At 37.5% G+C, this 144,179-nt stretch overlaps 2 long non-coding RNA genes across 4 annotated transcripts; one reads left to right on the plus strand and one right to left on the minus strand.

Moving 5' to 3' along the window:
* The first annotated feature begins 27,994 nt into the window (after positions 1–27,994).
* LOC110272205 (uncharacterized) lies at positions 27,995–65,691 on the plus strand. 3 transcript variants are annotated; one of them, XR_015883467.1, is made up of 4 exons: positions 27,995–28,543; positions 28,685–28,787; positions 31,353–31,453; positions 64,407–65,691. It is a non-coding gene; the product is annotated as an uncharacterized LOC110272205 (long non-coding RNA). The 3 variants fall into 3 exon arrangements; XR_015883468.1 differs by lacking the exon at positions 64,407–65,691 and adding an exon at positions 49,473–52,315 and having other exon boundaries at positions 27,997–28,543; XR_015883466.1 differs by lacking the exon at positions 64,407–65,691 and having other exon boundaries at positions 27,997–28,543; positions 31,353–43,533.
* Positions 65,692–82,218: 16,527 nt separating this feature from the next.
* LOC110272206 (uncharacterized) lies at positions 82,219–83,880 on the minus strand. Its single transcript, XR_002363205.2, has 3 exons — positions 83,790–83,880; positions 82,828–82,893; positions 82,219–82,289 (listed from the first exon to the last, which is right to left on the minus strand). It is a non-coding gene; the product is annotated as an uncharacterized LOC110272206 (long non-coding RNA).
* Positions 83,881–144,179: the final 60,299 nt, after the last annotated feature.

A 144,179-nucleotide genomic window follows, 5' to 3' on the forward strand; every position in this document is an offset into this window, starting at 1 on the left:
TGCTTTATATTCAAGAAGGCTACTAGTTTTTTGAAGCCTGCATCTGTGAATTGAGTGCCATTGTCTGTGGTTATTGAATATGGAACCCCGAACCTTGTGACAATGTTTCTATATAAGAATTTCCGGCTTCTTTGAGCGGTGGCATTGGCCAGGGGCTCTGCCTCGATCCACTTTGTAAAGTAATCTACCCCTACTATGAGGAATTTAACTTGTCCTGATCCCTGTGGGAATGGACCGAGAAGATCGAGTCCCCATTTTGCAAACGGCCAAGGCGAGGTCACGCTGATGAGCTCTTCTGGCGGGGCGATGTGAAAGTTGGCATGTTTCTGACATTGTGGGCATGTCTTTACAAATTTTGTGGCTTCTTTCTGTAAAGTTGGCCAATAAAATCCCGCCCGGAGTACTTTTTTGGCGAGAGCTCATGCTCCGAGATGATTGCCACAAATACCGCCGTGTATTTCTTCTAGCACTTCCTTTGTGTTGGAGGTTGGCACACATTTTAGTAAAGGTGTTGAGATTCCTCTTTTGTACAGGATGTTGTTTATGATAGTGTAGTACTGTGCCTCCCTTTTTAACCTCTTTGCCTCATTTTCTTCTATGGGGAGCGTTCCTGTTCTGAGGTAGTTGGCTATAGGGGTCATCCATCCTTGGTCCTGACTTGTTATGGTCAAGACTTTTTCCTCTTCCGAGATTGACGGGTTCTGCAACATTTCCTGGATGAGGCTTCTATTGTTGCCCCCTGGTTTGGTGCTGGCTAGTTTTGAGAGTGCGTCAGCTCGGGCATTTTGTTCGCGGGGTATGTGGCAGATCTTATACTCCCCTATTTGTCCGAGCTGTTCCTTGGTTTTATCCAAATACTTTTTCATGGTGGGATCTTTAGCTTGGTAGCTCCCTATTATTTGTGATGTAACCACTTGTGAATCGCTGTAAATGTTGAGTTTTTGAGCTCCGACTTCTTTAGCCAGCTTCAAACCAGCTAATAATGCTTCATATTCCGCCTGGTTGTTTGAGGCCGGGAACCCGAACTTGAGGGAGAGCTCAACCTAGGTTCCTTGGTTGCTTTCTATTATCACGCCCGCACCGCTTTCAGTTTTATTTGAAGAACCGTCCACGTAAAGGTTCCATTCTGTGGGGGTTTCTAGGGCATCTGTGAATTCTGCGATAAAATCGGCCAGATATTGTGATTTGATGGCCGTCCGAGCTTCATATTGGAGGTCAAACTCTGACAACTCGACTGCCCATTGTAGAATTCTGCCTGCTAGATCTGTTTCCTGCAATATTCCTTTTATGGGCTGGTTAGTTCGAACCTTAATGGTGTGAGCCTGGAAGTACGGGCGAAGTCGTCGAGACGTTAGGATAAGAGTATAGGCAAATTTTTTTATTTTTTGGTAGTTCATCTCGGATCCCTGTAGTGCCTTGCTAATGAAGTAGACGGGTTGTTGCCCATTTTCGTCTTCTCTGACTAGTGCTGAGGCTATTGCCCGACTCCCTACTGCGAGATATAATATGAGCGGTTTTCCTTCTCGTGGTCGAGATAAGATAGGTGGCCGTCCTAAGAACTCTGTGAAGTCTTTGAATGCTTGCTCACATTCTGTCATCCATTCGAACTATTTTCCCTTTCTTAAAGTAGCATAGAAGGGGAGAGATCTTATCGCAGCTCCTGCTAAGAATCGGGATAGGGCGGCCAATCTTCCGTTGAGTTGTTGTACTTCTTTGACACAGGTTGGGGTCTTCATGTTGAGTATGGCTTGACATTTGTCTGGGTTTGCTTTAATTCCCCTTTGTGTGAGCATGAAGCCTAAGAATTTGCCTACTTCTACTGCGAAGATACATTTTACGGGATTGAGTCGCATGTTGTGTTTCCTTATGGTGTCAAACACTTGAGCCAGGTCGGATAATAATGTATCTTCGGTTTATGTTTTTATTAACATGTCGTCCACATAGACCTCCATGATGTTTCCGATGTGATCCGAAAAAACTTTATTCATTAATCTTTGATAAGTAGCTCCTGCGTTCTTGAGACCGAAGGGCATCACGATGTAACAGTAGTTTGCCTTTGGTGTTAAAAACGAGGTCTTTTCTTGGTCTGGTGGATACATGGGGATTTGGTTGTATCCTGAATACGCGTCCATAAACGAGAGATATTTATATCCAGAGGAAGCATCTACCAGGGTATCAATACTTGGGAGCGGGTATGGATCTTTTGGGCAAGCTTTGTTGAGATCGGTGTAATCGGTGCACATTCGCCACTTCCCATTCGATTTTTTCACCAAGACGACGTTGGCTAGCCATAGCGGGTATTTAACTTCTCTTATAAATCCGGCTTCCAGTAGTGCCTGTACTTGCTCTTCCATAGCCTGGGATCGCTCTGGCCCAAGCTTTCTTCGTCTCTGCTGTACCGGTCGAGATCCTGGGTAGACCGCCAACTTGTGGCACATTAGCTTAGGGTCTATGCCTGGCATGTCCGCGGCTTTCCATGCAAAGAGGTCGACATTATCTCGCAAGAATTGTATTAGCAATTCTTTTAAATCTCCTTTGAGGATTGTGCCAATATTAGTTGTTTTTTCCGAGGTGTCCCCGATCTGAATTCTTTCTATCTCGCCCTCTGGTTGGGGGCGAAGATCTTCTCGTCGTTGAACTCCGCCCAACTCGATTGCGTGGAACTCTTCTCCTTTGCCTCTGAGGTTTAGGCTTTCGTTATAACAGCGACGTGCCATCTTTTGGTCAGCTTTTATCGTGGCTATTCCTTTTGGAGTTGGGAACTTCATACATAGGTGTGGGGTCGATACTATTGCGCCGAGTTGGTGGAGTGTTGTCCGACCTATGAGAGCATTGTAAGCTGAACTTACATCGACCACGATGTAGTCTATTTTGAGGGTCCTGGATTGGTCTCCTTTTCCAAAGGTTGTATGTAGTGATATATATCCTAGTGGTCGAACCGGGGTATCTCCTAACCCGAACAGACTATTTGGATATGCCTTAAGTTCTTTTTCTTCTAAGCCGAGTTTATCAAAGGCTGTCTTGAATAATATGTCGGCAGAACTCCCTTGGTCTATTAAGGTGCAGTGTAGGTTGGCGTTTGCCAATATGATGGTGATGACCATGGGATCGTCGTGTCCTGTGATGATGCCGGACGCATCCTCCTTAGTGAATGTTATCGCTGGGATGTTGAGTGCTTCCTCCTCTCCTTCGACATGACATACTTCTTTGAGATACCTTTTGCGGGAAGATTTGGAGATCCCTCCTGCTGCGAATCCGCCATGTATCATGTGGACGTGTCTTTCTGGTGTCCGAGGTGATCATTCTGTTCGTTCGGTATCTTCATCCCTTCGTCTTTTTCTTTGATCATCATCTCGGGTGGCCAGGAATCGATCTAATTTTCCTTCCCTCACCAATTTTTCTATGATATTTTTCAAGTCGAAGCATTCGTTGGTGGCATGTCCTCTGACCCGATGATATTCACAATATTCCTTCTGATTTCCTCCTCCTCTTTTTCCTTTGAGGGGCCGTGCTGGGGGAATCTTTTCTGTATGGCAGACCTCTTTGTATATTTTGACTAGGGATGCTCTGAGGGGAGTATAATTATGGTATTTTTTAATTTTCTCCCCTTGTCGGTCTTCTCTCTTTTTGTCTTTATCTCGATAGGGGTTCCCAGATTTTGAGGTTTCTCCTAATCGAGCATTTTCTTCCATGTTGATGTATTTTTCTGCTCGCTCCTGTACTTCGTCTAATGAGGTAAGGTACTTCTTTGATATAGATTGGCTAAATGGCCCCTTTCGTAGGCCATTAATGAGTCCCATGATTGCGGCCTCTGTTGGTAAGCTTTGTATGTCCATGCATGTTTTGTTGAATCTTTCCATGTAGTTGCAGAGGCTCTCCCGATCTCCTTGTTTGATCCCCAGTAGACTGGGGGCGTGCTTGGCTTTATCTTTCTGGATGGAGAATCTGGCCAGGAACTTTTTGGCCAGGTCGTCGAAGTTTGGGATGGACTTTGGAGGTAAGTTGTCGAACCATCGGATTGCTGTCTTTGTGAGAGTTGTTGGGAAAGCTTTGCAGCGAACGGCGTCTGAGGCGTCTGTAAGGTACATTCTGCTTCTGAAATTGCTGAGATGGTGGTTGGGATCTGTGGTGCCATCATATAAAGTCATATCTAGGAGTTTGAAGTCCTTTGGAATTTTGGTTTTCATGATCTCTCTGGTGAATGGATCATGTTCTTTACGTGAGCTTTCCTCAGGAGTGATCCGAGGGGCCTTTGATTTAAGATTGGCTTCCAATTGCTGTAATTTTTCTTCCAATTCTCGACGTCGCCGTATCTCTCTTTGTAGATCCTTCCTGATTTCTCGTTGTTGTTGGGTTTCTTTTTCAAGTTGCTTCAAGCGATCTTGAAGTACTTCTATCGCCCCCGGGTTTGTTGGATTTTTGTCTTCGTTGGATTCCGGGGTGTCGTTTAGTGGGGTGTCCGCGTTTTTGTGCCGCGTTCTATTTTCAAGATCTGAATCGTGATCGTTGTCATGGTTGTCCACCATGGTGTTGGGATGACTTCCAGGTTCCCCGGCAACGGCGCCAATGTTCCGTGGGTTACCTGAAACTGGAGGTCGATCTCGGACGGGATCTTCCGTACTGGTCGGAGATGTCGTGTCCGGCTGGCTGGTGGCAGCCGGAGCTGTTGTGTCTGACTTGTAGGACTTGCTGCACTGCTGATCCTTCGTCACCGGAGGGTGGGGGGTACCTGCAAGAGACTCCGATGCTTAAGTTAGCATGGGTATTAAACAGGTTTTATGTGGAATCAGAGTATGAGTTATACCTGGGTGCTCCAGTGTATTTATAGTGGTTGTAGAGTGACCTTTCTAGATAAGATAAGTTAGTTATCTTATCTTATCTTTATCTTTGAGTTGAGGTCAGCTTATCTTCAAGGGGAACCGCCCTTATCTCTATAGGCTTGGACGGCCTGTGGATTGGGGTCGTGTTCCTCTGTTTGGGCCCTTTATTGGGCTTTCCTGTCGATTTGGCCGACCTCTTCGAGAAGAGGTCGAATAGCCTGATCTGAAGAGGTCGGTCGCTTTGTCGCCAATCATCCCAGGTCGGGTAACTCGACCTAGGGTATAAACACCTGCCCTATGGCCAATGAGCTAGAGTGTCGGTTATACAGCCAACCCGACACACCCGGTAGCTAACCCGGATATGGTCTCTCAACACAAAGAGAATCCTCAACCTTCAAGGAGGTAATCCTCAACCTCCCATTTTAGAGAGAGACTGTGATGTAATGATAGGAAATCCTGAACCTAATTCATTTACGCCACAGCCAAGAATCGAATCGAAGGAAATCCTCAACCTTCTCCACTCAATTCCCCGATGTAGCAAGAGAGGGAATCCTCAACCTCATCTTGTTCATCATAATAAGAAAGAGAATCCTCTTTCTCAACTTGCCTTTTCCGACATTCAAATTGATAATTATAGAGTTAACCGAAGGGAATCCTCAACCTTCAATCCAATCCTCTGGTGTGACAAGTGAGGAATTCTGAACCTCAAACTCGCCCACCCCAACAAGAAAGGGAATCCTCGACCTCAACCTGTTTATCACAGCAAGCGAGAGAATCCTCAATCTCATCCTATCTATATGTGAGCGGGATAACACCACCATCCTCACAACACAAATCTTATTGCCTCCTTAATCATAATCACAACACGAGAGAGAAAATCTTCAACCTCAACTTGCCTATTTATTCCGGGATATAGTGCCGTCATACTTCACCATCATCCTCATTTTCAATCTTGTGATCAGCATTATTCTCATTATCAATCTCATCTCAATTCATATTCAATCTTAATTAAGTTCATTCATCATTATCCATTCACTCTCATCATCAATTATCTCATTTATAATCATCATATATCACTTAACATCTTGTCCATTTCTCTCAATTTTACTAATTCAATTCATTTGGCTTTATCCCTAACCTGTCCATCTTCAATTCCACTAACTCTAGACTCATATTGAAGTTTATAAAGGTTTAGAAGGCCAAAAGAATGGTTGAAAGCCATAAAAACACATTTTTCCACATTCTGGGAGGTGTGCCTACGCATACATGTAGTCTGCGTACGCACAGGCTGGAAATTTAGGAATCCGCGTACGCATGCAAAGGTCCACGTACGCATGATATGAAAATTTAGTAAGTCGCGTACACATGCATGGTGTCACGTATGCATGACCCCAATTTTGGACCATTACACGTACACATGCAGTGTCCACATATGCAGAGGCACTTGGCAAAGGCCAATGCCTGCATACGCATGTCAAAGGCCGTGTTCACATCCATATCAGAAAAAAGAAAATCTGATATGCTGCAGAAATTAGTTTTTTAGTCCAATTTTTAAAACCTCATAACTTTTTCCACAAAATTCCTTTTTCAACCATTCTTGAACCTTTGGAAATATCCTTAACTAAAATTTCATAAAACTCTAGTACTGAAAAACTCCCAACTCCGAGGACCAAGTTATGGACTACCGAAGTTAGTCAAAAATTAGTTTTTAACTAAAATTAGACTAATTTTTCCAAGGTTCACAAGCCAAAACAGTTCAATCATCAAATTGACCACAAACTAGCCATATTCACATATTTATATTCAACCAATTCCAAACCTACTTCATCTACACAATTCCACCCAAAACCATCAAATTTCACACCTCATTTCCTCAATTCTCATTATTTAATAATCATACCAATTATTCACACATTCAATATCTAAAATCCATTCAATCTCATATTTCATCACACCATACAAACACCACTTACCTTCCTTACCTCTTTCTGGCCTCCAACCCAAGATTCACAGCCTCTGGCCTAATTCATCAATCCAATATATATATATATATATACATAATTCAACACATACTATCATCATCCAAATCCTCAATTTTACAACACCCAAATATGCAAAATCACACAATACATACCCAAATCATTATTCCCTACAACATGTCATCTATACACATCAATTCCAACGATACAAACAATTCAAACTTAATCCTAGGGGCATCTATCCTAGGAATTCTCATCACAACACACAGTACTTAAATGAAACTTAAAATGTACCTCTTGTAGTCACAATAATTTGTCCCTTCCTTGCAAATTTTTCACCAAGCACTAGCTCCAAGCTTCACCAAGAGTTTCACAACCCAATTCAAGTTCTCAAAGTGTGCCAAATTCACCCAACAACACTAACATAACCAATTTCACATATATATTACTTTAGGATTTAAAAAATATCATAAATCACAAGAGTTGGAGGATTCTTACCTTAACCCATGAAAATAGTTAATGAAACTCATCAATAGCTCATACTAGAGCACCCTTAAACAACCAAAATCACAAGATTTCTCAAACCCAGAGCCAAAATACATTTTCAGAGGGAAAAATCAAAACTTGGAAGAGAAAAAATACTTACCACAATACCTAGATAGAATCGAAGAGGATAAAAAGAGCGACGCGTGACCACAAACGGCTCATCAATCGGAACAGCGAAAAGAAAGTTATGGTGATTTGAAGTTTGGGAAGGTAGGTTTTCTTTTTCTCTTCTCTCTATCCGCCCCTCTCTCTCATTTTTAGGGTTTAATGAGCTTCAATGCTTATAAATGATGCTTATATACCTTGGGCTTGGGTCCCACTTAGGCCCGGTTCATGTATATAACTCGTTGGCCCAATTTTGGGCCAAAACATTTAAGATTAGCGTTTTAAACTGCATTTTGGATATTTCTATTTTCTAAATCGTAAACTCTAACTTTTTAATCTTTCTCCCTCATAAATTATTTTTTCAGCAGCAATACTGGACAAATCTCAGCCGGTACTCCCGGTCAAAATTTTCAGTGTGCGTTTTTACGCAGAAAACTATGTTTTTCGACTCAGAAAAATCCACTAAGTCCAAATATCATATTTATATTGTCAAATTCTAATTGCTAATTTTTCTAACCATTATTGCCCATATTCAATTAATTACGGTTTGATCGGATTTTACATCCTACCCACCTTATTTAAAATTTTGTCTTCAAAATTTGGTCCACAAAAGAAAACAAAAATCTTAGTTAAATCTCCATTAGAGGTTCTCTCAACTTCAACTAATCTTGTACCATTTAATGTCAATTCAAATACTCAATCATCTTCTTCATTCTCTTGCACAACTCATAAACTTAACCGAATTTCAAGTCTACGCCGCGCTCCTTTGTCTTACTCGTAACTTCCTCTAGATCTTTCTTAATAGTAAATCAAATATCGCATTCACCTTTTCGTTTATAAAACCTACCATAACTCTTAATTAAAATCATGACTTAAAATCTCCAAAACTCTTCAAATTTTTATGAAAGTTGGCCAAAAATCTCCTAGGTCAAAATTCACCACCCTTTACGGGTTCCCTCAACATAATCACAACACAACTTAGCATTCCAATTTCAACACAACTCAGTATTTCAATCTAACACTTCGGATTCGTCATTCAAAACTAATTATTTCCAACCTTTACTCTAAAACCAAAATTAACATGATCTATTATCGTAATAATTGTCCTTCAAACACAACATCTTGCACTCACTTATCACCCAATTCTAATTACTCACGCAGACTCTTTTCCACAATCATTTCTGAATCAACCTAACCTTACAGCCACAACAAACTTAATTTCTTGGAAATCAACCCACTAAACTCTTTGAGTCCTTAAACCTGAGATATTTTTTAGTTACCTTCTATAGTTCTTGTTCACAACTATCCTGTGTTAATGCTCCCGCAATCTTCTGCTGCGTCACTCTGATTTTCATCTTGTAAGAATCAAATCACTCATTTCTTAAGTACTAAACCATGACTTAACATAACAGATAATCACTAAATTACATTTATGACAACTAAAATCAAATACCAATCATGCATTCGTATCATATTCCCTTATCAGGTCACAAAATCTAGACTCACTTCTAAGCTTTTTCAGTCTAATCCCAAATAAGACTTAAGTTCATCTTAAGACTTCAGTCGCAATCTAGGACCCCAGTGCATTTCTAGGTTTAAATCACAAGCTCATTATAATCCTTAATCAAAATTATTACATCACTTAGGATCTCAATACAAATCATCGTACCTACTCAGGTTACCCATCCTTATCTACATTTGTTATAACCATGTCAAACTCTCATCCTTCAACACCCAATTTCACATATTTAACATCTCGTAAAATTTTCATTCTCAACCTAACACCAACTTGCACCAACCTATATCAATACACAATTCACAATATATGCATATCATAACACAATCCATCATCATCAAAATCAAGGCTTACTTATGTATCCCATAATTCTCATAACCATTCAATCATAAACATACTCGTCATTCTTCATATACAGTCTCAACAACAATCAACTAGTCATAGGCACAAGTAATTCCATAGATCATAATTAAAGTCAAATACCAATCAATGTCAAATCCAATCAAATAGTCTAAGTACTATAGGTTGAGAAGTTGGCGTATGCACATGCAAGTCAAAACTAACTCCACTAATACTCATTAGCAACATGCAAACATCATTCTCAACTCACATCCTAATTATCCAAAACATGTAACATCAATTTCCTAGTAATTAGTCATTTTTCAAATCTCTACACCATCACTCCACTTCACAAACTTTCATTACAATTCAATTCCTAACTATATCAATGCCATTTACAAGTCCCCTCTACTGTCAATAAATTTAAGCCATCAATCGATAGTTTGTTTGAAAATTATGTTTATTGCAATTCAACTTTACGTCACAAATGAACACCACACTCTAATATTATGTCATGCAGTTAGAATTCAATTATGCTTACCCGTCTCACGATTTCCTCAACCTCGTTGAGATCAGCCCTCTCCTTGATTTTTTATGTATGGACGATCTTGGAAAATATGCCCTGGTCTCCCATAACGATAGCACAGTCCTAACTCAGCTCGGCATGGCTGGTCTGGGTGGTATATCTCACATCTTTGACACCTTAAATCTTTTGAAGTAGCCTCTGCATGTTTTTCTTTACCATTTCCCAAGCGATTGTCATTTCCTTGGTACTTGTCCCGACCTTAGGGATGCTGATGTGGATACCCACTCCTCTTGAAGTCTAAGCCCCTCGGCGCAAAGACCTTGTCTTGGCCCCTTTCATGGGACTCCTGGCGGTCACTCCTTGCTATATCAGTTTTCTTGGAGCACGCTTCCACCACCCGACTCTTGTTAACTAACTCCGCAAAGTTCTTAACTTCGAGAAGTGCCACAGCTCACATGATATCATCCCTTAAACCATCTTGGACTTCAAACACTGCCACTCTTCATATCCTTCAAGAGCACCCTGACAGACTCTTGAGAAATGACACAACTCCTCGAATTTGCTCGTATAGGCAGCCACTGACATTGATACTTGCTTTAATTGTAGTAGCTCCAATTATTTAGCCTGTCTTGCAAAGTCTGGGAAGTATTTCTTGTAAAAATTCCCTCTGAACATCTCTCAAGTAATCACCTCATGTCCTCATCTCCATTCCCTTGCTGCAGCAGACAGTGAGCTCCTTGCCACCAGTGTTGTGCTTCTTCACTCAACTGATATACAGCGAATTTCACCAACTGTCTCTCAGGTACATGTTGTGCTTGCATTGCCCTTTCTATCACCTAAAACCAATTATTGTCCTCCGTCGGATCAGTTGTACCCTTGAACATTAGAGGATTGACCTTCAGAAAGGTTGCCAGGGTGATCAGACCTCCATCAGTTGAGTTTCTTCCAAATCCATTACCGTTTCTGTTCATCATTTCCATAGCTTGGTTCATAGCTGCAGTATTTGCATGCATAGCATTCACAAGAGTCATAACAGCCAAGAACGTAGCTTGGGTATCTCTTGGTGTGCCTCCCTCATTATCTCTACGCATTCAAGTTTGACCACATCCATGAGTCGTTATTCGGGTCCTGTCCACACAAAACAAGCGATATTTAGGGGTGAGCACGGGTAGCGGGTACCCGATTACCCGTCCGAATCCGAACCGAACTAATTAAATTGGTTTTGGAATCAATGGGTAATCAGGTCCAATCCGAACCAAACCGATGGCCTTTGTTAGTAATTGGTTCGGGTATCGGTTTTGGGGGTGCGGAACCCGAACCAACCCGCGAATCCGATCATATATTAAGTAAATAAAAAAATAAAAAATATATATGGTTTTTCTATTAGACAATGATTATTCACTATTAATATGTTTGGATTTTAATGAGTTTAGTTTTTAATGTATTTGGTGTTTAACATGTTTGGATTATTTCTATTGATATTACATGTTTATTGTACTTGTTGAATTTTTAAGATAAAAATTTGTTTTTTTTTTATGAATTTCAAAGTCATCGGGTACCCAATTACCCGAATGGAACCAATCCGTTCTTAATCGGTTTGGTTTGGTTTGGTTACATGTACAAAAAATCGCAAATCCGAACGAAACCGAACCAATTATATTTTGATCGGTTTGGTTCTAATTTTACCATAAACCCGAACCAAACCGACCCGTGCTCACCCTAGCGATATTAAGGTGATCAGTCTCAATATCTCAAGTTAAGTGCTTCGATTTCCCAAAAGTATGATCATGAACTTCATGCTAAATATATCGGCTAGCTACCCTAAATAGCACAGGAATAATTCAGAGTATGCATTGAAGCATAAGCAGTCCATCCCTCAGGCTCACGATGACGAACTGCTCTGATACCATAATGTAACACCCTAATATTCAAATCCTTATGCTCCAGTCATAAGTCAATGATAGTAAGGTGGCACGACTCACAAGGTGGTTAAAATACATGTATATCTATATAATTGAAAGGAGTTATTTAACGAGAAGTCTAAAAATGAGAAAAATAAAATTGCGATCGGAAACACTCTCGTATCGAAAAAAATAAGATAAAACTTATTTGGATAGCGAATCAAGATAAGGTATAACAATAAGGAAGAAAAAATAAAGACAAGGTACATATATGTTATAGACATGAATATAATAATAGCCACTAGTCATAATCTGCGAAGTTTAGGCCAACCAGGGTACAGTAATAAATTAGTTGACAACAGTAATTTTCCTATCTCTCCCAGAATATACATCAAAGCCTCTATAGGCAAGTTTTCAAAAGGAATTAAATATATAATAAAAGGTTTTTAAAATAAGTTCGGCGAGATTCTAAACAAAAGTAAAACAGAGTCCAATGATCTTCACCATCTTTCAGATAAACCACATCTCACTGCTGAGCACCTGGACCTGCATCTGAAAAACAAAGAATATATACGGAATGAGAACCCCCGACCCAAAGGTTCTCAGTACGGTAAAAGTGCCAAATAAATATAATGCACTATAATAAGAACTCACAAAGTATCCTAATCTCCCTTTCATCAATTATTCACCCTACGTTCTCACTAATACATAACTTAGGCAACTGTCCTAGGGTATACTAAGTCTAATTCATTTTATCATCTTTCCCAAGTTCTAAAGTTTCAAACTTCCATTTCATTACAGAACCATGACCAGAACCAGCACCAGCTAATTTGACTCAGTGATTATATATTAATACTTCACATTTTCACCTGGAGCAAGTGAAATCACTTCACTGCGTCTACCCAGGGAACTCAAATCATCTCTTTCAGTATTCGTCATTGTTAATCAATTATCTCATCATTTCATTTCAACAAAGACAGCCCTCAGCGTCAATCAACACCAGCATGAGGAACCTCTCAGTTGTACAAATACAAATAATGCAAACAAGTAATACACAAGAAAGACAATTAACACAAATAAGCAAGTACCAGATAAACATGTAACATATTCAATTAGGCAAACTCATATTAAGCAAACCCAAACAAATCAAACATATGCGAATGATGTATGCCTGCCCTATGGCCAATGAGCTCATCTATCGATTATATAGCCAACCCGACACACCTGGTAGCTAACCCGGATATCGTCTCTCAACACGAAGGGAATCCTCAACTTTCAAGGAGGGAATCCTCAACCTCCCATTTTAGAGAGAGACTATGATGTAATGATAGGTAATCCTCAACCTAATTCATTTATGCCACAGCCAGGAATCGAATCGATGGGAATACTCAACCTTCTCCATTCAATTTCCCGATGTAGCAAGAGAGGGAATCCTCAACCCCGCTTGCCCACCGTAACAAGAGAGGAAATCAATAACCTCATCTTGTTCATCATAGCAAGAGAGAGAATCCTCTATCTCAGCTTGCCTTTTCCGACATTCAATTTGATAATAATAGAGTTAAACCGATGGGAATCCTCGACCTTCAATCCAATCCTCTGGTGTGACAAGTGAGGGAATCCTCAACCTCAAACTCGCCCACCCCAACAAGAGAGGGAATCCTCGAACTCAACTTATTTATCACAGCAAGCGAGAGAATCCTCAACATCACCCTGCCTATACGTGAGCGGGATAATACCACCATCCTCACAACACAAATCTTATTGCCTCCTTAATCATAATCACAACACGAGAGAGGGAATCCTCTACCTCAACTCGCCTATTTATCCTGAAATATAGTGCCCGTCACACTTCACCATCATCCTCATTATCAATCTTGTGATCAGCATTATTCTCATTATCAATCTCACCTCAATTCATATTCAATCTTAATTAAGTTCATTCATCATTATCCATTCACTCTCATCATCAATTATCTCATTCATAATCATCATATATCACTTAACATCTTGTCTATTTCTCTTAATTTTACTAATTCAATTCATTTGGCTTTATCCCTAACCCGTCCATCCTCAATTCCACCGGCTCTAGACTCATATCGAAGTTTATAAACGTTTAGAAGGCCAAAATAATGGTTGAAAGTCATAAAAACACATTTTTCCAAATTTTGGGAGGTGTGCGTACGCATACATGTAGTGTACGTACGCACAGGCTGAAAATTTGGGAATCCGCGTATGCATGCAAAGGTCTGCGTATGCATGATGTGAAAATTTAGTAAGTCGCGTACGCATGCATGGTGTCGCGTACGCATGACCCCAATTTCGGACCATTACGCATACGCATGCAGTGTCTGCGGACGCAGAGTCACTTGGCAGAGGCCAATGCCCGTGTAAGCATGTCAAAGGCCGTGTACGCATCCATATCAAGAAATAGAAAATCTGATATGTTGCAGAAATCAGTTTTTCAGTCCAATTTTCAAAACCTCGTAACTTTTTCCACAAAATTCTTTTTTCAACTATTCTTGAACCTTTGGAAAGATCGTTAACTATACTTTCATAAAAATCTAGTTTTGAAGAATTGCCAACTCCGAAGACCAAGTTACGGACCGCCAAACTTGGTCAAAAATCAGTTTTTACCTAAAATTATAATTTACCAATTTTTCCAAGGTTCACAAACCAAAACAGTTTTCAATCATCAAATTTATCACTAACCAGCCACATTCACATATTTATACTAAACCAATACCAAACCTACTTCATCTACACAATTCCACCCAAAACCATCAAATTCCACACCTCACTTCTTCAATTCTCATTATTCAATAATCATACCAATTATTCATATATTCAATCTCTAAAATCCATTTAATCTCATATATCATCACACCATACAAATACCACTTACCTTCCTTACCTCTTTCCGGTCTCCGACCCAAGATTTACGGCCTCTGGCCCAATTCATCAATTCAATATATATATAGACATAATTCAACACATACTATCATCATCCAAATTCTCAATTTCACAGCACCCAAATAAGCAAAATCACACAATACATATGCAAATCATTATTTCCTACAGCATGTCATCTATACACATCTATTCCAACCATACACACAATTCAAACTTAATCGTAGGGGTATTTAACCTAGGAATTCTCATCACACCACACGGTACTTAAATAAAACTTAAACCGTACCTCTTGTAGTCATAATAATTTGGCCCTTCCTTGCAAATTTTCCACCAAGCACTAGCTCCAAGCTTCACCAAGAGTTCCATAACCCAATTCAAGTTCTCAAAGTGTGCCAAATTCACCCAACAACACTAACATAACTAATTTCACATATAGATTACTCTAGGATTTACAAAATCTCATAAATCACAAGGGTTGGAAGATTCTTACCTTAACCCATGAAAATAGTTGATGAAACTCATCAATAGCTCATAATAGAGCACCCCTAAACAACCAAAATCACAAGATTTCTCAAACCCAAAGCCAAAATACATTTTCAGAGGAAAAAATTGAATTTGGGCATAGAAGAACAAATACTCACTACAATACCTAAATAGAATCGAAGAGGATAAAAAGAGCGACGCGTGGCCACAAACAGCTCGTCAATTAGAGCTCCAAAGAGAAAGTTATAGTGATTTGAAGTTTGGAAAGTTAGGTTTTCTTTCTCTCTTCTCTCTACCCCCCCCCCCATCTCTCTCATTTTTAGGATTAAATGAGCTTCAATGCTCATAAATAATGCTTATATACCTTGGGCTTTGGTCCCACTTGGACCCGGTTCACGTATATGACTCGTTGGCCCAATTTTAGACCAAAATATTTGAGATTAGCGTTTTAAACTGCGTTTTAGATATTTTTATTTTCTAAATCGTAAACTCTAACTTTTAATCTTTCTCACTCATAAATTATTTTCTCAGCTGCAATACCGGACAGATCTCAGCCGGTACTGCCGGTCAAATTTTCAGTGTGTGTTTTCACGCAAAAAACTATGTTTTCCGATTAGAAAAATCCAGTGAGTCCAAATATCATATTTATATTGTCAAATTCTGATTGCTAATTTTTCTAACTAATTTTTCCCATATTCAATTAATTACTTAATTAATTACCGTTCGATCAAATTTTACATTGTAGTTAGTAATAAGGATAGTGATCTTTAACTCTCAATTCTTGCCAAGATCTTTTAAAATTTGAATTTATTTTCATTTTTTAGTTAATTGTCTTAATTGCTCTTAGTTTAAATTTCTTTTAAAATTTAATTATTACTTATTTCTTTAATTTTTTGCTATTTAAATTCTCGTTAATTGCAATCAAATATCCGATTTTTTCATAACCAATAATTATACACTAAATTTTTGATTATTGATTTGAATTTATGACATCATTTTAACTAAATTTTAATAATGTTAATTGTCAGAGTTAAAACTACAAAACTTTTGTGCTTTTAAACTTTGTGAATTTTTTAGACGGGACACTTGACACTCATCAATTACCTTTATATATTTGAGTTTTTCCCTTCAATTAATGATTCTATGTCTAAAAGAAAACAACCTTTGTTATGTATTTCACTGAATTGAAAGGATCGTACTTCTTATGAATGGGTGATGTTTGATCTTAGAAATTCATAGGCTGTTTTAACCTTTTGGAACTTCTGAACTTAAGAGATATACAAGCATAGAATAACGCACCCGTGAAAGAACACAATTGCATATAAGTGGAGTCTACTATAGTGTCTAAAGTTATAGTGGTTATATTTTAATATTAAAATTATATTTTTTTACTTTAATAATATTTTTTATTTTTTAGATTAAAAATCGTTATTAAATAATAAAAAATTATTACTTTAATTTTAGTAATACCTTTTAAAATACTGTAACTACCATACCACCATGGCAAGCATAGACACCATACACCTTGTATATAACCCTTGTATGTTTTGAGGGAAGTCCGTGGAAATTTGTATTCAAATAATGTAGATAGACACGATTGGTTGACAAAGAGAGATTTCATTCTTTAACTACATAAAAGAGACAAAGATCGAAGACTATTATTAGGATTTAGTTGGGGACTCAGATTATAGACAACGAAAGTAAAAGGAATAAAATATGATCTCCAAGTTGCAATTAAAAATTAATATGGATGAAATGTGATCTTTTCTTCTTGCTTCAAGCAAAACCAGATCTGATCTTCAAGTCCCAATTGACTTTGATGCGGAGAGGAGTCTCCATCTTTTATATTTTCATAGTTGATATATGACTTAGAATTCGATGAAAATCCTTTCTTTAAAATTCTATAGATAGAACCCTTTAATAATTTAGTGAAAGGTTTAGGATGAGACTAGGAAAGTAGGAAGAAATAAGGGCTTTTAATACAAACTGCAAATTGCAAAAGTATGAAAGAAAAAGTATATGAATAACAAATTGCAAATACAAGAGAAAATAAAAAAGATGCATGGCCTAGGACTTTTCTGCAGAACGAAGATATGAATAAGTTTGAAAATATTCATTTGGCACTTAAGTGTGTTATAACTAAGGAAGACAAAAGAACCATTAAAATGGGCCAACCGTAGAGAGCTCTCGACCATCAAAGAGACGTCAGGGAAGAATCAAATGAGAGAACATAAGATAAGAAGACATCACATCTAACTCAAAATCTTAAAGTATTAAATTAATGAGTCTTTTATCTTATAAACTCTTCACTCTTTCTTGTTTTTTTTAATGTTACACTCTTACACTTGCAATATTAATATTATCCACTATATAAACGGGAACAAAAATTATTAAGTCTCTATAAAATCCGTCCCTATAAATAAATGAAAGTTGGGGTGGGAGAAGAGATTCCCACCTTCATGGGATCTGTTAAACTTATGATGTAAAATTATAATATAATACTTAATTTTATTATATAAAAATTTAAAATTAGAATTATAGTTATTAAAGGTTTTGATAATATGAGATTAGATAATATTATCACAAAAGTGTTATAGATAATGCAAGAATAATCTTATATGTTTGAAAGGATTTAACCTTGAAATGATATAAATGAATTTTATGTTATACTTAGGTTTATTTTGGGTGTTTTAATGAATAAATTATGCATATTTATAGTTAAATTATGTTAGACTATGTCTGTGAGGGAAATGAATTTCTAGGGATAGCTTGTTCTGGGATGTCAAGAAAGAAGATGAAACTATTTTAATTTTATTATGATTATTATTGTGTTTTTTTAGAGTTTTTTATTTTTTTTTTAATAAATACCCACAAATATCTGTATGAATTTACTATTTTCACAGAGATCAATAAATAGAAATCTGTGATTGAGATTATAAATGGACAGAGAGAATAATTTCTTTTAACAAAGATAGAGGAAGATTCGCTCCCAATGGGCGTCATTATCATTCCTAATTTTAAGGGATTCATATAAACACTTAGCTAATTCACTCACACACAATCTTTAATCTAAATCATCAACTTACAATACAAACTCCAATTAAGAATACCTATTAAAGATGGAGTTATAGAAAATTGTGTTATCTTTCAATTAATTCATACATGGAATCAACCGATTATAAGTAGGTTGCGATATTTAGAAAATACTAATAATATATCAAGTTGGTTGTTGAAGGTGCCACTACTAGAAAATTAGTTATTACAGACGGATATTTTCGACGGATTTTATTCTACGGAAATACAGACGGAATTTTAGAGGATTTTTTGTCGGAAAACCAAAAAAATAAATTAGCATAAATTACAGACGGAAAAGAGAATCCATCTATAATTCTGTCGGAAAAATTAATTTTTTCATGAGAAATAGTTACAGACGGAAAATCTGTCTGTAATTAAGTAGACGAAAATACTGCGCTTTATTAAATTATTACAGACGGAAAATCTGTCTGTAATTTAAAATTTTCCGCCGGAAAAAAAAAACTAAACCTAATCTACCCGTCTCTTTCTCGAGCTCCTGCTCCATTCACAAATAACTTTTGACTCAATTCACAAAGCACTCCATGAAGATGAACAATTAACATTAGCTAACCTTAACCCTCCCTGCCTTCATTGTGCCTCACTGTACCCTAACTCTCTCTTCATTGTGCTTCACGAAGAACCCCTAACCGCGACGAAGAGCCCCTAACAGCACTCTGCAAGAACGTCGCCGGTCGCCGGCGCTCGCAATGCCTCCGTCGAAGAACCCCTAACCGCGATGAAGAACCCCTAACCCTCCTTTGAGTTTCCTCGCTCTTCTCTCGTCACTCTCACCCTCAAGCTCACTGAGTCTCACCTCTCTCGCGGCTGGTCTCACCGTCGACCTCTCTAGCTCTCCGGTATATCGCTTCTCTCGCGGGCGTTTCAGACTCAAGGTCGTCGCGCTCTGTTTCCGTCGCTGCTCTGTCACCGTCACTGCTCTATCGCGCTCTGTCGCAAGCGAATCGATGGAATTTGACCCAATCCCAATCGATTCCTGCTCCAAAGAGAACCAGAGCATCTACCAGCAGTTGTTTAAATTACGCCGATTCAGGTATGCATTGTTTAAATTACGCCGATAAACCTTAGGGCTCAATTTTTCTACGCCAGTTTTAGCTAGGTTTATCATACTTTGCTTTTGTGGCTCAATTGTTTAATGGTTCCAACTATTATATAATGAAAAAAAAAAGTATACAAAATTAATGGAAGCAGAAAAGCTTGATTGAAGACACTGTGATAGTCAAGTTCAAATAAAGAGAATGTGACTAATAATGAATAAATTAAAGTTGCATGATATTTCGTTAAATGTTAAAATATTTTTTAAATATATATATAAGGAAATTTTGAACTATATAGTTTGCACATTTGTTTGAACTTCTGCAGCAAAGCATTGCCGTATGGAGTTACTCATGCAGCAAAGGTTAGTGGCTTGCCCATGGTTTATTCATCTGCAATCATCTTCTTTCCTTTTTTTTCCTGATCTGTTTTTCTATTTTAGGCTCTAGAACCTGCTACTCTTGTTCCTCTTCAGCTTTTAAAGTCAAGTGGAACCAAATGCATAATGGTAAGTGTACTTAAAAAGGCTTTTAAACTTCTGCTATAAGGTAAGAGGTTATACTGACATTTGCAAATTATCTAAGGTTGGTGACCCAAAGCAACTTCCTGCAACTGTCCTCTCAAATGTTGCGAGTAAATATCTTTACGAGTGCAGCATGTTTGAACATTTACAAAGGGCAGGGCATCCTGTTATCATGCTTACTGAGCAGGTACATAGTTTGCTACTGGATCTGATCTGAAGTCTTTTTGTTTTTAAGGTTTAGGGTTTATCCGTTTAGTTTGCCTTGTTTGACTGAATAATCAATTCAGCACAATTCTTATTTACTGTTGAGAAGGATTAAGTAGAGATATAAAAAGGATTGAGTAGAATATGTGTGGTTCATTGCTATATTATGAAATTGATGCTGATTATTTTTACACTGACTGTAAAAGTGGAATCCATCCCATATGGAATATGCATTTTGTCTATTTGGTGAATCTTGGAGTGTATTGAATGTGGATTTTCAGCTGTTTCTTTTGATTAGTTGCAAAAGCTTTAAAGAAAGTAAATGTTGTTTTTCTAAAATAAAATGCTTGAATTTGAAGGAGAAATTTCAATCTTCAAACTTGGTTTTTATCTCTTTATCACTTATTCTTTTTATTAGGGAGTCATGTTGATGGATATGAAGAGGGATTTGAGAACCCTTTAATATTGATGAGTTAGTCTGTATGCATGTGAAGGGATTAGAGAATTCAATTCATGGTATACTTGTCTTTCATGTTTTATGCATCCAACCATTCTTTTTATTAGGGAGTCGTGTTGATGTATATGAAGATGGATTTGAGAACCCTTTAATATTGATGAGTTAGTCTGTATGCATGCGAAGGGATTAGAGAATTCAATTTGCATGATAACTGCTATTACAATAATACTTCAGGTCATGTTTAATTTGATCTCTCTTTGCTGTCCTGATATTGCTTTTGCAAAGTTATAGTTAATGATAGTATTTTGTTGTTGAGCAACAAACTAGTTCCTTAATATGTTTGCTTTAAGCCACAACGTCCCAAATATTTCTTGATGGATGCCTCATGAGGTCTGAAAATTATAGCTTCTTTGATGAGTATGCAGGGCTAGGGGATAAGGCTGTTTGTGGCAACAAAACTAGGACGAATTCGAGCGGCCGCAAAGCAGGCGCTTTTGGAAGTAGTTCAAGCTGCACCAAACAGCATAGGATACTATGCAAGAGGGAAGGTTGATGTTTCTGGAAGGGTAAATGAATCTGCTTATGTTTTGGCTAATTGTTGGAAGAGTTTGAACAGTAGTTCTTGCAAAGTATGTCTTGAGAATTCTGTAAATGCATCTATTCACAACCCTTAACAATATATATAGCATTGAAAAGTTTGAACAAAATCCAAGACCTATTAATATGTGTGGATCATATCTGAAAGGGTAAACTACAGTAAATGCTATAGTTTGGTTTCAGTGAATGTTAAGTATAATTTAACCTATTGAGAACATTGTGGAATACTCATTTTCTTAAGTGGTTTTGCAGGGGTTACATGGCTCCAGAGTACCTAGCTCATGGTCAGTTAACAGAAAAGGCAGATGTATATAGTTTTGGAGTGTTAGTCTTAGAAATAGTTACTGGGAGACAGAATAACAGAAGCAAATCAACAGAATACTCAGACAGCATAGTTATACTCAACCAGGGTTTGGAAAGAACCCAATTCTGACAGAGAACTGCTTTGATTATTGCCCAACTCATCGGTATTCTTTCACTTCAACATCTCTATGTCCAATCGTTTCCAAGACCAAATTGCTAATCTATGCGTTTGTTGCAGAGAACTACTTTGCTTGGCTTCTCAAAGTCTTGCGCCTCTGTTCTAAGATTGACCTTCTTCTATTCTGTTTCCTTCTTGTTCTGAATGTGAGTTTCCTTTGCAACCGTAACTGTAACAGTAATTTTAACTATGTGATGGTTCTTGTGATCCATAACAATAACATATCATTTTTGTTGTCAAAAGGTTATTTTTTCTATTTCTGGAAGCTCCCCATGTCGCCAAAATCCCGAGGTATGTCTCTCTTGTTAAATTTTGAAACGCCAATCATTAATTTACAAATTTTAGTTTTGAGATCATGAGTTGGCACTTCTCTCTACTTCCTTAGCTTGCTGAATTTTTAGAAACTTAAGATGGATCCCCCTGAAGGGAAGTATAGTTGATAATCAGTGAATTTAACTCCGCTTTAACTCAGCCTCGGTGCATGTGTGTGTACTTTTTTTGTTACAGATGTTTGTATTGTTGGTGTTGCAAGGACTCTAATGGGGGATCTACTTGGCAACCTATCATCTCTATCAGCAACACAACTAGGCTCAATTGTTATCAACTAGGCTCAATTGTTGCAGCTACCATGCTTGCAGTACATTGTAGAAGCAAGGTTTTTTTTTCATTGATGAATTGCCAAAATTATACACTTCTGCTGTGTTCAAATGATTTTCTTGTGGTATTTCAGTAGATACTTAACACTTTGTGCTTATGCAGATATTTCTCTTTGCATCCACTTTGCTTTGGTTCGGTTGAATATATCAAGGTAGTATAACTGTCGTTTAGGCTTTATCATTGCAAGCTAGGACATGCTCTTAACACGTGCAAATTAGAATTATCTTCTAACTGTCTGCAAAATCTTTAGGATGATGATCATTGATCTTGATGCACATCAAGGAAATGGCCATGAAACAGACTTTGCCAATGATAGTATGGCCACCAAAATTCTCCTTATGTTGTCTGACTTCTTACCTTTTAGGATTTTCACTGAAAAGACTGTGTAATGGCAGGCCTAACTTTAGAGGGAAGTATCAAGTACCACATCTAGCTAGGACCACTACAATGGTCTTCTTCACAGCCCATGGACTTTGCTACATTATCTTTTGGGACAACATTAATCAAATCTAAGAGGTAAATTCAATAAGCAACTTGTTCAATGCAAAGTCCTTTTTCAATCATAAACTATATAGGCTAACATTGCAAGAGCTTTCATTGTAGATGCAACATAGTATTTCAATTTCCTCTCATGTTGCTACAATAGGATTCAACTTTTCATATATATTGCTCTCACGGGGACACAGAAATTGTTGAGTTCTGATCAGTGCATATAGATAGCTAATTTCAAATATGCACCGTGATGTCATACAAATCATATAAATCATTGAGAAATTGTGTTGATCTTTTTCTCCACATCTGTTGCAGTGCTCAAATATATTCTTGACAGTGCTAAAATAAAAGCTCAATCATTCATTACTCTTTTTCTTTGTTATTCTTCTTGTAAACTTTTGCATACTAGCTTTACAGGAGTTTGCTGAGATGAAGGACAATGGGAAGATGGCTGAAGGATTAAGAGAAGAGGAAAAAGCAGGAAATTAGGACTCATAATGCTCAGTTGCATGCTGCAGTATCCGTGGCAGGCATAGCTGCTGCCGTTGTGGCCATTGCAGCTTCAATAGAGTGTACATTGTAGAATCAATAGAGTGTACATAGCAGCCATAAGAAAGTATACATAGCTGCCATAAAGTTCTACACTTACCATATGAGTGGTCTCTAGCTTAGTTTGCATTGTTCAAGAAATTTTAGAAAATTCTAAGGATACTACTTTACTAATGTTTGTGAGACATGGATGTAATTTTCACTCCATGTGGATGTATAACTGTATATTATTGAATAAGTGGAGTTATATGCAAAGAAATATTATATAGATAATCTATTTTTCATATATCTCAAAGAAGAAAAAAATAATATATAATTTATATGAGTTGAGTTGAGTTTTTTTATATTTATTTTGTATGAAAACAAGTTTATTTTGCAATTAGAAAAATAAAAAAAAAATTATTTTACCTTACTGACGGATTTACAGACGGATTTTCTGTCTGTAATCAGAACGTGGGATGATTTTCCAAAGTTTAAATTACAGACGGAAAATCTGTCGAAAATTCCGTCTGTAATTATAGACGGAAAATCCGTCTGTAATTACAGACGGAAAATCCGTCTGAAAATACGTCTGTAGTTACAGACGGAAAATCCGTCGGAAAGTTCGTCGCCTTTGGGAAATGGATAGAAAATTTACAGAGGAAAAATTCGTCGGTAACTGGTAAAAATTCGTCTGTAATTTTCCGACGGAAAAAAATCCGTCGGTAAATAATTTCCGACGGGCTTTTACAGAGGGACAAAATCCGTCGGTAATTTCGTCGGTAACCAAAAATCTGTCTGTAATAAAGACCAAATCCGTCTGTAAATCTGTCTGTATTAATCCATTTTCTAGTTGTGAGCAATTTACTACTATAAATTTGCAAAAAATTTATCTCTTTGATCGAATTCAAATTTGATCTTATGCATGGTAAACTAAGAGTGAAGCAATTTTCCTTATGTTATAGAGTCCAAAATTGTTTAAACTAGATAAATATGGAATAAATTATCACTATATCTTGTATAGATTTAGATTCTCTAAATTTTAAATTTTATTTTAAAGAGTAAAGTGTAATCTCTCACTATTTATTTCATATGTGGAACCAACAGAAAATATGAGAGAAAAATTATTTAAGGTGAGAGATCACACTTTACTCTCTAAAATAAAAATTTAAAATTTAGAAGACCCAAATTCATCTTGTATAATTGGTTCATGTTGATTAAGTATTCATCACTTAAGAGTGTGTTGTTTTATTTTCAAATTTTAAATTTAGAAATTGTTTTTAGGTGCATTATATATTATCTTTTAAATTTTGATAGGAATTCAAACTTTTAATTATTTAACTTTAATTAATAAACTAATTGAACAACTAAACATATGCATGTTCTTCTAGAATTTAAAGTTCTTTTGAATAATCTTAAATATGTATTGTAGAAATGCAAACCTATGAAAGTTGATCTGGGATTTTCAATGTCCGACAAAAATCAAGGTCTTTGTTTAAAAAGCACTTCGGAACAAAATTTTTATAAATTAAAAATTTACTAAAAAAATTTAAATCAGAGTGAAGTCTCCAAAATATTCACACCGACAATGAAAAGTTACTTATTATCTTTAGGTATTTATCCTTCATATATATATATATATATATATATATAAAAGTTTTGGATAATTAAAATTTTAAAAATTATATAGTTAAAATTTTAAAATTACTGTTTATATTAACCGAATTCTATTGTCCTTAGGTATTTATCCCTCATATGTATACTTTGTTTTGTGACTGTGATAAGTGTAAGTGATATGATGATGCACCAGCATACATGCGTGTCTTGCGCTCTCGTGCCGGCCTCAAAAAGTCAAATGGCATCCCCCCACATGATATGTAATCTTTATTTATTCGTTATATTTATTTTTGAGTAATACTCAAAATAGGTTCTCAAAAAATTTATGGTTGGATAGATTTGTCTCCAACAAAATTTTATTAAAATTTTGATTCTGATGTTTTTAGTTATAAATCAGATACGTTCCCATGACAGTTTGACCCGATCAGAACGTCCTACGTAGAGGTTGACGGGTTAACGTATCAGATTAACTGCTACGTGTCACCTCCAGGACAATTTGGTCCCCATCCAAGTTGGACAAAACGACGTCGTATTGGATCATGAGGCGAACGACACTGTTTTGTGGAGGACAAATTCATCTCCATCAAACCTATCTGCCTGATAATTGTGCTTTTATAGGGACCTATTTGTCTGATAACCTAATATTTAGGGACCTATCTGACCTATAATTGGTGACATTACCCTCAAATATATTCATTGTCTTTTTTTGGTTTAATTGAAAACACAAGCTGATGTATCTAGACCTGGTAGCTTGCAAAATTCTAATCCTCCCTCTCATGACACTCAAATTGAAGATTCTCCTTCACATGTCACAAAAAAATGTCTCAGACAATCCCAAAATATGCTAATTTTGAATGACTTAATGCGTATATTGAAATCTGTATGAAACATCCTCATAATAATTCTGTTAATTCCAGGCTCAGCAACCTTTTAGACATCCATAGCAAACAGTAATCAGGCCCAAGGCTCAGAAGAGTGTTAGTGCTGAGAACATGGCAGTTGCAACTAGTGACACAGGATCTAGATTGCTCAAATTTATTCCAATACCGAGATAAATGGATGAAACAAACCAAAAGCAATGTATTTCTTTTATACTATTTCACCACAATTGATTTCATGCATATCCATCTAAATATAATGAAACATTTTAATCTAACAATTTGATAATCAACACAGATTAAAACTTGCCTAAACAGCCACCACATATATACAAAACACAACTACAACTACCAATGCTTCCAATTATTATACCCCTAAACAAAGCAAAAACAGTATGTTTTTTCACAACTTGGCTATCCTCATTCTTCTTCGACAACAGATTCTCCAACTGCTTCACTCTCTCCTCCAAGTCATCGTTCAACATACACATTAAGTCATTCAAATTAGCATACTTTAGAATTATCTAAGATATTTTTTTGTGACATGTGAACGAGAATATTCAATTTGATTATCATGAGAGGGAGGATTAGAATTTTGCAAACTATAGGTCCAGATACATTAACCTGTTTTTTCAATGAAACCAAAAAAGGGCAATGAATATATTTGAGGGTAATGTCACCAATTATAGGTTAGATAGGTCTCAAACATTAGGTTATCAGACAAATAAGTCCTTATAGAAGCATAATCATCTGGCAGATAGGTCCTCTCGAACAGGTAGATAGGTTCCCCATTTAAAACGTTGCCGTTTCGCAACTCTACCTTCCATGGTGGGGACGAATTTGTCCTTCACAAAACGACGTCGTTCGCCTCATGATCCAATATGACGTCGTTTTGTCCAACTTGGATGGGGACTAAATTGTCCTAGAGGTGACACGTAGCAGTTAACCTGACATGTCAACTCGTTAACCTTCACGTAAGATGTCTTGAGCGGGTCAAACTGTCATGGAGACGTATCTGATGTATAACTAAAAACATCAGAGTAAAAATTTTAATTAAATTTTGTTGGAGACAAATCTGTCCGACTGTAAATTTCTTAAGACCTATTTGAAGTATTACTCTTTATTTTTGTTCCATTCTCATTATCAAAATTTTAGCTAATTCATCTCAATTTACAGAAGGTCTTCAATAGTTTTAACAACAATTCTAGTTTCGAAATTTGAATTCAAGATATATATTTAATTAAGTGATCAAAAACCAATATTTTGCTTTATTGATATGCATTTGATTGGCATACGATACATATATTATCGTTGTTCTTCTCCTAGTTTTACATTGTGTAAAAACTTTTACATATTTTTAAAAACATTTAATATGTTAGACTATAAAAATTTTTATGAATGCACAATAAATACTAAATATACTTTAGATTGTAATAAAATTTCTTACATTGCTTCATTTTCTACGTGTTGGGCTACTTTTTGCTTCATCTGATTAATAAAATTGACAACAAATAAAGTAAAATGAAATTTTGATTTTACCCTAATTTTATCTTTAGATTTAATTTTTTTTAAGTTCAATTTTATTTTATTTGTCTGTTGAAAATTTCTAAACTCTAATCTTATTTGTTTTCTAAAATTCTACACCTGTTTTTACTTGTAATCACTACAACATTTTGGGTCTATGGCCACGTTTTTTTTGGTTACGGTAAAAAATCTATGGTCACAGTTTTTTGCAGTGACAAAAAAAAGCTATGGTCACGGTTTTTAGAAAAAAGGTGACCATAGAGTACCTATGGTCACGATTTTTTAAAAAAGGATGGCCTAAAAGGGTCTATAGTCACGGTTTTTCAAAAAAGGGTGACCTAAAAGGGTCTATGGTCACGGTTTTTTGTGGTGACCTAAAGAGGTCTATGGTCACGGTTTTTTGGAGTGACCTAAAGAGGTCTATGGTCACGGTTTTGGGGGTGACCTAAAGGGGTCTATGGTCACGGTTTTTTACAGTGACTAAAAAGGGTCTATGGTCACGATTTTTCAAAAGGGTGACCTAAAAGGGTCTATGGTCACGGTTTTGGTGAGTGACATAAAAGTATCTATGGTCACGGTTTTAGGGGGTGACCTAAAAGAATCTATGGTCACGGTTTTCCGAAAAAGAGTGACCATAGAGTATCTATGGTCACGGTTATTAAGGGTGGCCTAAAGTACCCTATAACCACGGTTTTTTTAATTTTATTTTTATAGGTATCCCAAAACTGCATCGTTTAATTTCTTCTCTTTAGTTAAAATCTCATTTTTTTCATTTATTTTTATTATCCCTCCCCAAAACCAAAACGTGGCCATTTTCCCTCCCTCCCAAAATCCCCCCTTCCCTCCCAAAATCCCCATTAGTCCCAGCTGGTAACTTAGAAAAAAGAAAAAGAAAAAGAAGAAATCCCTAGCTAGCCATCGAAACCCGTGTGTGGTGGTGCGCCATTTCGTTCTTCTTCTTCTTCTACCTCCTTCGTAGCTCAACTCAGTCTCTCTCCACTACGCCGTTTTCCTTTCTCCCAGCTCCAACCATCGCCGAAGGCAAAAACCCCTCCATCGCGGACCTGAACTCTGTCTCTCTTCACTGCGTGAGCCGAAGGTCGTCGTTGCTTCTTTGCCTCCTCGCGAGGCTTGTTGTTGCTTCCCTATTTTGCATCGTGTGCTGCCGTCACTACTTCACGTCGTGTCTCTGCCTCACCACGAGCTCCCTGTCACCGTGAGCTCACCCTGTGTACTCTTTTCAAGTTCAGCAGAAGCAATAGGGTTTGGGTGCTCGTGTAAATATTTTCAAGTTCAGCAATAGGGTTTTAATACCTTTGATGCTATTAAGTGGTAAGCATATTGGATTGGCAGAAATAGAACTAGGTTTCATTGGCCTAAGTTTGCACAGATCATTTCCTAGTTTTTATAGTTTTAATCAGTTGTACACACATGTAGAAGTTTAATTTGCTTGTATCCACTTGTTGTATTTAGGATGGAGAAAGTTTGGATGAAGCTGCATGTGAGAAGAGAACAAGGGAGGAGACTGGTATTGAAGTGGGAGAAGTTATATATCACAGCTCTTAGCCACGGCCTGGTAAAATATATTCAACATACCTTAGTTTAAGTTTATGCAGGATTGTGTGGTTTATTTTTGCAATCAATAACTACTTATATATGAACTTAAAAAATCTAGAATGTTTATGCCGCCTACCTGTTGGGGAAGTCACTATATATTTGAGTTTATCAAATCACCAGCTGCATCTTGATGTAGTTTCTGCTATGGGTAGTTCTTTGTGTAGAGAGTGGCAGCAAAGTTGTATTACCCTGTCAAAATAATCCACTGTTATGTCACACAAATACAATATAAAAAATAAGATAAAGACTATTTTAACTAAATACTTGCTCTTATCATATTTGACCTTTTTAATATGTTAGAATGTAAATTATAAATCAATGTATCCCTAAATATTATATCTAGATGGCAAAATTACACAGTATATTATGGTGGTAAATGATGATGACTAAAACTTGGCTTTTCATTCCTCCTTGTTTCCCCTGATGTCCTTGTCAGCGAATTTATGGTGACATCATCAGTGATGATAGTTAATTAACCTTGTTCAACAAGAAAGCAAGGCCTCTCACGGATCTCATCAAATTATGCATGCTTGTGTAATGTGATATTGAATTGTTGCTTGTCTTTGTTTAGATGTGCATTTAATTTCTCCTTGCAAGAGTTGCCAATGTTCTTTTGCAGTGCCATTTGATTATGTATTTAATGTTATACAAGATTTTGAAGCTTTGTAATGTGATATTAGTTGTTCACCACAAATCTTATGCCAAGGCCCAAATACAGAAAAAAAAAACTAATTATTTTTTATATGGCTATTTCTTCTATATTTCTCATCCCTTAATTGAAAAAAGTTTTGTGACAGCAAGTGGTAAGCTTTATCCTTTGAGATGTTCCACTAATAATATCATGCCTTCACTTGAATGAATTTTGTTTTAATTTAGTCTGAAACATTCTACTCTAGTATTCACATAAGGCCAAGATATATTGCAATTCATGAATGTAAACTGTTCTGTTATTATACTTGAATTTGTGTTCGGAGATCTATTACTTTTATTATTACATGTTTTGCAGTTTCCATTGTTAGACTGAATAAGATTTTTACTGAGATGTACTTGATCCTTAGAGTGGCATAGTAATTCTTTAATAAAGCAGAGCACCTAATGGAAACAAATATCTTGATATATTAGGTAGTCAATTGATTTTGTAGTAGATTTAGGTTTGAATTCTGATGTTTATTCTATCTGAAATTGGTTTTCCTGTGCTGGTAATGACTTGCCCTGTTCTAATTTAGTTTTATGCTGCTGGTTTAGTGATCTGCCCTGTCCTAAATTACTGAAAGAGCTTCTTCTCTCTACTGTTTATTCTATCTCCTTTTTTTTACCAGTCCGAACCCGACCCATTACTGAAAGAGCTTCTTCTCTCTCGCTTTGCTATCCTTTTCGTTTCTCTATTCTCTTCCTTCATTTTTCGCTTCATCCTCTTCTTCTATCTTCAAACTACCATTACAGCAAGGTTTTCTTCTTTCTTTCTTTCCTTTTTTTACCTTCATAGAAATTTCTCTGCTTCTTGTTTATTGTATTCATCGATGCTTATAGTTAAAATTGTATCCTTATTTGTTTTTTATTCTTTTTCATTTCTATATTCTTTATCTGATGCTATCAATTATAGAAAGTTGTTTATCAATGATCAAGGCTTAGATTGCTCCGAATTGTTTTATTCATTTTACTGATGAATTTTTCATTTTTCATAATGTATTTTTTGAGTGAACATTTTGTTTGACATGCAATTTTACCTGATACAATTTGAGGAATTGCAAATTTATTCGGGTAAGGGTTTGACGGAAAAGTATAGGGTTTAAGGTTGTGGAAGAAATTGGATTGGTATCATAGAAACAAGGAGCACCATTGCTCAGCTTGTGTGTTGCCTTGGAAAAGAAAATAAAAAGAAAATTTGCAATTAGGTGTAGACATGTTGCTATAAATATAATGCTATGTGATTAATTGACTGCTTGTTATGCCAAAATTGAAAACAGTTTGTGTTTTCTATTTTATTTTTGTGAATTTTGACTTTTTATTCTGTGAAGTTTGTGATTTTCAATTTTCTCTTATATATGTGTGTGCCCCTACCTGTGCAACATAGCTTTTAATCCCTTCAATCCGAATTATGTTCATTTGCTTTATGTTTCATCCTTTTAATGTATTAAACAATAACGCGTATGTCATTTTCTTTTATCTATTTTTATAATAACTTTATTAACCTTTTATTTGATTATCAATTATAATAACACAGATCTTATTACATACTCTAATTAACCATAACCCCCTTTTAATGTCAAAATCAAGTGTATAAAAAAATTATTTATTAATAAATTTAAATAAAAATTAAGGTACAATTAATTTTATATAAAACTTAAATTGAAAGACCAATTTTAAAGATTAATGCTCTTTTCAGTGTTAAAAAAATAAAATTAAAAAATATAGTTTTCTTTTTTTAAAATAAAATTTAGAGGCAGGGAATGGAGGTTTAATAATTTAATTCTTCATATAGATTTACCTTCTCTTGAATTTTTTTGTTTTGTTTTGCATACAGGATATTATTTTTGGACTGGTAAAGACAAAAGGAGTTGAGTAGTTGTTGTGGCACAGTGTATAACAACTTCAAATGGCATCTCAAAATGAAGGAACTAAGCAGTAAGTTTATATCATACTTGATATATATTATAATTTGATCTCCTAGTTATTTAGGTAGTGTGTATATGGTAGCTAGATTGTCACTATAATTGACCTATTATACCATGTTTAGTAAGTTCAGATATTTGCATTATTAGGTTTAATCATATTTTGTCAAAAGATTTGATGGATTCACCAAGATTTGAGAACGAGTACATAGTTGGTGTAAATAGTTTTTTAGAGTTTGCCTTCCTAAAGGGAAACCGGTTGGAAAAGAAATCCAATGTCCATGTGCAAAGTGTGGAAACACTTATTGGCGTGAACGAGATGCCGTATATGAGCATCTTATTTTCTATGGGTTTGTCGAAGGTTATAAACGATGGACTAATCATGGGAAATCAGTAATCCCAACAGTAGTAGATACTGACATGGATGATCGAGGCGGCCTTGATGATATTGACGGGTTGCTGCGTGACGCATTCGAAAATATGGCAAATCTTGAGGGGGGAATAGTTGGTTGAATGAAGATGCGAAGAGATTTTATAAGCTAGTAGACGAAGCAGGTCTGGAATTATATCCGAATTGTACATCTGGATTTTCGAGATTATCGTTCATCATTCGTCTTTACCACTTGAAGTGTCTACATGGGTGGAGTAACACATCTTTGACCTCCCTCTTGGAGTTATTGAAAGAAGCTATACCTGATTTGAACATTCCCACGTCTTTTAATAAAGCTAAGAATATGGTTAAAGAGTTGGGTCTTGACTATGAAAAGATTGATGTATGTTCTAATGACTGCATGTTGTATCGAAATGAGTACATAAATGACTCAGTTTGCCGTATCTGTGGAGAGTCTCGATATAATCAGACTCCTACTACGGATGGCAACGAAGAGGACTTTGTGCTTCCAAATAAAGTTTATAAGGTTTCTGCAAAAACCTTAAGATACTTTCCTTTAATACCAAGGCTTAAAAGGCTTTTTATGTGCCCAAACACAGCAGAGGCGTTGAGGTGGCATGATGAGCAGCGTTTGAAAGATGGTTGCATAAGGCACCCTGCTGATGGCCAAGCATGGAAGAACTTGGACAGTTGGAAGCCGGATTTATAAGAACTTGGACAGTTGTAATCGGTGCACATTCGCCACTTCCCATTCTCTGTACTTCTAGTTTTGTTTTCATGATGTATTCTCCATCTTTGCTTTTATTTTCCAGAGCTATGAACAACTAAACCCCTTTCATTGGGTTAGGGAGCTCTGTTGTAATTTGATGGATCAATACTAGTTTTCATTATTCTTCTTCTATCTATTTTCTTGATTTTACTTGAAAGCTTTTGATCTTCATCCAATTGGATAGTTATCTTGGAAAAGAAGCTATTCAAACTTGGATCTCTTCTGAACCTTGAAAGAGGAAGGAAGAGATCATGCTAGAAATGCTTTCTCATGCTGGACCAAATTGGGTTTGGATGGATATGTGACTATAATCCTCTCAATACTTGATTTGGAAAATGCATGTGGTATAATCAGTGACCATACTTCATGTCTTCTCATGAGCAATTGACTAAGGAATTGGCTATTGATCAAGATTTGAGAGATTGAATTACAAGGAATTGTAATTCGATCACTTAAGATTGCCAAGGAGATCAATGAATGCATTGATTGAGGAAGAGATGAAAATGAAATTGATCCGGAGAATGCAACATCTCCTGAGCCCAATGAACTCCCCATTTCTGATCTTACCCATTCTCTTTAGTTTCTGTCATTTACTTTCATGAGCAATTACCCCATTCCCATTTACAATTCTGTAATTTACTTTCCGTCATTTACTTTCAGCTCTTTATTTCTAGCATTTACTTTTTCTGTTATTTACTTTCCCGCCATTTTATTTTCTGCAATTCTCAACTCAAATTCTGATTCGCTCAACTAGAACATTCCTCTAATTAAAGTTGCTTGATCAATCAATCTCTGTGGGATTCGACCTCACTCTATTGTGAGTTTTTACTTGACGATGAAATTCGGTACACTTGCCGAAGGAAATTTGTTACGAGACAAGTTTTTCGTGCATCAGTGTTCCTGAGTAGTGTATGCGACTTAGGAGGTTCCATAGAATTTGTAGGGATAGAGATGAGGAGAAGAATCATGAGTTGGTGTCTCCGGACCCTGAGGAGAGGGTTTGCTTTCCTTCATTGACTCCAGGGGAACGACCCTGACCTGATATGGTTAGGACCTTTTCTTCCTCCGAGATTGATGGATTTTGTAGTGTTTCTTGAATGAGGCCTCTATTATTATCCCCTGGTTTGGTGCTGGCTAGTGCATCAGCTCGGGCATTCTGTTCCTGAGGTATATGTTGGACCTTATATCCCCCGAATTGTCTGAGCTGTTGGTGCTGGCTAGTTTTGAAAGTGCATCAGCTCGGGCATTCTATTCCTGAGGTATATGTCGGACCTCATATCCCCGGAATTGTCTGAGCTGTTCTCTGGTTTTGTCCAGGTATTTTTTCATGGTGGGATCTGTTCATACCCTGGGTCGAGCTATCTGACCCGGGATGTTTAGCGACAAGACAACCGACCTCTTCAGGTCCGACTATCCGACCTCTTCTCAAAGAGCTCGGCCAAACTGACAAGAAAGCCCAGTAAAGGGCCCAAATAGAGGAACACGATCCAAGTCCAAAGGCAGTCCAAGCCTATAGAGATAAAGGTGGTTCCCTTGAAGATAAGCTGACCTCACCCAAAGATAAGATAAAGATAAGATAAGATAACTAACTTATCTTATCTAAGAAGGTCAGCCCACGCTATTATAAATACACTGGAGCACCCAGGTATAACTCATACTCTGATTCTACTAAAAATCTGCTTAATACCCTTGCTAACTTAAGCATCGGAGTCCCTTGCTGGTACCCCCCACCCTCTAGTGAATAAGGATCAGCAGTACAGCCAATCGAACACGACAGCTCCGGCCGCCACTCACCAGCCAGACACGTCAGCACCGACCAGTACGGAAGATCTCGTCCGAGATCGACCTCCAGCTTCAGGTAACCCTCTGAACATTGGCACCATTACCGGGGACCCAGAAGTTACCCCACCACCATGGCGGATGACCATGACAACGACCACGATTCAGATCTAGAGGATAGAGCGCCGCACAAAAATGCGGACACTACACCGAAAGATACCCCGGAATCTAACGAGAACAAAAATTCACCAAATCCGGGAGCAATAGAGGCGCTTCAAAATCGTTTAAAGTAACTTGAAAAAGAAGCCCAACATCAGCGAGAAGCTGGGAAGGATCTACGAAGGAAGATAAGGCGACGCCGAGAATTAGAAGATAAACTTCTAAAACTCGAAGCCGATCTCAAAGCCAAAGCTACTCGATCCACGCCTAAGAACAACTCTCGTAAGGATCAATACCCATTCACTAGGGAGATCATGAAGACCAAAATCCCTAAGGACTTCAAACTTCCGGACATGACTTTGTACGATGGCACTACAGATCCCGGTCATCATCTTAGCAATTTCAGAAGTAGAATGTATCTCACCAACGCCTCAGATGCAGTCCGCTGCAAAGCCTTTCCAACTACTTTAACAAAGAAAGCAATCAGGTGGTTCGACAATCTACCTCCTAGGTCTATCTCAAGCTTCGATGACTTAGCCAAGAAGATTATGGCCAGATTTTTCATCCAGAAAGATAAGGCTAAACACGCCCCAAGTCTATTAGGAATTAAGCAAGGAGATCGGGAAAGCCTTTGGAGTTACATGGAAAGATTCAACAAAACATGCCTGGACATACAAAGCCTACCAACAGAGGCTGCCATTATGGGCCTCATCAATGGCTTGCGAGAGGGACCTTTTAGTCAATTTATATCAAAAAAATACCCTACATCTCTGAACGAAGTGCAAGAACGAGCAGAGAAGTACATCAACATGGAGGAAAACTCTTGACTAGGAGAAACCTTAAAATCTGGATTCACCTATCCCTCCCGGGATAAGGATAAAGAGTCCAAAAAGAAGGAAGATCGACAAGGGGAAAAAATCAAAAAATACCACAATTACACCCCTCTTCGGGTGTCCCTTGTAGATGTCTACAGAGAAGTTTGCCACACTGAAAAAATACCCCCAGCTCGACCACTCAAAGGCAAAAAAGGAGGAGGAAATCAGACTGAATATTGTGAATATCATCGAATCCACGGGCATTGCACCAACGAATGTTTTGACTTAAAAAATGTCATAGAAAAATTAGTAAGAGAGGGAAAATTAGATCGGTACCTGGCCACCCGGGACGATGAACAAAGAAAAAGAAGAAGAGACGAAGATGTCGGACGAATCGCCTCGCACACCAGAAAGACACGTCCACATGATACACGGCAGATTTGCGGGAGGAGGAGTCTCCAAGTCATCTCGCAAAAGATATCTCAAAGAAGTATGTCATGTTAAGGGTAAAGAGGAAGCACTCGACATCCCTGCAATCACTTTCACCAAAGAAGACGCATCTGGTATCATCTTAGGACACGATGATCCCATGGTCATCAGTATTATACTGGCAAACGCAAATCTCCACCGCACACTGATAGACCAAGGGAGCTCCACCAACATCTTGTTTAAAACTGCCTTCGACAAGCTCGGCCTGGAAGAAAAAGAACTTAGAGCATATCTAAATAGTCTGTTCGGACTAGAAGACACCCCAGTTCAACCACTTGGATACATTTCACTACACACTACCTTCGGAAAAGGAAACCAATCTAGAACACTCAAGATAGACTACATCGTGGTCGATGTGAGTTCAGCCTACAATGCCTTAATAGGTCAGACAACATTGAATCAACTCGGCACAATAGTCTCAACTCCACATTTATGCATGAAATTTCCAACTGCAGAAGGGATAGCTACAATAAAAGCAGATCAGAAGATGGCGCACCGTTGTTACAAAGAAAGTCTAAACCTCAGAGGCAGAGGAAAGAAATTCCACACAATCGAACTGGGGGAGTTCAGAGGCGAGAAGAACTCCGCCCACAACCCGAAGGTGAAATAGAGAAAATCCAGATCGGAGACACCCTGGACAAAACAACCAATATTGGTACGATTCCCAGAGGAGACATAAAAGAATTACTCGTACAGTTCTTACGAGATAATGTCGACCTCTTTGCATGGAAAGCTGCAGACATGCCAGGCATAGACCCCAAATTAATGTGCCACAAGTTAGTGGTCTACCCAGGATCTCAAGCAGTACAACAGAGACGGAGAAAGCTCGGACCAGAATGATCCCAAGCTGTGGAAGAGCAGGTACAAGCTCTGTTGAAGGCAGGATTCATAAGAGAAGTCAAGTACCCATTATGGCTAGCTAACGTCGTCTTGGTGAAAAAATCAAACGGGAAGTGGCGAATGTGCACCGACTACACTGATCTCAGCAAAGCCTGCCCAAAAGATCCTTATCCACTCCCAAGTATCGACGCCCTGGTGGATGCCTCCTCTGGATATAAATACCACTCGTTCATGGACGCGTATTCGGGATACAATCAAATCCCAATGCATCCACCCGACCAAGAAAAAACCTCATTTTTAACCCCAAAAGCAAACTACTGCTACATCGTAATGCCTTTTGGTCTTAAAAACACAGGAGCACTTATCAAAGGTTAATGAATAAAGTCTTTTCGGATCATATCGGAAAAATCATGGAAGTCTATGTAGACGACATGTTAATAAAGATACAAAGTGAAGAGACGCTATTGTCTGACCTGACCCAAGTGTTCGACATTATAAGAAGGCATGACATGCGACTCAATCCTGCAAAATGCACCTTCGCAGTAGAAGCTGGTAAATTCCTGGGTTTTATGCTCACACAAAGAGGAATCGAAGCAAATCCGGATAAATACTGGGCCATACTCGACATGAAAAGCCCGACTTACGTCAAAGAAGTGCAACAACTCAATGGGAGATTGGCACCCTTGTCCATATTTCTAGCCAGATCGGCAATAAGATCTCTCCCCTTCTATGCCACTCTAAGGAAAGGAAAAAAGTTTGAATGGACAACGGAGTGCGAGCAAGCCTTCCAAGAGTTTAAAAGATTCCTGGGACAACCACCTATCCTAACTCAGCCACGGAAAGGAGAACCACTCATATTGTACCTCGCGGTAGGAAGTCGAGCAGTAGCCTCAGCACTAGTTCGAGAAGACGACAGTGGGCAACAACCCATATACTTCATCAGTAAAGCATTACAAGGATCTGAGCTGAACTACCAAAAAATAGAAAAATTTGCCTACGCCCTCATACTAACATCTCGACGACTTCATCCATACTTCCAAGCTCACACCATCAGGATTCGGACCAACCAGCCCATAAAGGAGATTTTGCAGAAAACGGACTTAGCAGGTAGAATCTTGCAATAGGCCGTCAAGTTGTCCGAATTTGATCTTTAATACGAAGCTCGGACGGCCATTAAATCACAATACCTGGCCGACTTCATTGCAAAATTTACAGACACCCCGGAAACCCCACAGAATAGAATCTCTATGTGGACGGTTCCTCAAATAAAAATGAAAGTGGCGCGGGTGTGATAATTGAAAGCAACCAAGGGACTCAAATTGAACTCTCCCTCAAATTCGGGTTCCCTGCCTCAAACAATCAAGCAGAATATGAGGCACTATTAGCTGGTTTGAAGCTGGCTAGGGAGGTTGGAGCTCAAAAGCTTACCATCTTCAGTGACTCACAAGTAGTCACTTCACAAATAGCAGGGAGCTTCCAAGCTAAAGACCCCACCATGAAAAAGTACTTGGACAAAACCAGGGAACAGCTTGGACAACTCGGAGAATATGAGGTCCATCATATACCCCGAGAACAGAATGCCCGAGCTGACGCACTCTCAAAGCTAGCCAGCACTAAACCAGGGGGCAACAATAGAAGCCTCATCCAAGAAATACTACAGAGTCCGTCAATCTCGGAAGAAGAAAAAGTCCTAGCTATAACAGGTCAGGATCAAGGATGGATAACTCCCATAATTAACTACCTCAAAACAGAAACACTACCTACAGACGAAAAGGAGGCAAAGAGGTCAAAACGAGAGGCACAACATTACACCATTATAAACAATACTCTATACAAGAGAGGGATTTCAATCCCATTATTAAAATGTGTGCCGACTTCCAACACAAAGGAAGTTCTAGAAGAAGTACACAGTGGCATTTGTGGCAATTATCTCGGAGCGCAAACTCTCACCAAAAAAGTACTCCAAGCAGGATTTTATTGGCCAACTCTACAAAAGGAAGCTACAGAGTTCGTAAAGACATGTCTACCATGCCAGAAACATGCCAACTTTCACATTGCCCACCAGAGGAACTCAGCAGCGTGACCTCACCATGGCCATTTGCAAAATGGGGACTCGACCTTCTCGGACCCTTTCCTCAGGGATCGGGACAAGTTAAATTCCTTATAGTAAGGGTAGACTACTTTACAAAGTGAATCGAGGCAGAACCCCTAGCTAATGCCACTGCAAAAAGAAGTCGAAAATTCTGATATAGGAACATTGTCACAAGGTTTGGGGTTCCATACTCCATCACCACAGACAATGGCACCAAATTCACAAATGCAGGCTTCAGAAAGTTAGTCGCCGACTTGAACATAAAACAACAATTCACTTCCGTAGAACATCCCCAAGCCAATGGACAAGCTGAAGCTGCCAACAAAGTCATATTGGCTGGGATAAAACGGAGATTACAGGACGCAATGGGAGCTTGGGCTGAGGAGCTCCCACAAGTCCTATGGGCATAGCGAGCAATGCCACATTCCACCACAAAAGAATTACCCTTCCGATTAACATATGGAATGAAGGCAATGATCCTGGTAGAGATTGAAGAAGGGTCGCCTAGAGTGGTCCACTATAATGAAGAAGCCAACTCCCAACTTCAAAGGGAAGAACTTGACCTACTCCCGGAAGTCCAAGAAAGATCTCGGATCAGAGAAGAAGCACTAAAGCGTCGAATGGCTTTGAGATATAATCAAAAGGTAGTGCCACAAGGTTTCGCTGAGAATGACCTCATCCTAATCCGAAATGATATCGGAACAACTCGACCTGGAGAAGGAAAACTGGCAGCAAACTGGAAAGGACCCTACCGAGTCGTAGAAGTACTGGGAAAGGGCTACTACAGACTGTCCGAACTCGATGGACGAGAACTTCCTAGGTCATGGCACGCCTGCAACCTAAGAAGGTACTATAGTTAGGGATGATAAAGGATCTTAGGATAAGGCGCACTCTTTTTCCTGAAAAGGTTTTTTAATGAGGCGCCAAGCCAAGACCTATAAATTGCCCAACTTAGAGGGATAAAGCTTCCACATGTATATTTGCATTTTCTTTTGAATAAAATATGTTTAGATATTCTACAAATTCTCAAGCCGCATTAATCTGAAACATTCATCGTCCGATTACAAAGCAACAGATCAGCAGAAAGTGAAAATCGAATTCACTGCACGATCGCGATAAAGACCAACAGAGATGAAAACCAAATCCATCAAAAGGTCGACCAAGCGAGGATTAAACCCAATTTCTACAAATCGGCAAAGATGAAAAAAGAATAATGCAAGAAGTTATCGAAAGTGATCCATAGAAAGGACCTGACGAGGTCTTAATAAAATGGATTGCTAAAAAATAACTTAAAGACTGGCCGACATTAAGAAGTCGGACCAGTCACAATAACCCAAGTTATAAGTAAATCCCTAGAAAGAGGTCTGGCCAGCCCTATAAAAGAGGATTACTATAACTTAGAAGGGCCCGACATGACGAAGTCGGCCCAAAATATAAAAGTTATAGAAGTAATCCCTGAAAGAGACCTGAACAAGGTCCAAGAAAGAGGATTACAAAAATAACTTAGAAGGGCCCGACATGACGAAGTCGGCCCAAAGCATAAAAGTTATATAAGCAATCCCTGAAAGAGACCTGAACAAGGTCCAAGAAAGAGGATTACAAAAATAACTTAGAAAGGCCCGACATGACGAAGTCGGCCCAAAACATAAAAGTTATAGAAGTAATCCCTGAAAGAGACCTGAACAAGGTTCAAGAAAGAGGATTACAAAAATAACTTAGAAGGGCCTGACATGACGAAGTCGGCCCAAAACATAAAAGTTATATAAGTAATCCCTGAAAGAGACCTGAACAAGGTCCAAGAAAGAAGATTACAAAAATAACTTAGAAGAGCCCGACATGACGAAGTTGGCCCAAAGCAAAATAGTTATCGAAGTAATCCCTGAAAGAGACCTGAACAAGGTCCACGAAAGAGAATTACAAAAATAACTTAGAAGGGCCCGACATGACGAAGTCGGCCCAAAACATAAAAGTTATAGAAGTAAATCCCTAAAAGAGACCTGAACAAGGTCCAAAAAAGAGGATTACAAAAATAACTTAGAAAGACCTGACACAACGAAGTCGGCCTCCATAAAATGCTAAAGTTATAAAAAGTAATACCTAGCAAGAGACCTCATAGAAGGTCTAAACAAAGCAGGTTTACTAGAAATAACTTCCGAAGCCTCAAAGGAATCAAAGCCACAAGCAGGAAATACAAAGGCAATCCAAAGAGGTCGAGCAACAAGGCTCCAACACTACCGAAAACCTAAAAAAAAAGGGTACCAAGATAGATAAGGACCGACACGATATTAAAAGCATGAAGTTGTAATAAAAACAAGCTCAAAAAAGGCTACCCAAATCAGCCCCAAGAACTTGGAAGCTATCTTTTGTTTTTCAAAATAAAGTTGCTAAATAAGCAACTGAAAAAGTGTCAACAGTCAGCAACATTACAAAAAGAAAGTTTTAAAAGCCCACAGGCCGGGCTATCTACACAAAACATTTACATAATCAGGGAAGATCCGAAGGCTTCTCGGCAGCACAGGGTGAAGGAGGGCGAGTCTGAAGGGGCATTGCATCCACCGTCCCATCATCCCGATTTAATATCTGACAATCAGGCTCTGGTTCGGGATGACTAACCCCAGCGGGAGGAGCTGAAGATGTTGGCACAACAGTGGCTTTGGCGACCAGCACAGGAAGGGGTTCGACATCATCGTCATCAGGATCGTCAGGGATAATCTTGCCATCGTTTACAACATTATCCAGACTGAAGAGAGTAAGGTTGGCCTCAGGTGCAAGAACTTGAACCTGCTCCTTCAGGTTCTCATAAGCAGCATTTACGCTGCCTACAAGATGACCCTGGAGCTCGGCATAATCAACCCGAGCAGACTCCAACTCCTCCCTAAGACGCATCACCTCCCTGTAGGCCGTAACATAGCTATCCTTGTGCCTCAAAGTTGTGTCTTCAGCCAACTTTACAGAAGCCGCCAAGGCAATAGAACTAGCCTTCTCACCCTCCAACTCTTTCTCTAGCTTGGTCACCTTCACCTCGAGCTCCTCCTTCAAAACTTTCATCCGATCGAACTCTAATTTGGCCTCCTCCATAAAGGCCTTCGTAGCATGAAGAGGAAGATCTTGGGCAGTCCGATATAAGGCCGCCCCCATATGTGCCATCTTGACACTACTCCGAGTTATAAAGTTTAAATGGTGAAGAAGTGACACATCATCCATAGCGAGGGCACCATAAGGACCGATCTGCTGGTCGACAAACCCAATAGCATCGAAGTCAGGGGCATCCAGATTGAAAGGTTCAATAGTTCGAGGTCTTTTGGAAGGTGGAACGACCGGAGGAGAAGATGCAGCAGTAGCAGAAGACTGCGGAGGATCCACTAGACAGACTCGAGGAGTAGGGATCATTCTCCTCAGGCCAAGAGAGCTCGGCACGGACGGTTTCGACGTCACCTGTGAAGATCCTTCCCCATCCGTTTTGGTCGAGATGTTCTGAGCAGCAGCAGCCTTTCTTGCCTTCTTGAAAGCTTTCATCGAGTCATTATTCTTGGCCATCTCTGTAAAATAGAAACCAGCAGTTTTACAGACCAGGAAAAAAGAGGAAAGCAAAGTAAAAATAAGAAGTAATATATATCAAGTAATACCAGTGCAGTTCGAACAAGGGAGGGGTCCCCCAAGGATTTTTTAGTATCTAGATGAGGAGGTTCCCCCCAAAGGTCCTCCAAAACAGTTACAAAAGCCTACTCAATCTCGTCAAGCATTTTTCACGTATATCGGGATGCTACTACATTCTGCTGCCAACACAGAGGGAAAGATGGCCCATCATTCGCTTCCAGAAAAAAGGGGCGAGCTCCCTCAACAGCTCGAATCTTGAGGAAATAATTCTTGAAGTCCCTAAAAGACTCGTCATACATGGTAAAAACCTTATTTCCTTGTGCAGATCTAAAAGAAACCCACGGGGCTTTCTTTTTCGAAGAAATCCCAGGCTTAGTTAAAACAAACAAATAAAGGAAAAGAGTTTGAGAAGGGGTAACATCCAATTCTTGGCAAAGAAGCTGAAAAATCTTAATAAAACCCCAGGAGTTCGGATGAAGCTGGGACGGAGCTACATTACACGACCATAGCAAATCGGTCTCAAAAGAAGTAAAGGGAAAAGTGATGTCCAACTGGCTGAAAAAATAGTCGTAAGCATAAAAGAAAGGGCACTCCCCTTGGGTCGGGACAGGGAAGGAAACCCTCTCCTCGTAGTCAGGTGCCACCAATTCATAATTTCTCTCCTGATCTCTACTCTTGCAGAGACGGTGATGTTTTCTAAACTCTACGCAAAATTCAGAATTGGCTAAAGAAACACACAGCAACACCAGGGAGTCCAACCAATCAGACATCCCCTCGGGAACCTTAGAAGACACCTCGACAATATTTTTGCGAGAAGACATGGCCAACTAGTCCTACAAACAAGAAAAGAAGATCGAATTACTAAAAAATATCTCGGACAAAAGACAAAACAACTCGGCTAGTATGATTCAGACAGCACAAACAACAAAAGGAAAACCCCAGGACCCATACAGAAGGTCCAGGGGCATCCTTTGGAGGCAGTAAGGGAACAAGGATTCAGGAAAACCTACAAAACTAACGTCCCAACAAAACTCACGTCAAAGACAAAGAGAAACCCTTTCTCAAAAAAGCAGCATCCCCAGAAAGCTACAAATCAAACGAAACCGAAGTAGCTACCTTCCAAATTCGCAGTCTCAGCTTATTAGCAAGCAAAATAGAAAAACATATCAAGAAGAAGTCATCAAAGATGCCACCTTTTTTTAGAGAAATAAATTCCTCCAGAAAAAGCAAAATAACACGAAGAAATAGTCGTTATCTTTCACAGAATTCATCAGCAAAAACTATCAGCATGACAAAAAGGAACAATCTTTCGAGAAAACAAGCAGTATGAACCCTAGAATGCAAAGGGACCATTTCAAAAGCAATAGAAATCCCCAAAATAGTAAACAAGCAGGCGCACAGTGATACGGTAAAGATTCAGATTTTCCAAGTCAAGACGTCAAGAGAAAAATTGAAACTCTATCAAAAGCCGAAAGCAAAACGACTAAAGAAGTACAAGGAAAGAAAAACCAACCTGAACAAAGGAGGAAGCTTCGAAGGAGATTGAAGATGGAGATACGGAATCGCACAGAAATCGCCAAATGACGCCGCAACACAAAAAATGCAAAATTCAGGCGAAAACAGAAAGCGAGAGAGTAAAGGGGGAAGTTACAAAAACGAAGAAGAGAAACCATTTTTGTGTGTAAAATTCAAAATAAATGAGCCAAGGGAAATGGAGTACTAAAAAATAATTAATAAAGGTATTAAACCCTCACACGTTCCCAAGAACAGAGCGCTAATACAAAGCGCGCGCTTTTAGAAGAAAACGTTCCACATTCAAAAAGGAAGACTCTACAAAGAAAGAAGTCGACAAATGCTCGAGTTCGGCTTCACCAGAGAAAGATCGAAGTCCTAAAACTAAGACTCGACCTCAAAAAGAAAGACCGAGCTCGAGCAGGGGCACTGTTCATACCCTGGGTCGAGCTATCCGACCCGGGATGTTTAGCGACAAGACGACCGACCTCTTCAGGTCCGACTATCCGACCTCTTCTCAAAGAGCTCGGCCAAACTGCCAAGAAAGCCCAGTAAAGGGCCCAAATAGAAGAACACGACCCAAGTCCAAAGGCAGTCCAACTCTATAGAGATAAAAGCGGTTCCCTTGAAGATAAACTGACCTCACCCAAAGATAAGATAAAGATAAGATAAGATAACTAACTTATCTTATCTAAGAAGGTCAGCCCACCCTATTATAAATACACTGGAGCACCCAGGTATAACTCATATTCTGATTTTACTAAAAATTTGCTTAATACCGTTGCTAACTTAAGCATCAGAGTCCCTTGTAGGTACCCCCTACCCTCTGGTGAAGAAGGATCAGCAGTGCAACCAGTCCAACCAGTTAGACATGATAGCTCCGGCCGCCACTCACCAGCCAGACACGTCAGCACTGACCAGTACGGAAGATCTCGTCTGAGATCGACCTCCAGTTTCAGGTAACCCTCGGAATAGGATCCTTAGCTCAGTAGCTCCCTTCTATTTGTCAGGTAACTATTTGGAATCACTGAAGGTGGTGAGCTTTTGAACTCCTACCTCCTTAGCCAGCCTCAAACCAGCCAGTAATGCTTCGTATTCGGCTTGATTATTTGAAGCAGGAAATTCAAACTTTAGCGAGAGTTCGATTTGGGTTCCCTGATCGCTTTCTATTATCACACCTGCCCTACTCCCGGTTTTGTTTGAGGATCCGTCCACGTAGAGATTCCCCTTTGTGGGAGTTCCCGAGGTGTCATTGTACTCTGCAATGAAGTCGGCCAGATTCTGTGATTTAATGGCTGTTCGAACTTCATATTGAAGATTGAATTTGATAACTCGACTGCCCATTGTAGGATTCTTCCAGCTAAGTCTGTTTTCTGTAGCATGCCTTTTATGGGCTGGTTGGTCCGAACTGTTATAGTGTGAACTTGAAAGTATAGGCAGAGTCGTTGAGAAGTGAGTATGATTGCGTAGGCGAAATTTTCTATCTTTTGATAGTTTAGTTTGGACCTTTGTAGAGCCTTGATGATGAAGTAGACGAGTTGTTGCCCACTTTCGTCTTCTCTGACTAGTGCTGAGGTTATTGCCCGACTTCCCACTGCAAGGTATAATATGAGTTCTTCACTTTCTAGTGGTCGGGTAAGAATGGGTGGTTGCCCCAAGAATTTTTGAAATCTCGGAAGGCTTGTTCACACTCCGTTGTCCTATTCAAACCTCTCTCCCTTCCTTAATATACCTCTTTGAGGTGTTTTTTGCGAGATGATTTAGAGATCCCTCCTCCTGCGAATCCTCCATTTATCATATGAACATGTCTCTCAAGGGTGTGAGGTGGACGTTCAACTCGTCTGACCTCTTCGTTGTGAGGTGGACGTTCAACGCGTCCGACCTCTTCGGTGTGAGGTGGACGTTCAACTCGTCCGACCTCTTCGGTGTGAGGTGGCCGCTCAACTCGTCCGACCTCTTCGGTGTGAGGTGGACATTCAACTCATCCGACCTCTTCGGTGTGAGGTGGATGTTCATCTTTGTCCGACCTCTTCGGTGTGAGGTGGACGTTCAACTTGTCCGACCTCTTCGTCCCTTCTTATTTTTATTGGTTCAACCGCTTTATTGGCAAAGTACCGATCTAATCGCACTTCTCTTCCCAATTTCTCTATGACATTCTTTAGGTCGAAACACTCGTTAGTAGGATGTCCGTAGATTCGGTGGTACTCATAGTATTCTGTCTGATTTCCCCTTCTTTTGATTGGGCGAGGTGGTGGGATCTTCTCAGTGTTGCATATTTCTCGGTAAACATCCACAAGAGACACCCGAAGAGGGGTGTAATTGTGGTATTTTCTAGGCTTCTCACCAGGTTGATCTTCTTTTTTCTTGGTCTCTTTATCCTTGTCTTGTGGTGGGTTAGGAGAATTCAGTTTTTGAGCTGTCTCCCGATCGGGAGTTCTCCTCCATATTGATATATTTTTCCACCCTTTCTTGAACCTCGTTTAAAGATGTTGGGTACTTTTTGGATATTGAGTGGCTGAAAAGTCCTTCTCTTATGCCATTGATGAGTCCCATGATGGCCGCTTCTGTTAGAAGACTTTGTATGTCAAGGCATGCTTTGTTGAATCTTTCCATGTAGCTGCGAAGGCTTTTCCGATCTCCTTGTTTAATTTCCAGCAAGCTTGGAGCATGTTTGGCTTTATCCTTCTGGATGGAGAACTTGGCGAGGAACTTTTTAGCAAGGTCGTCAAAACTTGTGATGGATCTTGGAGGCAAACTGTCGAACCACATTATTGCTATCTTCGTTAGGGTAGTCGGGAAGGCTTTGCATCGAATAGTGTTCGAGGCGTCAGTGAGATACATTTTGCTTCTGAAATTGCTGAGGTGATGGCTTGCATCCGATGTACCGTTGTACGGGGTCATGTCGGGAGCGTTAAAGTCCTTTGGGACTTTAGCTTTCATGATCTCTTTGGTGAATGGGTCTTGATCTTTGTGGGGGCTATCTTCATGACTGGATCGAGCGGTCTTGGTTTTGAGATCGGCTTCGAGCTTTAAGAGCTTGTCCTTTAGCTTTCGATGTCGTCTTGTTTCTCTCCAAAGGTCTCTTTCGGCTTTCCATTGAAGTTCAGTTTCTTGTTCCAGCTGTTTAAGGTGATTCTGTTGCTCATGGATAGCTTCCAAAATTTTTGTGCTTGAAGGTTGCTTATCTCCCCCGTTTTGAGGTGTGTCTTTGGAGGTGGAGTCCGTGTTTTTGTTTGGCGTTCTGTCCACCAAACCAGAGTTATGGTCCTTGTCATGGTCGTCCGTCATGGTGATGGGATGACTTCCAGGTTTCCCGGCAACGGCGTCAATGTTCTGAGGGTTACCTGAAACAAAAGGTCGATCTCGAATGAGATCTACTATGGTAGCCAGAGCTGTCGTGTCCGACTTGTTGGACATAGTGGCCGGAGCTGTCGTGTCTAACCTGGTGGAACTGGTGGCCAGAGCTGTCGTGTCCGACCTGGTGGAACTGGTGGAGCTGGAGATGCTGCTGATCCTTCGTCACCGGAGGGTGGTGGTACCTGCAAGAGACTCTGATGCCTTAAGTTAGCATGGGCTTTAAGCAGGTATTTTGTGTAGAATCAGAGTATCAGTTATACCTGGGTGCTCCAATGTATTTATAATAGTGTGGAGTGACCTTTCTGGAGATAAGATAGTTATCTTATCTTATCTTTGAGTGAAGTCATCTTATCTTTAAGGGGAACCTCCTTTATCTTTCTGGGCTTTGGCTGCCTTTAGATTGGGCTGTGTTCCTTCATTTGGGCCTGCTTTGGACTCCTATGGTGATTTGGCCGATCTCTTTGAGAAGAAGTCGGTAATGGGCCAACCTTTTAAGAGGTCGGTCTTGGGACAACCTTCTAAGAGGTCGGCCAACCTTCTAAGAGGTCGGCCAACCCGGTCCTTTATAGCTCGAACCGATGCATGAACAGCTGGGTTGAGGCATATAAGGCCCAATATGTTAGTGGGGTGTGGCGGTGAAGTGGCTGTGTGGTGCGATGGAGAGTACATCATTGTGCATTTTAAAAGGGCCTCCTTGCTTGCTGCTGCGGGCGACGGTGAAGAGAGGGGCGTGGCTGGTCATGGAGTTCACGAAGGGGTTGATGACACGGTGAACAGCGCCGACGAGGCAGATCTGGGAACAGTACGGAAGTCAGCTGCTAGTGGCGGAGGTGATAATCTCCGCGCTAAACTTGATGGCGTGGAGGGTAGGGAAGAGTGTGAAGCCCCTTATGCACCCGACAAGTAGAATAAAGCCGGAACAGAGATTGGCAGAGGTGCGAAGAATTGTTTGAATAGCACAGCAGAGAAAAACATTCCACCAAGTGTAGTCAATGAGATCCACGCTAGTTTGGACGAGAGTGGTAAGCATCATGTTGGCATATGTCTGATAAGGGGTGATGCAGTGCAAGATTCAGATTTAGAGGATGAAAATACAGTGGTGCAGAAAACTGGGTTGGATGATGAAGGGGCTGTAAGGAACTTAGAAGATTTGTAGGACTCAGAGTAGGATGCAGACGGTGAAACTAATCAAGATGAACACGGAGGAAGTTGGGATAAAGATATGGCTGAAAATAAGGCTGCTTGGGATCTGGCTGTCGAATTAGGAGCTGTTTTATATGACGAGGATGAGGACATTATGGTTATTCTCCAAGCTCAGAATGAAGTATTGGCACAAAAAAGAAGGCAAGCAAAACAGAAAGAGAAAGCAAGAAGGTGCCGTCCTAAAAATCGAAATAAGGTATGTAATAGAGCTTTTAAATGATTTTAGTTCGTGGAATATGAGGAGTTTAGGGGGTGTGGAAAGTGGAAAATGGTAAAAAATTTAAGCGTAAAAATAATGTGAATATGTTAGGATTGATAGAGACAAAGAAGGATATGATTTCTAAGTTTGATGTAGTACAATTCTGGGGTAATGATGTGGTGAGTTTGGAATTTGTGGGATCAGAAGGTGCTTCTGGAGGTTTATTAATAATGTGGGATATTATGATGTTTAGGTTGAGTAATTGTTACAAAGGGGAGAGATGGTTGTGTATAGAAGGCGAATTGACAAACAAAAATTTTATTTGTGCTGGTTGCTTGGTGTATGGTGTGCATACAAGGGAAGAGAAGCTTGCTGTGTGGGAAGAGTTGAATTTTTTATCGGAAATATGTCAGGTTCTTCTTTGCTACATGGGTGTCTTGACGAACGGACTTTTACTAGTAAAGAATTCACAATAAATTCCCATTGCTAGTATAGGTTCTAAACCAACAAAGAATCCTTTCGTACAAAAGTTTGGTTGTCACTAAAGCAAATCCAATAAAAATAAACCGAAGTATTTAAATCTCAGGTCGTGTGATGCCAGGGCATTTTGGCCAGTTTCACTGACCTTTTCTTTACTGTTTTAGGGTAGTTTCATGCATTTTCTTAGGAAATAAGCAAGTTTTGGGTAGAATTTCACTTACATCTTGATTCAAGCAAACATTGTGCACTTTACATGATTTCATGAGATGCATGAATTAAATGACAAATTGGATGATGCATGTCTCATGACTTGGATTAGAACTTTGATGCACTCTACTGCTTGATTTCAGGACAAAGGAACAAAGGAAGAACCACGTTAACAGCCACGTTAGTCTAACTAACGTGACCACTAACGTGGAAAGGGAGCTAGCTTGCAACGTTAATGAGAAAAGTAATCGCCAATAACGTCCTCGAAGCCATCATAGCCCACGTTAAGAGTCACGTTAACTAAGTTAACGTGAACTCTAACGTGGAAGAAGAAAATGAAGCCAACGTTAGTAACACTCACCTTTGTCACTAACGTTGGACCAAGCTCATATTGGCCACGTTTAGTGCCACGTTAACTCAATTAACGTGGACTCTAACATGGGGAAGCAAAAGAATGGCCAACGTTAGTGACACTCACCTTTGTCACTAACGTTGGACTAAGCCACTTTGAGCCACGTTAGTTGCCATGTTAACTTAGTTAACGTGGACTCTAACGTGGAGGGAGCAAAGAATCGCCAACGTTAGTGACATCCACCTTTGTCACTAACGTTGGAATGAGCCACTATGAGCAACGTTAACTCCCACGTTAACTTAGTTAACGTGGAAGCTAACGTGGAGAAAAGAATGATGAGCCAACGTTAGTGACACTCACCTTTGTCACTAACGTTGGAGATGGCTATCACTACCACGTTAGAAGCCACGTTAACATAGTTAACATGAACTCTAACGTAGGAAGTAGGGGCATTTTGGAATGTTAGTGACAAAGGTAAGTGTCACTAACATTCTCGAAGATTTGGCAAGCCTACGTTAAAGGTCACGTTAGCCACACTAACGTGAACTCTAACGTAGGGGGAAGGGAAGACTCTCAACGTTATTGGAAAAGGTAAGTCCCAATAACGTGTGCGAAGGACCAAGAGGCAACGTTAGTTGTCACGTTGGTGCCACTAACGTTGAAGTTAACGTAGATCATCCCTGGGTTAGGAACGTTAGTGAAAAAGGTGATTGTCACTAACGTTCTCGAACCCACACTTTCACTTAACGTTAACGCCACTAACGTCCTAAGCTAAAGTCCCTGCCTGCTTCACACTTTCTCTCTGCAAGTAAAGCTAAGCCCACTGAAGAGGATAACTGCTTCAAACTCAAGATCCAAAGGCCCATATCCAAGACTTGAAGAACCAACTAGAAGATCAGAAGAGTAGTATATATAGAGAGAACTTTGAACTAGAAGAGGGCTTTTGGGGGGCATTATTAGAATTACTCTCTATATTTTACTTTCTCTACACTTCTAGTATAACTTTCAGAATGTACTCTCCATCTTTGCTTTCATTTCCCAGAGCTATGAACAACTAAACCCCTTTCATTGGGTTAGGGAGCTCTGTTGTAATTTGATGGATCAATAATAGTTTTCATTATTCTTCTTCTTTCTTTTCTCTTGATTTTACTAGAAAGCTTTCAATCTTTATCCAATTGAGTAGTTATCTTGGAAAAGAAGCTATTCATACTTGGATCTCTTCTGAACCTTGGAAAAGGGATGAAGAGATCATGCTAGAAATGCTTTCTCATGTTGGACCAAATTGGGGTTTGGGCGGATATGGTGACATATAATTCTCCCAATACTTTGATTTGGAAATACATGTGGTATAATCAGTGATCACACTTCATCTCTTCTCATGAGCAATTAGACCAAGGAATTGGCTATTGATCTTATTAGAGAGATTGAATTACCAAGGAATTGGAATTCAATCACTTAAGATTGCCAAGGAGATCAATAAATGCATTGATTGAGGAAGAGATGAAAATGAACTTGATCCAGAGAATGCAACATCTCCTAAGCCCAATGAATTCCCCATTTCTGATCTTACCCATTCTCTTTACTTTATGCCATTTACTTTCATGCTAAACTTCCCATCCCCATTTAAGATTCTGCAATTTACCTTCCGTCATTTATTTTCTGCAATTTACTTTCCCACCATTTAATTTCCTGCAATTCTCAACCCAATTTCTGCTTAGCTCAACTAGAACATTCTTCCAATTAAAGTTGCTTGACCAATCAATCCCTGTGGGATTCGACCTCACTCTATTGTGAGTTTTTACTTGACGACAATTCGGTATACTTGCCGAGGGAGATTTGTTAAAGGACAAGTTTCCGTGCATCATCGTCTCTTAAGGAATTGCAGGGAGGTGTAGTTATTATTGGTTATGAGATTGTATCTTTTTGAGTTTTTAAAATATGGAACAAGGAATGTAAATAACAAGGAAATTAAATTAATAATTAAGAAAACTCTTAGCAAGGTATGAAAACTGGACGTCCTATCCTAGTTATCCGTATCAATTGTGATGAGAATTGTTCATTGCTCCCACTTGGTTGTTGCCCCATATAAAAGTTCTTCATGTCCCTTCTCGATGGCCATCCTGAAAGAAGAGAAAAAGGAAGAAAAGTAACCCAAAAACAAAGATAGAAAATAAATAAAGTATGGGTGGGTTAATGCCAAATAACGAGGGTCTCAATTACATGGTAGCTACAACATGCAAGGTAGAAAACAGTAGAAGCAGATGGCATATCAATAGTGCAAGAATTGCAACAATGGGGAAGAGATATTAGGTAAGGAAAGACAATATAAATTCATGTCAATGCAAAAGAAACACAGGTGTCATAAAAGATTGGCATTGGCAGATAATTAATATCATCCCACAGTGTAAAACAAGTCACTAAGCACCAAAATAATTCAAGAAAAGATGCAACAGTTGAATAAGAACATGTAACACCAATGGAGAAAGAATAACTTTAGAAAAGAAAATAAAAATAAAAATATGCACAAAATTAAAATGCAATGAATGAAAGTATGCAAATAAATTAAGTAAAATAGAATGAAAGTGAAGAAGGATGAAAAGTTAAAGAGATGAAGAAGAAAAAAGTAAGAAAGAATGAAGAAAGAAGTAGAAAGGAGAGAAGAAAGAAGTAAGAATTTAGAAACAGGGCGCGACGCGTACGCGTGCATCACGCGTGCGCGTGAAAACTGAACCAGCCATGCGACACGTAAGCGTCGCCCACGCGTGCACGTGGGTGGTCTGAAAGTGAAATGACACGCACGCGTCAGGGACGCGTACGCGTGGATGATTTTGTACTGCTAGCACAATTTCATCGCAAGGGCAGCACAACTCTCGGGTCAAACACCCATTTACACCGATTGTCCTATCCATGCGTGCGCGTGCTTGACGCATGCGCGTGGATTTCCTAGGTTGCAAGTGACGTGCACGCGTCATAGATGCGTATGCGTGGCTTGAATTATGCACAGAGCACACCAGCCGCACGATTCCATCACAATTTTCTATTCGTTGGATGGGATAGCAAAATGTGAAATCGACGCCCACGCGTGGCCTACGCGCACGCATGGGTTGCCCCCTTTTTTTATGCAAAATGCAGAATGCAGAATGCAGATGCTGATGCTGACATTATGAATGAACACTAAGAAAAAAATAGAATAAAATAAAACTAAGAATAAAACAAAATAAAATAAAGCTAAGACTGATAAAGAACGATCATACCATGGTGGGTTGTCTTCCACCTAGCACTTTTGGTTTAAGTCCTTAAGTTGGACATTTGATGAGCTCCTTATCATGGAGGCTTGTGCTTGAACTCATCCAGGAATTCCCATCAATGCTTGCAATTCCAATAGCCTCCGGGATCCCAAACTAGGCGCAGAAAGCCTTCAAGCAAGTTAAAGCAAGTGACAAGGCCCCAAGAGTGTTGATTGTTGGAATGAATTCCGGGGTCCCAAACCTTGCTTTTGCACCCGTCTTCTGGTTGATCATCATTTTCCACTTGGGTGGTGAGCAATTGGAATTCTCAATGAAGTACCCAAACGACTTCATATTCCCATTCAATCGAGCTCTACACCAATCCTTGCACTTCAACTTGGAGCGTGCAACCATATTGAACCTTGCAGGACAACTCCTACCACTAACCATCTCCCTCTTACTCTTGTAGCCACAAAGAGCTCTGAGTTGTCCATCCGTCTCAAGCAAAGCATATTCAAGTGAGCTAATTAAGCTTAGAGATGAAAGATTTACCCACTTGAATGAAAGAATGGATGGTGATGGCTTTAAGGGAGAGGTCTCTAACAACCTTGGCAAGGTGATTTCTAGCTCCATTCCCTTGAGCTCTTCCTTGACAACTTCCACCTCTTTGCAAGCTTCTTCAATTTCAACCTCTTCCTCTTGGTAGCTTTCTTCCAATTCAATCTCTTCTTCATTACTTACCAAGGGCATGGGAGGTTGTGCTTCTTCTTCTTTAATCTTCGTCTCTTGATCAACCCCTGTAAAGTCTTCAATCATGGTATGCCTTGGAGGTTGTACACCCTCCTCAACATCAACATCAAACACCTTGGAAGGAGGCTCTATGACTGGACTTTCCCATGGAGGTTCCGCATCTCCCAAGTCTTCAACCACTTTCTTTTCTTCTATAATTTCGGCTTTCTCCACTTGCTCTAGTACAAAATCAGACTCCTCCTTGATGTCTTCCCCTTCATGATAACTTTCCTCAAGGGTCTCTACTCCCTTCACCCTTAGGGCCTCCTCTAGCTTCTTATAAAGTATGAGATCCATTTCGTCCCTAAGACGATCCCTTCTCTCTTGCTCCGTGTCACTAGCATAATTGGGATCGTGTTACTCTTGGATTGATGGATGTGGGTGCTCTTCCATGGAGGGTGGTGATGGGATGGAGAGGTCATTATGGGGCTGAAAAGGGGGTGCACTAGAGCTTGAGGATTGGTTGTTGGAGGTATTCTTAATCCAATCTGTGAGGCAAGAGCTTGTACAGCAGAGGTCAGACCGTTCAGGGTGGAGCTAAGTATGCTTTCCATGGCCTTTTGTCCTTGTGCAAGAGATTGAAGCATCTCGTCATAGGAAGATGGAGGGGGGGCAATTGTTTTGGAATTGGGGTGGTTCTATGTATGGTTCATAAGGCTCGTATGGTGGTTGGTGTGGTGGATAAGGATTGGGGTCATATGGAGGTGAATGGTGGAAAGGGGCTTGTGAGTATGGTGGTTCAAAATTATGTTGAGGAGGTGGTTCATCAACATACGGTGGGACTTGTTGGTAACTACAAGGGGGTCCACCATATCCATCTTCTTGGTACGCATCCTGGAATGGCTCTTGACCATAGTAATTTGGTGGAGGTTGGTTGTCACGAAGAGGTCCACCATAACTATTGTCTTGGTATGAATCATAAAATGGTTGTTGGTTATAGCGCATTGGAGGGGGTTGTTGCCGAAAGGGTTGATCAAATCCTTGTGGCTCCTCCCATCTTTGATTGTTCCAACCTTGATGCGTGTTCTCATTATAGTGTCCATTCCCTGCAACATAATTTGAACTGAACTCATAGCCAAAGGGGTGAGAATTCATAATAGCAAGTAAAAACAAAAACTAATAAAAATAAGCAACTAAGTCCTAAAACTAACAAAAACTAACAAATAAGCAAAAAACAAATATTTACAATAACCAATAATAAGGCACACGTTTGCAATTTCCCGGCAATGGCGTCATTTTGACGAACGGACTTTTGCTAGTAAAGAATTCACAATAAATTCCTGTTGCTAGTATAGGTTCTAAACCAACAAAGAATCCTTTCGTACAAAAGTTTGGTTGTCACTAAAGCAAACCCAATAAAAATAAACTGAAGTATTTAAACCTCAGGTCGTCTCTCAAGGAATTGCAGGGATGTGTAGTTATTATTGGTTATGAGATTGTATCTTTTTGGGTTTTTGAAATATGTAACAAGGAATGTAAATAACAAGGAAATTAAATTAATAATTAAGAAAACTCTTAGCAAGGTATGAAAACTGGACGTCCTATCCTACTTATCCTTATCAATTGTGAAGAGAATTGTTCATTGCTCCCACTTGGTTATCCTCTAACTATGAAGGAAGGTCAAGTGGATGAATCAATATGAATCCTCAAGTCCTAGTCAACTCCCAAGGAAAGACTAGAGTTAGTGAAATTCAAGTCAATTAGCAACTCTCAATTATCAATCAACAAAGGAGTTTGATAACTCAAGCGTCTCCAATTAATCAATTCAAGCTAAGAATGTAAAAAGCTAAATTAAAATTATAAATATAAAATATCTCAAATTGCATTAATTATAAAGAAATCAAGTCTAACATTGGGAAGTTCATAAGCCAAATTGGATAAGAAGAGAATCAACAAGAAAAATAAATAAACCAAAGTACTAGAACAAATAAAAGTAGAAGAGAAACTAAATTAAAGGAACATTGAACCTGGAATTGAGAAGAAATGAACCTAAAACTAAAAGAAATCCTAAATCCTTAAACCTAGAGAGAGGAGAGAGCCTCTCTCTCTAGAAACTACATCTAAAACCTAAATTGTTGTGAATGAAAGTTTTATCTGTGATTCCCCCATTTTGCAGCCTCTATTATGTGTTCTCGGGTTTGGAATTGGGCCGAAAAGGAGCCCAGAAATCGCTGAGGGCGATTTCTGATACGTCCAGCACGTGGCTCTGTCATGCGTATGCGTCATCCACGCGTACACGTCATCCACGCGTATGCATCGATTGAATTTTCTCCGGGTCACGCGTACGAGGCTAGAGAATAAGGGAATCAAGGAGACACATTGAAAAAAACATTCATAATTCACGATTTTAGGTTTGGAGATGTAGTTTTAGAGAGAGAGAGGCTATCTCCTCTCTCTTAGGGTTTAGAATTAGGATTTCTCTTGGAGTATGTTTATTCTTCTCCATTCCAGGTTCAATGTTCCTTTAAATTATGTTTCTCTTCTACTTTTATTTACTCTAATGCTTTTACTTGTTAATTACTTATGTTGCCAAATTGGCTTATGAACTCTTCATGTTAGATTTGAATTTATGTTTAAATGCAATTTGAGGTAATTCAGATTTATGATTGCTTTCTTCTATTTAGGATATAAATAATTTAGATTTTCCCCTTTTGGCTTTGATTGAGTAATTGGTGACACCTGAGTTATCAAACTCAGCAGTTGATTGTAAATTAGAAATTGCTGATTGGTTTGGATCCCTCTAAAGCTAGTCTTTCCATAGGAATTGACTAGGACTTGAGGAAACAAGTTAATTAGTCCACTTGACTTTCCTTTATTTAGTAAGGGTTATTTAAGTGGGAGCAATAACAATTCTCATCACACCTGATAAGGATAACTAGGATGGGATTTCCAGTTCTCATACCTTGCCAAGAGTTTTCTTAATTATTAATTTATCTTTCTTGTCATTTAATTTACTTGTTCTTTAATTCAAAAACCCAAAAATATACCTTTCTATAACCAATAATAAATCATACTTCCCTGCAATTCCTTGAGAGACGACCCGAGGTTTCAATACTTCGGTTATAAATTTTATTGGGTTTTGTTACTTGTGACAACGAAACTTTTGTATGAAAGGACTCTCTGTTGGTTTAGAAACTATACTTACAACGTGATTATTCTTATAAAATTCTTTACTAGCAGAAAATCAGTTTGTCAGCAGACAAAATAACTTATATCAATGTGTTTACATGTTTAAAGCATATAAAGATACTAACCAGGGGATCTATTATTTGGACTAGCTTCGTTACCATGTATTTCCATACCTATATTTTTAAAGAGTAATATAGAAAATAAGCATAAGTTAAACTAATAAGAGAAGAATTAGTTATCATAATATTAGTTAACTTTGATTGCATGAAACAAAATGTCGATAACTTTAATTATTTTAGAATTAATAAAAAATTAGTCCTTAGTAATAAAATAAAGAGTGTTAATTAAGTTGGTTAATTTTGTTAATATTATACGTTAAGAAGATTTAATGTGTAGACAAAATAATTTATATCGATGTCTTTATATGTTTAAAGCATATAAAGATACTAACTAGGGATCTATTACTTGGACCAACTCCGTTACCATGTATTTTCGTACTTATATTTTTAAATAGCAATATAGAAAATAAGCATAAATTAAACTTATAAGAGAAGAATTAGTTATCATAATATTAGTTAACTTTGATTGCGTGAAACAAAATATCGGTAACTTTAATTATTTTAGAATATATCTATATTTCTTTATTATAATACAAATAGTTTTTTCTATGCTTCTATTATATTTTTTTATAGGTTTTTTTTAAAGGTTTGAATCTCGTCCATTAATGTTTGAAATATTTTAATTTATTTTTTTAATTTGTTACCATAAATTGATGATATGATGAGTATTTCATCTATTAAGACAATTAAGAATACAAAAATATGTTTAAAAAATAATTTATTTATTATACTGTAATGTATTCTTGTTTTTTTGTGTTTACGTTGATAATAAAAGGAATTAATCTTTATAATAAAAAGAATTAATATGTATTTATGCAGTGCTTTTTTAATCATAAGAGATTAAAAATAATAGCTCTTGTAATTTTTTTAACCGTTATATTTGTATATAAATAAGATATATTCTAATTTTATTTTTAATTGTTTAAAAATATATATCATTACCAAAGTTATAAAATATAATAACATAAAAAATTTTAAAAAATTAAATTAAAGTGTTGTTAAAAAATTTAATGTTGATTTATTACTTTAATATATAAATTTTATTTTTTATTATAAAATTATTATGATAAACTTTAATATAAGAGTATTTTTTGTCGTTAGTCTTACATGACATTTTTTTTATTTTTTTTAGTATAAATATAATATATAAATATTATATATTACGTTATATATTATATTGTAGGATGAAAATGAAATATTAAAAAAATATTATTATTATTATTTTGATCATTAATTTTTTTTAAATTATTTTTATGAATGAATGATATCAAAAAAAGTTGGATACCAAATTTTTAATGTTAACTTTATAATTTCATATATAATTGATATGTTGTTTGATTAAGAAAGACACTGCAGTGTATGTATAATTTTGTGATATATATAAAATAAATTATGTATAGTAATATTAATTTGATTAATTTTGTTACAGAATATCAATGATAGAATAGCAATCAATTATGTTATTTTGATTTCTGTTACTTGTGGCAGTTTTATTGTCATGCGCTTCCATTCTTGTATTTTTGAAAAAGTAAAATATAATTATTAAGAACTAATTCAATTCATAATAAAAAAAATTTAAATTTAGTTATCGTGTTACCTGTAACTAATTGATGATAGGTGCTAATTATGGCCATTTGTTTAATTGTAGTCAATCTGACTACCTTATGTTTGTAGTTAATCGGATATCTCCACCTGTGTTTGGCATTGGAGTTGGAATTGGAGTTGTATCAGTTGATATGGCAATTTGTTTTCCTTGTCGAATCATTTCCCGATAACTTGCACGTCTTCTAGCTAGGTGTTGTTGTCTTTTCGGCCATGTTCTGTCTTCTTCGCCTAGCATAATCTGTCCAAGTGGGTCGATTACATGAATGATGATTGTTGATTTCGTGAAGTTTCCATTTTTATTTGTGAGAAAAATAGCAATAATATGCAGAGAAGAAAAACGTTTGCGAGACCAAAATTAAAAGGGAAAGAGTAATTTAATTCTCTTGAAGGTTAAGTATGACTGAAGTTGGAACAGTTTTTTTTTAAAGTGACTTAGTTTTTAAATTCAATACGTAGTAGTAACAGTTTTTTTTTCAGTTTTAAAATATGTCGTGGGTTGATAGTGAATTAGTTTGATACTTTGTCGTGGGGCAAATTCTTTCTTTGATAAAAAAATAAAAAATATGGAGGATGTAGTAATATTAAATAGGGGTAAAATAGTAAAAAAAATTGGATACCAAATTTTCTTATTCCCATTATACATTGGTATAGTCCTTTATATATTGATATAGATTTGATTAATGAGTACACTTTTATATGTAATTTTTTAAAAAAATAAATATTGGATATAAAAAATATGTAAACCATATGTTATTGATTTAATTATTTCAATGACTTTAGTTAATAATAATAATTTACTTTTTTTATAATTTAAATACTGTTGTCTCATTGAAATAATTATTAATAAAATAATTATATTTTATATACTATCAGTTATTGTACTATAATGATATATTGATCACTTATATTATATACTATTGTATTATGGACTATTATGTATAAAAAATATTAATAAAAAATATTAAATAATTAATATTTTGTTGATAATTTTATTTATATCATTATTATCATTATAGTATAATGTTATTTATATTAATTATTTATATTTTAATAATTTTTAAAAAATATCAACAAAAATTAAAGATAAAAATATAATTAACAAATTTAATTTCAAAATATCATGTATCGTAAGTATGTAAGTATGTAGTGTCAGTTTTCTTTTATTAGGAGTAGTTCAGTTTTTAAATTCTGGGTAAACCCATTTTTTAATAAAAAAGAAACAGAATAAAAGAGGAAGAAAGAATTGGATACTAAATCTGCGTATCCCTTTATATATTGGTATAGATAATTTTAAATATATTACATAATTATACATTATATTTTAAATTAATATATATTTTAAAATATTAATTAAATATTATTTCTATATTTATTTAATTTTTTATTTTTATTTTATATTTACTTTTGTAAATTAACTATTTTTTAATTTTTTAAAATTATTAAAATAAACATTAAAATTTAACGTTTAATAAATATAGATGTTTAATAAAAAAGCGGTTTTCGTGTATTTTAAAATATTAATAATTAACATAATTATTATAAGTGTTTAAATAAAACTTTTTTTTACTTTATCAACATTTAAGAATTGTCAAAATTTAAGGTGATAATATTAATAAATAATAAAATAATAGTTAAATTATTTTTAAATTTATAATATTTATTATTTATAAATTTTATTATTTTAATTTAAAAATAATTATTTGTATAATTAATTAGTTTTTTTAAAATAATTAAATAATTTTAGAGGTGTCGAATCCTAGGCAACGTGCATTCAGAGTCAACGTCTCTCATTTCTCACAATAGATTTAATCAGAGAGCTCGCGTTTTGATAATCAGGATGATTCATTTTTATGGAGTTATATTGGATGTGAACATGAAAGTTTATCGTAGAAATGCTACTGAGTTTACTAATCGCTTTGAAAATCTCAAAGAATTTGACCTCCGCTAATTAATTAATTAGGGGTAACTACGGCTCTATGCTTGTCTTTAATTTAAGGGAGAGACTTAGATAAAGACGTCTAAAACGTCTTTTTTTAAAAATGTTTTTTAGTAATTAAAATTTAATATATATAATTAATTAAATCATGTTATTTTTTTTAAATTAGACTAGACAAATTAATTTAATCAAAAAAATAGTGAATCAAATCTTGAATTAGTCTAAATTAATATTATTTTTATAAAAAATAATTACAATACCCTTATTATAGAAAATTGTTAAAATACTATTATTATATAATATTAATTTTAAAAATTCTAAATCCTAATTCTATGATAAAAAAATAAAGGACTAAAATTAAATATTTTTAAAATTAATAAATATAATAAAAGTATTTTAGTTATTTTCTATAATAGGATATTGTAGTCATTTTCTATAAAAATAATATTAATTTAGACCAATACAGTTCGATATTTGATTCACCATTTTTCGATCAGATCAATTTATCTAGCCTAATTTTAACAAAAATAACTCAATTTAATCAATTATATATATTAAATTTTAATTATTAAAAAATATTTTTATAAAAACACGTTTTCAACGTCTTTATCTAAATTACTCCTTTAATTTAATTAAACTTTTTTTCTTTTGGTGGGAGCTAGGCAGTAGGTGTTTTTTCACTTGGACCAATCGAGCTGGGGGTGCATATCGAAATTCGAAGGTGCTGCCGCAAGTGTTCTTCGGTAAGAACAAAAATAAAAAGAATGGGTTGTAAAATCTTAATAACTTAATTTAAATAATAATAAATTTAAATAAAAGCATTTATTTAAATATTTAATAACTAAAAATATAAACAACCTATTATTTAATTAAGTTAATTATTAAAAACATTTAATTAAATAATTAATAATTAAATTTAAAAAAATAAGCCTAAACAAACATTTAAATAATAAATCTATTTTATTAATATCTAAAATCATACCTTATTATTTAAATTATTACTAACAATATATCATTTGCTTAACATATACTGCATATTATTTCTATAAAAGTACTTTAAGTATGGCTACACATATATACTTTAACATAAACATAAAACAAAAAATAATACTAACTTTAAAGTCGGCTGCTCCAATAATGTGCTATGTCATGTTAAGACGGTTGATGTCTGCATCAGGCGCATCGACACGTACCATAATCTCTTAGTAATTTGATAATATGAATTGAAAAAGGTAGAAGTGGGAGAAAAGTTGAAGAAATAGATGTGATAAAGACTCAAATGGCTCTGTGTAGATGAGATACATATATAGACCTCCTCAACTCTTATTTCATTTATAGTGTAAATGAAATAAGAATATAACGCATTTCGTTTATACCGTAAACAATTTAAAATTGTTAAACATCACGTATATAAATGTGATATAGCAATGTCATTTTTTTTTTTCAAATTTATAATATTAACGAGATATGTTACATTTTCGTAAAAAAGTTACAAATGGTATATTTTGATAAATTTTATCTTTTTTTAAAAAAAATCGTTCTATCAGAGGAAGATTTTGAGCAAATTCTTATATAGACACTTGATAATGGTTCATTAAATTGAAAAAAAAAGAGACAGAAGAAATAAGAATAAAAATAGATAAATAATATAGATGACCAATAGAATATATTCCATGAAGCAGTAAAAGTTTATTAAGTTGTAGATACAATTGATGTAAGCTAAGTATGTAGCTAACTCTTAATAGTCTGATAAACTAGGATTTTATTCATTTAATTCCAAAAGTGATGTTTAGAGCACGATTAATATTCTGAATACTAATAATGATATATTTCTTTAAAGGAAATCAAATACATAAATTATTGGCACAATTAGTAAAAAAAAAATTGAATAAATTATTATTTTTTATGAAAGATAACATAAATTAATAGGATATTAAATATTAAATTAATTTATATATTTGTAGTTAAAAATATTAGTTTATTCTTAAAAAATTAAAAAAATTATGACATAGTTTACTGCTTTAAGAACCCATATGAAAAGTAGTAGAAATTACTTTTTCTAACTTTTGAATTATGAAAAGTCACGGCATATTTGGCACTATCTTAAAAAGAATTTTATCTTCTCAAAAAGTTAATTTATAACTTTTTAAAGAAATAAAAATATATGACTTCTCTTTCTCGATAAATTATTCTATCATTTTCGTAAAAAAGACCTCAAAACAAAAAAAATCTACTTTCATTCTTGTCTCTGTAAAAAAATACTGAAAATACTGAACTCACTGTCATTTTCACGCAATGATTTATCTGCTAAAAATATTGACCTTTCACCACTATTTTAAAACAATGTTCCATCTGAAGTACCTATTGCATATATTCTTTTCAATTTTTTTTATCATTTTACTACTCTATTTTTATTATTAAATTTGTATTTAACATTGTGTGTAGTATAAAATCTCAATTTTAATTTTATTTTTTTCTCATGTGATTTTATTTTTATATAGCTGCTATTATTTTTATAGTTAGTTATAACAAGCTCTTGACCCCAATAAAAGAGGAGGGAATTCTAATAGAAGTAAAAAAAATAAAAAACAACAACAAAATATACATTGATACACATTTCACATTTATTTTTTATTTTTATTTACTATATCATACACAATAAAACAACAAACACTAATTACACAATAATTTTTTTGCATTGCCATCAAAATTATTGTGAATTAAAATTTTATTACTATTTACCACATATAAGAACACAGTTATAGATAAAGATGAAGTAAAAGAACCAGTTTTTAGCTAAAAAATAGAACTAATAAGAGAGTAAATAAAGAATTAATTGCTTAAATAATTGTAATCTTAGTGATTAGGTTATAGAAAATCAACATTTAATATTAAAAAGTATTTGTTATTATTGTTGTTTAAATATTTATTTTTTGTGAAAAAAATTGTATTTTTTGAATTATTTATCCAAACGTTACAACTTTAAATAAGTATTTCTATAATTAAAAATCTAAATACAAAATAAATTGTTATTAATAAAAATTTTTATATTTTAAATTTAAAAAAAAAAAATTTATTTAAATTATTTATCCAAACGGAGTGTAAATGTTGTTCCAAAATCTGTGTCCCGTGTAGAGTGCAGAATAGATCAGGAGTAATTAATGCAAGCACATGGCGGTGTTCATCTGTGTGATTTCCACAGTCTGTTGGCATTTAAATGAAAATGAAAAATTGAAAATGAATATGAAAATGAAGAGAGGATGGCCACCTACGACTACAAGGGTTTTGACTTATTGTATTGGCAGGAGGATCATCCATGTGCTATATAATATCAACGAGAAAAATGTTTATTTATATACAAATATTATTTGTACATCTATTTTTTTAATTTCATTTTATCTTTCTTTAAGGTAATAATTTTAACCGAAAAACATTGAAAATTGAGAGAGTAAAATTATATAATCCTTACTTAGGGTTTAATTTATTGTTAATACCTTAGTTTCACTCTAAAAGAAGTTCTTTAAAAATCTTTCTTCTAATATTACGGATAAAATTGTGAAAGCTAAAATTTAGTTTATTTCTGTTAAATTAAGATTTTTTTTATATAAATTAAGTAAATATTTTATTTACCGTTGTGTGTAATTGGTAAAATATTTACTAATTTAAATAAATAATTATATCTCAAATATTGCATAATCGTCTTTAAAAAAGTTAGATCTTGAATTTTCAACATCTTAGATATGATTCAAACGCGATTGAAAAGATCATAGATGCATCCATTGTATTTAAAAAAGTTCATGTCAGATTTTGTGCAACCAAAATATCCATAAAAACATTCTGCACTCTTAACGTTTATATAAAAGCCACATATGGGATCTCTTTCATTTGAGAGATTTCTAAATTCTTGCATATTTTGGTAGATTTATCTTGAAGAAATATGTCAAGCTGCTAAGTTGTATGTTCAGAGGACATCAACTGATTGAGATATTATACATAGTTAAGGCATTGAGCTTTGAGGTTAGTGTTTTTTTTTTCCTTGTATTTTATAAGATATGAATTATTTTATTATTTAGTTAGATTTAAATAATTTTATTTAAAAGGCAGTGTGGTTTAAATAAAAATAAAATTAATTTATGTAATTAGATTTGAGACATATAATACATAATACAAAATGGTGATTAAATATTCGTGCCGACATCTCAAATATTTATGCCTCATCGTGTTAGCTTGTTTTTCCTACCACCGGATGTGCTCCTATGTATATTTGGGAGGCTGAATTTGGTCACATAGTCGAACTTAGAGATTTTTTTTTTTATAATCCTTTTCTCTCTATATTTATTAAAAGGTGGAGGTTGGAGACGCATAATTTTTCCTTATTAAGGGGTGGATGTATGATACACTACTATTTTATGATATATTTTGGACTGAATTGAGTGGGTTTGTGTCAACTAATCTCACATTTATTAATGTAAATTGCATATTTTTCATTTTCTTTCTAATTTTGTGATATGGTTGAAAACATGTTTCCTAGGCCTTGAAATTATTACTTTTCAATTCCTTTCTTATACCATTCGATGCCGTGATGTGTTTGTTAAGTGTTTTCAGGTTTACAGGGCATGAATGGCTTAAAGGATGAAGAGGAAGCATCTTAAAGTGGAAGGAACACAAGAAACTAAGGAGCTGAGAAGCGAGGAGCGACGTGCACGCATGACTGACGCTTGCACGTGAATTGGCGCATCTTACAGCGACGCGTACGCGTGACTGATGCATACGGGTGACAAGCGCAGAAGTCTAGCGACGCGTACGCGTGGCCGACGCGTACGCGTGGCAGAGCATCACGTGCTGCACTCATCAGAACTCGCTGGAGGCGATTTCTGGGTTGATTTAGACCCAGTTTCAAACCCAAAAACGCAGACTAGAGGCAGCGGTGTAGCTGAGACTGGACATACTTTCAACTTCATTTTAGTTTAGTTTAGTTTTTGAATTCTGGAGAGAAAAACACTACTTCTCCTAGGGTTCTTAGCATTCTTAGTTCATCTTCAGTTTGGATCTTGAGAGAGCTGCTGCTACCTTCAAGTGGAGTTATTATCGTCATAGTTTGCCTTTCTATTACTTCTACTCCTTTGTTTTCCATTTAGTTACTTGAATTCATGTTTGGATTTTGCTATTTCTGAATTTATTAATGCAATGAATTATTTTTATATTTAATTCCATCGCTTGTTTAATTCCTTTTAATTAATTGTCAGTGCCAATTTTGATTTTATTAATTTATTATAATTACCATGTCTTTTATTTACTCTTTTTACATGTATGTGAAAATGGCATTCATGTCAATGGAGTAGATATTCCAACATGGCTTTGGAGTTGATTAATTGGAAACCCTTGAGTTGGAATACGCAAGTATCAATTGTAATTGGGAATTGCTGGCCAACTCATATTTCACTAACTCTAATCCTTCCGTAGGAAGTGACTAGAACTTGTAAATCAGAGTTAGTGCTACCCACTTGAATGTCCACAAATCCAAGAGGACAACACCTTGGCGGCTACCAATGCTTATTACAACCGTCCGAATCAAGGGTACTATCAACAAGGCGGTAATTATAACGAAGGTGGTAACTACAATTAAGGTTGGCAAGACAATTCCAACCAAGGATGGAGAGACAATTCCAACCAAGGATGGAGAGACAATTCCAACTAAGGATGGAAAGACAACTACAACCAAGGAGGCAGAGACAATAGTGGAAATCAAAGGTGGAACAACAACTATCAGCAGAACCGGTATCAACAAAACCCTCCATACCAACAGCAAAATCAGGGCCAAAGTTACCGAACACCTCACCAGAGGCAAGCTCAAGCACCTCAACACAACCAACCACAAGCCCCTCAAATTACCTACCCTCCTTCTTCCTCCAACCAAGATGAAACACTCCGTTCTATCCTTCAAGGACAAAAAGAGCTTCAAAATTTACTTACCTCTAGCCTCACTGGTCTTACCTCCACTCTTCAAGCCCTTATAACCCGTATGGACCCACCCTCTACCTCCAACAATCAACCTTCAAGTTCTAGTGTACTTCTCTCTCAACCTTTACACAACTCCAATGGTGGAATTAATGCCATTACTTTTAGGTCCGGAAATACATTGCAAGAGAGGAGTCCCGAGGAGACAAGCTCAAGAGAAGACATTCAAGTTGAAGATGTTGTTGAGGTAGAAGATGTTGAAGAAGAGGATGGGGTACAAGATGCGGTTGAAGAAGAAGTTGCTCAACCAAAGAATGGAGTATCTAAGGAAGATGATGTTGTGAGAGAAGTGATGAGACACAGAAGTTAGTAAATTAAAAATTATTAAAATAGTTACGTTGCAAGTATAGCTCTTAACTCACCGAAAATCTGCCTATCAATTTAGAAATATGTCACAGAGAGTTTAAATTAAAAATTACTGGGAGTTTAAGTCCCAGGTCGTCTCCCAACGAGTTGTAGAAAAGTGTACTATTTTATTAATCAAATGTTCCAAGAAGTTGAGTTAAGTAGGTGGAAAATTAAATTGAGAAAATTCAAATAATATGAATAAAAGCCTTGACTGGGAGTTGATTAGTTGGAATCTCTATTATTGATGGAATGATCTCAAGATTAATTTATAATTAATGGTTGTTCTGTTTAGTTATCCTTTACTAGGTAAAGGAAAGTCAAACAAGTTGGAATGCTAGATTTATTCACGAGTTGCAATCCACTTAGTTCAAAGGGATTGGTGTTAGTGATTAGATAACAATCCAACAGTTAACCCAATTACAAATTTTCTTTCAATCCTTCCAACTCAAGAGTTCCTTTCAATACAACTCCCCATCAATTGAGGGAATTACCCACTCATTGTAAATAATAAATCCATAACACATGAAAGGGAATTAAAAGAAGACATGATTATTAGAATGGAAAAATAAATTAAAATGGAAGAAATAATCCTTGTATTAAATAATCATGAAAGTATTCAAATAACAAAATTGAACAAAGCGAAGAACATGGAAGAATAAAACCAAGTTAAGAGAACGAACTAGAATGACGAAGTCTTGATGAGGAAAATAATTCTTCTCAATGTTCCAATGCTAAGACCAATTGAAAATTAAAATTCTTAAACCTAGAGAAAGAAACCTAAGGGAGTAAAACTAGATCTAAAACTCCCCAAACTGTGTAGAATGAATGATGTTCTTTGTTTCTGCATATTCTCTGGCTCTAGTCTGCTGTTCCGGGCCAAAAACTGGGTCGAAATAAGGTCCAAAATTGCCCCCAGCAAATCCTGCGGATTATGCAGATCGTACATGTCACGCGATCGCGTCATCCATGCGGACGCGTCATTCGCGCTTTTCCTGGCCACGCGTTCGCGTCGTCCACGCTACCGCATCACTTGAGCTTTTTCAATCTGCACGGCCGCGTCACTGCGATTTGCTCTCCTTCGCGCGGTCGCGTGAGCCATGCGACCGCGTCACTTCTCGCTGGTTATCTCCTCAAATTCTTGTGTTCCTTCCATTTTTGCTAGCTTCCTTTCCAATCTCCAACTCATTCATGCCCTATAAAGTCTGAAACATTCAACATACAGATCACGGCATCTAATGGAATAAAGGAGAATTAAAAATATATAATTAAAGTCTCTAGGAAGCAGTTTTCAAACATGTTATAAATTCAGGAAGGAATTATAATTTTATGCTAATTTAATGAATAAGTGGGTAAGGATCATGATAAAATCACACAATTAAACATAATATATACCATAAAATAGTGGTTTATCAACCTCCCCACACTTAAACATTAGCATGTCCTCATGCTTAATTGAAGGAGATAAGGAAATAAGTATGAACATGTAGAAACTCATGAAATGCAATGCAAGCCTATATATATATATATATATATGCAACTATATGATTCTTGCCCACTTGATCAAAAGTAAATAAGCTCTTCAAAACAATTACAAATCAAATTCCACTAATTCTATCATTATACAATAAAACAGATAAAAGTGCAAGAAGATAGCTCATGAAAGCAGGGAACATGAAAATTCAAGCATTGAACCCTCACTGATAATGTATGTACGCTCTAATCTCTAGTGTATAGGGTAATCACTCTATCCTTCTCTAATCATGCTTTCTAACTTTTGTTCTTCTCCTAACCAATCAACAACAGTTAATATACCAATGCAAACATCATGAGGTCTTTTCAAGGTTGTAATGGGGCTAAGGTACAGGTAGGGGTATACATTTGGTCAAGTGAGCTAATAAATTGAATCTTTAATTAACCCAAGCTTCAACCCAACCTATATATTTTTAATGTAATATTAAAGTTCATACCTAGCTACCCAGAATTCCCTTTTTCTATCCATACTCATGTATCAACTTTTTATTTGATTCTATCATATGTGCATTGATCTTTGAATTCTGAATTTAACATTGGGGGTAATTTTTTTGTCCCCTTACTTATTTATATAAATATTTTTTATTTTTATTTTATTTTTTTAAAATTTTTTTTGACATTAGAATAAATATAGCTTATCAATGCACCTAGATTTTTAATTCTTATAGTTTCACATGAGTAGGTATCCAAATTTCCATTAAATTCTCATGACACATTCCCTTAACAACTTTTGTTCCCACAATTTTCCATACTTAACTAGCACACACAATTCTATCTTAAGCTAACCAAAGATTCAATTTGGGATATACAATTGTTTTTCAGCTTAAGGTTAGTAATGTGGTAAAATATAGAACAAATGGGATTTAAAGGCTCAAAGTGGTTAACAAAGGTAATTAAAAAGGGTAGGCTTAATTTGGATAAGTGAGTTTAAACAAATAATGGCCTCAATCATGTGCAAGCATGCAAATATAATAAATATTGGACATATAAGATAAAACAAAATATAGATTACAATCATAGAGAAGTAAACACGCAAGAAATAAATAATTATGGTTAAATAATGTAACCATACATAAAGGCTCAAATCTTTCACAGGTTGTGTGTTCTTTAGCTCAAATGTCATGTTCCAAATACAACTCAAGCAAATTTATCATAAAATTTTGAAAAATTAGTGAAAATTTTGTTCCAAAGATAGAGTCTTAAAAGAAACTTATTGTCTTTTCAATTAAGTAGAACATGCATGCAACTATCCTAACATATGTAATTTATTCTATTCTATAAAAGAAAGAAAATCTAACTAAAATATCCTAATTATTGGTGCTAGGGAAAAGAAATTACCTCCAGAAGTCAGGTACTGACCGACCTCCCCACACTTAAGGCTTTGCACCGTCCTCGGTGCCGTCTGTCAGGAACAGGGGTGGGCTGGTGGTAGTATCTCCACAGTCGGGACCATTATGACTCCCTGTGCTGGTAAAAGAAGTGGAGTCCGGGGTATCCGAGTCCCTGAAGTGTCCCTTGAGTAGCTCTTTGAGGTGTTTGAATCGGCGCTCGTTATGGTGCTCTCTCATGTTTACTTTCTGTTCTTGCCGATCCAACCTTTCGATTATCTGCTGGAGCAATTCATCAGTTGTAGGTGCTTGTGGTGTTGAAGAAGGATTATCTTCAACTGGAGTAGTAGGAAGGCTTGTAGTGGCTGCGGGGAGTCTGAGGTATTTCCCGTTAGGGACATACTGATCATCCCGTGGAAGCACGACTTTGGTGTCCCCAGCTCTGTAGGAGACTCCGGCTGCTGAGACAAGATCTGAGACCAAGGCAGGGAAAGGTAAGTTGTCCGCGATTTGTACGTGTCCCATAGCATTCCGGATATGTCTTGAGAGATGCAGAGGTTGGTCTGTAAGGATGCACCATAGTAGAACAGCCATGTCCGCAGTGAAGGAGGACTCATGAGTGCTCGGAAAGACGTAATGGGACATGATCTGTGCCCAGACGCGAGCCTCCAAGGTAAGTGCTGAAGCCAAGATTCCCTTAGGGCGGGTACGGTGATATCCGTAGATCCAACGGCTACCAGGTAATGCGATAACTCCGAGAACAGAGTCCCAGTCAAATTGGTACCTCTGGCGCTTAAGTGCGACTTCTTGGAAGGCGTCCATTCCTTCTGGAATAGGGGGAAGACTCAGAGCTTGCTGAATGGCCTCTTCTGTGATGGGGACTTGCTTCTGCCGGACATAAAACAGACTGCAGGGTTGGCATGTAGAAGTTAGAGTAGAACTCAACTACTCAAGAAAGATTGACCTGCCTTGGCTGTCTCCGTAGGAAATCCCATTGTCTTCGTTCGATTTGTGGCTCAACAAAGGTAGCAATATTGGACGGAAGGATAAGAAGGTATTCATTGTTATAGTTCCTTTCTGCCAGGATAGGGAACATCTGCTCACAGTAGCGATTGGGAAATCGCGCAGTGTCCTTTGCTAGAAAGGCTTTCTCCTTTTCATCAACCTTTATTATCCTCTTAACTCTTTTTGTTGAGGGCTTGACTGCGGTTGAAGAGGGCTCTACCACTAATGCTCTTTTAGTGCCTCTTCTTGCTGGGGGTTTAGGAGTCGCTTTCTCCTTTCCTTTCTTGGTGGCCATCCTGAAAAGAGAGGAGAAAGTAAATTAAATTCAAATAGATATATAGCAAGGAAGAGAATGGAAGAGTGGTGATGGATGCATATTAGGATGTAGATGACATTAACACATGCTCTCGAGTACATGTGAAAAGCCAACAATGGAAAATAGCTAGTGCATAGAAAGACAAGTGACTGCAAGGTGTTTATTGGCATGCCGGCAAAGGGCATGAGTAGCATAGACTAAGCAATACTTTTTAACAAACCATCACGTTTGTATTGACAATTAAATTCAATTAATACAATGGTAAAGGAAAGTTGTGAAAAGCAAGCATTGAATAGTATAACAACATAGAGAAGTGCATAATGCCATTTGAGCTTTTTCACAAACACATAGCATACATGTTGAATAAGGTATAGAAAGTATGAAGGTGAACATGCAAGCAATCCCTTAAAAATAATAATTGTCAAACAAATTGCAACAAACCACAAGTATATAATGAGGACTAATGACTCAATTAAATATCTAACACCATGTAAAAAGGAAAAGAAGAAGAAGGCAAATATGAATAATGAAAAGAAAAATAATATATAAAATAATAGAAAAGAGAAAAAGGAAGAAGAAAATAGAACCTTGGTAATGGAGGTGAGAGAGAGAGAGTGTGATAGGTGAGATAGAAGGAAGAAGGGAGAAGGAAGAAATAAGGAGTGAAAAGGAAAATTAGGATTTGGAGGAGAGAAAGATAAGATATGTGGCAATTTTAGGTTGAACTGTGCGGCGCATGCGACGTGGCCACGTGGGGCACGCGTTCGCGTGGATGCGCTTCAAGTATGGTGACGCGATCGCGTCGGTCACGCGGTCGCGTGACCCATGTTATGCTTCTGGCGCGAGTCCAGCCTCGCACCAGCACAACTCTCTGTTCAAATTAATTTATTTGCCAAAATTGGGACGACGCGATCGCGTGGGTCACGCGATCGCGTGAGTGTGCGCCAGAAAATGGATGATGCGGCCGGGTCGGCGACGCGATCGCGTGATAAGGATTGTGCTTCCAGCACCAATCCAGCATCACTCTCGCACAATATTTCATTGTGCACCCTTTTACGACGAAAACTCAGGGCACGCGGCCGCGTGGGGTACGCGGTCGCGTGGGAGGCCATAATTCCCATGCGACGCGAACGCGTCATCGACGCGGTCACGTGGGTTGATTAGTGCCATTGGCACACCTCCAGCCATGCTCCAGCGTGACTTTCTGTTCATTTTTATTTTTCTTTACTCCCCCTGTGACGCGGAGGCGTCGCTGATGCGATCGCGTCGCGTAGCAAAAATTTTTTTTTGGAAGAAATAAAAACATGTAAATGCAGATGCACGAAAGTGCTAAGAAAGAGAAGAGTTATTGAATAGGAAAAACTAAAAAAATAAAGAAAAGAACGATCATACCATGGTGGGTTGTCTCCCACCTAGCACTTTGCTTTAACGTCCGTAAGTTGGACGCTCCACTAGCTCAATCTTCTACTATGTGGGGATCTTCCAAGAGGAAGATCTCAAGCTCCTTGTTTCTCTGCATCTTCTCGCCATGGTATAGCTTCAGGCGTTGTCCATTAACCTTAATAAGTTCAGAGCTTGAAGGATGGCTTAGGTGATAAACTCCGTACGGTTCGGCCTTCTCTACTCTGTATGGACCTTCCCATCTTGATCTCAACTTGCCTGGCATGAGCCTTAGTCGAGATTTGTAAAGGAGGACTAAATCCCCAGGTTGGAACTCTTTCTTCTTGATGTTTTGATCATGTACAGCCTTCATCTTTTCCTTGTATATTCTGGAGTTTTCATAACCTTCTAGGTGAAGGCTCTCCAGTTCTTGTAGTTGCAACTTCCTTTCAGCTCCGGCTTTCTCAATTCCCATGTTGCACTCCTTAACTGCCCAAAAAGCTCTATGTTCTACTTCAACTGGAAGATGACAAGCTTTTCCATAAACCAAGCGGAAAGGACTCATCCCAATGGGTGTCTTGTATGCTGTCCTATATGCCCAGAGTGCATCTTGTAGCCTGGTGCTCCAGTCTTTTCTATGAGGCTTTACTATCTTTTGCAAGATACGCTTAATTTCTCTGTTTGACACCTCGGCTTGCCCATTAGTTTGGGGATGGTAAGCTGTTGCAACTTTATGAATTATCCCATGCTTCTTTATTAATCCTGTTAGTCTCCTATTACAAAAATGGGGGCCTTGGTCGCTCACGATTGCTCGTAGTGATCCGAAGCGACATATAATATGGTTTCTCACAAAGGAAACAACAGTGTTAGCATCATCAGTGCGGGTTGGAATTGCTTCCACCCATTTGGAAACATAATCCACAGCTAACAATATATAAAAATATACATTAGAATTTGGAAATGGACCCATGAAGTCAATGCCCCAAATATCAAAAATTTCACAGAAAAGCATAATTTGTTGAGGCATCTCATCCCTCCTGGATATATTACCAAATTTCTGGCATGGGAGACAAGATTTGCAAAACTCAGCAGCGTCTCTAAAAAGAGTAGGCCACCAGAATCCACAGTCTAAGATCTTTCTAGCTGTTCTTTGAGGGCCAAAATGTCCTCCACTCTCAGATGAGTGACAGGCCTCTAAAATGGACTGGAATTCTGATTGAGGCACACAACGTCTAATCACTTGATCAGCGCCACATCTCCATAAATATGGGTCATCGCATATATAATATTTAGACTCGCTTTTCAGCTTGTCTCTTTGATGCTTAGAAAAATTTGGAGGAAATATGTGGCTAACTAAATAATTAGCAACAGGTGCATACCAAGGGACTACCTCAGATACTGCTTGCAGGTTATCAAAAGGAAAATTATCATCTATAGGAGTAGAATCATCCTTAATATGCTCAAGGCGACTCAAGTGGTCTGCCACTAAATTTTGATTACCACTCCTATCCTTTATTTCTAAATCAAATTCTTGTAACAGCAGTATCCAACGTATAAGTCTTGGTTTGGACTCCTTTTTAGCTAATAGAAACTTTAAAGCTGCATGGTCCGAATATACTACTACTCTAGTACCAAGTAAATAAGCTTGGAATTTATCCAGAGCAAAAACGATAGCAAGAAGCTCTTTCTCAGTAGTAGTATAATTGGACTGGGCAGTGTCTAAAGTCTTGGACGCATAAGCAATAACGAAAGGATCCTTACCTTCACGCTGAGCCAGCGCTGCTCCTACTGCATGGTTGGAAGCATCGCACATGATTTCAAACGGCTGGCTCTAGTCTGGTCCTCTCATAATTGGGGCTTGAGTCAGAGCAGTCTTCAGCTTATCGAATGCTTGTTTGCAATCCTCACTGAACTCGAACTCAATATCCTTCTGCAGTAATCTGGATAAGGGAAGTGCGACCTTACTAAAGTCCTTAATAAATCTCCTGTAAAAACCTGCATGGCCAAGGAACGAACGGACTTCCCTCACAGAAGAGGGGTAAGGTAAACTAGAAATAACATTCACCTTTGCTGGGTCTACAGAAATGCCATTATTAGATACCACATGTCCTAATACAATTCCTTGTTTTACCATAAAGTGACATTTTTCGAAATTTAATACAAGGTTTGTATTAACACATCTATCTAATACTCTAGATAATCCATCTAAGCAAAGGTTAAAAGAATCACCATAAACACTAAAATTGTCCATAAAAACTTCCATACAGTCCTCAATAAGATCAGAGAAAAGACTCATCATGCACCTTTGGAAAGTAGCTGGTGCATTGCACAAGCCATAGGGCATTCTCTTGTAAGCATAAGTCCCAAAAGGACATGTAAAAGTAGTCTTTTCCTGATCCTCAGGAGCTATATGAATCTGGAAATAACCTGTGTAACCATCTAAAAAGCAATAATGTGATTTACCTGACAGGCGATCCAACATTTGATCAATGAATAGAAGTGGGTAGTGATCCTTACGGATAGCTTGGTTGATACGCCTGTAATCAATGCAGACTCTCCAAGCATTCTGAACTCTAGTTGCTATGAGCTCTCCATGCTCATTCTTCACTATAGTGACTCCAGACTTCTTGGGCACCACTTGTACTGGGCTTACCCATTCACTGTCTGAAATGGGATATATGATACCGGCTTCCAATAATCTGGTCACTTCCTTTTTGACAACTTCCAAGATGGTGGGATTCAATCTTCTTTGGGGTTGACGGACAGGTCTTGCTCCCTCTTCTAAAAATATTCTATGCTCACATACTTGAGGGTTGATGTCTACTATGTCTGCCAAGCTCTACCCAATTTCCTTCTTATGCTTCCTCAGCACATCAAGTAACTGCTCTTCTTGTTGAGAAGTAAGTTCCCTTGCAATGATAACTGGAAACCTCTGCTCATCTTCAAGATAAGAATATTTGAGATGTGGAGGGAGGGGTTTCAATTCTAACTTTTGATCATGGGCAGGCTCTGGATTATTTGGAGCTTGTGAAAATGACGAAGTGCCCTCATTGTCAGTTAAGAGGGTCCCCACACTTGGACCTTGTCTAGTGTGCCTCTCTTCTAAGTCTTCCTTGTGAACTTCAGCTACACTTTCATCTATGAAATCACACTGAAAGATAGAACGATCTTCTGGGGGGTTGTCAATGACTCCATTCAGATTGAAGATTACTATGCGGCCATCTATTTCAAAGGAGTATGTTCCTGAAAAAGCATCCAATTTGAATTTTGATGTCTTCAGGAATGGTCTTCCAAGTAGGATTGATGATGGCTTATCTGAATCATTATGGGGCATCTCCAAGATATAAAAATCAGTGGAAAATGTAAGCCTTTTAATGTTCACCAAAACATCTTCAGCAACTCCAGCCACTGTAATAATGCTTTTATCTGCTAACACAAAATGAGCTGCCGACCTTTTTAAGGGAGGGAGCCTCAAAATATCATATATAGACAAAGGCATTATACTGACACATGCTCCTAAATCACACATGCAATCATAAATTACTACACCACCAATAGTACAACTAACTTTACAAGGACCTGGATCACTACATTTTTCAGGTAATCCTCCCATTAAAGCAGATATAGAACTACCTAAAGGAATAGTTTCTAATTCATTAATTTTGTCTTTATGAATACACAAATCTTTTAGAAACTTTGCATATTTAGGTACTTGCTGAATAACATCAAAAAGAGGAACAATTATCTCAACCTTTTTGAATATTTCTACCATTTTGGGGTCGGGTTCCAGCTGCTTCCTGGGCTTCCTTGCAAGTTGTGGAAATGGAATAGGAGTAGTGTTTTCTGTGGTGTTTGCGCCTTTTGGTGCTTCCTCCTGTGGTTGAGTTATTTTTTCTTCAGCTATGTCCTGTATGTCCTCTTCCTCTTCAACATCTTCTATTTCTACTACCTCTTCAGCTAAGGTGTGTTCTGGTGGGCTTGGTTCCTCCTGATTCCCCTCCTGCAGTGTGGTTCCTGACCTCAGGGTGATGGCATTAATGCCTCCTTTTGGATTGGGTAATGGTTGAGAGGGGATTCCAGTGGAGCTTGAAGGTTGGTTACTGGAATTTTGTGTTGATCCAATCTGTGACATAAAAGCTTGCAAAGTAGAGGTAAGACCATTCAGACTGGCATTAATACTATTCATGATGTTACTTTCCATGGTCTGCTATCTTCGCTCAAAAGATTATAGTAACTCTTCATTAGGAGATGAAGAAGAGCGAGTGAATTGAGAGGTCTGCTGTTGATTGTTCTGTGGTCCTTGGTTTTGCCTCAGGTGAGGTGCTTTGTAAGGTTGATTCTGCTGCCTGTTGTTGTTATTATTCCACCTCTGATTTCCTTGATTATCTCGGCCTCTTCTGTTATTGTTGTCCCTCCAATTCTGGTTAGAATTGTCCTGCCATCCATGGTTATTATTTCCACTTTGATCGTACCCTTGGTTCGGGCGGTCATAGAAGTTATGAGTGGATGCCACCATGTTGTCTTCTTGTTGGAGCTGCGGGCATTCATCAGTGTAATGGCTATAATCAGCACAGATTTCGCAAATTCTTTGTGGGACTAGTTGTTGGTTTTGCTGTGGTGGAGGAGCTTGCTGAGCTTGTTGTTGATTCAATTGCATCTGCTTCAGCAAGTTGGTCATCTCGCATATACTCTGAGCTAGAGCAGCAGTCTCTCTGTTAGAGGATACTTCTGTAACAGCTTTTGAACGGCCTTGCTTTTGCCTGTGGTTCCTAGTAGATTCAGCTAAATCACTGATCAATTGCCAAGCCTCATCAGTGGTCTTGTACTTCTTCATAGACCCATTGCTAGCACTTTCCAATGTGGTCTTATCTTGGGGCCTCATGCCCTGTGTGATATAGCTAAGTAACACTATCTTGTCAATCATGTGGTGGGGGCATTCCAGAAGATTATTGAAGCGCTCCCAGTATTCAAAGAGAGTCTCATTTTCATCCTGAACAATTATGGAAATATCCTTCCTCAGTTTATCAATAACTTCAGATGGAAAGAATTTCTCTAAAAACTCCTTTCTGAGTGTATCCCAGTTGGATACATTTGCTAGAGGTTGAGTGTAGTACTACTCTCTTGCTTTTCCCTCAAGAGAAAACGGGAAGGCTTTCAGCAAAATTGAAGTTTCATCAGTACCATCACGCTTGACAGTAGAACAGGCTGCCTGGAAGTCTCTCAAGTGCTTGATAGGCTCTTGAGCAGGTAGGCGATGAAACTTGGGTATCAAATTTAGCAGTGCGGTCTTTATTTCAAAATCTGTAGCTACCGCTGGATGATGCGCTTGAAACGGTTGCATTGTAAAATCAGGGGCTCCTTCCTCCTGGATGGTAACTCTCCTAGCTGCCATGTCTTCTGCACGTAAAACAACCAAATCAGTAGAACGGGGACTGGTTTCTTCCTCAAGTTCACTTTCAGATCCGCCCTCAGAGCGGACTAACCGACGTTGTTCTCGCCTTATTCGTGAAATAGTCCTTTCAATTTCAGGATCGAATATTAGCAAGCGCGGATCAGGAAGTGAATGCGTCATTTGACGAAAGAAACATGCAGCTCATAGTAGCAAAATTAAATAAAATACAAATAAATAAATTCTAATTAATAACTTTAGCACTCTATTGCAACTCCCCGGCAACGGCGCCAAAAATTGATGAGATACAGAAGTTGGTGAATTAAAAATTATTAAAATAGTTACGTTACAAGTATAGCTCTTAACTCACCGAAAATCTGCCTATCAATTTAGAAATATGTCACAGAGAGTTTAAATTAAAAATTACTGGGAGTTTAAGTCCTAGGTTGTCTCCCAACGAGTTCCAGAAAAGTGTGCTATTTTATTAATTAGATGTTCCAAGAAGTTGAGTTAAGTAGGTGGAAAATTAAATTGAGAAAATTCAAATAATATGAATAAAAGCCTTGACTGGGAGTTGATTAGTTGGAATCTCTATTATTGATGGAATGATCTCAAGATTAATTTATAATTAATGGTTGTTCTGTTTAGTTATCCTTTACTAGGTAAAGGAAAATCAAACAAGTTGGAATGCTAGATCTATTCACGAGTTACAATCCACTTAGTTCAAAGGGATTGGTGTTAGTGATTAGATAACAATCCAACAGTTAAACCAATTACAAATTTTCTTTCAATCCTTCCAACTCAAGAGTTCCTTTCAATACAACTCCCCATCAAGTGAGGGAACTACTCACTCATTGTAAATAATAAATCCATAACACATGAAAGGGAATTAAAAGAAGATATGATTATTAGAATGGAAAAATAAATTAAAATGGAAGAAATAATCCTTGTATTAAATAATCATGAAAGTATTCAAATAACAAAATTGAACAAAGCGAAGAACATGGAAGAATAAAACCAAGTTAAGAGAACGAACTAGAATGACGAAGTCTTGATGAGGAAAATAATTCTTCTCAATGTTCCAATGCTAAGACCAATTGAAAATTAAAATTCTTAAACCTAGAGAAAGAAACCTAAGGGAGTAAAACTAGATCTAAAACTCCCCAAACTGTGTAGAATGAATGTTGTTCTTTGTTTCTGCATATTCTCTGGCTCTAGTCTGCTGTTCCGGGCCGAAAACTGGGTCGAAATAAGGTCCAAAATCACCCCCAGCGAATCCTGCAGATTATGCAGATCGCACATGTCACGCGATCGCGTCATCCATGCGGACGCGTCATTCGCGCTTTTCTTGGCCACGCGTTCGCGTCGTCCATGCTACCCCGTCGCTTGAGCTTTTCCAATCCGCGCGGCCGCGTGAGCCATGCGGCCGCGTCACTGCGATCTGCTCTCCTTCGCGCGGTCGTGTGAGCCATGCGACTGCGTCACTTCTCGCTGGTTATCTCCTCAAATTCTTGTGTTCCTTCCATTTTTGCTAGCTTCCTTTCCAATCTCCAACTCATTCATGCCCTATAAAGTCTGAAACATTCAACACACAGATCACGGCATCTAATGGAATAAAGGAGAATTAAAAATATATAATTAAAGTCTCTAGGAAGCAATTTTCAAACATGTTATAAATTCAGGAAGGAATTATAATTTCATGCTAATTTAATGAATAAGTGGGTAAGGATCATGATAAAACTACACAATTAAACATAATATAAACCATAAAATAGTGGTTTATCAAGAAGCCATTCCCATTTCTTTTTCACACCTTGCTATGAGGACTAAAAAGCAAGTGGAGCTAGACGCCAAGATGGTGGAGATCTTCAAAAAGATTAACTATTTCCCTTTTTGATGCTATTCGCCAGGTTCCTAAGTATGCTAAGTTTCTAAAAGATTTGTGCATGAATAAGGATAAGATACATGATTTAGAAACTATTCCTTTTGGTAGCTCTATTTCTACTTTGATGGGTGCTATACTGGAAAAATGTGGTGATCCCGGTCCTTGTATGGTTACTTGTACTATAGGGGGTGTACAATTTGTTGACTGCAAGTGTGATTTAGGTGCATGTGTTAGTATTATGCCATTATCTGTATATGATTCTTTGAGGCTTCCTCCCTTGAAAAGGTCGGCAGCACGTTTTGTTTTAGCAGATAAGAGCATAATCTCAGTGGTTGGCATTGCGGAAGACGTCTTGGTGAGCATTAAGGGGTTGACATTTCCTATTGACTTCTATATTCTAGAGATGCCCCCAAATGACTCAGAAAGACCTTCATCCATCTTGCTTGGAAGGCCATTTTTGAAGACTTTGCGGTTTAAGTTGGATGCTCGGGTACATATTTATTTGAGATTGATGGAAGAGCAGTGAGCTTCAACCTTGATGAAGCTATGAAGCACCCATCGGAAGACCACTCTATCTTCAGTGTGACATTATTGAGGAGACCGTGGCTGAAGTTCACCGAGAGGCAGTAGATGAGAAGAACATGGTTCAAGGTGCAAGTGTGGGGAAGCCCTCTGAGTATACTGAAGACACATTGCCACCTCTAATGATTCCAGATGATCAAGTGCCAAGCTATCACTACAAAAAGGGGTTAAAACGGTGGTTATTTTGGGGAGTTACGGCGGTTAGAACTGCCATTATGACCAAAACTGGCGCCTCCAAGAAACGCTGTTATTCTGGGCGCCATTCTAGTTATTACGGCGGTTTTCAGAAAACCGACGTAATAACCTGTGGATAATACTGCGGTTTTTTGAGGGTTAAAATGGCGGTTTGTAACTTTCATTATTTCCGCATAAAATGATGGTTTTTGAACAACCGCCATTTTTACCAGGATGTTGTGGCATCATTTCTGTTTAGAATGGCGGTTGGAAACTGCCGTTTTTACCATTATAACCGCCATTTTTACTAGATTATAATGGCATCTTTTGTGTTTAAAATGGCAGTTTCTAGCCACTATTTTTACGAGGTTATAATGGCATCTTGTGTTTTAAAATGGCAGTTTTTAACCGCCGTTTTTACCAGGTTATAATGGCATCTTTTGTGTTTAAAATGGTAGTTTTTAACCGCCATTTTTACCAGCGTATAATGGCATCGTTTTCATTTAAAATGGGGGTTTCTAATCGCTATTTGTACCTAATTAGGATGACAATTTTATGCTTTTTAAAATAAGATTGAAACTAACAATTTAAAGTGATATTTTCGAAACTCACTTAAAAATCTCGTAATAACCAAAAGGCATAGTCATAAATCAAACATTATAAGATGATTTTTAATTCATACATGATCCAAAAGTCATAATCCAAGTCATAATTGAAATGTCATAATCCAAAAACAAAGTATCAAAGTAACATTTTTCAATAATACATCTTAACATATAATTCTTAATATACGTCTTAACATATCAAGCAAGGTCATGCTTCCTTGTTTCTTGCTTCAGAAAACTTACTTCCTAACTATTTTGGTGATGGAATCTCACTCTCCTGATCTAATCCTTACAACAAAAATATAACTATTATGAGCACAAGAAATGCAAGAAAAAAGCATATATTGATATACATTTATCATATCTAATTACATAGCATTGATACAATAATGAGTAAATTTTTTCATACAAGTGGTATATAAATCAGTAAATCACCAAGAGGTCACAACTCCACAAGTTATACTTACTACCCCTTCAGCAATGCTATCAAGAGCAACTGAGCAAGTAAGCGAAGTCAAGAATATATACTATCAATTCTGTATCTCACCCATAGTTTTCATTCACATATGCCCAGGGTTTTGATAAAAGAAGAATACATTATTGGAATTGTATAAGGTGTACGTTTCTTATTAATATTTAGACCGGGCTCAATGTGGAAAGCTTCCATATTGATAATGGATTATTTTACATGAAAATTTGTTTCAACAATTTCATGTGAAGAGAAGTTCAGAACAACGAATAAAGTTGATACCATTAAATATCGTTAAATATTAATGCAAAATACTGTACACACAAGACAAGGTTTACTATCACTCTAGCATAAGCAGAATATGAATGTACCTGTGAAACTTGTTGAGTAGGGAACATTCCAACCAATTGTATTGGAATTTTACCAAACCATCTTTATACTCATGCATGGTTCATGGTTTTCCAATCGATGACTTATCGATTGACACGACTAAGAGGGACTACAAATAGGGATTTAAAAAAATCTATTCATTAAAAGTCTATATATATTCTAAAGGTAAGAAAATTATTCTTATATGTGCAAATTAGATATTAAACAAATACTTAAATAGTATTCTAAAAGAAACTATAAAAAAATGATAATTACCTCTTTCAAATGATAATTTTGTGGCTATAACAGTGGCTTTGTGAATTTTTCCTTCTCAAATAGTTGTATATATGATTTAAAGAAGACACTGGGTAAGTTAAGAAGCTAAAGAAGACATTACTCATCAATCTGAAAAACAGAAATAGTATATTAATCTCACATAAAAAATTATTATTAATTGCCTTTTAATTTTATCATTTAAAAAATGTATTTAGAAAAAAAAGAAAAGAAGAAACAAATAATAGATCTGGAATGCGTATGTGTGAACTAGAAATCTAGAATCAAACAGAGCAGACAAAGGTTTATTTTTCAACTAATAGTTTGGAAGCATTTTAACTCCATTGGAACCATTCTTGTAATTTAGATATATATTTCTTTTTGTGAAAACAAAGCTTATGAGTTAAGCTAAGAGTATTGAATTAGAATGAGAACAAAAAAGACAGCGCAAACTCCAGGCTCAATCCTTTAAAAAAGAAAGAATTTTACAAATACTAATTTAACACCTTATAGGATTCGAATTTCAAATACTAATTTAACTTAATAAAGAAAACTAATGGATCCTAAACCTAAGATACTATAAACTTATCAATCTTCATTAGCGGTAAACTCCACCTCCCTCCAAAAATCGTAAGTATAAGAGTGAAGAATGGGTATTTTAGATATGTACCTCATCTGGGTCGACAACTGAACCTAGCCATACCAAAGCCGTCATTCCTCTCATTCCACCAAGTACCTTTTAAACATGACAAAGGATGATCCAACGAATGAGTCACATTGTGAGCTTATAAACAAGAGGTAAGAGCAATGATCATTTTCAAGTCCATAAAGGAGAGCAACGGTTTGAAAGCAGAGTATCCTTTCAAAATGAATTTTCAAGGGCTAGAATGAGTAGCAGCATTGGCGTCCCAACCATTACTGTCCATACCATATTTACTTTTGATAACTTATGCCAAAGAAATTGAGATTCTATGGGAGAACACCATAGCCATTTCACCACTAGAGTAATGTGGTATGTAGACAATCAAACACACAACACAGCATGTAACAAAAAAGATATCATGAACTCAAGTAATTGTCATTCTATGCCTTTAGGGATTTTGCAAACTTAGCATCAAATACATTCACGATTCACCACATTATACAAATTAAACATTATAAAGACAAAAAACTTCTTTTGGTCTCATGACAACCTTCAATAAATTACTGTTCATTTATGTAACATATTAGAAACAGCACTTGATACTCTAATACAAACTAGTTTCTTAGGTGGCCACCTGCCCTTCATAGTTCATATGTCTTATCCCAAGAGGCACTCTCATCGGTCAGTAAAAATCCTCATGTTTTCAAGATGTCCCACAATAAAGTATGAAGACATAGCAAATTACATCTAGTTTGGTTAGAGATGTGACCAGATTTATTAGACATTGAACCTCATGTTTGCTAGATTAATTGAGAATCAGATCATTTATCTCTTATGAATTTTCAATAGTCAGATTAACTTTTTCCATAAAAGAAGAAATTTATTAACAAGTGTTGGATAATACAAAGTGCATGGAGGAATAGAGATCCTCAATAAATAAAAATAAAAATAAAAGAAAAGAAAAAATATTGCTTAATATAATACGGTACCTTTACCAAACATTGCTTGATAAATCTCTTATGGACATCCAATGCAAATTTCTCCAACCCCATGTCCTTCTCAGGCAGTCTACGAATCCCCTCAAATGTCAAAGAACTGCATTAAAAAGGAAAAAAATTGCTCAATTTCAGATACATCCACAGCCCATTGTGTATATATAAACTCAGACCATTTGGAGAGGGGGTGTTTAATCTAATTATATAATATTGCGTTATAAAAAATAGTGAATTAATTAATCTTTTATATATTATATTAGGACTTATAACTCTAATAAATAATTTTTTTCTATATATTATATCAACCTCTCTTTAGATAAATTAAAGTAATCTAAATATTTTAGTATTAATTATCTTGGTTTCTCCCTTAATTTATATATGCAAGTAGCAATGCAAGTACATCAGAATTGATACGTACTTGATGAAAGGAAAACTACTCCATGTTCTCCATATCAATTATTATTTTTTCCTTAAATTTGTTTATTATATGATGAAAAGTCAAATGGATCAAAAGTCAAAGCAAGTTGATGAGAGAAAGTTTTTATTTGATTAGAGATTAAATGCTCTGTCTTCCACTGATGATGATCTTTAATATTTTAAATCAGCTTATCCAACATAAATAGGTATCACTGCCAAAGCTTAAAATAACAGAACAAACCTGATATTCTAGAATTAGCTCCTTTAACTCAGAATGTAGATCCTGAAAGATAGGAAAATAAATGGTTAAGTTATCAACAACATTAATAATGATAACAAAGTTCTAGAAAAAATCACGATTAGTATCAAAATCCCCCCCAAAGACCAACTGTACCAATATAACAATGCTAGGAAATATAGCAGTAATTCTATTCACAGAGGAAAAAAATACACGCGATAAAGGCTTATTGTATACATTTCATACAACACCAAATATAAACAGGAAGTGAGGGAGAGCATACAGTGACAGTGGATGTCTAAATTTGAAGCCATCTAACTGAATTGGCAAGGCTAGGTTGTTGACCCTGTGTTCATAAAATAAAAATTAGATAATCATTACAGAGAAAAGTAAAATGGCGTGCGCAAAGGGTGAAAAGATAAAGAAAGAAAAAAATAGCAGAGCATCTAATCTAATCTAACTGGAAGAAAAGAAGTACGAACAAAATATAGGATTCGAATTTCAAATACTTCATTAATTTTTACTAACCTGAATGAGATCCACTTCTTTGAATAACGAATGAATTCACGTGATTACAAGCATGAAAGCTAATTAGGTAGAGAGATGCTCAAATTAAATAGAATGCACTTTAAAATTGACTCTAGAGATAAAAAACATAAGTTAGTTATTTCATTTTTCTTTTTTCCTTTTTACAATATGTCATTTGAAAGCATTCAAGTTGCAGTGAGTTATTAAAATCAGTTTGCAATTGAGTGCAACAGTAACAACTATAATCAATGTCAATTTTTGACTAGTTAATAAGCTCAAAAACTACAGCAAAGATAAATTCATCCATCATGAATGCAGCTCATGTTGAATTTGACACTGAAATCCGCAGATAATTCAGGATGTGAGTGAGGTTTGTGAAAAAGCTTTTTATATACAGTTTCTATGCAGAGAGTAGTTAGTAAATTTCTTCTATAATATAATAAGAACAATGATAAACCCTTATTTTATGATTCATCTTGTGCTCAAATTGAGTGTTTTTATCAATTTTTCACCCACTTATTCATATGAATTGCATGGTTTTACTTTCTCTTTCTTATTTTATGATATATGTGAAAAACATATTTCCTATGCTTTAAAAATATTAAATTTAATTATCCTTCATTACCATTCGATGCTGTGATTTGTGTGTTAAGTATTTTCAGGTCTCATAGGGCAGGAATGGCTTAAAGGACAAAAAGGAAACATACAAAAATGGAAGGAAATAAAAAAAATGGAGTTTTGAAGAAAAGGCAGCGACGCGAACGCATGGATGACGTGAACGCGTGCCTAGCGCGAAATGGCATCGACGCAAATGCGTGACTGATGCGGACGCGTGCCTTGAGCAGAATGCAAATGACGCGAATGCGTGACCGACGCGTACGCGTGACAAGAAAGAACTCCAATTCACGCGAACGCGTGACCCACGCGAACGTGTGACAGACGCCACGTACAGGAATCTGCAGAAAACGCCCCCAGTGATTTCTGGACCCTTTTTCGGCGCAAATCTAAGTCAGAAACACGGAATATAAGCCAAAGAATAGAAGAATCAAAGAGGGACGTAATGAGAACATTCATAATTCACAATTTTAGGTTTTAGATGTAGTTTTTAGAGAGAGAGGTTCTCTCCTCTCTCTCAGGATTAAGATTTAGGATTTCTATTATGTTTAGGCTACTTCCCTTCAATTACAGGTTCAATGTTCCTTTAATTTATTTTCTACTTTTATTTATACCTTTAATTGTTGTTTATCTTTTCAATTTGGCTTATGAACCATTCATGTTATGATTTTCTTAATTAATGCAATTTGAGGTATTTCAGACTTATGATTGTTTTATTTATGATACTTTCAATTTAATTATTGATTTATTTTCTCTCTTTGGCTTTGGTTAAGTAATTGGTAACACTTGAGTTATCAAACTCAGTAGTTGATTGGAAATTAGGATTGCTGATTGAGTTGAATCCCTCTACAGCTAGTCTTTCCATAGGAGTTGACTAGGACCGAGGAATCAAGTTAATTAGTCCACTTGACTTTCCTTATTTAGTAAGGATTAACTAAGTGGGAGCAATAACAATTCTCATCACACCTAATAAGGATAACTAGGATAGAAATTCCAGTTCTTATACCTTGCAAGAGATTTTTATAATCATTAATTTATTTTTCTCGTCATTTAATTTACTTGTTCCCTATTTCAAAAACCCAAAAACATACAATTTCATAACCAATAATAAATCATACTTCCCTGCAATTCCTTGAGAGACGACCCGAGGTTTCAATACTTCGGTTATCAATTTATTGGGTTTGCTTAAGTGGCAAACAAAACTTTTGTATGAAAGGAATTCTTGTCGGTCTAGAAGCTATACTTACAACGGGAATTTATTTGTGAAAATTCTAGATCGCGCGAGAGTTTTGTTCGTCAAACAACCAGCTGTATATCAAAAACATTTTACTGCACACCATAAGCGCACAAGTCCAAATTAAACTGTACCCAGAACAATTTCCTACCTCCAGAACAAATAATCATTGTACCCACAAGCTTCACTAACCCTTCTCCCATTAATAGTCATATAAGAAAAACTGTACAATCACACAATAAACAAATAAAAATTCCATGGAACAGCAAGAGAAGCATAACAATTCGTAAACCTAAAACCTAGACAAGCCACCACAAATCTTCCAAACCAACTAAAAGAAGAATGACAAGAAGCATATACCATCATACGAAGCTTTCAGATTCAAATTCACGCTCAATCCACACAAGAAAATGACACCCCTACTTCCAAAACCAATAAAATAAATAAATAAAAATCATTCAGCAATAAGAGTAACACCTTAGCAATTGCTTTGGGTGGATATTCTGCTCCAAGTTTTGGATCAACACACTGCTTGACTTTATCCTCGCTAAGTCTTTGTGTAGCCTGAAATACAAGTTGCTATGATAACCTAAATTGGAAGATATATAAAATTTAATACATCTCAATTAACAAACCCAAACTTGTCTAAATCAGAAACGGATACAAATGCAAATTTAAACAAGTCAGAACACTAGATACTTGAATCAACATAACAAAACCAGTTCAGATAACAAGTGGTCTTTAATCAACATAACCAGTTCAGAACACTAGACATTGACACTAGATTTGAGATCGGGGAGAGAGAGAGAGAGAGAGAGAGAGAGAGAGAGAGAGAGAGAGAGAGAGAGAGAGAGAGGAGGGGGTAACGTTACGAAAACAACCTTGCCGGCTTTGCAAGTAGTGTCGACGGCAGATGTGAGGAAGGAAGATCCAAGATCCAAGATCTGAGATCGTCGACTGGTTGAACACAAGACCCGATCGACGTCAATCACCCCCGCACCAACGTCAATCGAATGCTTCAACACAAGACCCGATCGCAGAGTTGCAGAGAAATAAAAACCCCCAAAAATCAGCAACAAAAACAATTTTGAAACCATAACCCGAGCAAAAATGAAGAAATCATGTAATTTCAGTTTCGGTTTCTCCTTCAAGTATGTTCTTGACGAAGGAAAGGCTATTTCCATGGGAAAGAGGTAGAGGAAGCTTTACACCAATGGTGGTGGAGAATATTCGTACAAGATTGGCAGGTGGAGTCACGTGATTTTCGAGCACCCTGCAACGTTTGAGACGGTTGCCATGGATCCGGAGAAGAAGAAGGAGATAATTGACGTTCTTACTACTTTCAAGAACAGCAAAGAATTCTATGCGAAGATCGGGAAGCCTTGGAAGAGGGAGAAGTACCTAGAGAAATCATAACCGGCGGAGAGAGGAGAAGCCGAGAGGGAAGAATGGCGTTGTCGGAGGAGACGAAAGAGAGAGAGAAGGGAGATCGATAGCGCCGTAATGTTTCGTTTAATGAGCTAGATAGGGTTGCAGTTCTTTTCTTTTTTATACGTGTGAAAATGGCGGTTTAAAACCGCTATAATCACCAGAACCACCACCAAACACAAAGTTAATTATGGCAGCAACCAAAAATGCCATAATAACAGGGTATTACGGCGGTTCTTTAAAACCGCCATAATATCAATGCCATTTTAAACTCTTTTTTTTGTAGTGTATGAGCTGAAAATGGAGTTGAAGCCCTTCCACCTCACCTCAAGTATGCTTATCTTGAAGATGATCAAAAGCTCCAAGTGATTATTGCAAGGGAACTTACTTCCCAACAAGAGGAGCGTCTGCTTAGTGTGCTGCGAAGACACAAGAAAGCTATTGGGTGGAGTTTGGCGGACATAGTAGGTATAAGCCCTCAAGTCTGTGAGCACCGCATATTTCTAGAGGAGGGAGCAAGGCCTATCCATCAACCTTAAAGGCGGTTGAACCCCACCATTTTAGAAGTTGTGAAGAAGGAAGTGACCCGACTGCTTGAAGCTGATATCATCTATCCAATCTCGGATAGTGAATGGGTTAGCCCAGTACAGGTGGTTCCGAAGAAGTCTGGCGTCACAACAGTAAAGAATGAGCATGGGAAACTCATGGCTACGAGAGTGCAGAATTCCTGGAGGGTGTGCATTGACTACAGGCGCTTGAACCAGGCCACTTGCAAGGATCACTACCCACTACCTTTCATCGATCAAATGCTTGATCGCCTGTCAGGTAAATCACACTACTATTTTTTAGATGGTTATACTGGTTATTTTCAAATCCATATTGCTCCAGAAGATCAAGAGAAAATAACTTTTACATGACTCTTCAGAACATATGCATATAAGAGAATGCCTTTTGGCTTATGTAATGCACCGGCTACATTTCAAAGATGCATGATGAGTATCTTCTCAGATCTTCTTGAGAATTGTATGAAAGTCTTTATGGATGCCTTTAGTGTTTATGGTGATTTCTTTGACCTTTGTTTGGATAGTCTAGCTAGAGTATTAGAAAGGTGTGTTAGTTCAAACCTGATGCTTAATTTTGAAAAATGTCATTTTATGGTAAAGCAAGGTATTGTTCTAGGACATGTTGTTTCTAATACAGGTATATCTGTTGATCCTGCAAAGGTAGATGTTATTTCTGGTTTATCTTACCCCTCCTCTATGAGGGAAGTCCGTTCTTTTCTTGGTCATGCAGGTTTCTACCAGCGTTTTATCAAGGACTTTAGTAAGATTGCACTACCTTTGTCCCGTCTGCTGCAGAAGGACGTAGAGTTTGACTTGAGTGAGGACTGCATAGAGGCATTTGACAAGCTGAAGATTGCCTTGACCCAAGCTCCTATTGTGAGAGGGCCTTACTGGAGTAGGCCGTTCGAGATCATGTGCGACGCATCAAACTATGCGGTAGGAGCGACGCTGGCTCAGCGTGAAGGTAAGGATCCATATATTATTGCTTATACTTCTAAGACTTTAGATGGTGCCCAGTCTAATTATACTACCACTGAAAAGGAACTGTTAGCTATTGTTTTTGCTTTGGATAAATTCCGAGCTTATTTACTTGGAACTAAGGTGGTAGTATATTCAGACCATGCGGCTTTGAAATATTTGTTAGCTAAGAAAGAGTCAAAACCAAGGTTAATCCGTTGGATATTGTTATTGCAAGAGTTTGATTTACAGATCAAAGATAGGAGTGGTTCCCAAAATTTGGTGGCAGACCACTTAAGTCGCCTAGAACATATTAAAAGTGACTCCACTCCTATCAATGATGCTTTTCCACTTGATGGCTTGCAAGCAATATCTGAGGTGGTTCCTTGGTATGCACCCATAGCTAATTATTTGGTTAGTCATACCTTTCCTCCTAATTTTTCTAAGCATCAGAAGGACAAGCTTAAAAGCGAGTCCAAGTATTACATATGGGATGACCCATATTTGTGGAGATGTGGTGCTGACCAAATAATTAGAAGGTGTGTGCCACAATCCGAATGCCAGTCAATTTTAGAGGCCTGCTACTCTTCTGAGAGTGGTGGACACTTTGGTCCTCAAAGAACTGCTAGAAAAATTTTAGACTGCGGATTTTGGTGGCCCACACTTTTTAAAGATGCTAATGTTTTCTGTGACTCTTATCCCCAATGCCAAAGGTTTGGAAATATATCCAAAAGGGATGAGATGCCCCAACAACTTCCATTGTTTTGTAAAATTTTTTATGTTTGGGGTATTGACTTCATGGGTCCATTTCCATACTCCAATGGTTTCTTATACATTTTGTTAGCTGTTGACTATGTTTCTAAATGGGTGGAAGCAATTTCTACCCGTACTAATGATGCTAACGTTGTTGTTTCTTTTGTTTGGAATAATATTATTTGTCGCTTTGGATCACAACGAGAAATTGTGAGTGATCAAGGCTTTCATTTTTGTAACAGAAGAATGACAGGTTTACTAAAGAAACATGGCATTATTCACAAGGTGGTGACGGCTTACCATCCCCAAGCCAATGGGCAAGACGAGGTGTCTAACAGAGAGATAAAGCACATACTGGAGAAGATTGTCAAGCCTCATAGAAGAGACTGGAGCTCTAGGCTTGGAGATACGCTTTGGGTTTATCGGACAGCTTACAAGACACCCTTCGGCATGAGTCCATTCCGCCTGGTCTATGGAAAGACTTGTCACCTTCCGGTGGAGATGGAACACAAAGCTTATTGGGCGGTGAAAGAATGCAACCTAGGATTGGGGGGAGCCGGGATTGAAAGGAAATTGCAACTACAGGAGTTCGAGTGCCTTCGACTGGAAGCGTATGAGAACTCAAGGCTCTACAAAGAGAGGGTAAAGGCGGTGCATGATAAGAACATCAAGAGAAGAGAGTTTAGAGCTGGGGATTTAGTCCTTCTTTATAACTCAAGGTTGAGACTAATGCCAGCCAAGTTGAGATCAAGGTGGAAAGGACCTTATAGGGTGAAAAAGGTTGAGCCATATGGGGTCTTCCACTTGAGTCACCCTTCAAGCCCCACCTTCTTCAAAGTCAATGGCCACCGTCTGAAGCTGTATCATGGTGAGAAGATGAAGAACAACAAGGAGCTGGAGATCTTCCTCTTGACGGATCCAGCAAAGGAAGGAGACTGAGCTTATGGACCGTCCAACTTAAGGACGTTAAAGAAAAGTGCTAGGTGAGAGGCAACCCACCATGGTATGATCTTCCCTTTTTTTTAGTTCTATTTTATTGATAGCAGTGTTAATTTCCAGTTCTGCATGGTTACCTTTATTTTGCATTATATATATATAAAGTGCCTCTGACGCGTAAGCGTCAATGACGCACATGCGTCATATGGAGGTTCGCTCTTTATTAAAAATGAACAGAGAGTTACGTTGGAAACGCACAAGAGGGGTGCCTGGCGCACAAGCCACCCCACGCGTACGCATCACCTGCAATTTTATTAAACCACGTGTGTACGTCACCGACGCATACACGTGGTATGAAAATTGGCGTAAAATGGTGATTTGAATAGAGAGTTGTGCAGGCATGATGCTGGAACCGTGCGTCCGGCGCGACCAGTAGTCACGCGTATGCGTGACCGACGCTTACGCGTATGCGTCATCAGCGCTGTGTCACTTAATTCCGCATGCCGCCCTGGTGCTTTCTTTTTCCCCTAATTCTAATCCTTCTTCATTCTTCCCCCTTTATTTCTTTCTTCCTTCTTACTTCTTTCTTCTCCCTTGTCTCACCACTACCGGCGGACTACCCCCAGAGACCACCAACTCCGGCAGCTACAATTTTCTTTCCTTTTCTTCTTTCCTTCTTACTCCTCTTCTCCCATTCTTACTCCCATTTATCTCCTTATTTTCATCTTCTTTTTAAGGTTTCTTTTCTTCCTCTCTTCTACTTTTTCACTCTTCTTTTATTTATTGTATTTGACTATTTTATTTATTTTTAATTTTATATTAGCTTTGTTATTTATAATTTCTTTTTTATTCTTTTATCTTGCATTTTTTATGTTAGTATTGGAATTTTATTTAGGTGATTATGTTACTATATCTTAGCTTGTATGTGTTATGAGGTGTGCTTTGACAATTGACATTTTATTTGGGTATCCTAAACACTTGGATTGATTACCTTGCTTTCTATTTTTAATTTGCACACCAAGTGTTTGTGAAAAAGCTCTCATGGCATTTTGATTTATTTTCTATTTTATTCTTACGCTTTAATGCCTCTTTTTCACAACCCTTGCAATCCATGTGTATTGAGTATATTATTCATTAATTGTCATCATAAAAGTGCTCATTATTTTGTTGCATGTGACTATTAGTGTTGCTATTGATGCTTGAGCTATTGTTCTCATGCTTGTTACTTGCACGCTTTTAACTCTCTTGCATCTAGTTGTTATGATATGCCTTTATGATTTTACCTGATGTCTTACTTGCTTGTTGTAGCTACCATGTATTTAAGATATTATCTTTTTCTTTGGCATTCATTATCACTTGGACTTTCTTCATTCCGATTTTTAGCTATCTATATTTGACATTCCTTCTCTTTCTTCCTTCTTTTGGATGGCCACCAAGAGAGGAAAAGAGAAGGCTTCTGACAAGACACCGGCAAAGAAGGGAACTAAAAGAGCACCGACTAAGGTGCAACCATCCACAAGTGTCAAGCCACTTACTAAGCGGGTGAAGAGGACCATCTGAGTTGATGAAGCAGAGAAGGCATTTCTCGCATGGGACTCCGCACGGTTCACTAACCGTTACTGTGAGCAGATGTTCCCCGTCTTAGCAGAGAGAAATTACCATAATGAGCACCTCCTCATCTTTCCAATGCATTTCGTTGACTTTGTGGTGCCCCGCATTGAAAGGAGACAATGGGGATTCTTAAGGAGGTAGCCACAGGAGGCCAATCTATCTTGGGTAGTTGAATTCTACGCCAACTATCACTCGCCGACCCTGCAGTCTGTCTATGTTCGCCAAAAGCAAGTCCCTGTCTCAAAAAGTGCCATTCAGAGAGTACTGGATCTCTTACCTAGCCCGGAGGGGTTGGATGCCTATCAAGAGGCCCAGCTTAAGTGCCAGACATACCAGTTTGACTGGGATAGCATCCTTGGAGTCATCGCCCAACCTGACAGCAACTGGATCTATGGACAACACCGGACTCGACCTAAGGGCATCTCCGCCCAGGCACTCACATTGGAAGCTCGCGTGTGGGCACAGATCATGTCCCACTACATCTTTCTGAGCACTCATGAGTCCGCCTTCACTGATGACATGGCCATTCTCGTCTGGTGCATTCTCACAGAGAAACCTCTCAACTTGCCACGTCTCATCCGACAGGCTATGGGACGAGTGCAGATCGCGGGCAACCTACCTTTTCCCGCATTGGTTACAGACTTGGTATCTGCAGCTGGAGTCTCCTATCGGGCTGGGGATATGAAGGCCATGATTCCTAGTGATGATGAGTTTGTCCCGAATGGGAAGTATATCAGATCTCTAGTACCCTTCGCGATCCAAAATGAAGGTCCGTCCTTTGACGCTCCTTCATCTTCCGCTCCACCATCAACCACACCGCAGGCACCACCAGCATCCAACAATCAGTTGCTACTTCAGATCCTTGAGAGGTTAGACTGGCAAGGCTGGCGAATTGAGCAAATAGAGCGCCCCAAGAAGCGCCGATACAACTACTTGAAGGAGCTGGTTGTTAGCACTCACCCACCTCCGGAAGAGACCGATACCTCGGACTCCACTTCACATGACAGCATGGAGAGCCATGACGAGCCGGACAGTGGAAGTGATGCTCCCAATCCCACTTTGCTCATCACTGATGGCACGGAGGACCGTGCCAAGCCTTAAGTGTGGAGAGGTTGGTAACTGATTTCTGAAGGTAACATTTCTCTCTCAACACCAATATTTTATTTTTCTTTTGTTAGATAGGATAACTTGCATGAGTAGTAGTTGCTTGTATTTAGGTACTAGTTGCTTGAAGTGATAAATTCTTTTTCAAGACGCTATTTTATAGCATTTCACTTATTTGAATAAAATTTTTGTTAAACTTGTTTGAAGATATTTAATTTGGAACATGGTTTTAGAGCTCGAACACACAAAACCAGTGAGATTTTAAACCTATTTGATTGATTTCATTTTATCAACAAATGTTTTATTTCGGTGTGTGTTGTTCTCTTTAAAATTGTGATCTATATCTTGCTTGATTCTATATTTCCATGGTTTGATGTATGCATACTCTTATGTGATTGAGGCCTTGTTTCACTATAGCTCACATATCCATATGGCCTTACCCTATCATTACCATTTGCAACTCCATGTTGAGTCTAATTTACCCATTTATTTTTTATATTAGCACATCATTAACTCTAAGTGTAAAATAATAAATGTCCCTAATTTGAATCCTTGATTAGCTTAGACTAGTGAGGTGTACATGAATTAAGTGTGGAAAAATTTAATTGGAGAATACATGTTTAGAAAATTGGGTATTGTATATTCTTATGTGAAAATGTGAATATAGTTGGGCACTTATTCATGTATCTAACATTTTAATCATATGCCTTCTTTATGCATATCAAAAAAAGAAGAAAAAAAAGAGAAAAAAGAAAAGAAAAAAAAGAGAAAAAAAAGAGCAATAAAAAGGGGACAAAATGCCCCAAGTGAAATAATTAAATTAATGCATATGATTTTTATTCAAATGACATTAAGGTGCATGAATTCGTGACAAAAAAATAATCAACGGGTAGTAGGTTTTGCATTGTAATGACTTGGAATGTCTTAGGTTAGGTGAGAAGTTTAGGTTAATCAAGGATTCCGATTTTAGTCCACTTAACTAAATACATTCCTACCTTGACCCTAACCCCATTACAACCCTTGAAAAGACCTCTTGATATGTGTATTTGTGCATTAAATTATGTTAATTTGTAGAAGAAAAGCAAGTCTTAGAAAGCAAGATTAGTAGAGAACCGAGAGAATCGACCCTTAAACACTTGAGTGACTAGAGTGTATACACTTTCAGTGAGGGTTCGATGCTCGATTCTGTGCTCCCGGCTTTCATGAGCTTTCTTCTTACAATTTTACTTGTACCTTATTGTGTGATTTGAATTAGTGGAATCCGATTTATGTTTGTCTTGGAGAATTTGTTTACTTCTAACCAAGTAGGTAGAAGCATTTTAGTATGTAGTTGCATTCACAGAGATAGGTTGCATTGCATGAGTCTCATTTTTCCCCCTTCATTCTTTTGGTCTCCTTGAGCTTAGCATGAGGACATGCTAATGTTTAAGTGTGGGGAGATTTGATGCACCACTATTTTATGATATATTTTGGACTGAATTGAGTGGGTTTGTGTCAACTAATCTCACATTTATTCATGTAAATTGAATGTTTTTCATTTCCTTCCTAATTTTTTGATATGGTTGAAAACATGTTTCCTAGGCCTTAAAATTATTACTTTTTAATTCCTTTCTTATACCATTCGATGCTGTGATGTGTTTGTTAAGTGTTTTCAAGTTTACAGGGCATGAATGGCTTAAAAGATGAAGAGGAAGCATCTTAAAGTGGAAGGAACACAAGAAACTAAGGAGCTGGGAAGCAAGGAGCGATGCGCACGCATGGCTGACACATGCGCGTGAATTGGCACATCTTACAGCGACGCGTATGCGTGACTGACGCGTACGCGTGACAAGCACAGAAGTCCAGTGACGTACGTGTGACAGAGCATCACGTGCTGCACTTATCAGAACTCACTGGGGGCGATATCTGGGCTGATTTGGACCCAGTTTCAAACCCAAAAATGCAGACTAGAGGCAGGGGTGAAGCTGAGACTGAACATACTTTCAACTTCATTTTAGTTTAGTTTAGTTTTTGAATTCTGGAGAGAAAAACACTACTTCTCCTAGGGTTCTTAGCATTCTTAGTTCATCTTCAGTTTGGATCTTGAGAGAGCTGCTACTACCTTCAAGTGGAGTTATTATCGTCATAGTTTGCCTTTCTATTACTTTTACTCCTTTGTTTTCCATTTAGTTACTTGAATTCATGTTTGGATTTTGCTATTTCTGAATTTATTAATGCAATGAATTATTTTTATATTTAATTCCATCACTTGTTTAATTCCTTTTAATTAATTGTCAGTGCCAATTTTAATTTTATTAATTTATTATAATTACCATGTCTTTTATTTACTCCTTTTACATGTTTGTGAAAATGGCATTCATGTCAATGGAGTAGATATTCCAACTTGGTTTTGGAGTTGATTAATTGGAAACCCTTGAGTTAGAATACTCAAGTATCAATTGTAATTGGGAATTGCTGGCTAGCTCATATTTCACTAACTCAAATCCTTCCATAGGAAGTGACTAGGACTTGTGAATCAGAGTTAGTGCTACCCATTTGACTTTCCTGCAACTGCAAGAGGATAACTAAGTGGAAGCAATAAACTTTTACTATTATACTTGGGAAAAATCAACAAGGATAGGAACTCCAATTTTCACTTCTAGCCAAGATGTTTTTATTAAATACATAACACCCCTTGTTATTATTCATTGCTTCAATTCCTAGTCATTTATTTTTCGTTCTCAAACTTCAAAAATATTCAGAGAATTCCTGACCAATAATTTACATAATTGTGTCAACTCTTTGGGAGATGACCTGGGATTCTACTCCCGGTTATTTATTCTTGATTGTGACATATTTTAAATTGATAGTAAAAATTTCGTCGGTTGAGACTGTGCTCGCAATGCCATTTTAGAAAATATAATTTTTAAAAATTCTTAATCGGCATTTTCCACCCTTCAGTGCACCATTACACTACTCATCTGAAGAACCCCTCTCACTAGATGACTTGATTTTAGCAACATACTTTGAGTCAGACTTACTTTCCTCCTCTTCCACATAATCACTCAGTTTGGTGTAGTGGATAGAATTCACTGTTATCGGTAGACCTTGTTGGATCGAGCAAGAAGGCCCATCACCACTGCCTACACCACGAAACTCAGCATATCATTGCATCATATGTTATGACATTAGATTCGAATGCACGACCACACATTATTCGCACATAGTCATCACCTTAGACACAAAATATCCTATTTCAAAACCTTCCATTTGACAGTGCTGATAGGAGTTTATATCTGACATTCCCAATCTCCTTGGCACCAACTGCACCTATATTTATCAATACGAGAATCTTTAACACATGGATAGAATCTAGATGACAGATGCATAACATCATAGGAGAACTTGGTATTCAAATATCATTTTCTCTTCACCATTTTTTATGATTCCATTTAGGTAAATGATGAAACCATATTTGACGATATATTTTGGTTTTATTTGAGTGGATTTTATCATATAAACCCACATTTATTCATCCAAATAGCATGCTATTGTGTTCTCTCCCTAATTTGAGCTTAATTGTGAAAACATGCTATTTTGTGCTTAATATAACTACTTTTATCCCACTTTTATCCCATTCAATGCCTTGATGGTTTTGATAAGTGATTTTAGGTATAATAGGTTGGAATGGCTTGATAAGAGTGGAAGAAGAGCATGCAAGAGGGAGAAAACATGAAGAAAACAAAAGAGAAGCACACATTGGAGTGTGCGTGTGCACAACCCACTGTGCGTACGCACAAGAACCAAACAGCCATGTGTGCGTGCGCACAACATCCTGTGCATGCGCACAAGAAGAAAATCAGCATGTGTGCGTATGCATATGTCCCAGCACGTGACTCACTTAATGGAAATCACTAGGGGCGATTTCTGGGCCTCTAGAGCCTAGTTTTTGAACTTTCTGAAGCTGATTTTGCCTATATCAAGGAAGGCCTCACTCCATGTGAAAGGGGGAGGGGGAGAGAAATTAGGGTTAGTTTAGCATTATGTAGGTTGTTTTCTAGAGAGAGAAGCTCCCCCTTCTCTCTAGAATTAGGGTTCTTAGTTTAATTTCTTGTAATTTCTACTTTTAATTCTTGTTTTCATTTACTTCTCCTTGTCATTTATTGTTATTGCATCTTTGTTCCTTCCTTCTATTTGTTTTTTCATTTATTTTTTCTTTTATGTTTATAACACTTTGTTATTTTAATTTACATTTAATGCAATTTATGTTTTTATGTCATTTATTGCTTTATTGAGTTGCTATCTTTACTTTCATTGCTTGGTAGTTGTCGCATTTATTATTTCTTGTTATTTTATCATGCTTTATTTTCATACCCACCAAGTGTTTGACAAAATATTTTGTTAGGTTTTTGCTTAGTTTTTTCCACTCTTGGTTGGGAAATTGGGTGATTGGGTGAAATTTAGTTGTGGATGTCCATTCCACATTGTGTGAGGATTGTTAATTGGTTTGGTTTCTCTTGACTCTAAGTGACCCATAGGGTTGACTAGGACTTAGGGATTGGAATCAATTATGCCCTTTTGACTAATCCTCGATGTTAGGATTGACTAATTGGGATTAATTCCACACAATTACCATGTTTGTGGACCATAACTAAGATAGGAATCCTTGATTATCCACTTCTTGCCAAGAGTCCTTTTTATCACTTAATTTCCATTTGCATCACCTTTACTTGCTTTCCATTTAATTCATAGCATGATCATTTACTTTCTTTCCATTTACATTACTTGCTTTCTTACAATCATCTAAATCCCCATTTCCTCCCATAGCCAATAATAATTGTAAATTTCCTTGCAACTCCTAGGGAGAACGACCCGAGGTTGAATTACTCTTGATCTCGGTTACTTTAATTTGAATTAACATTTGATTGTGAGAATTCATTATTGGTTTGGACTATGCTACCAACGAATTGATGCTTGTTTTGATTGATTCCAAACCGGCAATAAATCTCATGTCATCAAATTTGGCGCCGTTGCCGGGGAGTTGGAATGGTGTTGTTATTGGCTATTGTACATATTGTGAATATTGTGAATAGCTTATTTTTGGTTGATTGTATATATGTTACTTGTTTATTTTTGGTTAATGTGAATATGTTAATATGTGAATATGTGAATAGTTTGTTTTTGGTGATTGTACATATGTTGCTTGCTTATTTTTGGTTATTGTGAATATGTTGATATGTGAATATATTTCTTTTTGGTTGATATTGTGAATATATTTATCTTGTTTTCTTTTTGTTTTTCTTGTTGGGAGCTCATAGCTTGTTGGACACTCCATCCAAGCTTGGTGCAATCAATTGGGAAATTTTGGAGATTCAAGCATTGTTGGAAGCTCCAAGATGAATATAAGCACAAGTCTCCATTAGAGCTTTCCATAAGTCCAACTTAAGGACATTAAACCAAAGTGCTAGGTGGGAGACACCCCACTATGGTAACATCTTTCTTATCCTTTTTCTTTGTTTATAGTCTTAGTTTTTTGCATATTTACTTGTCTTGGTTAGCTTAGGATTAGTTTAATTTGAGCTTAGATAGGTTGATTTGCATATGGATCATAATTTTGTGATGTTTTGAATGTTTTGGGGTTGAATTTTATTGAGGTAAGGTTTAATACCTTAGATTTTGGAAGAAATTTTTTTGAGAAAAACAGGGCATGTGCGTGCGCACGCACACAATAACGAAATTTCACCTAGTGTGCCTGTGTGTACGCATACAAGCCTTTATGCCCTCTGTTTGGAGCGCTCATACAGCTTGTGCGTGGGCGCTCCCCTATTTTCCTGCGCCTTGTGCGTACGCAACACCTTGTGCGTACGCACGTACCCCCTTATTCGCACTCTCTGTGTGAGCGCATAGAGCTGTGCGCACGCACACGGCCTTACACTCCCTCTGGTGGGAGCACTAGCATAGCCTGTGCGCATGAACCCCCTGCCCAATTTTGTTTTTGTGTGCGCGCACGGACCTGTGTGCGCACGCACACGTGATCCTTTTTCCAAAAAAAAAAACCCTTCTGTGTGCACCCCTTAATTCCTCTTCTGCTCAGAGTGCTCGGATAGAGTGTGCGCTCACACACCTTCTCTTTTTCACCTAGTGTGCGTACGCACACGTACCTGTGCGCACGCACACCCCTATTTTCTCACCACTATACTTCTCTTCTTCTCTTCTTTTCTCTTCCACTCTCTTCTTTCCCTTTTACCTTATTTTCTACTTGTCCTAGTTAGTTTTGTTTGTATCCCATTTTCATTTTAGTAATTTTATATTAGTTTTGGTTTAGTTACTTGTAAATTAAATAAGTTGCAAGTGTTTGATTGATGATTGATTGGGTTGTTTCTTGCTTGAATCTTGGCTTCATTATGTTGATGAATATGTGCACTGAGCATTAAAGTCTTGATTAATTACCTAGATGAATTGTGAGTTTGCTTCATATGTTGTAGGTACCATATGCATTAAACTTTATCCTTGATTGGCAACTTAATCATGAATTGTGCACTTTTACTTTAGTGAATTGAATTGAAATTACTTGATCATCATGATTATCATGTCAATATAATCACATAACAAGACACTTGTTTGTTTTTAATGCTTTGCATTTGTTTGAGTGACATAAGTTGCTTTTCATCAATGAATTGGTTATGGTTGATTGTGCCATTTTTCTATTCACCTTGCGCTTTCACTTGCACAACTTCAATAACCAATATCTTATAAATTCAATTCACTTTAGTTGTGGCTAATGTAGGTTTGTTTGTGTCCTATCTCTTGCTTATTCCTTACTTGCAACCTAGGCCACTTAATTGAGGAACATGCTTTTTTTGTTGATTATGTGGTTACCTTTTTTACTGACCAATGTGTTGTGTTCTAAATCGTGCACACCTAGAATACACACATTGTCTTTTCTCATACCACACTCATATGACTTCTTCCTCAATTGTTGTTTATGTGTTTATAGAGCAACCCATAGCCCCAGTGCCCACCAGCTGAAGGTGGAGCTTCATAGTTCTTCACCCCCGGATTGAGTGCATGCACGGAGGACTATGCAACATTTAAGTGTTGGGGAGGATCCACAAATTTGGGGCGTAACTTTCTCTTTCTCAACACTTCACATTATTCTTTAGTTTTTAATAGTTTTGTCTTTTGTGAATATTTGTTGGTATTTCATTGAATTTTGCTTAGTTTGCTTATATGTATATATCTTAGCTTGTTATAGTTTTATATTAGTAAATATTTGCATGTTACCTAGTATAGTAAATAAGTTTGGTAAAACAACAAAGAATTTTCAAGAAATCTCTTTTAGGGCGTTCCATTGATGAGATTTGGAAACTTGTTTTTGAACTTACTTGAAGTATTTTTATGGAACATAGAAAAGAGCTTGAACAAAATACCTAGTGAGATTTGAGCTTCAATTGAGTGGTTGCATATTTTCAACCATAATTTTTGTTCTTGTGTGATAAACTCCTTTTATGATTATAATCTTAAATTTGTTTTAATCTATATGTCCTATATTTGTTGTTTTGAATGCATTTAGTATGATTGAAGCCATTTTTGATTAAAACTCACTTAACCCATATGGCCAACCCTTACATCTACCTTTGTAAACCACTTTTGAGCCTTTAATTCCCCTTTGTTCTAATTTTAAGCACATCATTTGCCCTAAGTGAAAAATAATTATGTCCATGTATTGTATCTTTGATTAGCTTGGGTTTGAGGAGTGTGTGTTATTCAAGTGTGGGGGAAATTTGTGAGAAGCATTGGTAGTTAATTTACTTTGGGTCTTTATTGAGAATATTTGGAAAAATGGGTAAACACTCATGCATTCATTACTTAAAACATATGCATATCTTTTTGATATTAAAAAAAAAATTCTTGTGTACATACTTTGTTTATAAAAAAAAAGAAAAAAAAGAAAAAGAAAAGAAAAAGAAATGATAATAAGAATGTAAATAAAGGATGCATATGTGTGTTAATTAGAAAGAAGATGCATAAGTGAATGTGAGAAAAGGAAAAGAACGGGAAGTTAGGTTGGTTCTTGAGTGTAAATAGGTTAATATAGGATTAGGTGGGGTACTTGAGCTAATCAAAGATCCAATCTTCTAGTCCACTTAACCATATTAATCCTGCCCTTACCCTAACCCCATTACAACCCTCCAAAGACCTCATGATATTTGCATTCATTCATCAAATATTTGTTGATTGTTAGATGACTTACAAATCTTTGAGAAACATGATTAAAGGAGAATTGAGTGATTAAGCCCTACACACTGAGCGATTAGAGTGTAAACACATCCAGTGAGGGGTTCAATTGCTCAATTCTATGTTTCCATCTCTCATATTGTATCTTTTCGCAAGTTGCTTGTTAGTTTTTGAAAATTTCAAATCAAATCTTTGGACATTGATTATATTGCTATATTTTCTTGTCTTGGCCCTAAGACTTGTTTTGGATTGATTGAGATTCTATTGTTTGTTTTTGCCAAACTCAATAGGAATTATAGTATATTTATATAGATAGATAGCATTTAGTATAGTTGCATGTATGTAGTTAGATGCATTTAATAAAATGCTTGCCCTCCTTATCCTTCTCCTTTGATTGTGATTAGCATGAAGACATGCTATTGTTTAAGTGTGGTGGAATTGATGAATCCATATTTGACAATATATTTTGGTTTTATTTGAGTGGATTTTATCATATAAACCCACATTTATTCATCCAAATAGCATGCTTTTGTGTTCTCTCCCTAATTTGAGCTTAATTATGAAAACATGCTATTTTGTGCTTAATTTAACCACTTTTATCCCACTTTTATCCATTTCGATGCCTTGATGGTTTTGATGAGTGATTTCAGGTATAATAGGTTGGAATGACTTGATAAGAGTGGAAGAAGAGCATGCAAGGGGGAGAAAACATGAAGAAAACAAAGGAGAAGCACACATTGGAGTGTGTGTGCGCACAACCCACTGTGCGTACGCACAAGAACCACACAGCCATGTGTGCATGCGCACAACATCCTGTGCGTGCGCACAACAAGAAAATAAGCATGTGTGCATATGCACACACCTGTGCGTACGCACACGTCCCAGCACGTGACTCACTTAATGGAAATTGCTGGGGGAGATTTCTGGGCCTCCAGAGCCCAGTTTTTGGACTTTCTGAAGCTGATTTTGCCTATATCAAGGAAGGGCTCACTCCATGTGAAAGGGGCGCGGGGGGGGGGGGGGGAGAGGGAGAAATTAAGGTTAGTTTAGCATTATGTAGGTTGTTTTCTAGAGAGAGAAGCTCCCCCTTCTCTCTAGAATTAGGGTTCTTAGTTTAATTTCTTGTAATTTCTACTTTTAATTCTTGTTTTCATTTACTTTTCCTTGTCATTTATTGTTATTGCATCTTTGTTCCTTCAATCTATTTGTTATTTCATTTCTTTTGTCTTTTATGTTTATGACATTTTGTTATTTTAATTTACATTTAATGCAATTTATGTTTTCATGTCATTTATTGCTTTATTGAGTTGCTATCTTTACTTTCCTTGCTTGGTAGTTGTAGCATTTATTATTTCTTGTTATTTTATCATGCTTTCTTTTCATAGCCACCAAGTGTTTGACAAAATGCTTGGTTGGGTTTTTGCTTAGTTTGTCCCACTCTTGGTTGAAAAATTGGGTGATTGGGTGAAATTGAGTTGTGGATGTCCATTCCACATTGTGTGAGAATTGTTAATTAGTTTGGTTTTCCTTGACTCTAAGTGACCTATAGTGTTGTCTAGGACTTAGGGATTGGAATCAATTATGCCCTTTTGACTAATCTTCGATGTTAGGATTGACTAATTGGGATTAATTCCACACAATTACCATGTTTGTGGTCCATAACTAGGATAGGAATCCTTGATTACCCAATTCTTAGCAAGAGTCCTTTTTATCACTTAATTTCCATTTGCATCACCTTTACTTGCTTTCCATTTAATTCATTGCATGATCATTTACTTTCTTGCCATTTACATTACTTGTTTTCTTGCAATCATCCAAACCCCCATTTCCTCCCATAGCCAATAATAATTATACATTTCATTGCAACTCTTAGGGAGAATGACCTGAGGTAGAATTACTCTTGATCTCGGTTACTTTAATTTGAATTAACATTTGATTGTAAGAATTCATTGTTGGTTTGAACTATGCTACCAACGAATTGATGCTTGCTTTGATTGATTCCAAACCGGCAATAAATCTCACGTCATCAGTAAACAAAAAAAACTCATTTTTAGCTATATTTATGAATATAGGAAGAAGAGTATATATAGTGATGCGGGCACAACCAAACTTGATCATGCCATGTGCATTGACAACAAAATTAGGCTTGCTCAAAGAAGAGACATACAAGGATTAAGTGGACCTACAACAAAAGCAAGAGTAAGAAAGATTAAAAAGATTTTACAACAAATTATTGCAACTATACTTGGAGAAAGTCCAAAGCAAGAGGCATTGGAGCCCAAGGTTATTTTTTGCATCATTAACTGATGGTTGAATTTTTGTGTGGTTTATAATTTCACAAATGAATTCTCGTCGAAGTATAGTTTCTAAACCAACAATAATCCTTTCATGCAAAAATTTGTTTGTCACAAGTACAAACCCCTAATGAATCTAATAACCAAAGCATTTGAACCTCGGGTCGTCTCTCAAAGGAATTACAGTGTAGTGTTCTTGTTATTGGCTATGGACATGTATATTTTGGGGTTTTGAATAGGGAACAAGAAAAGTAGATGATAAAAGAAATCAAATGACAAAAAGGTCTTCGCAAGGTTTGGTGGTCAAGGATCTTTATCCTTATTACTAACCACAATATGATAATTGCAAGGATCAATCCCGCTAAGTCATCCTCTAACAAGTAAAGGAAAGTCAAATGAGCTATATCAATCCAAGTCCATAGGTCCTAGCTATTCACTAATTGAATTAATGAGAGCTAGAGTAAATGGCTACCAACTATCAATCACTTGGACATTAGCAACTCAAGAATTCCTAAGTTACCTTCCCAAGCCAAGAGTGTAAAATTCTACTCTAACATCATCTCAAGCATTTTGACAAACACTTGGAAGGTACAAAAGGAAAGCATAGTAAATTGACAACAAGAATGAAATCTAACAACAATTTATTGCAAAGAATTAATAACAACAATAAAAAAGAACATTATTGACGTGAATTACCTCAAATTGAATTGAAGGAATATAAAAGGAACAAGAGTAGATCAACAACAAAGTATGGAAACAAAATGGAAGAAATTACAACAACAGAATAGAAGAATAAGATGTAATAAAAAAGAATTGAAAGGTAGAAGTAGATGAAAGCATGAATTAAAACCTAGATCTAAGATTATTGACCTAAACCTAATCCTAATCTTAGAGAGAAGTTAGAGCTTCTCTCTCTAAAACTAACACTAAAACTAGATCTAAACTTCCTAATGATTCATGATGCATTCCCCTTCAATCCTTGGTCCTTTTAAGTGTTTTGGCGCCAAAGTTGGTTTAGATTGGGCCCCACAGCCTCTGTGAATTCGCTGGACACGTTTTCACTTAAAAATCACGTGCCAGCACTGACGCGTACGCGTACAGCACGCGTGCGCGTCCATGGGGTTTTTACAATCTACACGTGCACGTCTGTTGCACGTGCACGTGGATGAGCGTAACCAAATCTTTGGTTTTTCCATGTGTTCTCCACTTTGCATGCTTTCCTCTTCACTCCTTTGATCCATTCCTAGCCCTTTTCAACCTGAAATCACTTAACAAACAAATCAAGGCATTTAGTGGAATCAAAGGTGAATTAAAATCATCAAATTAAAGGTCTAAAAGCATGTTTTCATATTTAAGCACAAATTGAGGGAGAATCACGAAACCATGCTATTTCATTGAATAAATGTGAGAAAAGGTTGATAAAATGCTTTAAATTCAACACAAGATAAATCCTAAAAATAGGGTTTATCAACATCCCCACACTTAAACCATAGCATGTCCTCATGCTATACCAAGAAGGAAACAAGGGGTATGACATTTATTCAATGCACTAAAACTATATGCCACCTATCTAAATGCAACTACCTACATGAATGAAAATGCTTGGTCAAAACAAATTAATCCTCCAAGAGAACATATGTAAACATGAGGGCTAAAGCAATAGAAATCAACTCCAACCCACAATTGTATTGAATTATCAAAAAGATTTACAAACTTGCATGAATAAGTATGATTATGGTGAAAACATGTAATTGAGCAATCGAACCCTCACTTGATGTGTATCCGCTCTAGTCACTCAAGTGTTTAGGGGTTGATTCACTCAATTTTCCCCTAATTATGCTTTCTAAGATTTGTTCTTCATCTAACAATCAACAATTATTCAATGCATGCATACAATTATCATGAGGTCTTTCTCAAAGGTTGTAATGGGGTTAGGGTTAAGGTAGGGTCATATGTGGTTAAGTGGACTAGAGTTTGAATCTTTGATTAACCTAGACTTTCCCACCTAACCTATGATAACCTATACAATTGAGTTCTAACCTAACTACCCATTCTTCACTTTTTTACATACTTATGCATTTTCTTTTCATTTAACAACACTTATGCATTGATCCTTATTGAACTTTGCTTTGGGGAATTTTGTCCCCTTTTTTATTTCTTTCTTTTCTTTTTTTCTTTCTTTCTTTTTCTATATTTTTTTCTTTTCTTTTCTTTTCCATATTATTTTTTTCTTTTTCTTTTGTTTTTCTCATTTTTCATTTCTTTCCAAGAGCATCAATGCATAAGGTCTAACATTTGATTAATACATGAGCATGTACCCAATTCCCAAATATAAAAATATAAAGCACCCTTTTATCCCCACCAATATTCCCAAATCTCCCCAACTTGAATAATGAACACTCTCACTAGCCTAAACTAATCAAAGATCCAAATAAGGGACATTTATTGTTTTTCGCTTTAGGCTTGTAATGTGCTAAAATAAAGAACAATTGGGTTAAGCATAGGCTCAAAATTGGATAACAATGGAAGGTAAAAGGTAGGCTTATTTGGGTAAGTGAGCTAATGAAACAACGGCCTCAATCATATAAATGCATGAATACAAGGAATAATGGACATATAGAATTAAACAAATCAAGGATCATAATCATAGAAAGAGAACAATTGCACACAAGAAGAAAAATAAGTGGTTATAAGATGTAACCACACCACTAGGCTCAAATCTCACATGCTTGTATTCTTAGCTCAAAACATGTTTCACAAAATATACAATTCAAGGAATTTCCACAAAAATTTTCCCAATCAATTGGGGTGGTGCCCTATAGGTAAATTCTTTTGGAAAAATTATATTGTTTTGACTAAGCTTATTATATATATGCAAAAATAAGAAAATGCTATATCTGTGCAAAAATAATAAAATGCAACTAAAAACCCTAAAAACCTAAAATGAAATGAAAAAGTGTTGGGATTAGAAGTTTGTCACCCAAAAACGCCGAACGGTCGAACAACCTCCCCACACTTAAAAGTTTGCACCGTCCTCGGTGCATCCAAAGATGAGCAAAGGGATACAGTGACTCTCCGGGTTGCCACCTTCAGCTGGTAGGTCAACCGGTGCTGTGTGTTCTTTCTCCCGCTTTCATTTTTGCTTGTGGTGCATCATTCATGAAAAATAGAAAGTAACACCATCAGATGAGAAAATACAAAGCAAGGAAGCATAAATTTTTAGAATGAGGTAAATCACTAGAATTGAGTAAGTGAATTAGTGTGTGACGTTAAGAAAGACGAGGTAGGAAAATTCTAAATTAGGCGTCCTTTAGAACACACACACTATTATAGAGAGCTATGTCACAATTACACAAAGAAGGACATGTACTTTATTCATTCTAGTGTGCTCGAAATACTTCAAATAAGCTCGTAAGTTGAGACAAGCTATAAAGAAGCGCAAAAGTATTCAAGCCAAACACATATGGATGCGTATGATCAAGAAATACAATGCATTAAGGTAAATACACAACATCCATCAAGAGATTGCCTAATCAAAGAGAATAATTCAAATCACATGGTGGCCAAATCATGCAATTCAAAAGATTTAGCGTACTTGAAAGCAATTCTCATTCACTTAGTATTCACAAAATTAAGCATGAAGAACTTAAAACCAAGTAGCAAAATATAACCTCAGTCAAGGAATCCAACAAAGATTATAAGCATAGTGATGTTAAGATAACATCCTTTTTAATATTCAGTAGCAATTAATGGTAAACATCATTAACAATCCAACACTTATAATGAAAAGTAGAAAATTAAAGAAAAAGATTCAACTAACTAATTAACTACCTTAAAGAGATGGCTATGGATGGTGTTTGGGAGTGTTGGATGATGGTAGGAGAGGGGAAGAAGAAAGGAGAAGGAAAGAAATGAAAAGAGGAGAAGAAAAGAGGTACAGTGAAGGAAGGGTGTCCACGCGTGCGCGTGGGTGGTGGTGAAATGGGCGCGACGCGCACGCGTGGGTCACGCGTACGCGTGCATGGCAACCAGAGAGTTGACGCGCACGCTGATAAACCCCTATTTTATGATTCATCTTGTGCTCAATTGAGTGTTTTTCTCAATTCTTCACCCACTTATTCATAAGATTCACATAGTTTTACTATTCCTTCCTTATTTTATGATATATGTGAAAACATGTTTCCTATGCTTTAAAAATATTAATTTTAATTATCCTTTATTACCATTCGATGCCGTGATTTGTGTGTTAAGTATTCTCAGGCTTTATAGGGGAGGAATGGCTTAGAGGACAAAAAGGAAACATAAAAAAATGGAAGGAAAGCACAAAAATGGAGTTTTGAAAAAAAAAGGCATCGACGCGCACGCATGGACGACGCGGACGCGTGCCTAGCGCGAAATGGCAGTGACGCGTACGCGTGGGCGACACGGACGCGTTCCTAGAGAAAAACACAACTGACGCGTACGCGTGACTGACGTGCACGCGCGACAAGGAAAAACTCCAAGTGACGTGAACGGATGACCCACGCGCACGCGTGACGGACGCCACATGCAGAAAATTGCAGAAGTCTCCCCCAGCGATTTCTGAACCCTTTTTCGGCCCAAATCCAAGCCCAGAAACACAGAATAGAAGCCAGAGAATGGGGGAATCAACAACAACGATTCATACAACATTCATAATTCACAATTTTAGGTTTTAGATGTAGTTTTAGAGAGAGAGAGAGGCTCTCTCCTCTCTCTCTTAGAATTTAGGATTAGGATTCCTTCGTTTTCTTTATTCCAGGTTCAATGTTCCCAACTTTAATTTATGTTTCTCTTCTACTTTTAGATACTCTAATGCTTTTACTTGTTAATTATTTATGTTGCCAAATTGGCTTATGAATCTTTCCATGTTAGATTTGAATATTCTATTTAATATAATTTGAGGTATTTCAGATTTATGATTGTTTTACTCTATTTATAATGCTTTCAATTTAATTTAAGATTTATTCCCTTTTTGCTTTAGTTAAGTAATTGGTAATACTTGAGTTATCAAACTCAGCAGTTGATTGAAAATTGGGAATTGCTGATTGATATGGATTGCTCTAAAGCTAGTATTTCCACAGGAGTTGACTAGGACTTGAGGATCAAATTGATTGGTCCACTTGACTTTCCTTTATTTAGTAAGGGTTAACTAAGTGGGAGTGATAAACAATTCTCATCACACCTGATAAGGATAACTGGGATAGGATTTCTGGTTCTTATACCTTGTAAGAGATTTTTATAATTATTAATTTATTTTTCTTGCCATTTAAATTACTTGCTCCTTATTCCAAAAGCCCATAAATAAACCTTTTTCCATAACCAATAACAAATCATACTTCCCTGTAATTCCTTGAGAAGACGACCCGAAGTTTGAATACTTCGGTTATAAATTTTATTGGGTTTTGTTACTTGTGACAAGCAAACTTTGTACGAAAGGAATTCATGTCGGTCTAGAAGCTATACTTACAATGTGATTATATTTTTATAAAATTCTAAATCGCGCGAGAGTTCCGTTCGTCAAAAAATGGCACCGTTGCCGGGGAATTGCAAACGTGTGCCTCATTATTGGTTATTATAAATATTTTAATTTTCTTGTTTATTTGTTTTTATTTTTTGTTTTTAATTTTTATTAGTTACTATGAGTTCTCACCCCCGTCGCTTTGAGTTTGGTTCTAATGTTGTTGTGAGGAATGGAAGCTATAACAGGAATATGCATCAAGGTCAAAACAATCAAAGATAGAAGAAGCCACGAGGATCTGATCAACCCTTTCGGCAACAACACCTTCCAAGATACCATGGACAACGACCATTCTACAATGCATGCCAAGACAATAGTTATGGTGGACCTCTTCGTGACAACCAACACCCACCAGTTTACTATGGTCAAGAGCCATTCCGAGGTGTGTACCAAGATGATAGATATGGTGGAACCCCTTGTGGTTACCAACAAGCCCCATCGTATACCTATGAACCACCTCCTCAACATAGCTATGAACCACCACACTCACAAGCCAACCACTACCATTCACCTCCATATAACCCTAACCCTTATCCACCCCAACTCCAATCTAATTACTCCCAAGAACCATCGCTTCCATATGCACCATGTCCATATCCATCAACTCGAGAATCACAGGAACGTTGGTGCACGAAATTACAATCACACTTTTGCAACTCCGTACAATTAACAAGCAAGTGCACTGGGTCATCCAAGTAATACCTTACGTGAGTAAGGGTCGATCCCACGGAGATTGTCAGCTTGAAGCAAGCTATGGTTATCTTGTAACTCTTAGTCAGGATATCACTAATGCTCAGATTTAATTGTAAAAAGTAAAAGAACATCAAATAAATACTTGTTTTGCAGTAATGGAGAACAGGTTGAGGTTTTGGAGATGCTCTGTCCCCTAAATCTCTGCTTTCCTACTATCTTCTTCTCCACACACGCAAGACTCCTTCCATGGCAAGCTTTATGTTGGGCATCACCGTTGTCAATGGCTACTTCCCGTCCTCTCAGTAAAAATGTTCCGAATGTGCTGTCACCACACGGCTAATCATCTGTCGGTTCTTGATCATGTTAGAATAGGATCCATTGATCCTTTTGCGTCTGTCACACGCCCAACACTCGCGAGTTTGAAGCTCGTCACAGTCATCCCTTCCCAGATCCTACTCGGAATACCACAGACAAGGTTTACACTTTTCGGACCTCAGGAATGGCCGCCAATAATTCTAGCCTATACCACGAAGGTTCTAATCTTAGATTAGAAATCCAAGAGATATACATTCAAGCTTGATTGCATGTAGAACAGAAGTGGTTGTCAGGCACGCGTTCATAGGTGAGAATGATGATGAGTGTCATGGATCATCATATTCATCAGGTTGAAGTGCGAATGAATATCTTAGAATAGAAGCAAGCGTGATAAAATGGAAAACAGTAGTAATTGCATTAATTCATCGAAACACAGCAGAGCTCCTCACCCCCAATAATGGGATTCAGAGACTCATGCCGTAGAAGATACAATATAAAACGTGTAGAGTGTCATGAGGTACAAGATGAATCACTAAAAGTAGTTTTTATAATAAACTAGTGATCTAGGGTTACAGAAAATGAGTAAGCTAGAATAGTTAGTGTAGAAATCCACTTCCGGGGCCCACTTGGTGTGTGCTTGGGCTGAGCATTGAAGCTTTCACATGTAGAGACCTTTCTTGGAGTTAAACGCTAGCTTTTGTGCCAGTTTGGGCGTTTAACTCCAGCTTTTATGCCAGTTCTGGCGTTTTGACGCCAGAATTTCTATGCTGACTTGGAACGCCGATTTGGGCCATTAAATCTTAGGAAAAGTATGAACTATTATATATTGCTGGAAAGCCCAGGATGTCTACTTTCCAACGCAATTGAGAGCGAGCCAATTGGGCTTCTGTAGCTCCAGAAAATCCACTTCGAGTGTAGGGAGGTCAGAATCCAACAGCATCTGCAGTCCTTTTTCAGCCTCTAAATCATATTTTTGCTCAGGTCCCTCAATTTCAGCCAGAAAATACCTGAAATCACAGAAAAACACACAAACTCATAGTAAAGTCCAGAAAAGTGAATTTTAATTAAAAACTAATAAAAATATAATAAAAACTAACTAAAACATACTAAAAACATACTAAAAATAATGCCAAAAAGCGTATAAATTATCCGTTCATCACAACACCAAACTTAAATTGTTGCTTGTCCCCAAGCAACTGAAAATCAAATAGGATAAAAAGAAGAGAATATACAATGAATTCCAAAAACATCTATGAAGATCAGTCTTAGGCTGGGTTTGGTAAAGCTTTTGCTTTTTAAAAGTAGCTTATGAAAGCTGTCTTTTAAAAGATAGCTTTTTAAAAGTTACAGCACTTGCGTTTGGTAAAATCAAATTAAAAATGACTTTTAATAAGTACAAGTACCACAATTGTGTTTGGTAAAACAGCTTTTAAAAGTTAAAAAAATTATAATAAACATGTTTATAACAAAAAATAATTTCTTTTTTTAAATTTTTTAAAAATTTATATAATATTTTAAAATAAAATAATGTTAAAATAAAAAATTCATAATAAACATAAATATAATAAATAAATTCTTTTATTTTTTAACTTTAAAATTTTATATAAGTATCATAAAAATTTATTTTATCCTAAACATCATTACTAAAAATACTAAATTAACATATTTAGTATTTATTTTATTATATAAGTATCATAATAATTAACATATTTACTTGATTTATTCTCTATACTAATATAAATAGATTTATCATTAGTCAATAATAAAATTTGTATGTAATCCAATGTTAGTACTGGGTACGTTCATTACCCACCTATATATATTGACTCACCTTTATAGATCACAAAAAATAGGATACTTATCTCAAATCAACTACTCTTATAATTATATATCTATATTTACATATGTATATACATGTTGTTATTATAATTTTGACTAATGTTCATGTAAAGAAAATTTTATGATTGATTTTCATAAACCAGATCAACCTCTTCCCGTTTCAAAGAACAGAGAAAAACAAACATAATAGATCTATTGAAAAAATAAAAAATTAACGCAAAAAAAAAAAACATAAATAGACAGAAGTTTATACCTAATATGTGATAGAGATGTATTTGTATTGAAATTTGTGAAGATTAGGTTGAAAAATAAAAAATATATGAAGATTGTGTTAGAATTTGTGAAGGTTAGGGGGAGAAGTTAGAAATATACGAGAATTTTAATGACAATATAATAGCGGGAAATACGTGCGGGAAAATGAAAAAAATTTGGTAAGCATAAGCCAGCTTTGAAAAGCTCCCTCCTAGGTGCTTTCAAAAGCACCCCTAATTTTTAAAAGCCGTAAGCACAAGCACTTAGGCTTTTTAATTTACCAAACGCAAAATGACGTGCTTGTGCTTTTTAAAAGCACAAGCACCTCTTAAAAAAGCTTTACCAAACCCAGCCTTAATTAGATGAGCGGGGCTATTAGCTTTTTGCTTCTGAACAGTTTTGGCATCTCACTTTTTCCTTTGAAGTTCAGAATGATTGGCATCTATAGGAACTCAGAATTCAGATAGTGTTATTGATTTTCCTAGTTAAGTGTGTTGATTCTTGAACACAGCTACTTTATGAGTCTTGGCCGTGACCCTAAGCATTTTGTTTTCCAGTATTACCACCGGATACATAGATGCCACAGACACATAACTGGGTGAACCTTTTCAGATTGTGACTCAGCTTTGCTAGAGTCCCCAATTAGAGGTGTCCAGAGCTCTTAAGCACACTCTTTTTGCTTTGGACCATGACTTTAACCGCTCAGTCTCAAGTTTTCACTTGACACCTTCACGCCACAAGCACATGGTTAGGGACAGCTTAGTTTAGCCGCTTAGGCTAGGATTTTATTCCTTTAGGCCCTCCTATCCACTGATGCTCAAAGCCTTGGATCCTTTTTATTTTACCCATTGCCTTTTGGTTTAAAGGGCTATTGGCTTTTTCTGCTTGCTTTTTCTCTCTTTTTTTTTTCTTTTTTTTTCTTTCTTTTTTTTCCGCTTTTTTTCGCATATTTTTTTTGCAAGCTTTTCACTGCTTTTTCTTGCTTCAGGAATCAATTTTATGATTTTTCAGATTATCAAATAACATTTCTCCTTTTCCATCATTCTTTCAAGAGCCAACAATTTTAACATTCATGAATCAACAAATTCAAAAATATGCACTGTTCAAGCATTCATTTAGAAGAACAAAGAGTATTGCCACCACATCAAAATAATTAAACTATTTTAAAATTCAAAATTCATATACTTCTTTTTCTTTTTGTAATTAAAAACATTTTTCATTTAAAAAAGGTGATGGATTCATATTCATAGCTTTAAGGCATAGACACTTAGACACTAGTGATCATGTAATAAAGACACAAACATAGATAAACATAAAGCATAAAAATTCGAAAAACAGAAAATAAAGAACAAGGATATTAAAGAACGGGTCCACCTTAGTGATGGCGGCTAGTTCTTCCTCTTGAAGATCTTATGGAGTGCTTGAGCTCCTCAATGTCTCTTCCTTGCCCTTGTTGCTCCTCTCTCACGACTCTTTGATCTTCTCTAATTTCATGAAGGAGGATAGAATGCTCTTGGTGCTCCACCCTTAGTTGTCTCATATTGGAACTTAATTCTCCTAGGGAGGTGTTAATTTGCTCCCAATAGTTTTGTGGACGAAAATGCATCCCTTGAGGCATCTCAGGGATTTCATGATGAGGATTTTCCTCATGCTCTTGTTGAGGTCCATGAGTGGGTTCTCTTGTTTGCTCCATCCTTTTCTTGGTGATGGGCTTGTCCTCTTCAATGAGGAGTTTTGGCCACAACTTCATAGAAGTGGTCTTGATGGACCTTTGAGATGAATCTCTCCATCTCTCATGACTCAAAGGTGGAAGCAATTGCCTTTCCTTTCCTCTTTCTAGAGGTTTTTCCGACCTTAGGTGCCATAAATGGTTATGGAAAAACAAAAAAGATGAGCTTTTCCACACCAAACTTAAAAGGTTTGCTCGTCCTCGAGCAAAAGAATAAAGAAAGGAGGAGAAGAAGAAGAGATGGAGGAGATGGAGGTGTGTGAATTATTCGGCCAAGGGGGGTTTTAGGTGGTTATGATGTGGAAAAGGAAGGAGTGATGGTTTGAATTTGAGTGGGTGGGTGTAGATGGGTTGTATGATGCTTTTGGAGGAGTAATAGAGGTGATTGGTGGAGGTTATTTAGGGAAGAGTATTATGAAAGGATGTGAAGAAGTGAGAGAATGAGTTGAGGTTGGTGGGGATCCTGTGGGGTCCACAGATCCTGAGGTGTCAAAGATTTCTCATCCCTGTACCAATTAGGCTTGCAAAACGCCCTTTGCTGCCAATCCTGACGTTAAACGCCAGGTTGCTGCCCATTTATGGCGTTTAACGCCAGCTTCTTGCCCTTTTCTGGCGTTAAACACCAGTCTGGTGCCCATTTCTGGCGTTAAACGCCCAGAATGGTGCCAGACTGGGCGTTTAACGCCCATTCTGCTGCCCTTACTGGCATTTAAACGCCAGTAGGCTTCTCCTCCAAGGTGTGCTATTTTTTATTCTATTTTTCAGTTTATTTTTGCTTTTTCAATTATTTTTGTAACTTCACATGATTATCAACCTACAGAAAACATAAAATAACAATAGAAAATAAATAGATATAATAAAATTGGGTTGCCTCCCAACAAGCGCTTCTTTATTGTCTTTAGCTGGACCTTGACTGAGTTTTATTCTAGTCTCAGTTTTGAGCATTCTTGCTCAAAATTGCTTTCAAGATAGTGTTTGATTCTCTGTCCATTAACAATGAAATTTTTGTCAGAATCAATATCCTGAAGCTCAACATATCCATATGGTGACACACTTGTAATCACATATGGTCCTCTACACTGGGATTTTAATTTCCCGGGAAATAATCTAAGTCTAGAGTTAAATAGCAGAACCTTCTGTCCTAGTTCAAAGACTCTAGATGACAGTTTCTTGTCATGCTACTTTTTTACTTTCTCCTTATAAATTTTAGCATTTTCAAAAGCATTAAGTCTGAATTCCTCTAGCTCATTCAGCTGGAGCAATCTTTTCTCTCCAGCTATCTTAGCATCCAGGTTTAGGAATCTGGTTGCCCACTAGGCCTTATGTTCCAGTTCCACGGGCAGATGATAGGCCTTGCCATACACAAGCTGGTATGGAGAGGTTCCTATAGGAGTCTTGAATGCTGTTCTGTATGCCCACAGAGCATCATCCAAGCTTTTTACCCAATCCTTTCTACGGGCAATTACAGTCCGTTCCAGGATTCTTTTTAGTTCTCTATTAGAGACTTCAGCCTGCCCTTTTGTCTGTGGTTGATATGGAGTTGCTACTTTGTGGCTAATTCCATATCGAACCATAGTAGAGTATAGCTGTTTATTGTAGAAATGAGTGCCTCCGTTACTGATTAGTACTCTGGGGACGCCAAATCTGATGAAGATATGTTTTTGGAGAAATTTCAGTACGGTCTTAGTATCATTAGTGGGTGTGGCAATTGCTTCTACCCATTTAGATACATAGTCTACTGCCACCAGAATGTAAGTGTTTGAGTATGATGGTGGGAAGGGACCCATGAAGTCAATACCCCATACATCAAATAACTCAATCTCTTAGATCCCTTGTTGAGGCATGGCATAACCATGAGGCAAGTTGCCAGCTCTTTGGCAACTGTTATAGTTACGCACAAACTCTCGGGCATCTCTATAGAGAGTAGGCCAGTAGAAGCCACATTGGAGGACCTTAGTGGCTGTTCGCTCACCTCCGAAATGTCCTCCATACTGTGATCCATGGCAGTGCCATAGGATCTTCTGTCCCTCTTCTCTGGGTACGCATCTGTGGATCATTCCATCTGCACATCTCTTAAAGAGATATGGTTCATCCCATAAGTAGTATTTTGCATCTGAAATTAGTTTTTTCGTCTGCACCCTGCTATACTCTTTGGGTATGAACCTCACAGCTTTATAATTCGCAATGTCTGCAAACCATGGTGCTTCCTGAATGGCGAAAAGTTGCTCATCCGGAAAGGTTTCAGAGATCTCAGTAAGAGGGAGGGACGCCCTTGCTACTGGTTCTATCCGGGACAGGTGATCAGCTACCTGGTTCTTTGTCCCTTTTCTGTCTCTTATTTCTATATCAAACTCTTGCAGAAGCAACACCCATCTTATGAGCCTGGGTTTTGAATCCTGCTTTGTGAGTAGGTATTTAAGAGCAGTATGGTCAGTATACACAATCACTTTTGAACCTACTAAATAGGATCTAAACTTGTCAATGGCATAAACCACTGCAAGTAACTCTTTTTCTGTGGTTGTGTAATTTTTATGTGCATCATTTAAAACATGGCTAGCATAGTAAATGACGTGCAGAAGCTTGTTATGCCTCTGTCCCAACACTGCACCAATGGCATGGTCACTGGCATCACACATTAGTTCGAATGGCAATGTCCAGTTTGGTGCAGAGATAACTGGCACTGTGACCAGCTTAGCTTTCAGGGTCTTAAACGCTTGCAGACACTCTGTGTCAAACATGAATGGCGTATCAGCAGCTAGCAGATTGCTCAGAGGTTTTGCAATTTTTGAAAAATCCTTTATAAACCTCCTATAGAATCCTGCATGCCCCAGAAAGCTTCTGATTGCCTTAACATTGGCAGGTGGTGGTAATTTTTCAATTACCTCCACTTTAGCTTGATCCACTTCTATTCCCTTGTTTGAAATTTCATGCCCAAGGACAATTCCCTCAGTCACCATAAAGTGACATTTTTCCCAGTTTAAAACTAGGTTAGTCTCTTGGCATCTTTTCAGAACAAGTGCTAAATGGTTAAGACAGGAGCTGAATGAGTCTCCAAATACTGAAAAGTCATCCATAAAGACTTCCAAAAATTTCTCTACCATATCAGAGAAGATAGAGAGCATGCACCTCTGAAAGGCTGCAGGTGCATTGCACAGACCAAAAGGCATCCTTCTGTAAGCAAATACGCCAGAGGGACATGTGAATGCTGTTTTCTCTTGGTCCTGAGGATCTACTGCAATTTGGTTGTAGCCTGAATAGCCATCCAAAAAGCAGTAATAGTCATGACCTGTTAGTCTTTCTAGCATCTGGTCTATGAATGGTAAAGGAAAATGATCCTTTCTGGTGGCTGTATTGAGCCTTCTATAGTCAATACACATACGCCACCCTATAACTATTCTTGTAGGAACCAGTTCATTCTTTTCATTGTGAACTGCTGTCATGCCTCCCATTTTGGGTACAACTTGGACAGGGCTTACCCAGGGGCTATCAGAAATAGGATAAATAATCCCAGCCTCTAGTAACTTAGTGACCTCTTTCTGCACCACCTCCTTCATGGCTGGATTTAGCCGCCTCTGTGGTTGAACCACTGGCTTAGCATCATCCTCCAATAGGATCTTGTGCATGCATCTTGCTGGGCTAATGCCCTTAAGATCACTTATGGACCACCCAAGAGCTGTCTTGTGTGTCCTTAGCACTTGAATTAGTGCTTTCTCTTCTTGTGGATTTAAAGCAGAGCTTATGATCACTGGAAAAGTTTTATTTTCTCCCAGAAATGCATATTTTAGGGATGGTGGTAGTGGTTTAAGCTCGGGTTTAGGAGGCTTATCCTCTTCCTGAGGAATTTTCAGAGGTTCTTTTATTTCCTCTGATTCCTCTAGATCAGGCTGAACATCTTTAAAGATGTCCTCTAGCTCTGATTCAAGACTTTCAGCCATATTGATCTCTTCCACCAAAGAGTCAATAATATCAGTGCTTATGCAGTCATCTGATGTGTCTGGATGCTGCATAGCTTTGACAGCATTTAACTTAAACTCATCCTCATTGACTCTCATGGTCACTTCCCCCTTTTGTACATCAATAAGAGTTCATCCAATTGCTAGGAAAGGTCTTCCTAAAATGAGAGTTGCACTCTTGTGCTCCTCCATTTCCAGCACTACAAAGTCAGTGGGAAAGGCAAATGGCCCAACCTTGACAATCATGTCCTCAATTATGCCTGATGGATATTTAATGGAGCCATCAGCAAGTTGAAGACATATCCGGGTTGGTTTGACTTCTTCAGTCAAGCCAAGCTTTCTGATAGTGGATGCAGGTATTAGGTTGATACTTGCTCGAAGGTCACATAGAGCTGTCTTGGTGCAAGCACCCTCTAATGTGCATGGTATTATAAAGCTTCCTGGATTTTGAAGCTTCTCTGGTAAGCTTTTCAGAATGATTGCACTGCATTTTTCAGTGAGAAAAACTTTTTCAGTTTCTCTCCAATCCTTCTTATGACTTAAGATCTCTTTCATGAACTTAGCATAAGAGGGTATTTGCTCAAGTGCCTCTGCAAATGGGATCTTTATCTCAAGAGTCCTGAGATAGTCTGTAAAGTGGGCAAATTGTTTATCCTGCTCTGCTTGGCGAAGTTTCTGAGGATAAGGCATCTTGGCTTTATATTCTTCAACTTTAGTTGCTGCAGGTTTATTCCCTACAGAGGTAGTTGGAGAAGCCTTCTTAGAGCGGTTACTATCAGCACCTGCAGGTGTCTGATCCCTCATTGGCATTTGAACGCCAGGATTGGGTGCTGGATGGGTGTTTAACGCCAGCTTCCCACCCTTTTCTGGCGTTTGAATGCCAGAACTGGGCAAGGAATGGGCATTTCAACGCCAGTTTTCCTCCCTTTTCTGGCGTTTGAATGCCAGAAGTGGGCATCCACTGGGCGTTTGACGCCAGTTTTTCACCCATTTCTGGCGTTTGAACGCCAGAATTATTTCTCTCTGGGCTCTTGCTGTCCTCAGAGGGATTTTGGGCAGTGGTTTGGTTATTCTCTGTCAGTTGTTCCTTTCTTAGCTTTCTGCTACTTTGAGCTGATTTATTCAATGTCTTCCCGCTCCTTAGTTGGACAGCTTGACATTCTTCTGTTATCTGTTTAGATAGCTGTTGTCTTGTCTGATTCAATTGTACTTCCATATTCTTGTTAGTATTTTTGGTGTCTTGGAGCATCTCTTTAAATTCTGCTAATTGTTTTGTCACAAGGAGTAATTGCTGATTAAGTTCAACAATCTGTTCTTGAGGATTAGGATAAGTAGTTACTGTCCTAGCCTCTTCTTTTATGGAGGACTCACTGCTTGAGTATAGATATTGATTTCTAGCAACCGTGTCTATGAGTTCTTGAGCCTCTTCAATCGTCTTCCTCATGTGTATAGATCCACCAGCTGAGTGGTCTAAAGACATCTGAGCTTTTTCTGTAAGCCCATAGTAGAAGATGTCTAACTGAACCCACTCTGAAAACATTTCAGAGGGGCATTTTCTCAGCATCCCTCTGTACCTCTCCCAGGCATTATAAAGGGATTCATGATCCTCTTACTTAAAGCCTTGGATGTCCAGCCTTAGCTGTGTCATCCTTTTTGGAGGGTAAAATTGATTTAGGAATTTGTCTGATAACTGTCTCCATATTTTTATGCTTGCTGTGGGTTGGTTATTTAACCACCTCTTAGCTTGATCTTTTACAGAAAATGGAAACAGTAGTAATCTGTAGACATCCTGATCCACTTCTTTATCACGTACTGTGTCAGCAATTTGTAAGAACTGTGCTAGAAACTCAGTAGGTTCTTCTTGTGGAAGACCGAAATACTGGCAATTTTATTGCACCATGATAATGAGCTGAGGATTTAGCTCAAAACTGCTTGCTTTGATGGGAGGTATATAGATGCTACTCCCATATGCAGCTGTAATGGGGTTAGCATATGACCCCAGAGTCCTTCTGGACTATGCATTTCCACTTATGTCCATGATGGAGAAAAGGGAATTGATATGGATTGCAATTAAATTTTATTTTATTTTATTTTATTATATATATATATATATATATATATTTTTTTTTTTCTTCTTAATTAAAAGTAACCGAAAAAAAAACAAAATAAATGGAAGATAAAATAGAACGTTCGAAAATTAGAAGAAAATAAAAGCAAATTGAAAACTAAGTTAATTAATTGATTAAAAAGATTTTGAAAATTAGCAATCAAAAAGATATGATTGAAAATTATTTTAAAAAGATATGATTGAGAAGATATGATTGCAATTTATAAAAAAAAGATATGATTGAAGAAATTAAAAAAAAATTTGATTTTTGAAAAAGATTTGGAAAGATCAATTTTTTAAATTAGAATTTTGACTTGACTAAAAAAAGATATGATTTTGAAAATCTTTGACTAATTTAATGCAAAATTTCGAAATTTATGAATAAAATGAGAAAAAGATATTTTTTTTATTTTTGAATTTTAATGAGGAAAGAGAAAAACAACAAAATGACACTAAACTTAGAAATTTTAGATCAAAACAAAGAGAACAAACGAGAAAACTTTGAATGTCAAGATGAACACCAAGAACACTTTGAAGGTCAAGATGAACACCAAGAACAAATTTTTGAAAAATTTTTAAGTAAATAAAAGCACAAAAATACCAAACTTAAAATTTTTAGAAAATCAAACACAAATTTTCGAAAATTTAAAGGAAAACACAAAGAAGACACCAAACTTAGAATTTTTAAAGATCAAGAAAGAACTAGGAACATACAAATTCGAAAAAATTAAAAGAAAATAAAAGCATGCAATTGACACCAAACTTAAAATATGAAACTAAACTCAAATAAAAGACTCTAAACCAACAAAAAATAAATTATTCCTAATCTAAGCAACAAGATAGACCGTCAGTTGTCCAAACTCGAACAATCCCCAGCAACGGCGCCAAAAACTTGGTGCACGAAATTACAATCACACTTTTGCAACTCCGCACAATTAACCAGCAAGTGCACTGGGTCGTCCAAGTAATACCTTACGTGAGTAAGGGTCGATCCCACGGAGGTTGTCGGCTTGAAGTAAGCTATAGTTATCTTGTAACTCTTAGTCAGGATATCACTAATTCTCAGATTTAATTGTAAAAAGTAAAAGAACATGAAATAAATACTTGTTTTGTAGTAATGGAGAACAGGTTGAGGTTTTGGAGATGCTCTGTCTCCTAAATCTCTGCTTTCCTACTATCTTCTTCTCCACACACGCAAGACTCCTTCCATGGCAAGCTTTATGTTGGGCATCACCGTTGTCAATGGCTACTTCCCGTCCTCTCAGTGAAAATGTTCCAAATGTGCTGTCACCACACGGCTAATCATCTGTCGGTTCTCGATCATGTTGGAATAGGATCTATTGATCCTTTTGCGTCTGTCACATGCCCAACACTCGCGAGTTTGAAGCTCATCACAGTCATCCCTTCCCAAATCCTACTCGGAATACCACAGACAAGGTTTAGACTTTCCGGACCTCAGGGGCCGCCAATAATTCTAGCCTATACCACGAAGGTTCTAATCTTAGATTAGAAACCCAAGAGATACACATTCAAGCTTGATTGCATGTAGAACGGAAGTGGTTGTCAGGCACGCGTTCATAGGTGAGAATGATGATGAATGTCACAGATCATCATATTCATCAGGTTGAAGTGCAAATGAATATCTTAGAATAGAAGCAAGCTTGATAAAATGAAAAACAGTAGTAATTGCATTAATTCATCGAAACATAGCAGAGCTCCTCACCCCCAACAATGGGGTTCAGAGACTCATGCCATAGAAGTTACAATATGAAACGTGTAGAGTGTCATGAGGTACAAGATGAATCACTAAAAGTAGTTTTTATAATAAACTAGTGACCTAGGGTTACAGAAAATGCGTAAGCTAGAATAGTTAGTGTAGAAATCCACTTCTGGGGCCCACTTGGTGTGTGCTTGGGCTGAGCATTGAAGCTTTCACGTGTAGAGACCTTTCTTGGAGTTAAACGCCAGCTTTTGTGCCAGTTTGGGCGTTTAACTCCAGCTTTTATGCCAGTTCTGGCGTTTTGACGCCAGAATTTCTATGCTGACTTGGAACACCAGTTTGGGCCATCAAATCTTGAGCAAAGTATGGACTATTATATATTTCTGGAAAGCCCAGGATGTCTACTTTCCAACGCAATTAAGAGCGTGTCAATTGGGTTTCTGTAGCTCCAGAAAATCCACTTCGAGTGCAGGGAGATCAGAATCCAACAGCATCTGCAGTCCTTTTTCAGCCTCTGAATTAGATTTTTGCTCAGGTCCCTCAATTTCAGCCAGAAAATACCTGAAATCACAGAAAAACACAATAACTCATAGTAAAGTCCAGAAAAGTGAATTTTAATTAAAAACTAATAAAATATAATAAAAACTAACTAAAACATACTAAAAACATACTAAAAACAATGCAAAAAAGCGTATAAATTATCCGCTCATCAAACGTCTCAAGGAAACAGTGAATAAATTTCATGCAACCCTTCACCAATTGGATCAAATGATCAATCACTTAGCTTCCCGATGTTCGGACACTCACGGAACCCCCATGGCTTCATGTGGACAATTTAATGAAGAACGTAGCATGAAGGAGATACTAGAAGCTCCAGTGGACAGTATAGAGCAAGACTTTGTACTGGAACAAGTAGAGGAAGCCGTAATTATCGAAGAAGAAGAATTGGTTGAAGACTTAGGAGATGCTGAACCTCCATGGGAACTAAGAATTGTGGAAAATTCCGCCAAGCAGTTTGCAATTGATGCTAAGGAGGATAGTACACAACCCCCGAAGCATGTATCTTATGAAGAACTGGACAGAACAGCTCAAGAAGCAAGTTTCCTTGGTAATGATCATCATGAATCAAGTTCTCCTAGTAATGAACTTGCATCCGCAAGTGAATTCTTTGAGATTGAAGAATCTTCCCCAAGTGAATACGAAGATGATGTGGAGGTAGACTTTTCTCAACCCCCAATTTATGACTTGAGTGATGAGGAAGATATCGAAGACTTTGATCAAGGCGTGGTTACAGTTGAAGAAGTTTGCAAAGAAGTGAAGGAATTCACAGAAGAATACAAAGGAGTAGAGCTTGCAAAACCACTGGAAATACCTATTCCAAGGCCATTAGCACCCAATACAAACTTCAAGTGGGTAAAATCCTTAGCCTTTATCTTTACTTTTCCACTTGAATATGGTTTGCTTGAAACAGATGGCCAGCTTAGAGCTCTTTGTGGCTTTAAGAGTAAGAGGGAATTGGCTTGCACTCAGAGCTGCTATGCAAGATTCAATAAAGCTCCACGCTTCAATTTGAGGTGCAAGGATTGGTTTCGAGTTCGATTGAATGGGTCTCGGAAGATGTTTGGTCATCTTAATGAGAATTTGAATTTCATACTGCCTGGCTGGAAAAATGTAGATCAAGACAAAAATGGGTACAAAAAAAAGGTTTGGGATCCTGGAATTTGTTTTGACAATCAACACCCCTGGAGCCTAAAAACCTGCTTTAACTTGCTCAAAGGCTTTACTTGCCTTGTTTGGGATCCAGGAGGATATTGAAATTGCAAACGTTGGTGGAAATTTTTGGATGAGTTTAAGCACAAGCCAACATAGCAGGAAGCTCATCAAATGTCCAACTTAAGGACTTTAACTAAAAGTGCTAGGTGGGAGACAACCCACCATGGTATGATCGTCCCTTTTTCAATTTTAATTTTATTTAGTTTTGTTTGTTTTTAGCTTTATTTTATTTCATTGTACCTGGATTTATTCATAACATCTGCATCTGCATTGCATTTTGCATACTGCATAAAAAAAAAACACCCCACGCGTGCGCATGGGCCACGCGTGGGTGGCGATTGCAAATCGACGTCACAATCCAATGCCCAGAAAGTTGGGCTGGAATCATGCGGCTGGTATGCGTTAGGCATAAATTGGGCCACGCGTTCGTGTCAGTGACGCGAACACGTCACTTTCACTTCACACACGCCACGCGAAAGCGTAGGCGATGCGTACTCGTCGCGTGGAAATTATTGTCCCCTAAATTGAAACAGAGAGTTGTGCCAAAACGACGCTGGAATTGTGCGTTTAGCACAATTCTAAGCGACGCGTACGCGTGCCCCACGCGTACGTGTCACTCTCATTATTTCTCACTCATGCGTTCGCGTCAATTACGTGGCTGCGTCATTGCCTTTCCGCCTCAACCACGCGATCGCGTCATCCATGCGTTCGCATGGATTTGAATCCACTTACCCTCTTCGACGCAAAACCCTAACCCATTTCGCGTCTCCTTTTCACCCCCAACCCCTCAGCACCTCTTCTCCCTTCCCCAACCACCAAATAACCACCGACCAGCCACCACCACCCCAACCCACCATGCTGCGCCTCTGCCACTGCGCCGCCTTCGCTGAATCCCCCTCCTCCCTTCTCTTCTTCTCCCCTTCTTCTTCCCCTCCCACCCTTCTCCTTCTACGGCTCCCTGCCCCCACCAAGCTGCGCCAGCGCCGCCGCCACCATCCAGAATCGCCGGCCACCACCACCACCCCCCATATCCTTCACCCTCCTCGCCCCCTTCTTCTCTTCTCCCCTCCTTAACCCTCTTTCATTCCCTGCCCCACCCGAACCACCACCGCGCTGCTAGCACCGCCGCGCCGCCTCCCCATCACCGCCGTGCCGCCCACCACACCACCACCATCTCTCTGCGTCCAATTTCTGTTCCTCTGCCCAATCAGGTTCCACCGAACACCGATTCCTTTCCCAGTTAGTTAGTTAGTTGAATATTTTTCAAATTCTGTTCAAATTAGGATAGTTAGAGATGCATGATCGTAGTGAATTTTAGGAGTTTAGGTAGCTAGGATGTGGTTAGTGGATTTAGGTCTGATAATTGCATTGTTCTTGCTGTTTGCTTTATCTATTTCGCAATTCTGACATTGCTGTGCTGTTCATTACTGTTTATTGTTGTCTTGATTTCAATTGCATATCTTGCTGAAGATTAAGTCTGTTTATTCTGAATTCATGTGACTTGATAATTGTTACTCTTTTCTGCACTACCTTAATGTCAAATGAACTGATTTCTATTGCTGTTTATCACCCGGGAACGTCCAATTTTTAGCCAGAATGCTGCCCAATTTTTTCCAAATTGTTTCACTAAACTACCATTCATGAATTGGTTTTGGTAAATTCAAGTTTTGCACTAATTGGTTTCAACCAAGTCAATTCATGGATGCATGGGCTAGCTTTCTTATTCTTTCTAATTCCCTTATTCATTAAATCGCATTATTGATTATTTCACTTTCATTTTGCAACTCTTTTATTTATGTGATTTATCATCAATAATCTGTAATATTTACTTGAATGTGAGTTACTTGTTATTCAAGTTTGTGAAATTTTTTATTAATTAAGAACCACAACACCATGACACTTACTTTGACTTCACTTTTTAACTATTAACTGATTTAACTTTCTAACTTCCCTTTTGGTTTTTACCTAACAACTTTCAAACCATTTCAAGGCATGATTACTGTTGTTCCTAATTAACAAGAATTCTGCATATCATAAATTGTAGATTGTGATTTTTATTATCTGCCTTTTAACTTGCATACAGTCCAAAATATCACATATATTTAACTCACTTCATGATTATATTGCTCTTTTATTATTCTTTTGCCTATCTATGCTGATATTGCTAAATTCCTATTTGCTTACATGTTTTCTTGCTTTAGTTTCTTAAACTGTATCCTGGAAATTCTGCTTTTCAGGATGTCTGACCCTAAAAGCAAAGGAAAAGGCAAGGCAACCACAGGAAAAAGGAAAAGAGGAGAATCCTCTACCACCATCTTAGATATCCTCCATGATGACTCCTGGCGGGAAAAAAAATTTACCCCGCAGGAAAAAGCTGATCAGTTGGTGCCTGCCACAAACCCAGTAAAGCTTACCGACAGATACTGTGAACTCAAGTATCCGGTCTTTCAAACTTCAAGAAATTTATACCTGGAAAAGACCCTCAAAATTCTAGAAGAACTACAACAATACACTACAGAATAGATAAAACAGAGAGGCTGGTTCTTCCTGGAGAGGAACTTGACTGAGATAAATGCATCCTGGGTCAGAGAATTCTACTATAACTACTTCAAAATGACCATGGATGCAGTGCAACTCAGAGGCAAGCATATTTTGGTTACTGAGAAAGCAATAGAAGAAATCCTCCAGCTCCTACCTAAATCAGATAAACCAAATGGTTATCAGTAGGCTGAAGAGCATATGAGATTCATAAGGTTTGACTGGGACGCAGTAAAGTGGACTATAGCTCTTGATCCTACTGTTCCATGGGTAATGGGCAAGTCCACAGTGGCCCCAAAGGGAATTAAGCTTATCTATCTGAATGATGAGGCTCGGCTTTGGCAGCAGATTCTGAGTAACTACGTGATGCCGAGCACTCATGAGACTGAGGTGCCAACTGCTATGATTACCCTCATTTGGTGTGTGATGGAAGGCAAGGACCTATATCTTCCTCGCTTCATCCGATATTATATGTCCAGGGTCCACGTCCGAGGCACTTTGCCCCTTCCTTATTTGATTACTCAGATGGGACGCCGAGTTGAGATGACCTGGGAGATTGCTGATGAGAAGCCACCTGCCGCTGAATGCAAGAAAATTATCCCACACAGCAGGAAGTTTCAGGCATTGGGCTACCGACCATCCTTTCTCACTGCCTCTGTTGAGGCAGCCACATCTTCTGTTGCCCTTTTAGCCCCTGCTGCACCAGCCACCACCACAGCACCTCCACCTGCTTCAGAGCCCATCTACCACCTCGTGCATCACTTATTTGACCGGTTGGATCAGATGGAGCACCTCAACCAGCGGCGATATGAGAGATCTGAGCGTCGCAGCAAGCGACGCTATGAGCATTTAAAGTTGATGATCCGATCTGGCCACTATGACATCCCCTCCGAGCCTGACACCCCTTCTGAGCCATCTGAGGAGGAGGCAGATGATCATGAGGAGGAGGCACGTGCAGAGGCTGAGCAGGCAGGACCTGAGCAGGCTGCGCCACGTCATGAGGAGCCGCATCAGATACAGCCAGCAGATCCAGAGGTCCCTTTACAGACAGAGCCTCTGCTTCAGCAGGCAGATCCTCCGACACTCATACAGACTGCAGACCCTCAGACCACCACAGAGACACCAGCAGCACATCCTTCCGGAGATGCCACTTCTTCACACCCAGCTTGATAGAGCATCGAGGACGATGCTATTGTTTAAGTGTGGGGAGGTCGCCATCTCTGGCGTATCTTTTTGGTGAACTACTTTCAGACTCTTTTTATCCTATTTTATTTATTTTCTGTATTTTTATTTTATTTTTATTTCATCTTATCTTATTTGTCTTTCAGTACTTGCACATTTTTTTTACTGTATTTCTGTTTACTTTATTATATTTTGCACTTTGGTTTATATATATCCTAGACATTTAGTTTAATTTGCACTTTTAGCTTATTAGTTGTGATATAGAAAATATGAATTAATTAGTTTAGTTTACCCTTTTAGCATATGATAATTTAGATTAATTGAAAATAAAAAGAGTAAACTAGAAATTTTTAGTTTTTTAAGAATCACAACAATCCACACACTATATATATATAGCAATAAATGTTGGTAAATTGACAACATTTTTTCAAAGAAAATACCTATTTTTATAAGAGCCACTCAAAGATTCACATTGAGTTGAATGGAAACTCTTGATTTCTACTTGCATGATATACATAACTGATATATGGTTTCTGAGCCAAAGAACACACAACCCGTGAGTTTTTGAGTTTAATTGCATGGTTACATTTAACCATAGACTTCATTCTTGTGTGTTTCGCCCTTCTTTTCTATGCTTGCAATCTTTACTTTGTTTCAGTCTATATGTCCAATATAGAATGTATTTACATACTTGCATGTGATTGAGGCCATTGCTTGTTTTGCTCACTTACCCCAAATAGCCTACCTTTTACATCACCCTTGTTAGCCCCCTTGAGCCTGTTGATCCCCATTTATTCTGTTCTATAACCACATCACTAGCCTTAAGCGGAAAAACAAATTATAAATCCCAAGTTAAATCCTTGGTTAGCTTAAGATAGAGATTGTGTATCTACTAAGTGTGGGAAAACGTGGGAACATGAGTTGATAGGAGAGGATTAAATTAATAAAATAATCAGAAATTTAGGAGCATGCTCATGTGAAACCAAATTAAATTAAAATACCATGTGCATTGATATATGTTGTGTTTCTGTTTATAAAAAAAATTCCTTTTTAATTAAATAAATAAGGGGACAAAAAAAATTACCCCATTATTAAGTTTAATAGAAAAATTAATACACTTGGGATAAAATCAAAGAATAAAATTGGTACATGAGTATGTGATAAGAAAGTGGAAAAATTATGGGAAGCTAGGCAAATTTTAAAAATATATAGAGTATGTTTATGTTAGGTGAGATCTTAGACTAATCAAGGATTTAATTTATAGCTCACTTAGCCTTATATATATACCCTTACCTTTACCTTAACCCCATTACAACCTTGAAAAAGACCTCATGATGTTTGTATGTATATATTATATATTTGTTGATTGGTTAGATGAAAAACAAAGTTTTAGAAAGCATGACTAGAAAATAATAGAGTGATTAACCCCAAACACTGAGTGATTAGAGAGTAAAGACAAATTCAGTGAGGGTTCAATAGCTCAATTCCATATATCCATGTTTAATTATTAATTGTCTTGCAAGTTTGTGAAATCTTTTAACTCAACTCAATTGTGAATATATTTTAATATGGTTTGGCCTTGGTTGTGCATAAATGATTCTTTGAAAAATTTAACTCAATTTAACCACATGTAAGCTTTATATATATATATATATATATATATATATATATATATATATATATATATGGATAATAATTAGAATTGCATGATTCATTTAGGTAGCTTGCATTTAGAATAGATTGCATTGCATAAGATCCCACCATTCTACCTTCATTCTTTCCTCTTGAATTTAGCATGAGGACATGCTAATGTTTAAGTGTGGGGAGATTGATAAACCCCTATTTTATGATTCATCTTGTGCTCAATTGAGTGTTTTTATCAATTCTTCACCCACTTATTCATAAGATTCGCATGGTTTTACTATTCCTTCCTTATTTTATGATATATGTGAAAACATGTTTCCTATGCTTTAAAAATATTAATTTTAATTATCCTTTATTACCATTCGATGCCGAGATTTGTGTGTTAAGTATTCTCAGGCTTTATAGGGTAGGAATGGCTTAGAGGACAGAAAGGAAACATACAAAAATGGAAGGAAAGCACAAAAATGGAGTTTTGAAGAAAAAGGCATTAACGCTCATGCGTGGACGATGCGGACGCGTGACTAGCGCGAAATGGCAGTGATGCGTACGCATGGACGACGCGGATGCGTGCCTAGAGCAGAACACAACTGACGCGTACGCGTGACCCACGCGCACGCGTGGCGGACGCCACGTGCAGAAAATTACAGAAGTCGCCCCTAGCAATTTATGGACCCTTTTTCGGCCCAAATCCAAGCCCAGAAACACAGAATAGAAGCCAGAGAATGGGGAAATCAACAACAATGATTCATACAACATTCATAATTCACAATTTTAGGTTTTAGATGTAGTTTTAGAGAGAGAGAGGCTCTCTCCTCTCTGTTAAAATTTAGGATTAGGATTCCTTCATTTTCTTCATTCCAGGTTCAATGTTCCCAACTTTAATTTATGTTTCTCTTCTACTTTTAGATACTCTAATGCTTTTACTTGTTAATTATTTATGTTGCCAAATTGGCTTATGAATCTTTCCATGTTAGATTTGAATATTCTATTTAATATAATTTGAGGTATTTCAAATTTATGATTGTTTTACTCTATTTATAATGCTTTCAATTTAATTTAAGATTTATTTCCTTTTTGCTTTGGTTAAGTAATTGGTACCACATGAGTTATCAGACTCAGCAGTTGATTGAAAATTGGGAATTGCTGATTGATTTGGATTGCTCTAAAGCTAGTCTTTCCACAGGAGTTACTAGGACTTGAGGATCAAATTGATTGGTCCACTTGACTTTCCTTTATTTAGTAAGGGTTAACTAAGTGGGAGTGATAAACAATTCTCATCACACCTGATAAGGATAACTGGGATAGGATTTCCGGTTCTTATACCTTGCAAGAGATTTTTATAATTATTAATTTATTTTTCTTGCCATTTAAATTACTTGCTCCTTATTCCAAAAACACATAAATAAACCTTTTTCCATAACCAATAATAAATCATACTTCCATGCAATTCCTTGATAAGACGACCCGAGGTTTGAATACTTCGGTTATAAATTTTATTGGGTTTTGTTACTTGTGACAACCAAACTTTTGTACGAAAGGAATTCTTATCGGTCTAGAAGCTATACTTACAACGTGATTATATTTTTATAAAATTCTAGATCGAGAGTTCCATTCATCACATGCCTCCATCATGCTTACGCGTGGGTTGATGGTTGTGCCTCAGGCACAACGTTAGCACAGTGCAGGCACATGATGAGAGAACTTTTGCGTGGTCTAGAAATTTGCGGATAGATCCTCATTGCAAGTATAGTTTCTAAACCTTCAAAAGTCCTTTCATACAAACGTTTTGGTTGTCACAAGTAACAAACCCCTTTTAAAATTGATAACCGAGTATTTAAACCTCGGGTCGTCTTCTCAAGGAACTGCAGGGAAGTATGTTCTTATTATTGGTTATGGAGATTGTAAAATTGGGGTTTCAAGAATGAGGAACGAGTAATTTAATGACAAGTAAATTAAATGGCAATTGAAAATAGATAAATACTGTAAAGCAACTCTTGGTAAGGTATGAGAAATTAGAGGTCCTATCCTAGCTATCCTTATCAATGATGATGATGGTTGAATCCTAATTCCACTTTGTTAACCTTTACTAAGATAAAGGAAGGTCAAGGGATTAATTGGTTTGATCTTCGAATCCTATTTATTTCCTAAGAAAAGATTAGGATTATGGAAGTTCAATGCAATTAACAAAGATAACAATTATCAATTATGCTGTTGAATTGGATAACTCCTGAGTTACTGATTTCTTAACCAAGACCAAAAGGAGAAAAATAAATCTACTTGGAATAAAAATGTCTTCATAGTAAAAATAACAATAGCATGAATAAGAGTAATCAATATTAAACTGAAATACCTCAAATAGCATTAATAAAAGAGTAATCTGCAACATGAAAGGTTTCATAAAGTAGCTTGCAAAAGTAAATAAAAGGAATATTGAACCTGATCAAAAGAGATAATCCTGAAAGTGAATAAAAATCCTAAATCTAAATCCTAATCCTAAAGAGAGAGAGAATCTCTCTCTAAACTAAATTTAATTCATGGAAAGTAAAAATTGGCGAGCTCCTCTTGAATGGATGCATTCCTTCACTTCATAACCTCTGGTCTATGCCTTCTGGACTTGGATTTGGGCCAAAAAGGGCTTCAGAAATTGCTGGGAGCGTTTTCTGCAATTTCTGGTGCGTGGCCTTTGTCACGCGTCCGTGTGGGTCACGCGGTCGCGTCATTCAGAGCTTTTCTTGCCACGCGGTCGCGTCAGTCATGCAACCGCGTCATGTGCGTTCTGCTTAAGGTGCGCGGTCGCGTCAGTCATGCGGCCGCGTCGCTGCTTCTTCGCGCTTGGCACGCGATCGCGTCGTCCATGCGATCGCGTGGATGCCAGTTTCTTCAAAGACTCCGTTTTGTGCTTTCCTTCCACTTTTGTATGTTTTCTTTCCATCCTTTGAGTCATTCCTGCCTTAGAAGATCTAAAACTACTCAACACACTGATCACGGCATCGAATGGAAATAAAGGTAATTAAAATAATTAATTTTAAAGCATAGTAAACATATTTTTCACATACATCACATAATAAGGAAGGAGAAGTAAAACCATGCAATTAATATGAATAAGTGGGTAGAGGATTGAATAAATCACTCAAATTAAGCACAAAATATATCATAAAATATGGGTTTATCAACCTCCCCACACTTAAACAATAGCATGTCCTCATGCTAAATCCAAGGTAATAAGTAAGGTTAAAGTGATGGAATGTCATGCAATGCAACCTAATCTAAATGCAACTACCTAAATGCATCATGAAATTCTAATTTATTCACTCATATATAAAGCTTACAGGTAGTTAAATTAATTCACATCCTCAAGGAGTCATATATATATATATATATATATATATATATATATAGCCAAGCCTTAGATATTCAATAAGCACTTTTACAATTGAGATGGGAGAAAAAGCATTTTATGAACTTGCAAGACAATTAGATAATTCAAACAGAGATAAATGTTAATGAGCTATTGAACCCTCACTGGATTTGTGTTTACTCTCTAGTCACTCAGTGTTTATTGGGTTAATCACTCTATTCCTCTTTTTATTCTTCCTTTCTATAACTTTGTTCTTCATCTAACCAATCAACAATTATAGAATACAGTCATACCAAAAATCATGAGGTCTTTAATTAAGGTTGTAATGGGGCCAAGGTAAAGGTAAGGATATATGTATAAGGCTAAGTGAGCTAATAAGTGAATCCTTAATTAGACTAAGATCTCACCTAACATACATACTTAGTAAAATAAAACTTCTTTACCTATTCTCCCATATTTTTCCCACTTTTGGATGTTACATGCTCATGTTTCAATTTTTATTTTTATCCCATGTGCATTGCTTTTATTTTGCATTTGGGGAATTCTTTTGTATCCCCTTTATTAAATACTGAAAAATAACTTTTTTTTAATGCACATGGTAATTTAATCACTTTGATTTCTCATGAGCATGCTTCCCAAAATTTCTTAATTTGAGTTATTTTTATTCTTTTCAATTTTTCTACCTCTTGTTCTTATCATCCATGTTCCCAATAGGTTTTCCATATTTAAACTATTCATAATTTGCTATCTTAAGCTAACCAAGGATTCAACTTGGGATTTTATTTTGTTTTTCTGCTTAAAGCTAGTAGTGTGGCTAATAGAATAAAAGGGGATTTAAAGGCTCAAGGAGGCTAACAAGGGTGATGTAAAAGGTAGGCTATTTTGGGATAAGTGAGCTAAAATCAAATGATGGCCTCAATCATTCTTTTGGTATGTATCTATATTCTATATTCTATATTCTATAATTGGACATATAGATTAAAGCAAAGTAAAGAACATCAGAATATAAAAGAAGGGCGGAACACACAGGAATAAAAATTATGGTTTAAGTGTAACCATACAATTAAGCTCAAAACTCACAGGCTATGTGTTCTCTAGCTCAAAAATCATTTATCACTTATGTATGTCATGCAGGTTTAGTTAAAAATTCTCATTATTCTCAATGTTAAACTTATATTGAATGGCTTTAAAGTTCTAGTGTTTCTCCTTGATGAAGAGTTGTTAACTAACATGTAATGCTATATATAGAAGGTGTGGGTTGTTTTGATTCTGTTAAAGTCTCTGGTTTACTTTCTTTTTATATTTTCAATTTTAACTAAGCTATCTTATGCTAAAAAGGATAAACTATACTAATCAATCCACAATTTCTATAACTAATAAGTTAGAATTGCAACTAAGTGGCTAAAATATGAACTAAAAATGCAAAATACAGAAATAGAGTAAAAATACATAAACAGTAGCAATGTATAAATACTCAGAAAATAAAAATAAAAATAAAGAGAAAAATACAGAAAAAATATCCAAAATAAAAGAAAAAGAGTCTGTAGTGGTTCATCAAGATAATACGCCAGAGATGGCGACCTCCCCACACTTAAAATGAAGCATCGTCCCTGATGCTCACTCAAGCAGGGTGTGAAGGGGTGTCATTACTGGAAGGGATGGTAGCTGGTGTCTCTGTGGTGGCTGGCTGGTGGTGGTTGGGGGTTGGGGGAGAAGAAGAGTTGGGGGGGTGTCGCGACTGATGGGGTTTCGCGTGACTGGGGGGGTTATATTTTTGAATCCACACGGCCGCGTGGGGCACGCGGTCGCGCGGTTGGGGTGAAAATGGGGGTGACGCGATCGCATTGAGGGGGGTAAAAGAAGGGATGACGCGATCGCATGGGGCATGCGATCGCATCGCTGGAAATTGTGCTAAACGCACGAATCCAGCGTCGTTCCAGCGCAACTCTCTGTCTCCTTTTGGGATTTATGCAATCCAAGTGACGCGATCGCGTCGCTCACGCGGTCGCGTGGGATTGGTTGTGTGCATGTGACGCGATCGCATGGGGCATGCGATCGCATGGGCCATTTTGTGCTAGACGCACAATGGCTGCACGATTCCAGCCCAACTTTCTGGTCGTTGGATCTTTACGCTGATCTCCAGGTCACGCGGCTGCGTGGATGACGCGGTCGCGTGGGAAGTGTAGTTCGCCATTTGACGCGATTGCATGGGGTATGCGGTCGCGTCGCGCACCTTTTTTTTTTATATCAATGAAAAATGCAGAATGCAATGACTAATATGAGTGAGATGCAAAATTCCAGGTTCAATATAATAAAACAAAATAAAACTGAAAAACAAATAAAACTAAATAAAAATTAAAGAGAAACGATCATACCATGGTGGGTTGTCTCCCACCTAGCACTTTTAGTTAAAGTCCTTAAGTTGGACATTTGAAGAGCTTCCTGTTATGGTGGCTTGTGTTTAAATTCATCCAGAAATCTCCACTAGTGCTTGGAATGCCAATAGCCTCTGGGGTCCCAAACTAGGCATGTAAAGCTTCTGAGCAGCTTCAAACAGATTTTCAGGCTCCCGGGGTGACGAATGTCAGAATAGATTCCAGGATCCCAAGCCTTGTTTTTAAATCCGCCTCCGTCTTGATCTCTATGTTTCCATCCGGGCGGTTTAAAAAGTAAATTCTCACCATGGTAACCAAACGTTTTCCGAGATCCATTCGATTGATTTTGATGCCAATCCGTGCACTTCGAGTTGAAGCGTGGAACCTTATTGAACCTTGTGCACCAGCTCTGAGCACGAGCCATTTCCCTCTTACTCTTAAAGCCGCAGAGAGCTCTAAGCTGGCCATCTGTTTCAAGTAAACCATATTCAAGTGAATAAGTAAAGTTAAAAGTTAAGGATTTTACCCACTTGAAGCTTGTATTAGGTGGTAATGGCCTTGGGGAAGGTGTTTCTGGTGGTTCTGCAAGTTCTACTCCCTTGTGCTCTTCTGTGAATTCCTCCACTTCCTTGTAAGGTTTTTCAAATGCATCTGAGTCCAGGTCAAAGTCTTCTATGTCTTCCTCATCACTTGAGTCATAGATTGGAGGTTGAGAGAAATCTACCCCCGCACCATCTTCGTATTCACTTGGGGAAGATTCTTCAATCTCAGAGAATTCACTTGCGGATGCAAGTTCATTACTAAGAGAGCTTGACTTGCGACTATCATCATCAAGGGAATTTGTGTCCTGGGTTATTCCGTCTAGTTTTTCATAAACGACTTGCCTTGGGGATTGTGCAATATCCTCCTTAGCATCAACTGTAACGTCCTTGACGGAGTTCTCCTCAGCCTGGATTCCCATGGAGGTTCAGCATCTCATAGATCTTCAACCAACTCTTCTTCTTGTACAATGACAGCTTCTTCCACTTGTTCTAGTATGAATTTAGGCTCTGTCTTGTCCACTGGAGTTTCTAATGTCTCCTTCATGCTATGCTCTTCATTAGATTGTCCACATGGGGCTGTGGTTGGTCCTTGAATGTTTGCGCGTCTAGAAGCTAATTGAATCACTGCATGCTCCAGTTGTCGAATGGTTGTTTGAAGTTTATTTACTGTTGCCTTGAGGCGAACCTCTGATTCTCTGGGTGATGGATTTGGATATGAAACATAGGGAAGTGGTGGTGCTTGGGAGTGAGTGGATTGGAACTGGGGTGGGAAAGGATTATACGGTGGCGAATGGTGAAAAGAAGCTTGTGAGTGTGATGGTTCGAGGTTATGTTGAGAGGATGGTCTATAGGTACGGGGTGGGGCTTGTTGGTAGTCACAAGATTGTCCACCATATCTTTCAGCTGGGTATGCATTGTAGAATGGTCGTTGTCCATGATATCTTGGAGGGTGTTATTGCCTGAAGGGTTGATTAGATCCTCTTGGCTCCATCCATCCTTGATTGGTTTGACCTTGATGCATATTCCTGCTGCAACTTCTATTTCCTTCAACAAAGTTAGAACCAAACTCAAAGCGAGAGGGGTGAGAGTCCATAGTAGCAAATAAAATTAAAAAGGAAAAACAAAAATAAATAAACAAGCAAAAGAAAAATATTTACAATAACCAATAATAAGGCACACGTTAGCAGTTCCCCAACAACGGCGCCATTTTGATGAGAGAACTTTTGCGTGGTCTAGAAATTTGCGGATAGATCCTCGTTGCAAGTATAGTTTCTAAACCTTCAAAAGTCCTTTCATACAAACGTTTTGGTTGTCACAAGTAACAAACCCCTTTTAAAATTGATAACCGAGTATTTAAACCTCGGGTGGTCTTCTCAAGGAACTGCAGGGAAGTATGTTCTTATTATTGGTTATGGAGATTATAAAATTGGGGTTTCAAGAATGAGGAACGAGTAATTTAATGATAAGTAAATTAAATGGCAATTGAAAATAGATAAATACTGTAAAGCAACTCTTGGTAAGGTATGAGAAATTAGAGGTCCTATCCTAGCTATCCTTATCAATGATGATGATGGTTGAATCCTAATTCCACTTTGTTAACCTTTACTAAGATAAAGGAAGGTCAAGGGATTAATTGGTTTGATCTTCGAATCCTATTTATTTCCTAAGAAAAGATTGGGATTATGGAAGTTCAATGCAATTAACAAAGATAACAATTATCAATTATGCTGTTGAATTGGATAACTCCTGAGTTATTGATTTCTTAACCAAGACCAAAAGGAGAAAAATAAATCTACTTGGAATAAAAATATCTTCAGAGTAAAAATAACAATAGCATGAATAAGAGTAATCAATATTAAACTGAAATACCTCAAATAGCATTAATAAAAGAGTAATCTGCAACATGAAAGGTTTCATAAAGTAGCTTGCAAAAGTAAATAAAAGGAATATTGAACCTGATCAAAAGAGATAATCCTGAAAGTGAATAAAAATCCTAAATCTAAATCCTAATCCTAAAGAGAGAGAGAATCTCTCTCTAAACTAAATCTAATTCATGGAAAGTAAAAATTGGCGAGCTCCTCTTGAATGGATGCATTCCCTCACTTCATAACCTCTGGTCTATGCCTTCTGGACTTGGATTTGGGCCAAAAAGGGCTTCAGAAATCGTTGGGAGCGTTTTCTGTAATTTCTGGTGCGTGGCCTCTGTCACGTGTCCGCGTGGGTCACGCGGTCGCGTCATTCGGAGCTTTTCTTGCCACACGGTCACGTCAGTCATGCGACCGCGTCATGTGCGTTCTGCTTAAGGCGCGCGGTCGCGTCAGTCATGCGGCCGCGTCGCTGCTTCTTCGCGCTTGGCACGCGATCGCATCGTCCATGCGATCGCGGGTATGCCAGTTTCTTCAAAGACTCCGTTTTGTGCTTTCCTTCAAAGACTCCGTTTTATGCGATCGCGTTGATGCCAGTTACTCAACACACTGATCACGGCATCGAATGGAAATAAAGGTAATTAAAATAATTAATTTTAAAGTATAGAAAACATGTTTTTCACATACATCACATAATAAGGAAGGAGAAGTAAAACCATGCAATTGATATGAATAAGTGGGTAGAGGATTGAATAAATCACTCAAATTAAGCACAAAATATATTATAAAATATGGGTTTATCAGCGCAACTCTCGGGTCCTTGGCTGGGAGGTGGAAATCTGGTATCCACGCGTACGCGTGCATGGTGTGTGTGCGTGGATGGGCGAGAATGCTTGGGGCACGTGTATGCGTGAGGTCCGCGTAAGCATGGGTTAGTGCCCTATTTTTTCAAAAAATTTCTATGTTTTTGCACCAATCCAAGCATTACAAACCTACAAACAGCTACCAAAACACCATAAAACCTTATTTAAATACTAAACTACGCAACAAATCAATCAAAACATGAAATTAAACTAACTACCAATATTTACAAAAGAGAAAAAGAAAAGATTTTACCATGGTGGGGTGTCTCCCACCTAGCACTTTTAGTTTAAGTCCTTAAGTTGGACATTTGGGAGACTCCTTGTCAAGGTGGCTTGTGCTTGAAGCTATCATTGAACATCCACCAATGCTTGAGTCTCCAATAAGCTCCATTCTCCAACTTTAATATCTTCAAGCTTTGATGGAGTTCTTCACAAACCATGAGCTCCCAAAGTTGATTTTCCTTGCGCGATCTGGGATCCCACACTTTATTTTGACACCCATCTTCAAGTTGATCATCATTATTCTAACCAGATGGCAAGCAAGATGAATTCTCAATAGAATGACCAAGCAGCCTTCTAGACCCAAGCACTCTAGTTCTATACCAACCATGGCTATTCAACTTTGAGCATGCAACCATCATGAACTTAGAGTGACGTTTCCAACCACTACACAACTCTCTCCTACTCTTAGCTCCACAAAGAGCTCTAAGTTGACCATCATTTTCAATCAAACCATAGTCAAGTGAGAAAGTGAAGCTTAAGGGTAAGAATTTTACCCACTTGAATGTTGTGTTGGATGGTGCTTTAGGAGGGAGAACCACCCCACACTTGGACAATGCGAGGTCTACTCATTTAGGCTCTTCCTTAGTTATTTCCACCTCTTGACAACTTCTTTCAATTTCTTCTTGCTTGTCAACTTCTTCCAATTCCTCCTCATCGTCGATCGAGTCAAGCTTTGGAGGTTGTGTGAAGTCCACTTTAATATTAGCTTCACATTCGATGGAAGAGTTTTCAACAAAGTCACCAATATCGTTTGGCGTTTAGTTGTCTTCCATAGCTTCAATTCCATATTCCATGGGAGAGGATTCAATTTTGGATAAAAAGTCATTGATGATTGAATCTATCTCTTGATCAACCTCTTCATATTCTTTAATTTTGATATACTCCGGAGGTTGTTGAGAATCCCATGGTGGTTCCGCATCTCCTAAATCTTTAACCACATCTTCCTTTTCTTCAACGATCATGGGTTTCTCCAATGGTTCCAATACAAAACCCAACTCCTCCTTCTTCACCGGATTTTTCAATCTCATCATCATGCTTTGCTCTTCTTTTGATCATCCACATTTGGTCATGGGAGCACTGGTGCACGAAATTGTGATCTCTTGTAATGGCTCCAAAAACTTGGTGCTCTAATCTCAATTCATAATTTGTCACAACTTCGATACAACTAACCAGCAAGTGCACTGGGTCGTCCAAGTAATACCTTACGTGAGAAAGGGTCGAATCCCACGGAGATTGTTGGTATAAAGCAAGCTATGGTCACCTTGTAAATCTCAGTCAAGCAGATATAAAATAGTTATGTAGTTTTCGAAATCTAGTAATAAAAGAAGGATAGAAATACTTATGTAAATCATTGGTGAGAATTTCAAATAAGCGTATGGAGATGCTTTCGTTCCTCTGAACCTCCGCTTTCCCGCTGTCTTCATCCAATCAGTCTTACTCCTTTCCATGGCAAGCTTTATGCAAGGGCATCACCGTTGTCAGTGGCTACAATCCCCTCCTCTTGTGAAAATGGTCCAAATGCTCTGTCACGGCACGGCTAATCATTTGAGGTTCTCGATCATACTAGAATAGGATTTACTATCTTTTTGCGTCTGTCACTACGCCCAGCACTCGCGAGTTTGAAGTACGTCACAGCCATCCCTTCCCGGATCCTACTCGGAATACCACAGACAAGGTTTAGACTTTCCGGACCTCAGGAATGGCCATCCATGGGTTCTAACTTATACCACGAAGATCCTGATTAAGAGATCCAAGAGATATTCATTCTAGCTTGTTTGCATGTAGAACGGAAGTGTTTGTCAGGCACGCGTTTGTAAGGGAGAATGATGATGAGCGTCACATAATCATCATATTCATCATGTTCTTGGGTGCGAATGGATATCTTAGAAGCGGAACAAGTTGAATTGAATAGAAAGACAGTAGTACTTTGCATTAATCTTTGAGGAACAGCAGAGCTCCACACCTTAATCTATGGAGTGTAGAAACTCTACCTTTGAAAATATATAAGTGATAATGGAGTTCATTGGTCTCGGCCCCAGAGGGGAACCGGAGTAACCAAGAGTGCGAATACAATGATAAAAAGTTCTATTTATAATAAACTAGTCACTAGGGTTTACAGAAGTAAGTAATTGATGCACAAATCTACTTCCGGGGCCCACTTGGTGTGTGCTTGGGCTGAGCTTGAAGTCTACACGTGGAGAGGTCATTCTTGGAGTTGAACGCCAGCTTTTGTGCCATTTTGGAAGTTGAACTCCTCTTTGCAACTTGTTTCTGGCGTTGGACGCCAGAATTGGGCAGAGAGCTGGCGTTGAACGCCAGTTTTCGTCCTCTAAACTCGGGCAAAGTATGGACTATTATATATTTCTGGAAAGCTCTGGATGTCTACTTTCCAATTCAATTGGAAGTGTGCCATTTTGAGTTCTGTAGCTCCAGAAAATCCATTTTGAGTGCAGGTAGGTCAAAATCCAACAGCATCAGCAGTCCTTCTTCAACCTCTGAATCTGATTTTTGCTCAAGTCCCTCAATTTCAGCCAGAAAATATCTGAAATCACAGAAAAGCACACAAACTCATAGTAAAGTCCAGAAATGTGAATTTAACATAAAAACTAATGAAAACATCCCTAAAAGTAACTAGATCCTACTAAAAACATACTAAAAACAATGCCAAAAAGCGTATAAATTATCCGCTCATCACAACACCAAACTTAAATTGTTGCTTGTCCCCAAGCAACTGAAAATCAAATATGATAAAAAGAAGAGAATATACTATAAATTCCAAACTATCAATGAAACATAGCTCCAATCAAATGAGCGGGACTTGTAGCTTTTTGCCTCTTGAATAGTTCTGGCATCTCACTTTATCCATTGAGGTTCAGAATGATTGGCATCTATAGGAACTCAGAGTTCAGATAGTGTTATTGATTCTCCTAGTTCAGTATGATGATTCTTGAACACAGCTATTTTATGAGTCTTGGCCGTGGCCCTAAGCACTTTGTTTTCTAGTATTACCACCGGATACATAAATGCCACAGACACATAATTGGGTGAACCTTTTCAGATTGTGACTCAGCTTTGCTAAAGTCCCCAATTAGAGGTGTCCAGGGTTCTTAAGCACACTCTTTTTTTGCTTTGGACCTTGACTTTAACCACTCAGTCTCAAGTTTTCACTTGACACCTATACGCCACAAGCACATGGTTAGGGACAGCTTGGTTTAGCCGCTTAGACCAGGATTTTATTCCTTTAGGCCCTCCTATCCACTGATGCTCAAAGCCTTGGGATCCTTTTTATTTGCCCTTGCCTTTTGGTTTTAAGGGTTATTGGCTTTTTTCTCTTGCCTCTTGGTTTTAAGAGCTTTTGGCTTTTTCTGCTTTCTTTTTCTTTCTATTTTTTTTTCGCCTAGATTTTTTTTCTGCAAGCTTTGTTCTTTGCTGCTTTTTCTTGCTTCAAGAATCATTTTTATGATTTTTCAGATTATCAAATAACATGTCTCCTTGTCATCATTCTTTCAAGAGCCAACATATTTAACATTCTTAAACAACAACTTCAAAAGACATATGCACTGTTCAAGCATTCATTCAGAAAACAAGAAGCATTGTCACCACATCAATATAATTAAACTAAGTTCAAGGATAAATTCAAAACTCATGTACTTCTTGTTCTTTTGAATTAAAACATTTTTCATTTAAGAGAGGTGATAGATTCATAGGACATTCATAACTTTAATACAAAGTTACTAACTACTAATAATCATGTAATGAAGACACAAACATGGATAAGCACTTAACATAGAAAACGAAAAACAGAAGAAATAAGAACAAGGAATGAATCCACCTTAGTGATGGTGACGTTTCCTTCTTGAGGAACCAATGATATCCTTGAGCTCTTCTATGTCTCTTCCTTATCTTTGTTGCTCCTCCCTCATTGCTTTTTGATCTTCTCTTATTTCATGAAGGATGATGGAGTGCTCTTGATGTTCCACCCTTAGTTGTCCCATGTTGGAACTTAATTCTCCTAGGGAGGTGTTGATTTGCTCCCAATAGTTCTGTGGAGGGAAGTGCATCCCTTGAGGAATCTCAGGGATTTCTTGATGATGAGCTTCCTGCGCCTCTTGAGCTCCATGAATGGGCTCTCTTGCTTGCTCCATCTTTTTCTTAGTGATGGGCTTGTCCTCTTTAATGAGGATATCTCCCACTATGTAAATCCCAGCCGAATTACATTGGTGGCAAATGAGGTGAGGAAAGGCTAACCTTGCCATAGTGGAGGACTTGTCAGCCACCTTGTAGAGTTCTTGAGGTATAATCTCATGAACTTCCACCTCTTCTCCAATCATGATGCTATGGATCATGATGGCCCGATCTATAGTAACTTCAGACCGGTTGCTAGTGGGAATGATTGAGCATTGAATAAACTCCAACCATCCTCTAGCTACAGGCTTAAGGTCCAGTCTTCTTAGTTGAACCGGTTTGCCTTTTGAGTCACTCTTCCATTGAGCTCCTTCTACACATATGTCCATGAGGACTTGGTCCAACCTTTGATCAAAGTTGACTCTCCTTGTGTAGGGGCGTGCGTTCTCTTCCATGTTTGGCAAGTTGAACGCCAACCTCACATTTTCCGGACTAAAATCTAAGTATTTCCCCCGAACTATGGTGAGATAATTCTTTGGGTTCGGGTTCTTACTTGGATCATGGTTCCTAGTGATCCATGCATTAGCATAGAACTCTTGAACCATTAGGATGCCGACTTGTTGGATTGGGTTTGTTAGAACTTCCCAACCTCTTCTTTGAATTTCATGTCGGATCTCCGGATACTCATTTCTCTTGAGTTTAAAAGGGACCTTGGGGATCACCTTCTTCTTGGCCACAACATCATAGAAGTGGTCTTGATGAGCTTCGGAGATGAATCTTTCCATCTCCCATGAC

The sequence above is a fragment of the Arachis ipaensis genome, chromosome B5 (genome assembly GCF_059453495.1).
Source record: "Arachis ipaensis isolate K30076 ecotype BB chromosome B5, ASM5945349v1, whole genome shotgun sequence".
Lineage (NCBI taxonomy): Eukaryota > Viridiplantae > Streptophyta > Magnoliopsida > Fabales > Fabaceae > Arachis > Arachis ipaensis.